This window comes from Cygnus olor, chromosome 2 (assembly GCF_009769625.2).
Source record: "Cygnus olor isolate bCygOlo1 chromosome 2, bCygOlo1.pri.v2, whole genome shotgun sequence".
Taxonomy (NCBI): Eukaryota; Metazoa; Chordata; class Aves; order Anseriformes; family Anatidae; genus Cygnus; species Cygnus olor.
The window spans coordinates 112,754,772-112,898,950 of record NC_049170.1 but is presented as its reverse complement, the minus strand read 5'-3'; the positions used below and the strand labels follow the sequence as shown (position 1 = coordinate 112,898,950).

Sequence of the window (144,179 nt, the reverse complement as noted above, 5' to 3'; positions counted from 1 at the left end):
TAAACAAAACAAACCCAAGTTTTACTGGGGACTATGTTTTTATATATATATATATATATATATGTGTGTATATATATATATATTGTTTACTATTACAAATTAATTGTAAATAGAGGAGGAACTCAGTTTATTAAACACAAAAGACCACTACTAATTAGTGCAACAAAGTTATCACATTTTCACGGCTTAGTTTCAAAGCAAGTGCTACACCATCTGATAAAGTTCACGGATAGAGGAATTATCTGTAAAGTGACTGCAAACATTTATTTATTGACTGAAAAAGTCCTAAACGGCTTCCTAATTTCCATCTCCTTGTTTCATAAGCAGAAGGGGAAGAGTAACACGATAGCACAAACAACAACAAGCAGTAGGGGATTCTTTTTCAATTTTCTTTGAATTAACAAATAAATATATAAATAGGGAAAATATCTATCAAGAACATATATTCACACCATAGAACAGGAAAGCTTTTCGTCAGCAATACAGGAAATACGCAAAGCAGTTAACTAGGCTACAGGCCATGGAAAGTTCAGCTGACACAAATTGCAGAGTAGCAGAGCTTGCCTGAATATTTAGCACATTAATAGTAAACTTTAATAATAGTGAACTGTTTAATACAAATACTGACTTAACTAGATCTACAGTTACAGGCCTGTGCTATCGATTGCATGGTATTATATTGATGCATTATAGCTGCAGGTGACAGGAATACCTTATTCCAGGGAACAGCCAGCACACTTGTCTGTTCCATAAGAATATTTCCCCTCTTTCTTCCAAACCTGTGCCAAAAGACTTCAAGTAATTTCACCACCAAACACCCTGCTCCCCTGGGTTACCACCCCCTTCTGAGCACTCGGTGCTGATGCAGACGTGCTGCAAACAGAGCGCTTAAGTTGAAGATGTCCAATAACCTAGCTTTCTGCAGCATCCCCACACCTGTGGCTCTGAGATCACAGACATTACTCTCTGCAGGGGCCCTGCCCGACGGTTCAGCCGCCTCTCCCACCATTGTGTGAGCCACCCCTGGAATGCGCAGGTGAATTCCTCAGACATGTCACCTCTTGAGTCCCCTTTCATCTGGTTGAGGATGGAGACAGGTGTTAAATCAGTGTTAGCACCCACCGTACTGCAGATGTTAGTGGGGAAAAAATGAGAAAATAAGACAATGTTCCTTTTGTCCGGACTGCAATGTCTGTGTTAAGACAGAACTTGTGTTACTTCTCCATGTTTAGTCAACTTTGCCATGAACTCCTCTTGCTCCATTCCCTGTTTTGAATTCACCCAGAGTTAGGGTGAGCCTTTCTTGCCATGGTGCCCAGGAATCAGTTATTTACTAGATGCAAAGAGTAACAACAAAAACAAAAACATACAATTTTGAGTAAGTTTGAGGGGGACTTTGTCCATTTACCAGAAGACACTGGTCTTCTTCCCGTTATCTCCAAACCTTAAGAAACAGAGGACATTCCTGAGCATCCTGTACAGACATAATTATAACCTTGAAAGTGTTTGCTCCATTGCTTTGTGAAGCTTAAAATAAAAACCATCAAGCAGAAGTCTTTGGTATAAAGATGATAATTTTCAAATTTGCCTTGTTATTTCTTTCTCATTTTTTCTACTACTTACAACATTTGGTTTTATTTACAGTTAAAAAATATATCTTTGAAAACACCTTCATAATTATTACTCCTAAGCAGTTCATTAAAACACCAGCCTTTGATGCAATAAAATCCCCCGGAAATTGAACAATAATACCTATATGAATGATAAAATGTGCACTGTTGAACTCACATATAAAGAGTATGTATAACAAATTTAAGACCAAAGCAAAAAAACAAAGGCACATGTACAGTGTTCAAGCATCATTGACTGTAATGTATCAGCACAACATTTTCCTAGCTGTATGCTCTGAGCAGTGATGGAGTTTCACAGAAGCTTCCTTTCGAGTCACTCATCATCTCCTCCAGCCTCCCCTTCCTGGGCTCACAGAGCCTTGCTCTTTGGCTTACAAACTTCTGCAGAGCAAAGTGAGCCACTACAATGAGACACATCTACTTCTTGTCACACATCAGGTTTAATATTGGACCCTTCATTCTGTCCTTCAGTCCTACAGGTAGCTGGGGAAAAGGCAAAATCTCCATGTTCCCACCTAAACGTACTGAAAAGGCATTTACCCAGACAGTGGGCTAGTCCTCTAAAAATAAATAAATAAATAAATAAATGCTGAAGGAACAGCTGTGCTCTGGATATCATGACAAATCTCCAGGCAAGGATGGCCAAGTGCCTCTGGCCCAAGAAGGGAAGCCCAGGGGTGGCTGCTCCACCACTGTGACCATAAGGGTTAGCAACAGCACCCTGTCCCCAGAGATCAGCATCTTGGCTTAGCTCTGAATTTGAGGCTCCCCGGAAAAACAATCCCAGAGAAATGTCTGCTCTATTTAAGGTTCCACTGGAGGTGTCCTGCACCATGAATTCACAGCCTGATGTGCTTAGCTATGCTAAGACATGCCTGTTGTCACCATGAGAACTGCAATACTCATCTGTGTCTCCTCCATGCTGCCACCTGGAAAATGGCACTGTCTGTCCCACAGGATGTAGACGGTGGGAAGAATCTGGAGGAATGATGGACAATACATAGCTCAGTCCCCAGATTGCACTGTCTCCCTGCAGGCCATCACGCAGCAGCAGAATGCACGCTGGGGTGCCCAACCAGATTTCCTTGGTGTTTATGTCAAAACACAGCGGTGTGGTATGGCGGTAGCTTCGTCAGCAGTTGCAAAGACTCGTGTGCACGCTGCTCGTGCAATAGGGCTGCCACTCAGTTGATGCAGGATGCACAGAAACCACAACAAATGCCAGATGTGAACATGCCTCGAGTTGCATTGGTTGAGCCCTTCGACCGCCCCAGGCCTTTGGGTAGGTGTGGAAGGATGACTCCACTCCCTTCCTCCCCCACAGCTTCTCCTGAGCCAAGCTCTGGCCTGGCATGGGGAAGTACAAAATCTTTTGTTCAGAGCTGGACTCTGAGACCTGAACTCACAGGGGACTGAATGCAGACCTGAATCCGAGTTTCCAGGGTGTGGGCTGAACCAGCAAATACTGTATTGAAACAGAACCTACCCTAAATAGTCCCAAAGATTGGGGTTCAAATTCTGGGCAGCTCCAGTGCTACTGCTAAGGTAATCTTGTAGGTTGAGGTGACAAGGATTAGGCTTGCCTGACTTTTTGACTGATGTTTCTGTGGCTTGGCCTTTTGCCCTGCCCTGCTTCTTGTCTTGTAAATACTATTTTTCACTCCTTGCCTTTTCTTTCTTTCCTTCCTCGTCCTGTAAACTCACCACTAAATTTTAAAGACCTATGCATAAAAATTTTCAAAAAAAAAAAAAAAAGATTTCTAGGCTGACAGTCTCTCATTGTATCTGTCATCTCCTATTACACTGTGTGACAAGACAAACCCTTGTATGAATATGATGCATCATGACATGACACATGACACCAGTTACCCAACATTGTACCTCATTAGAGGAAACTGTAAAGGCATCAACCAGGGGTGAGCCCTTTCTATTAATCTCTTTTTATTTTTACTACTGTCATTAGGAGTTTGTGTAGTTGTTGAAGATTTTTCCCCCCGTGGCCAGTCTTTTAATTGTTTTTGAGTATAGATAACAAACAAACAAATAAATAAATAAGGCAAAAATATGAAAAGTTAAAACCTATCACACTCTTTTTTTGTGAGCACAGAAAGCAAATCCTCTGAGATATGCTGAGCTGATTCTTTCTTAAAGTCTGGAAGGAAAATTAGAATTTGTATATCCCTGCCAGCACATCCTGGATTTAATTATTTCCTGGCCATGGAATGGTTTGATTAGAATTACTGTTGGACAGGTAAGAAGGAATCATCATGAAAAACGGTACTGGTAACAACAGACATGGACAAGTCTGTGGTACTCAACAACTTCTTTGCCTCTGTCTTCACTGGCAATCAGGCTTTCCACATGTCTGGAATCCCTGAACCTGTGGATGAGAGCTGAGGGAGCAAAGTCCCTCCTACTGTAAGCAAAGAGCAGGTTTGAGACCACCTGATGAAACTGAACAGGTACAAATCTATGGGGCCTGATGACATGCATCCCAGAGTCCTGAGGGAACTGGCTGATCCAGTTTCCAAGCTTCTCTCCAACGTATTTGGAAAGTTGTAGCAGTCAGGTGAAGTTCCTGGTGACTAGAAAAAAGGAAACATCACTCCCATTTTAAAAAAGGGTAAAAAGGAGGAGCTGGGGAACTACAGACTGGTGAGCCTCACCTATGTGCCTGGGAAGATCATAGAACAGATCCTCCTGGAAGCAGTGTCGAGGCACATGCAGGACAAGGAAGTGATCCAAGACAGCCAGCATGGTTTTACCAAGGGCAAATCATGCCTGACCAATCTGGTAGCCTTCTATGATGGAGTGACTGTATCAGTTGACAAGGGAAGACCAACTATATCATCTACCTGGCCTTCTGTAAGGCCTTTGACATGGTCCCACATGATATCCTGATCTCCAAATTGGGGAGATATGGATTTGAAGGGTGGACAGTTCAGTGGATAAGGAATTAGCTTGAAAGCCACACCCAGAGAGTGGTGGTCAATGGCTTTGTGTCCAGGTGAAGGCTGGTGACAAGTGGTGTCCCTCAGGGGTCTGTCCTGGGACCGGTGCTGTTTAATATCTTTATCATTGACATAGACAGTGGGACTGAGTGCACCCTCAGCAAGTCTGCAGATGACACCAAGCTGAGTGGTACAGTTTGTTGATTCAACAAAAGGAAGAGATGCCATCCAAAAGGACCTGGACGAGCTTGAGAAGTGGGCCCATGTGAACCTAATGAGGTTCAACAAGTCCAGGTGCAAGGTGCTGCATCTGGGTCAGAGCAATCCCAGACATGAGCACAGACTGGGAGAAGAACTCATTGAGAGCAGCCCTGCAGAGAGGGACTTGTGAGTTTTGGTGGACAATGAGCCAGCAGTGTGTACTTGCAGCCCAGAAGGCCAACTGCGTCCTGGGCTGCATCACCAGAGTAGTGGCCAGCATGATGAGGGAGGTGACTGTCCCCCTCTGCTCTGCCCTTGTGAGGCCCCACCTGGAGTGCAGCATCCAGGCCTGGGGCCCCCAGCACAGGAAGGATGTGGGACTGTTAGAGTGGGTCCAGAGGAGGGCCATGAGGATGATCAGAGGGCTGGAGCACCTCTCCTGTGAAGAAAGGCCGATAGAGCTAGGGATGTTCAGCTCTGAAGAAGAGAAGGTAAACCTCATTGCAGCTTTTCAATAATTAAAGGAGGATTACAAAAAGATGGAGAGTAACTTTTTGCTCAGATAATGAGAGAACAAGGGGGAATGGTTTTAAACTAAAAGAGGATAGATTTAGATTAGATGTTAGGAGGAAATTCTTCACTCAGAGGTTGGTGAGGCACTGGCACATGTTGCCCAGAGAAGCTGTGGATGCCCCATCCCTGGAGGTGTTCAAGGCCAGGCTGGATGGGGCTTTGGGCAACCTGGTGTGGTGGGAGGTGTCCCTGCCCATGGCAGGGGGTTGGAACTAAATGAGTTTTAAGGTCCCTTCCAACTCAAACCATTCTGCGATTCTATGGTGATGAAATTCTGTCTTTCACTTTCACAAGCCACAGTTTTGGGAAAAAAAAAAAAAAAAGAAGTCCTTCTGGACAGAGGAGCTTATGCATATAACTCAGGTGACTGAAGATACTTCAAGAGGTTGTCATTTAAGTTCTTTAACTACTTTTGGTGCCAGCAAGACATTTTGTGTTTTAAGAAATATAACACATTCCCCTGGAGTTCACTGAATTGAACTAGTTATGACTTATGGTCATCACTCACTGGGTGAAGGCAGATGTTTGCACCCAAAAACACATATTTGGGTCATCTTTAATGTCTCCTTGGACAAGTAATCAAGGGAAAAAAGTGACATTAAAGCTGGCTTATTCAAGTTAGAAGGATCTTCTACTGGCTATGCAGATACAGGATAAAGCTGTTTTGCTGTCATATCTGAAGGCGTATAAATGTCCCTGCTGTTTTACAATGACATTCACTAACATTTTGCAAGATTTACATTCACTTAAAAAGAGGATAAGAGTATTTATAGGATTGGATTTACAGTTAGAACTCATGGCCCTGTTTACTGAGCTTGATATTTCTAGACAAATATGCACCACAAAGCAAAAAGTTAATTTTCTGTTTGTTAGCAAATGCCAGATGTTATACTGTAGCTCAGCAGAAGAATTCTGTGGCACTCACCTTCACTAATTGGTACAACCAGTTTTGGGATGTATTAACATGGAAAGGATTAGTGATAGCCTCAAAATCCTCAATCAAAATGATCTCTGAACATTTGGTTGCATATTTCTGAGTTCTGCCGGGCAAAAAATAAATAAATAAACAACAACAACAACAAAAAAAAAAGCCCTGTAGAAGAGCTACCAACCTTCCAACCTTCCTTTTCAATCTGTTGAACTGTTTCTTTTTTTGGCTATGTTTGTCATACAGCTTCTGACAGCTTTGATAATCCATCATGAGGAATGAACTCTTTCAAACTGTGGTGGTTTTATTTATTTTATTTTATTTTATTTTATTTTATTTTATTTTATTTTATTTTATTTTGCCTTTAAGTGCCCCAACTAAGTAACAAGTTAGCTATAAAAAGCTTATTCACTGCAGAATGCATGTTCTCCATTTTTAATGGCTGTCTTTTGACATTGCACTTGTTGAACTGACACAACCGACACTTCTCTAGAGAGATGCCAATAAATTCTAGGTTATCGGAGACCTCATTCTGCAAGAAGATGGGTGCACAGATAGCCAACAATTCCCCAACAATCCATCAGCAAGATTGTTTTCCAACACCACAGCCTTCCTTTACAGAGGAGATCCATCCCAGAGAATCATTCAGGATAGTTACCCTATTCAACAGTCATTCAACTCTTGCAATACATAACTTAATATGTTTTTAGATCTGTGGCTTTGGACTGTATCTGAAAAAAGTAGTTAGTTTTGCCTCTTGAAGTATCTAAGGGTACTGGGCACTTTCTTAAAATCTGTTCTGCTGTTACCTAACCTTACTAAGGACTTAATTCAGTGTCTAGAAGACAAAATTCACCGAGAGGGTTTACACGTAGAATTGCCATCCATTATTCTCGGGCACCCTGCTGCCCATTAAACCTCCAATCTATAGGTAGATGTCCAGGCTCTTCACTAAAGTAATAGTTGAAGTGCCAGTGTTTATGGAAAATATATATGTCTCTATAAGTCATAGACAGATGAAAACAATTACTCCTGCATTTTTTTTATAAACTGAAAAAGCCAGACACGTGGGTGTCTTAAAGTGCTAATTCCACACAGACACCTAGCTCTAAGAGAGCTCATGTTTCACAATCAAACACTGCCCAGAAGAGGAACCAATTTCTAGTAAATCCAATCCTTGCCTAATTTCTCTGAATTTGGCTTCCACTGAGTTCAGGCTTGTTAAGAGTGGTAAACATGCTGCTAGGCTGCTTTCTGCTGATTTGTGCCCTAAACTACCAGCTCTGCCTCCACGCAACATTTAGGTTGTCTAGCTTCAGCACTAGGATGATAATTACCTTTGCTAGAAGGCCACGTAAGGGTTAGTTGTTGTAGCAGTGCCTGAAGCCTAATGCTCCTGATCAGACAAGTGTAGTAACAAGAGCCTAATCTGTGGCATACTGAAGTCACTGGAAATCTTTCCACTAATATGAGTGGATTGAATTAGGGCTTGCAAATCTCTGAGATTTGAAGTATAGTTCCTTTGCTAATGATAATGGTACATATCTGGTTAAAAACAAGAACTAAACAAATGACCTTTGAAAGCTAAGTCCCCGTGTTTTAGATTGGTTGACACCATATGCTCTTCCCTGTATGTTGATATGTGAGCAGAACACAGTGCATGAGAGGTCAAACTGTTTCTTGTATGTTTTATCTCTATATTTATCTCAAAACTCATATTAGGCAGTTTTATTCTATCGCTTCATGGATTACTGCTCCATCCTTTCTGAACCCCCAGAAGCCTGATACACTGACCATACCACACCATGGTTCAAATGCCAGTTTCAGATCCTTCTTATTTAAAAATCTAATGTCCTGATTTCAGTTGTGCTCACTCAAAATAAGTAACTCCTTCCTCTGGAAAAAAAACATTACTCTTAATGTTACCTTTGGTAAAAAGTACTGCTTAGCACCACCTGTCATTCAGTGGGACTGGAGAACCTGAATGACAGCTGAGTGTCTATGCAAAGAGCAACTGAAAATTACCTCCATCCCCGAGCTGGCCACCAACCCACACCCTCCCCAAAGCCTGTTCCTCGCCCCTTCTTTATGGCAACCTCTCTGCCTCCATGTGGATGATGGTGGGAAGTGAGAGGCAGCTGGGCAGGTACTAGGGGAGCGTGTCTGTAAGATCTGCCTCCCGCCATCTAAAACACTCATGTTACTTTAAAGCCTTTGCAGGAAAGATGATCTTCTTGTTCTCAGTAAGTGCCTGGCTGTGACACAGGTGCAATGCAGCTCTTGCACAGGCAAAGCTCAAGAGCCCAAGAAGCAGCTCCCAAAGGAGGGAGCCCTGAGCAGCTTTCCTGAAACTCCCGAAGGCAATGTGCTCCAGGCCCTGAGTTGGCTTCAATTGTAAAGCGGCAAAAACAGTGCAACTTTTCTACTGCGAAGGCCTTTGCTGCTGTTCGAGCCCTTATCTGAGCATGAACAACATACAGATGAGCCTGCATGGGGTCAGCTGGGTTAGCAGAGAAATGAAAAATTCTTTGCTTAATGAGGTGGTGTCTCTGCCAGCTCTGTTTATCTACAAGGGTACTAAGGATGCTGAAAACAGCCTAAAGGGAGAAAATGAAACCGAGTTTCAAAGGCGTGTGACAGCCTCTGTATAATCCCAACAGGTTATCCTCTGTTCCTACATACCATAGCAATTTCTGTTCCTGCAATTCCCTGTATGTTAGCCAGGTCCCATTCTGTGGGCAAGGGAAGACTTTGGAAGAATTAGGGTGTGGTGCAAAAGACAAGCACAAGCACAAGACTAATGTATCAGATCATGTGTGAGGATGTGCAGCACAAAGGTGCTTTGAGCAAGGGCCCTGATAGCATCTCCCAGGGACACTTGCCTAGCGTTACCCCTCTCGGTGTGCACAGGCATGTTCCTAGGAAAACAGCGGTACGCTCGGGCCTGGATTCAGCTGCAGCATGACCTGGGGGGTGGGAGGAAGGGAAGATGCGTGGCTGACTGCTGTCACTGGGTGCTGACAGCAAGGAGAACGGTCCCTTTAGTCTCACCCTCAACAAAGCCATGCTGGCAGATGCTGATTGGCACAATGAGACTTCACCAGCTCCAAGCAAAGCACAACCCACATTCCTAGAAGGGTATCATCACCAACCTGGCCTGAAAATGCTTGCCTTGGTTTCCCCAGGTGGGTGGGGAGTGGAGTGGAGCCATGCTGCACCCCCAACGCACCCCAGAGCAGCGATCGGAGCAGCAGGGCTCAGGGGACTGCAGCTAGGCAGAAAGGGGCTGAAACCTGAAACGCCCTCATGCCTCCCTCTTCTGACTTCAGCTCTGATCTGGAACAGAGAAGCCTTTGCTCTAGGATGCTGTCTACCCATAATGGACCAAAACCCAGATAAGAAGTATCTCGCTGATCTTGCCCTGGGCAACACCCACAATGCTTTCTTGAAACTCCTTTGAACACACAGTTTAATTGTTTCCTCTTGTGAGCAACACAGTGAAGACCCAATGAAAGAGATTTCTTTACTGTTTAGTCTTTTTCTCTACTGGGCTCTTAGACCAATTGTAGCAAAGTCTGAAATACTACTGAAGAATGTACATTGATGTAAAAATATAGGCAATCCTTTCCTTTTACAGGATATCTTGGGAACATATTTTAGAGATAGATTTTATAAAAGCTTATGTTCGCTTTACTTGAACGTTGGACCAAGAAAAGCCAACAAAATCTCTTTAATACCAGCAGAGAGGTGGTTGGATACAAGGCAGAAAGGGAAGAAAAAAGGAACCACTAAGCCTATTGTAGTGCTGTTGTATACACAATGTAATCTGTTCCCTCTGACATCTGTAAAGTTTAAGCACACGGCACAGGAGGCTTCCTCTAACACTTTTGTATATGCTAAGGCAGAATTTCCATCGGTTTTAATAGCTGAGCTTTATTAAAAGAAAGTTCAGAGTTTTCTAATGTATAAATAGAAACAATTCTTACAATTCTTACAGTACTGGTGAAGCAGTCTAACTGGAATTATGTCCAGAAGCATTTGAGCTGAAGGATAAATTTAAAAAAGAAAGGAAAGGAAAAAAAAATAAAAATAAACAATAGCCCACTACAATGGCAAAATCCATTAGTTGAGGAAAGCAGGGCAGACATGGTCAAGGCATTGTGCTTAAAGGATATCTATAAGACACACATATACAGTAACAGAGAGTGACATTCTTCATGTTGTATCAGTTTAAAAATCCAGATAGATCTAGATATAGATGTCAGCTACGAGGACAACCAGACTTCATCGCCCATGGACATCAGCACAGCCAGCACCTGTCCGCTCAGCAGGTTGTGTGCCTCGCAGTGAAGGGCTCAACATGATCCACTGCTCCAAGCCCCCACGCGCAGCCCCAGCAGCCCAAGGTGCGCCTCCCACCAGGCTGTGCCAGCACATGGCGTGCAGTCAGGGGAGGCAATTTATAATTACTTGGTGCAGACTGCAGATGGCCACTTTGTTAGTGCCCGTGCGGAGCCACCCATCGCAAGGCATGGGGTTGCCTTTGTCCTTTTGTGGGGATGTCTGGTCGTTGTGTGCTTCTCCTAGGGCTCGATCTGGCGAGGTGCTGAACAAAGTCTCCTACGTTAAAGGAGTAGAAAGGCAAAATTAACAGCCCTTTGAGACAGAGGCTTGAAAAGGAAATTAGAGAATAGGATTTCTGCATCGTAAAATATTACGGAGAGAGTGTATTAAATTGCTCCTAAATGGTGACAAAGGAGATCTGTTTCACTGTCTGTTTTATTAATTGCTTTAACTAAAGGATGTGCCTCTCTTGTGGGGTATTGACTGCTAATTCCAAAAGGAGAAATATTGCTGATGCATTATAATCAGGATACTATGCAAATTTTTAAAGAAATAACAATCAAGTTCTGTATGTTGTGCTTCCAAAATTTATTTACTCATTACAACCAGGCCTTCTATTGAGAGTGGTTTCATGCATTCTTTCACCAGTCAAGTCAACATTACTGTCTTTTTAAAACAGCTGTAAATCTCTTTGATTGGGACTTGAGGCTGGAATCATTCGTGCTGTGTTAAACTAAACTGTCTTATCTCCTTGAGTGCTATGCAGCCTCTAGCATGTCCAGAGCTGCATCTGTCCATGGCCTACGGAGGCCAGGATTTGAAAGCTATTAATAAAGACATTTGGGGAGGAGACAGAGACACGCCTTTAACCCTCGGTGCAATGTGCAAGGAGAGATGACAGAGTAAAAGAGGCATACTTTTCCTTTCTCTCTTTCAAGGGTAGAGGTTATTTCTTTTAAACAGGGACAATCAGTGCCCTGCAAATAACCCATTATTTTCAAAAGAATGCAGGCTGCTGAACATCTGCACCACAGGACCGAAGGCTAACCCAGAGAAAGCTTTCATACTGAATATGGGAGGAAAAAAACACAATTGCCATAAAGCTGACCCAGGTCAGCACCTCTGCAGGGAGACTCACACCTACTTCAGACAGCATGGAGATCCTCAGCCCTTTCCATAGGGCTGAGCCAAGTAAGTCATAAAGTACCTCTATTTGGGGGTGGGACTCCACGTGCGTGGGGAGTCTTGTCTTCCCACTCAGGAAGAATATACACATTTGATGCCCAGGTGGCCCCAGGAACTCAAGTATTATGTAACATGAAATATATAATTCCCCTAGAAACATCAAATTACAAAAGACAAGTCAAACACCCAGCTTGTTTTCCCATTTTCCCCCTCTCAAAGTGCATGATGAAGAGCAAGTCCTTGGTGAAAAGCCAGACTTTTGTGGTAGACAGTATTGAAAATCTCCAGGCTGCCAGAGACAGGTGGTGGGAAATTCCTCAGCCATCCAAAAGCTGGACATCTAGTTCTCCCTGTGAACAACCTCAAGAACCAGGCACAGGCAGAGCAGATTGATCACGTTCACTGTGATACAGAGGGTGGCTTAATGCCTTCCACTGTCACAAGTGGATGGGGCACTGGAGGCACAGCCATTCTCCGACTTCAGCTTGCACAGAGATGAGCTTCATCCAGGGCAGCATCTGGGGCTTTGTCACGGCACAGCTCCTGACATCGCTCTCAAATGTACCTCATAAAACTGTGGGGGAGGCGGGGAAGGGAAGCTGGGAGATCGTTCTAATCAACATTCTCACTCCTGGTTTTCCTCTCAATCAGCTCTACTGGGAATACCACCTTTCTGTTGCTGAAGGTGTTGGTGACATGCACCGAACAAGCTGCATGTGCCCATCCCCACACTCTCTACGCCTACATCTCTGCTCTCAGGAGCTGCCTGTTTCTCACAACTCACCAAGTCGATCCAAATGTTTCTTTTAGCGATTATGTCTGGAGCTGTCTGCTACACTTCCTTGAAGGCTGGGCTACTTGTATTTAACATCAGGCAGTCAGGAAGGACCATGCTCATGGCTAGGGGAAAGGCAAGCAATTTATCATATTGCAAGGCAGGGCATGCCTCCACGTTTGTCATAGCTCATTACAGCAGAAGAGGGAAATGTCCCTTTTTCATTGAAACCAGGATTTGGCCTCAGTTTTCCTTCCTATTGCAGTCTCCTCTATAAAAATGATAAAATAAAACCTCAGTGTTCTCAATTCTCTCCTCTGCTACAACTATCTTTTTGATCTCCACAGTATCCACCAAAGTAAAAAGAAAATCCAAGTACTACCCCTTACAAAAGTCCTCAGGGAGCTCAGCACTGGTGAGATGCAAAAGGCCAGCCCTGAGAAGAACATCACCTATCTCAAAAGAAAAGTTCAAGTATGGGCTGTGAGTTCCTTCAGAGACAAATCTGGCAGTTTTTTCACTTAGAAAAACCCTACCATGCACCTAGTATTTGATGTCTTTTTAAATAGGAAATTTCTCTGAGTTTTTGCGTCATGACCTATGTGATGCCAAGGGCCCAAGGTCCTCGGGTCATCACCACTTTGTCAGCCAAGTGACAAGGATAAATCGAAGTCACAAAGAAATCACAATATCTACTTCAACATATTATTATTACTGTACAACAAGCTAAAACTAATGGACCTGCTTTTTCAGTTCCAAGTCTGGAAAGCCAGTGAAATCACCAATCCCTGGCTAGCACATACATGGGCTGATTCAGCAGCTAACCCCCAGCCCAAAATCTCAGAAAGGCAGAAGAGCTGCACAGTAGTTCATTTTCCTGGTGGTCAGGAATTTCTTTAACTTCTTCTCCCAACAGCCATCTTTGTTCAAATTCTTTGTCACCCCACAAGCCCCACCAAGTCACTCAAAACAAATGTGTGATGATTTTCTTGCACTTAAAACCGTTATTTTTTTTATACAGAATTCTGACTTTTTATTCAAAACCAAAAGTTTATTTTTAGATTGAAAAAATATAAAGGAAAGAAATTGCAGTCTGTGGGTAGGCAGAGTTCTCCCACAAAATATATGCAATTTTCTGACTACCACTTTCTCTTATTTCTAAAATTTCCATCGGTGCAGTAATTGAGCAGCCTGAAGACCAGATCACATTTGGTTTCATTTCAAAAGTGCTGAAGAGATTAAACAGCTTGCAGATTGGATGATATTGCATGATATGCCCTATACATAATCATATAGAAACTGGAGTTCAGCTTCCCATTAATTGTGCATTGATTCACTTTAAACAGGCTCTGGATACAGACTGCGATGTATTAATAATATTTTATTGTATTTTAACTCACTTCTGCTCTTATTAACTTGTTAATTTGTTCTAATGAATTATTGAGTTTTTCTCATAAGATTTATTAATGTGTCAGACCTTACTTCCACCTGTAGTTTTATATTATATATATATATATATTATATATGTGTCTGAGAGGAAATACCAAGGAAAAAAAAAAAAAAGCAGGAAGAAATTTTGTAGAGTATCTTTGTTCTGGTTGTACTATGTTTTGTAATTTATTATTACCATTTTGTTGCCTTACTCTGCACAAGTAAATTAACCAATGAGTGCCTAAGGACATGTAGCACATGTTCAGGGTTTGTGGCATAGGAGTGGATAAACAAAGATGGTAATATCGGCTAATAGAACATTGCATCCCATGAGGGGTTTTCATTTCTTTTGTTTGTACGGTTCCAATAAGCAATGCTAACCCTTTAAATGAAGAGAGGCTTTTGTGCCTGTGAGTTTTAGGTGAGCATGCCACAGGCTGTCCAGTTGCATGTATTCTCTTCCTGATCATCTTGCAGTGGGGTGCAAAGTCATGCAGTTTTGCAGTTCCCTTACCTTCATATGACCTTCAAAATCTTCTGCAATGTTATCTCTTCAGCATCAAAAATCGCAACAGACTTGGGTAGAACTGGCACAAGAATCCTGGTCAAGAAACCACAACACCTTAAAAGAGGGTAAGGAGAATTATGAAGCAGTGACTACTTCCCTGCAACTGAAATCACTCCTTTCTTTGAACAGAAAGCTTCTGGTACCCCTCATTTGTCAGAACTGAGGATAATAGGGCAAACGTGAAAAGTTTCTGCAGCACTATCCTTATTGTGAAGCGTCTGATGCTGCCATTACACCCAGATCAGAATATTTTAAAGTTTTTCTGTGCTTGTGATACTTGGACTTTGACCATCTAATATCTTATTCCCTTGTAACTGACTTCTTCCAGTTAAAGAATCAAAATGTGTGTGCACCCACCCGAAGCAGCACAGACCCTGAATCATAGATGCACTGCCTTTCCAAGAACAAAATAGCCCATTCTCTTATGCTCCCAAGTTGTGATGACTCATCTACAATGAAAGATTTATCATATTTGAGACTGTATACATACAAATATTTATTCAAGTAATTTACTCACCAATTTATCTTCGCTTAAAGACAACAAGAAACAAAAACTCCACCAGTTCCCTGGCTACCTTGCTTCACTTTTAATCACCTTCTCTATTAAGAACCTGCACGTAGCTCCTTGCGTGAATTTGTTTGACTTCAGCTTCCAGCCACCAGCACTGGTCTGGGAGCCCTTTAGTACCCAGTATTTTTCCCTCTGAAGGTCCTCACACTCACACACCATAGCTCAGCTAATTGTAACTCTCCAGCACTGTTTTCACTGGTTCCCACCTCCCCTTCACAGCACGAACATTAGAAATGCAAGCAGCACATCAGTACAGCTCTCATTTAGGCTTTCATAAATAGACTTCTCAGCTCCTGCCCATACAGACCTGCACAAGGAGCTCACTTCAACCTTTTCTGAGTGCTCCCCTTGTCCCTGCCTTACCCTATGGACTGCTCCAATGCCCGTCATGTATAGTGTGCATTCTTAATACTAAAATGTGTTTTGTTTAAACGGGTGCATCCTTTCAAATAATTTTGCTCACTTTGTAATTTTACTGCTGTTTATCACTTAGAGTTGTCTGCAAATATTGTTGGCAGTGGATTTGCAATTCCAGACCACTGGAAAAATGTTGAAGACCATCACCTTTAATACCTCCTTTTTTATTTTCCCCTGTTGGTTGCAAACCACTGATTTGCTGTGCTCACTCCTTCCTCTTTTGTAATGTCTATGGTATGGCTTTTGGGGGTGACGTGCTCACTCAGACTATCAGAGGTGAGGTCTTCTTACACAGCTGTGTCACTGGGAGAGCAGGACTGGGCTGGTGGAGGTATCAAGTCTCGGGTTTGACTGTGGGTTCAGGCCCTGGCCTCTTCTCTCTTAGTGCTGTCTCCAGGTGGCTCCAGGCTGACAGCAGGCTGCGTAGCTGGGGGCAGGAGAAGCACAGCAGGGCACCACCGGTGTGTGGCTTTTGGCTAATCAGGGAGAATGGGCAAAGCAAGCCGACATCTGCCTGCTGTGGGCCATGTAGACATACCTCGGGGGCACAAACGGCCAAGCTGCTTCATGCGGTCTCCCCTTCCACCCCAGCACGCACCAAGGCAGCCAGCTAGAAACCCAGAATCTCAGCACTCCCACAGATGGGAAAGCGACCAACAAAACCCAGCCGAGAGATGTGCCTGGCAGCCCTCGAACTGTAGCAAAGGTCTGGGTGGCAGCATGCTGCAGTGGGGAGCGAGGAGGCCAGGGGTGGCCAGGAGCAATGTCCTGCCTCCAGTTTTGGCAGGACACCTGACAGGCAGCCCAAGAGGTGGGTGGGAGACAGGACACCATCCTGGGGACCGCTTCTCCCAACCCTGGGCATCAGCCAGCTGCATGGCAGAGGTAGCTGCAAGACATCTGCCTCCTTCCTCTGGCCTCTTCCCCATGCCCTTATTAAAGCCAGCCAGGAGTTCTTCATGCCGCATCTTTAAGCAGACTGAAAGGAGAAGAAAAAAAAAAAAGCAAAAAAAAAAAAAAAAAGCAATTGGATGGCATTTGCCTACCCTCCACCAAATTTCAGGCAGAATTTTACTCATTCAAAGACATATAGATAGCAATCTTGACTGTTTTGTTTGCTGTTTGGATTGCAAAAGTATCAGGAAGCAAAGGTGCCCTGGAACTAATTTCTATTGTGTTCTCCAGACAGATTGCTCTGTAGCATAAATCCTATTAATAGATGACCTCAGATGTTGCCTTTTGAGCGGTGGTGAGTTTTTGAAGAGCATGAGCAATGCTTTTCTGTGGCTCTGTAATTTCTGTACTGAATAAACAATCCTCTTTCCTCTCCTACCCCCACATGTGACTCCTTCATCAGCACTTCCCAGGCTGCACATGAAGCACAGGCACGCTAAACAATACACCCTCTGTTTTCTACAGCTGCACATATGCCAGAAAAACTCCTTATACGACTCATAGATAAAAAGCCCCCATCCCTCTCCTCATTCTCTTGGTGTGCACACCACAGATCCCCAGAGAAAAACCTGGCTTGTTCAGCTACAGCGAGCGGTACTTCATTAGCCCTTTAATTGATGAGAAGAAAGGCAGGGGAACAAGTGCCAGAGCTGCCGTCCTGGAGAGGGCTGCTGAGCCCTGCTTCCTGAGGGAGGCAGGTAGCCGAGGCCGGAAACAGTAGGTGGTGCTACTAAAATCATCTGCTGAGCACTCAAAACTGAACTTGTCACCTGCTGAGAAAAAGTCCCCTGCAGTCTCATTAGCAGTGGTCAATGCAGTGAAAATGCCTGTGTACGTCTCTCTTGGAAAGAACCCTGATCGAGAGATTAAAAAAATAACCTCGGGGCTTATTTTGTCTCCTTTTTCTTCTGTCAGTCCCATATGCTATTCTTTTCAAGTTCATGAATACCAGACATGCTGATGGTAAGGGATCCACTCAGAATGAAGATGCAGCAAAAGAGGAGAGCTGACACCAGGAAGATCAGCACTTCAGCTCTTACAAGATTTTAATATAAGGATGTGCAAAATTCATTGCTAAAGCCTTCTCTCAGTTTCTTTTGCTTACCTACATGAAGTGGGCTCTTACTAAAATCCCTTTTACGCAATTTGCCCCAAATATGACAAAAACAGGGAAGAAGGTCCACAGTGGAAAGGAAAAATTACAGCTGAATTTTCTCAAACAAACCTCCACTCAGACAAAAGTACACCTTTTGTTATGACCTGGTCTGAGACATACACCCTCTGCCTGCCTCCTCTGCCTCAGCACATTCACCTTGAAAAGCCACGGGGCCTGCTGGGCTGTGAGCTGTGCATGGGTTTAACACACATGTTTGTGCCCTGCATCTGTCGCTATATGTAATTGTGCTTCCCTGCTGCTGTTTGCACAGTGTGGGACCACCACGCAGAGCTACAGCTCTCTCGTTATTAGAGCACTTGGATTTAATCAAGGGTACTGTAGCTTAGGGACGACACAGGCTGCCCATGGAACAGACAGCATCCCAAACTAGATTAACTAATGGAATAAATAGATAAAGAGGAGAGAAAGGAAGCAGGGCTTTTGTTCCTTTCACTTTGCACTTCTGCATTCCAGCTGCCAGGGCTGAGGGCCAGCACTTGCTTTTCCAGGCAGCCAAAACTGCAGGCTGTGTGTGTGTGCTTTCTCGTGTGTCAGAGCTGCTGAGCTCTGCACTGGGCAGACCATGGTGGATGCCAGCATGAGGGAGGACATCCCTCGGGCCACCCCTCCAGCTCGCCCTGCCTCTGGGGGAGGCTGGGAGACAGACATGGAGAGAGAGAGGCTAGAGGAGGGAGATATGAGCCAGGAGCCCTGCAACCCTGTGGCAGCCACAGTACTGTGTGCCATAGTCTTCTCATGCCTAGAAGCCTGGCTAGATTTTTCCCATCTGTAAATATTGTGCTTGCCACTGTCTAGCTAATTTTCCAGTGACACATTGAAATTTTCGTAGCAGGGCATGGATTCTGCAAACAGCTGTGCCTGTCAAAGGCTATCATTCCTAGCAGGGGTTACCATGCCCCTACCAGAAAGCATTGTCACCTCCATTCTTCCAAGGAAAGGGCACAGGAGCCCTTCCTCATCTGCTTCAAGACAGTTAGCAAAACTATCTTCCTCAGCAGTGTAACCTCACCCAGCACCCTTGCCCAGGAGCTCTCACTGAATCACGTCTTGTGGCAGGAGTAGCACCTTCCAGCAGCCATGACAGGAACATCTCCAACCCATGCAGCTCAATGCAGGGAGAACATAAACCGATAGCTTCATTCTGCAGCTCCAGCCACAGGTACAAGACCATGTTTGCATGTGCATCTCTTTCCTAGTCATGCCTACCACCTGTGCTTCTGCCATGTAACACCATCCCTGTGTGGACGTACACCTCAGAGGGCTCTAAGGCTTCAACAAGAATAGAGATGTCTCAGCTGGACATCCACTTCTGCTGTTTCCAGCTTTATGGCTGTGGAAAGGGGATGTGTTTGAAGTGCACTGGTATAGAAACCATGTCATCACTCTTTCTCATGGTCATGATGCTTTGGATATGGATTCTGTCATCTTTCCCAACTAGTCAAAATCAAGCCTGATCACCTGGGGGTGAATTCCCCAGTGAGACAATAAAGAACGGTCAGTGGGCACGGTTCCCTCCTGCAAGTTGGTTTGCCTGAAAGCTGTGTTCGTGTTGCTGCAGCACCATGCCTGAGCTTTTTAGCTTCACAATACCAGTAAATCAGGTAACATAATGTTTTGTGTTGGTGTTGAACCAGTTTCTTAATATGTGGTTATGGACTGCTCCAAGCTTGGTCTCTAAAGGCACAAAAGATGTCTTGAATTTCTTCCCGAGGGGTGATGCTGTTCGCTAGTGGCCCAATTTTGAGTGACTGATCACAGCAATAGCTCATGTCTAAACACACTACTCTCATAACAAGTGCCAGAACAGTCAATACACTTTGCAATGTAATTGCAACCTCCTCATGCTTAGCACAACATGGTAGGAAACTCCAGGCAAACAGGTGTGTCTTCGTTTTACTTTTTTCCAGGGCTGGAGTAATTAATCAGTTGTAGGATACAATTAACATTTGTTTGGGATTCACTGCCTGGGACCCTATCCCAAGTGGACCGTGGACCACTCCATTTTTAACAGTTGGCCAGAAAAGGAGCAGGTCATTTCTCCAGCTGGAGCTGCCTGGGATGGAGGACTTAGCACACAGGGGAGCCAGCTCAGTGACCCTCATCCTTCAGGCTCCCCTGAGCTGAGAATAAGAGTCAAGGTCAAATCCCCTTCAACACAGGAGGGCAGAGAGCTGGAGAATATATCTTCATGGCACGTGTCCCACCTCTAGTCTCTTCTTACCTGGTCAGGGCAGAGTTTGGGTTTGTGTGCTTGCTTCAGGAAGAGCCAGGCCTTGCTTCAGGGGTGGCTGTGTGCAGTTGCGTAGCACTGAAACCATCACTGCAGACAACGCTTATAAGTAAAAGAAAAGTATAAGTAAGGCTGCCTAAATAATCCTTGCACAACTGTAGACTACATAACCACTATTTATTTTATTTTATTTTATTTTTTAATATGGAAGTTCTAAACTATTTGTGCCTGTCCTCACTTACCCAGAGCTGATTGGGACACAAAGGCTGAGGAATTTTAAGCACTACCACAAAGTACTGTTCCTCATTAAATTCTGTCCTTCCACACCCATGTCCCCTCTCCTCGCAGTATTAGGTGCGGGTGCTACCTCGCAGCACAAAGCCATCAGCCCCAAGAAGTGATGATAGCCTATTTCAGGACTGCAGCACTGCTGTGAACAAGGTGCTCAAGTATGATACATTATCCCTCCAAGGCTGAAAATATCACCTCTGCGATGCTCCTAAACTCTGAGCTTAACACCACAGCACAGGTTTCTCATGCGATAGAACATTATGCTCCTAACAAAAAAATAAAAATAAAAATAAAAATAAATCAAAGCTGTTTATACATACAGCACACTGGAGCTTATTGCTGTTTGCACTGTTCTGTGTGTGATTTGTGCAGCATCCTGTGTGGGCAGAATGGTTCTGAGCTCACAATGCTGTTCCAATAAGCTTGAACACATATGACACAATTTGGTTAGTGGAAACCCCACTACAAATTAATGTATTTTGTAAATTCTGAGTTGTAAAGACTATTAAATAAACCAGTACAGGATGCTTCACCAGATACTGGACTAATTTTCTTGACAGATGTGGTATAGTTTTAATGCCTATACTACATTTAAGGAAAGAGATTACATTGAGAGAATGTAAGCTTATACTTAAAACAGTTAAATATATTTAAAATGATACAACAAGTTCTGTAATAAAAACCCAAGGTGGTCCACTGAAATAGAGTTCCACTATTGCAGTGTCCTATACAGCCTGAATTTAAAAAAAAAAAAAAAAAAAAAAAAAAAAAAAAGATGCCTGCCACCACCTGTGCAATAAAGAACAGATTTATTTTAAGCTAATTTTTTCTGCCCTGACACATTAATGACCTGTACTGTAACTCATGTCATTCAAACGTTTAAATAAAGGTTTAAGTGGGCACTTCCATAACAGCAACCACTTTTCTCTGACCCTGTGTTTATAAAATTGGAGGCACCTGAAATATGACTCTTCTAAGGCTTCATTTGAACTCAAAATTCTCCCCCACAGCTGAGATGAGTCTTCCTCCAAGCAGAATGCACTTGCTAGACCTATCATAGAGTAACACCACACAAAACTGCTGGGAAACTGAAGAACACTATCCAATTGCAACTGCCTCAGGTCAATGAAGAAGATATTAGTTTTATTTTTAGCTTGCTTTTGTAGCCTGATTGAGTTTTCCATGAGATAATCCAGTAGACATTCTCCTCTCTGCTGCTTTGGGTTTCTTTTTAATCATCAGGTTGGCCACATTATTAATTAAGAAGTTCTTAATAAATCATTGACTCTTTAATGCGAATCAGAAGAAGCAAACACTGGCATCCCTTGACTAAATTCTTTCATAGTTTGTTATTAGAAACTTTAAGATGTTCATTACTGAAGTATCCCAGCCACTCTCAAACAATAAAGAATTTGGTCTCATGATACCGATGAGAAGTGGAAAAGTGATGTAAAAAGAGTCTAACAAGTAGGGAACAGAGCACAGACCAACTAAAAGACTCACTTGCAGTCCCAGAGGAAACCAGTAGCATCAATGCCAAAACATAGTAGGCCGTTTATCAGTTAGTCTTACCTGATGACCATTTTATAGTCTCTTGACAGTCTTGGTTTTATTTTTTATTTCAGAACAGAAGACTACAGAAAGAAGAACAGGCTGCAAAGAAAATCAAGAGCCAAATTAGCTTGCAGACACATGCATTTGCTTTTGTGTGAAGCTGGGGTCCCAGAATGGAAAAATCTACAGCATGGTATTTTTAGTAATGTTAGCAGTAAGGGTTCAGAAATCATAAGACAGATTTCCAGAAATCATGAATTTAGTGTAAAAAATATCATGATGTTTTTATAGAAATACTCATTTGAGTTTTCATTTTTTCTTTTGTTCATATTTGCTTTGAAAAAGTCTTGAAAATTGTATGCAATGCCTTCAGGAGCTGGGTTTGTCTTAAAGACAAATGCCCAATGTTGTAAAACTCATGGAAAAATTTGCTAGAGTCTGTACTGTATTTATTCAATGGCATTGATTATTCAGGAGGATTAATTCTAACAACTTAAAAGGTTATGCCTTATAGAGCCTAGTGGCAGGTGAACATGAAGATTTTAGACAGAATTTCAATAATATTGAGTTGTCCGCTTTTGAGCCAAGACAGAGGTTTGGATCCCAAAGCAGTGTTATTGGTGTTGTCAGGTCTTCTCTGGCTATAAAGCCCAGGCCCACAAGAGGAGGAGGAGATCAGGATTTACTGGTGCAGTGGACAAGCACCCAGGTGCTACTGCCTCGTGCGTTTTCCTTGCTGCATCTGGCACTGAATTTGGGTGAGGGAGGAGGTGCTGAGGAGGTGGCACCATGCAGTTGCCTGTACAGAGGGGCTGATACCCCTGGGATGCTGGTGGGTACCCAAGGCTGGGGCAGCTGGTGGGTATGGCCACCAGGGTCCAGCGTTAACCAGGGTCCTCCACATCTCCCATAGCACAAGTCCCCAGTGCTCAGACAAATGCGTTGAGCCCAGCTCTACCTACATCTACACAACCCTTCTTTGGATGGACACATCTGGGGGAGCTGAATGAATGCAGATCAGGATGAGACCTAACGAAGCAGAAACTTGTTTAGACATTTTTCCCAACCAAAGCAATTAAATCCTTTGTTACAACTCATGATCTTTCTGTCTTTCCCTACCAACATCCACCTGCCATTGCCTCTATCTTTATTGGGATTCCTTAGACAAGTCACTCATCATAGATTTTGCTTCCCTGGTATTAATGGCGATGGGTTATTGGCTTTGTGCGACTGACAGTCAGAGCATGGTGTAAATCACAAGGAAGGAGAAAACTCCCACTGTGGAATTCTGAATCTTTTTGTAAAAATATTTAATTCTATGCACTTACCTGTCTTTTCAGTATGTAGAACATATCTGGTTCTGGTCTTCAAATGGTAGTTTTGTTCCTGTTAGCTAGTTCACAGGGCTCTTACACAGGGCTTTGTGGTCGGGAGCATTTAATTCCTCTCCTCACCCATTTTTTTTTACTCTTAAAATAAGTGTTTTGATCAGAAGCTAGAACACTGGAGCTGGCCGAGAGTTTATGCAAATCCAGCCAAAGCCTTTTGCCTAGTTGATTCAATATTCCCTTTAATCCCCACGATGATCCGCAGTAATGGATAAAAATTCTGAGCAGGAGCAGGGAAAAAAAGCCCTCAGGAAGCAATTTTGATTGCTGTGAGGAAGCACTTGAGGCTCTTGGCCCCGGGGAGCTCTCCCCAGTTCATTGGAGGCATTCAGATACCATGGTGATGGGGGTCTTTATATGAATAACTAGATAGATAAATGGTGAGTGCTTTTGATCTCTGCTAGCCTGTATTTCATGTTGTCAGCTGGGGAAGAGGCTATTCAAATCTGTCGGCTGCAGGAGGTCAGCCAGGAGAGAGAAAATGTCTTCATTACAGCCTTCTGTTCAGCCAGACCTCCCAGCTGACCCTGCTGCCCAGGCTTGTCAGTCAGATGAGGAAAATTTTCCGACTGAGGGAAGGCATTGCTGTGCCAGATTTATTCCCAGTGTAGGAGCTTGGAGGTAGCAGCGTGAGACCCAGGAAGACTTCGCTAGCACTGGGGCATGTCCCAAACCAGGACAAATGTGTGACCACGCCATCTTGGTCTGTGTTGCGAAACCAGGCTGGCTTTTCTTGGTGTTATTTTCAGTGCCACTATTTGGAGGGCTCAGAAGGCAGGCCTCAAGCCGAGTGACTGCAGAAGAAAGCCTTACTTGGTAGTTAGAAGAACCTAAATATTAATTACACTTTCTGCATGAGTCTTTTCAATCAGTGAGTCCCCTTTCATGGGTCTGATATACATTCCAGGCAATGGAAATGGAGTTCATTCTAGTTTACATTTCAGTCTGGGAGTGAATTTATAGTGTTTCTTTAAAGATAGTGCTCTGGCTTTGTGTGCACAGCCCCACTGAGATCTGTGGCAATGCTCAGGAAGGAAACCTGGGCAGATCTCACAAGCTTCTAACAGAGAAAGAAGACTTTGGCTATTGGAGGGCATGTTTTTGCAAGGGGATGCATGCAAAACTGCAACAGGAATTCCAATCCCATTATTTGTTAATGGGATTTTGTAAACCTCATGTTCACAGGCTGAGATAAACAATATATGCTTCCTGAATTCCTCTTGCAAGAAGAGCTCCTTACAGCTTAGCTAAATTACACAGTAAGTTATCATTTACAAAGAATGAAAATGAGAAAAAGAGTCAGTGAAATTAATTTACGTCTGAAAGATTTCTCAGTTTTTGGATTGAAGGGTGGGGGAAACAGAGTGTCCTCCAAAACCACACTCTTAATGGGGATAGTTTTACTACGTTAGATCATTTCCAGAAAGCATTATAAAAATGTTCCCTTTACTCAAGCCAGCAAGGTTTTAATAGTATCAAAGCAAAATATAGTCTGCTATTAGCATGAAATAACATTAGCATAAATAGAAAAGAGTCAGGATGCTAAAAAAGAATTCCACATAAGTGGCCTGCTCATTTCACTAGACATCACTGTGGCTGAGAAACTGTGAAATTTCCATAATAATCGAGTGCAGAGGAAAACAAACAACAATTTTATTGATAGGGAAATTACATCCTGTTGCTGAATATAAAACTACAGCACTGTTCAATGGCCCCTTAACAGCACTGAAAATATATATTAATTTTTAAGTGTAAATGAAATGTAAATAAAATATTCATTTCAATCTGGACACAGAATTCTCCTGATAGTGTTTCAGGGCAGAAACCCAGGAGATGTATATTTGGATTCCATGTCCTAGACTCTAAGCTAGTGGCATCTGATACCTTTGTGGAAAAGATTCACTCAGCTTCTCTGTGGTGATATACTTGTGCTGGAAAGCATGGTACCAACCGGTCTGTGAGAAGGTGCTGGCTTGGGAGAGAAGGGCTCCTTGGGATTTTTTCTTTCTTTCTTTTAAAAAAGACAATCCTTCAGCACTTTGTAGCAATAATCCCAGATATTACATCTTAAAATAATGCTGTTGCAGTGGTTAGGACTGTTACAGCAGGGCTGGATTGTGTCCAAAAAAGCAAACAGCTCCTTTTCCAGACCAGGGAGAGCAAGGAAAGCAGCTCTGGGAAACAAGTGACCACACCAGTCGTCACCACATGGACTCAGAGCTGGCAGATGGGCATCCAAGCCCTGACTCCTTTGGGGCTGGGGCACGCATGGTGACAGCGAAGAAGCTGCTTGGGTTTCTCAATCAGCTTCACTGTGCCAGCAGCAGCAGCGAGCCAGGCAGCAGCCCTAGCAGAAGCAGGTTTCTCTCTTCCCCCGTCCATGTGGCCAGGCACTGGAGACCCCTCTCCCCACCACCTCCTGCAGCCAAAAGCCCTCCTGCACAGCCAGCCAGGAGCGCTGCCCCGTCAGCACGACTCTGCTTTGCATCCCCTGTGCACTCTGCACAGCAGTAAATGATTTCCCCCCAGGGCAGTGCGATGGAGAAAAAAGGGCCCTGAAATTCAGCCGTGAGCCACCCCGAGACGGCTCGTCCTAAAAACCGCGGCTGGGGCGGGGGGGGGGGGAAGGTTGGGAGGGAGATGGGAGCGATTGTGTGGCTGTACAAAGCCAGCGGAACAGTTAATGCTTTAACCTTGCGTATAATTTATACAATAAACAAAGTCACATGTTTCTCTAATAATTTAGATGTAAGCAAATGTTGATTTATTCAGGAAGGCTACTGCCGGCAGCAAAGCCTGCAGCACTGAAATTTGAATTAAACTAGGACAGAAGCAGGCTAGTCTATAATAACATTTGTATAATTTTATTTTTGCCCTTGGCTCAGTTCATTTCCTTCTACAGTAGATGCATGAAATTGGTTCTTCAGCCACCTTTAGCTGATGTTCATTGATATTGGGGGTAGGCAGAGAAGCAAGAGAATGTAACCTTTTCAGACTTTGTGTTTGCAATCACAAGGCCATGAATTCCTAGGTCATTTACAACAATAATTTTCTGCTCTGCCTTCCCTTCCTGCAGTAATCTCTGAGCAGTGCCATTTAACCTGGGGTGATGGGGCTTTTCCCCCCATTTTTTCCTGCATGGAGACTTCTAGAACAGAGCCTGTTAAACAGATGCAAATGTTGTGTTGTTTTTATCCTTTTATTCAGGCCCAAGGGCATGAAATTGGAGTTCTCTTACTCTGCCTTCAAAAAGAAGGAAAGGGACTGTATGATACTTTAAAATGATGCTGAAAAAAAGAGCACTAGCATGGATATCTGGAGAGGATCCCTTAGTTTGGCTTCCCTTCCAGAGCAGCCTTTGAGGAGCAGAAAACATGCTGGGTATGGGGAAAGATGCAGAGAAGCATGAGGCAGCGATTTCATCAGGGGGATCTGGTGGAAGCAAAAACCCAAGCCTCAGAGGATTCACACTGATGAGAAAAAACATTTTACATCTACCCAGGAAGTCTGCAATAGGTCTTCAAGGGAAGTCAGAGGATGCTGCTCCGGGATGGAGATATCACTGGGCACCATCCCACCGTGGAGGGGACACCTCGTGTCGCATGGCTGGGCTGAAACACACAGCGAGCTTGCTTGAAACGCTCCCAAGGGCATGGTGTTTGCCTTTCCTGAGCCAAAAGGGACTGTCTTATGATGGGGGTAGAGGCGTGAAAGCGAAGGGGCGGCTGGAGAAGTGGGAGGGGAGGGGAGGGTGAGGGGAGCTGAGAGCACGCTGGCAGAAGAGCGATAACGTCTCTGCCTGGCAATGTGACAGGGATCATCTTTTAACAGCCGCCAGGACGAGCAAGATTGTTGCACAGGGATGACTCAAGTTGTTTTTTTCCAGACTTAAGCCCGGCCAGGTGCAAGAACTTGAATGCCTATCACAAACTGAGGTAGTGGTGCTCTTACTCATAACACCCGTGTATTCGGTGATTTCATGGCTGTGGTATTTGCTAAAGAGTAACTTCATTCTTGCAGTCCTCTAGGTTACAAAGAAAAACTCCTTAACGTGACTGAAAATCAAAACAAGCTCTGTGGGCCCAGGGCAGTTCCTGGGAATCGGGAGCTGTCCCCAGTCATCCCAGCATGCCCAGACCCTGCATCCTCCCCGTGACACTTCCAAAGACCAGGAAAATAAGCATTTCAGCAGAAACAGCCACCTGACTGAGGGCATGGCTGACTGCCAGGGTAAGAAGTGCCAGCCTCAAGTTCTTCCCTTAAAAACATAGGCTACATAAATGAAGGGTTTTCTAAACAAACTGAATCCAAAATGTTGGATTTCCTACCTGTATTAAACATCTCCATTTCAGTTCCTGTAACTTCGATTGTTATTTTTATTTCCTTCTTACAAATGGAAAACCCAACCTGTGGGCAGCTGCAGTTTGAGATAGAGATAAACTCCCAGGATTTCTTCTGGTCCTCAATCCTAACATTATGTGAGCGATGGATACCTTGAGTCTTATGCCCCCATGAGTGTTGTCTTGCATATTCTCACCTGAAGGCTAAGGGCCATGATGTAGTCATGCCCTTCAGCAGCCTTCCCTGACCACAGCGAAGAGAGGAGAGCCACACCTTCGTGCCTTCTGTGTCTATCCACCTCTGCCCATGACAATACTTGCAGAACTTTCTTCCAGATTCCTCTCCCTGTGTGCTAAGCACCACAAGCAAGGGAAGGGCAATCCAGGGAGCAGATTGCCTACACTGACAGTCGCAGCTTCACAGGCTGCTCCCTGGGTCAGGTGCTGCCCCTGACCTGAGGCAAAGTCGTGGCTGAGCCCTTCGTTCCCTTATTATAACTCAAAAGATTGGATGAAATCCTCAGCTGGAGTAAATACTCATTGCTCCCGGCCCTCACCCACTGGTTTGCAAAAGCACACAGAAGTAGCCACATTTCTGCTGTTAAAACTGAGCTTGGTTCACACTTTTGTGGTTAAACAAGTAAGTATCGCTGCATTTTATTTAGCTCTGTTAATGCCACACTAAGAATGGCATGTGTTTTAACATAACCACACTTTCCCCCTTTTTTTAAAAGCCATAAATGAAACATTAAAAGTCTCAATCCATCACGGTGACATCAGATCAGTGGACTGTGACTTTTATGACATCAGAGCAATTGATTATATGACTCTTTTATGTGTAGCTTGCTATGCAATGATTGCTCTCCTCTCCATATATTACATCCTAACATCCTGGAATAATCTCTAGAGATAAAAAAGAATCGCTGTGAAGCAGTGAAGTACAGTAGTTACAGAATTGCCATAAAACTGTCATAAAAAAATTGTAGAAACAGAAATGCCTTTAAAGATAGCAATGTTCCATTATGGGTCCCTAGCTACTGGGCTGTATTTGCCCTATGCACACCTTACTATATTTACTGCTTCTGGATATTTCTGTACCTTTCTCCCAGCAGCTTAGATGGTTACCAAGACATGCAAGGGTGTTGGTCTGTGTGCTGCAAGTCCCTCCGTCCCATTATATCATCTCTAACAAGTCTCACACCTTTTGCACCACGCTACATGCAGAGCCTCTTCTCAAATCACTAAAAAGAAGCTGACAGTGAAAGGAAGGTGTGAGCTGTTTGTTGCCATGAAATTGCTGAAAGAAGACAGATATTCTGTAGTGCTTATAAATAAAGGTGCTGCTAAAATTCGATTCAGGGCACAGAATAAGTAGCTCTTTCTTACTGAGAGCTGATGTGGAAAGCTCTGCCCAGAAGACAGAGCTCCAACTGGATTTTTTGCTATGAAATCACAAGTGCTTGAGCCCAGTCAACATGCAAGGTGCTGTGCCATGTAGCCGTGTGTTTTCTTGTGTTCTCCAGGTTATCTTCCACAGGGTTACTACTGGGAGCAACGAGCAAGCCAGTGTTTTTCTTTGCCAGTTACAAATTTGTTGCTGTGTGGGAGGATAAGTTCCAACAGGCAAAGACAAATGCTTTCTCTTTTTTTTCTCCCCCCTTTCTAATCTCAAGGCAATTTAATGTAAGCAGAAAGGTGCTACAGTCCTAAGGAAGGTGTAAGTCATCTGAGAAGTTTATGCCTCCAGGTCCTGAAAGCTGAGCTCTGGCAAATCTCACCCCTGCTGCTGCGGATGTCCGTGTCCCCAGCGTCTACCCTGCTACCTCTGCTCCTGAAAGGGGTGGCCTCTGGCAGAGGAGAAGGTCCAGAGACCAGGGCAGGGGCTGTTTTCCCTTGAGGATCCGCAGCTGCTGCTGTTCTGCATGTGAGCGGGCACCTATAGATCATCCCCAGGTTGTCTGCCTTGCCAGAGAAATACAACAGCTTCAAGAAATACTTTAACATCTGCAAAATACTTTGGGATCCTTACACAGAAGGCACCAGAGAAAAGATGTTTGCACAATAAAATTTCCACAGGCAGCCCTTGATGCCAACATCCTCTAGTCACGCTCAGAAATGATGCAGTGCAGCCCTCTTCTTCCTCTGTCCTTCCCAAAGAGGCATATTTTGGCAATCTGAGAGACAACCTAAGCTATCTAAGGTGATGAATGGTTAGTACTTATCCCACTCACAAGGATCTGAGCTCTGTTTTATTAGGTCGGGGGGGGGGGGGGGGGGGGGGGGGGAGAGATGAGTGGCCGGGACCTTTTAAGGGTCCTTTGCAGAGTCCAGGGTGATTTCAAGGGCAGCTTATGGCATAGGATATTGACAACAACAGAGCCCAGCTTGAGCAGCCACCCTTAACTCATCCTAATTTATATGCAGACCAAGCAGCAACATTATTGTTCAGCTGGGGGCATATTTAATTGCTGAATGTTCTGCAGATGTCTTGCAGGCTGGATAGATAAAGGCATTTAAGTTGCTGACTTATAACAGCACATCTTTCTTCTTTTAACATAAAAATTCCTACCTTCTTTGATGGATGTGGAATTTATAGGACCGAAATCTTGTGCTAGTCCTTTAGAATATTTTAGCAAGCATTCAACTCCCCAGCACTGCAAAGGAGCAGCTAAACCCCGATGCCTTTTCATCAGGAAAACAAATGAGCTTCATTACTGTAAAAGCAGTGCTTCCGCCTGGTATGAAATCGAGGAAGGTCCATTATTGTTTCTTTAAACCCAGCAGTACAATGTGTCGGGCTCTAGCCAGACACCAAAGGGACTGCAGTTCCTTTAAGTGCCATCAGTCCGTTCAGTGCTGAATGAGATGTACAAGGACTCACGAGACTTGCCCCAAGGAGTGTGTGACCCCACGGCAGTCGTGCAAAGCACTGCTGGTGCCAGGGTCCCGCACAGCTCCTGTTTGTAGGAATATTGTGGGGTGCCAAGCAGTATGGGATCAGGCCCGTGAATGTAAAGGTCTCTGGGAAGAGAAGTGTCTTGTCTGTCTCTAGGTCACAGCTTATATTAAGGGCTACATAGTGCATAGTGTCCTTTTTTTTTTTTTTTTTTTCCACATTCTCTTTCAAATCCCTCCCAATTTTCAGGAATAATCAGATTTAAAAATGGACGTCCCTTATATTTTTTAATGGCACCTTTGATTCCCTTTCTGGCTTGCGTCACACCAAGTCTCCTCCATCCCAGTGACTTAGGTGTCTGACAATTTGTCAGGGAGATAGCCATAAGTTAGGCAGAAAACCGGACTCCATTAAAAAAACATAAAAGCTGGGAGGAGGCAACTTGATGTGGCATGGCTCCTGGCAATGAGGAAGCATGAGTGCATACTGAAGCTTAGAAATAGAAAGTGATGTCCTCATAAAAATATGGCTCTAGGCTGGTGTGCCACTAGAAATTCTTCTGTCAGTTTAGAATATTTAGCTCTAAGGGATCTCTACTTTCAAATGGATCTTTTGATGCAAAATAGGCTGCACAGACGGAGATAGTGTTGAAGAAGGGAAAGTCGCATTTGCTCCCAGTTATGCTTGGTAAACTGAAGATTTTTAGATAGACTTTTTGATCTTAAAGTATTGAGTGGGCAGGTGGGTTACCTCGCTGGTGTGTTAGCTCTCCAGGCCCTTCTAACTGAAAACCTTCACTGATGTCTGGGCAGCTAAATAATACTGAAAGCCTCAACACCGCTGGTTATCAGGGGAACCTCTTTAGCCTAATTTGAAAGCTCAAAGCTCCAGGCAACTGAATTTTTTTGGTTACAGGCTCTTTTGTGTGATGTTCCAATGCAGTATATCCAATCAATGATGCGATATCACGCACAGTACCATCATGTGGATGTTTATTCCCCCCGTGTTTTGTATTTGACTTGTTAAACTGCAAGAAGAGTTCAGGGAACAAACGGGGGAAAAAAAATAAAAATAAAAATAAAAAGCTGCTCCTCAGCTCCCCTGCTGCAGAAATTTAAAACTAGCTAACGCACAAGCCTCAGTGCTCCAAAACCAATGAAAAGAGCAGAAAGTGAAAATATATACATATGTATACACATGAACAAAACATGAGCCACAGTCATGGCAATCTGGGCTCCAATGTGCCAAACAAAAGGGGTTATTCCTCCAAGCAATCTTTGCACCGTAAAATTTAGGACACAACAAGGCTGGTTTATTATCACGTTGTAGATTCTGCTAGAAAACCATACAGTTGCAGTACAGTAAATTCCACTGAAGGTTGGGGCAGGCTGGTTCTCTGGTTGTTTTGTTTTGTTTGTTTGTCTTTTAGTATTGTAACTTCTAAAAGAATTAGTGTTAAGGAACGACAGTTTGGATGGGGCATGGGAGCAAGGCTAGTGGTCAAGATACTCATTTTTCCTTTCTTCTCTAATTACACCCACGCAGCCCCATTGTAATTTAAGATCATTTGGGGGAATTACAAGAACTGTGAGAATTCTTTCCACACTGATTCTTTTTTACACAAATAGTAATAGGCCAGACCTTCATATGAAATAAATCAGCCCAGACTATTTCATTTACAGTGTGTCTGTGTAAACAACCTTAAATTGATTGTATTTATTAAGATGCCAAAAATAAAAGTAAGAGGAAGCTGCATGATGAATATTTCATTTAAAAGGGTGCCTGATACCTCCCGAGGTTTTGGCTCAGAAGAACAAGAGCATTTTATGGAAACTCCTGTGTTTTATAACTCTTTCCATTTAATTTGATGCAAGTTCTTTCATCCAGTCCAGTAAAAACACAGAAGATGGTTTAGAACTAAGATTCAAGCAGGACTACATTATAAGATTTTAAGGCTTTGAAACAGAGCTTCCAGCTCAACTGGAACCAGTGCTTGCCTAAATTATGTTTTCCTATGTTTACAGAATTTTACTGTCAGTCCAGCTTCCCTTTCTGCTCCAATCTAAAGCAAGCCACAAGCCTGCATTTAGGATGCTGTAGTCCCTGGACACTGAGATAACTGTGACACTGGGAGTTTCTCTTTGTCTTTTCATATGGTCTGTCTCAAATGAGAATTCATATTTGAACCCTAATATCTGTGATGATGAGACAAATGGGCAGTGAACAGTGGCAGGCATCTGACAGGGGCAAGCTTCCAGTACGCACTCTGAAATGTTTTCTTGCACTGTGAGAAGAATCTCTTCTCCTTTGGCTTGATCTTGACAGTGCTGAGTGACAGCTGATGGTGCTGATAACCTTGTTCTGCCATTGACATGAGCCAGATGTGAGGCTACTCCACCCTGCAGGGCTGTATCCTGCACTCACCATTACCCTGGAGTGTTTACTAGGTAGCCAGATCTTACTTTTATCTTTGGCATCCAAATAAAGTAAAATCATCTTGCCATTATTTATACAGTTCTATTGAAGCAAAGTTTCCATGGATGTACACTGGCCTCAAATTCAATTAGCAGTGCTGACACTTCCCTGCCTTGTGATTCTTCACAGCTAGTTCATGATTCTTTTGTTGGTTTCTGGAAGATGTCATGAGAGAAGCTGTGACAGTGAGGCAACGAGGAATGAAGCAACACTTCCACTTTCACACTGGGTGTACTAATCTCATCCATAAGTGAAATGTTATCCCAAATTAAAAGTATTCACTTAGTGAATGAATCACTGTTAAAGTCAGCTGTACTGCAAATGGGCATAATCAGATGAGCCCTTCTTTCTCTCTTAAAGGCTTTGGCATCAGAGTAACAAACCAAAGAGCATGCCAGGAGATGTTGAGCAAATTCTTCCAAAACAAGTAAAATTGTCTTTCTTACAGCTGCATGTCTTCCTCTCTGTATTCACAAGGTTCAGATCCATTTGTCAGCCTTTTAGGTGGTTTCGAGTTGTGCCATTTATAAGCAGCAGGGAGGGTAAACATACGGAAGCAACAATTGCCTCTCGGGATACTTAAACAACAAGAAAACAGCACTCTCCAGATAGGAAGCACCACAGAAGAGCAAAGAATTAGCATGATTAGGAAATGAGGTGAGCCAGCTAGCCTCTTACCCCAACAAGGTAGAAAGGATCAAAAGGTCTGCCCAGGTCTACAGGGGATCTGGGCAGGTCCCAGGAGTCCAACTGTGCCAACACCTGCCAAAATGTGCCTGGGATGGCACATGGTTGCCTATGTTTCGGATTGCACTCAAACCTAAAATGAAACTCAGCAGAACCAAAACTGAATAAATCTGGCTGGTTTAGGCAGGCACTCTGTGAACACACAGGGTATAACCAAGCAGCAAGAAACTGGGGGGAAAAACAAACAAAACAAAACAATAAACACAACCACATAGGGATTGTATATTTCAACACTGTAGCCAAGAGATTCGTGCACGTAAGTGCCTTACAAGCCCTGTGCCCAAACGATATAGTAGGTGGCATTAGAAGGGATGTTTTCTATACTGCTGAAGGTAATCTGGTATGGAACTACCTACAAAATTCAATATGTCCACAGTATAGCAACAGTAACTATTTCACCTACTCCCAGCTTACTTTGCCAGTTGATACATGACTGGTTTGGAGAGACATTTTACTAAAACCTCATGATCCAGACAATCTGTAAACACCAGCATAACCCCGTAAACAAGGGTTTCCCCTTTTGTTGTTAATTTTCCCTTCCTGCTGAGGGAATGTAATGAGCATTTCTATTAAGTCATATGGTACAAAGTATGCACAAATGAACATTCATTCTAACAATAATGTCAGAAACAACTCACTTTTTTCCAAATGGTAAATTTTAATTGCTGGCTTAATCTAGTGTAATAACAATGTGGAGGCTTTAGGCCTCAGTTCATTAAAGCATTTAAACATGTGCTTAAGTATCATTGCACTTAATGAGACTTAAGTCTCTTCCTAAGTGTTTAGCTAGTTCAGTGACTTGATAGAAAATCTGGGGAGTAAATATTTACTGATTAATTCAGACCACTGATAATACGATTCCATCAAATAGCATCTGAATAAAAACTTCTAGGCGTAAAATCTAAGAATGCAAGGGAATTAGCAGGCTGAAGGGCAAAACAAAACACTTAAAGCCAGTGAATCATCTTGTAGCTACTGTGAGCACTGTTTCAAAGGAGGAGCTGGTTGGCATATACCCATACAAAAAAAAAAAAAAAAAAATCAGAAAAAAATAATCGAATACCATCATGCAGCAGAATCCAACGAGTCAAGCCTAAGTGCTAAGAAAACACCTTCTGAGAAGGTGAGATTCTCTGCCAGAGATAGGCAGGAAATGGTGTCCCTCCCATCACTGGAGATCCTGTTGCACACAGGGATGGTTGTCTCCTACAGTTGCTGAGAAACACTCAATGGTTGAACAGGATGATAGGCATCTGGACTTGGAGAGAGCCTTCAGGTTGCCTGTGACCCAAACCACCCACTTTAGAACACGGCTTTTAGGTACCTTCCTGAAAATTTCTCCATGGTTTGCCCAGTGGTCTTCCTTATTTTCCCATTTTTCTCAAAAAAAAAAAAATATTTTAAGAGGAGAAAACTATTCTGAATAAAATATTGATTACATAGCTCATCATTTAAATCTAGAAAAGTAAGGATTTTGTGGGTCTTAACTTTGTCCTCTTTGTTGCTCATACATAGATATATAGATAGATTGATAGAGGTACACATGTTTATATACACACATACACATATGTGTAGAAGAGTACTCAGTACTACCACACCTGTGAAGGAGTGCCTATAAAACTGCATGATGTTTAAAGCCTGAACAAAACATTAACAGAACATGTTTACCACCAGTACTAAAGTATGCAGTCTGCTTGTTTCCACGAGCTTACACTTGGATATGACCTCCACAGTAAAATGAATTTACAGAGCAAATCAGAAATGAGAAGTACAACCCTGTGGTATTTAAAGCCATAGGAACTTTGTTATTGGCTTCAGTGAAAATGATGTTTCCCTGGGACATACAAATTACTGGAGTGAACTAAGTAAGTCTCCGAAGGGTCCAAAAGGGTGATGGGCAGTACCCATCTATTTGTAACTTCCTCATTCACCAAAGTGTTATGGTTAAAAGAGACCAGGATTCATTACAACAAGGTTTGAAACTCAAATCTTCCAGGTAGTAAAGTTTTGTAATTAAATTAGAGAAGAAGAGACAGCTTAAAACACATATTAAGGGAAAAAGAAAAAAAAAAAGAAAAAAAATCCTGCGGCTTTATAGCTAAGGCCAGAGAGGGAACTCGTTGCAACAACTTTATTCGAGAAAGAGATTGTGCCTTTGTGATCTTACAACATCATTTCTCACTGAAAGCTGGCAAGCCTGCAAGTTTCTTTCACAAACATAAGTCATCTGCACCAACATAGTTAAGATGACTTATGTGGATTTTCTTCAAGCTTTTGACAAGATCCCTTGCTTAAAAAAAACTGTAAAAGCTGCACAGTAGAAAAGACGTGTTGTTCTCTGTTGTAAAAACTGGACTGGGAGACAGGAACTCCTGAGTTCTCATTGTATTTCCTTTGATCTATATGCCCTGTTCATAATAAGCCTGACACTTATTCCTTCTGTGGCTTTGGGCAAGTCATATAATCTCTCTGCCTCCTTTTCCTATCTTGGGGGGTATTGCATGGATTAGTTGGTCAATGTTTGTAAAGCAGCTGAAGAGTATTGACCCGATTCTCCCAGGGAAGCAGGGACACTCAGCTTCTTGGAAAGTCATGACCAATAAATTCTAAAGCATGCTACAGAAAATAAATACCAGCAGAAAAAAAAATGAATCCAGCCGTGACACCAACTATACCTGTTGTAATTCAGTTTGTTCCTGCAAAAGGCTGAACACACTAAATCCCCTCCCACAGCTGTCACAGGATCCCAGGACCCTCCTGGTGCGGTTGGCATCTTTCAGGTTTTGGACTGTAGCTGTTGATGAGAAAGAAGGGAGAATGGACTGCTCCTCAGGGGGACACAGAAACCACTCCCAGCAAATGTTTGCACTAGTGAGCTGGCAGGGGAAAATAAACAGTGATTGAGCGACACTTGCTAATGGTACTCATTGTCCCATGCAGCTGAAGAGGATTGTGAGAAGCCTGAGATGAATTAAGAGGCATTGGTGTATCCTGAATTTGGGGATAACTGACGATCAAATGAGCTTAGTCTTGGACGCGAGTAAGGTAATAAACACTGGCACAATTCTCTCTGTGACATCATTAGTTTTACTTTGAATTAAGTTTGGTTTGACTTTGCTGCACAGTAACAACCTGCATGTTTCCACACCTATCTGTACGTGGGCACAGAGAAGTATCAGAGAGGATTGATCCTGTACTCGCAACAGAGTGGGTTCGTTAGCTGACCATTGAGCTAAAAAAAAAAAAAAAAAAAAAAAAAAGGCAAATTGAGCACATCTTTCTGGAGCATATCTTTCTAAGAGAGAAATCGAGAGAGACAATATCATGGCCAAGGCACTGGAGAGTGGCAGCAAATGCCCAGGCAAAGGGGAAAGAATATTTTCTTCATATTCATGCCCTTTTCTGATCATTCTGAATAGCGCTTTTCACTGTTGGCTGGTATCACGAGGAGAAAGAGAGCAGCAGCTGCTGCATTAGCAGAACTCTGCATTTTCTGCTGGGGCAGAGAAGTGCAGGAGGCAGAGAGATAAGGCAGTTTTGCCTGTGTGAGTGCACTTTGGAGTGGCTATTTTTGTGCACAGGTAGTGTAATTGCAGAGAGAGGAGAAGGCAGTCAGCAGCCTTAACACAGAGCTCTATTCCTTCCTTTGCACCAGCAGCTACGCCAGCTACATCAAGCCACTGACCCTTTGCCAGCACTCCTTGCTATTATCTCTGTCAGGGGAGTGTTCCTAGTATAGACGTGGCCTTGGCAGCAATGTTTCCTTGCTAATGTGCCCTTGTGAGATGCCTCTTTCATGCCACCTTCACCTATATATGTTTGGTGATCATTGTGTCCTTTCTTCTAGAGGCTCTCTAGGATGTATACTGCATGGTTCGGTCACTCCCAAGAAGACTGAAGACTGGAAGAAAAACAACAACAAAAGCCCAAGCAGAATAGCAGAAGGTTGGCTGACAAGGTAGGACTTCTCTCAACATCTATCTCATGCTGGCTAGGACACAGAAGGGTTGCCTGAAGGTATCTACGGGAGTACCACCCTTGCATGAACTAGCACAGCAATTTTCATTGACTGTGGCATGAGAGGGAGAGTTTTTCCAGATGGGCATTTTTCCCTGGCAGACATTTTCAGCATTTGCCTTAGGAGATGACAGTCTCTATTTTCACAGGCAGTCAACTAAAATCCTCTTTAAACTTGTAGGTCTCCTCATGTCCCCCTAGCAGCTGTGACAGGACCAGCAGGGCATGGATTAAAATATCGATGAGCTTCTGGCAAGCCACTACTTTTGACCATAAAATGAACAAATAAGAATAGTGATGAGGCGACAAGGTTTGTACCTCTGGCTGCTGTCTCTACCCAAAAACCCACTGTTGTCTAGTACTACTCAGTGCTTACAAGTTCCTTGTATAAAACAAACTATCAGGCCATTACTAAAACATAAAAATCATCAATATAACTGCAGGTGTGATATCCGCATTACATATGGAACCAAGAATGAAGCAGACAGTAGCTTAACATTTTTGTACCACTCCTCCTTTACAGAAGCTCATCCATCAAGTAGGACTAGACTAGCCCAACTCCTATAATACCTTGCAAGCTTGGGAAATGACAATGATGTAAAATCGGTGTGAGGTGAAAAACGTCTGCTTTTCATGAAGTGGCTAGGAGAAAAACAACATTGATTTAAAAGCGGCTTTCTCCAAATTATTCCAAGCAGAAAAGTACCACTGCTTTTCTGCAAAGAGGGAGCAAAGGTACATTAGCAACGTCAGTTTTTCAAAACTCATGCATAGCGTTGAAAGCACAGGGTAATTTCTGTCTTACAGAAATACAATACAAACCAAAATACATTTTTGATTTGGAAAGTGCTACAAGCAGTACCTGGTCTTTCATGTGTATTTTTTTTAAGATATACTCAGTCTACAATGAGTGTAGAAAATAAGTATGGTTCCAAAATCTGCAGGTCACTCATTGCAATCACTATTTGTAGGTCTAAAACCTTGGAATGAACTGTTTCTGAGGGGTGGACATAATAACAGCCAGGTTCAAATGCTACAGTCAGACCCTTTCTTTATCCAGATCAGCCACTTGAACATCCCAGACCAATATATGCACTCCCAGACTTTGGGATATCCAAAACACAAATATGAATCCAGATTTTACAGCCTGAGTTTCTCTTAAAGCTGTATTTTCTATCCCTCTGAAATATTTCCTCAGTTGAATAGGATGGTTTATTGAGTAGAAATTCATGTTTCAAATAACTATCTCAATGCATTACCATATTTTGCTACTATCTCACACTTTCCGGAAGAGTGTGTATAGAAGTATAGCTATACTGAAAGAGAGTACTATATCATCAGTGCCAATTTTCTCTCTGAAAACTCATGGTACAGTTGAATAACAACCCTGAGAATGGTGGTTTTAATGTTAAAAATCTGGAAGGGAAGGTTGTTGGTGTGTTTTGTTATTTAATAATACCAGATACCTCTGCTCATTTTCACTACGTGCATAGGTGTGCTCAGGGAATATTTTTATGGGTAGGAAAGCTAAGAGGTTCAGGCACCCAAAGGATGAACAAAGAGAGACTCTAACATAAATTTATATGGTGCCCTGAAGGTACCACCAGTGTATTATAGGGCTTCTCATGAGCAGTTTTGGCTCACGCAATAGGACTGTGAAGCGAAGCTAAGTGGTTCTGGACCAGGTGAACTGAGAATGAGGCAGATTATACTACCTCTAGAAACTGTGTGTTTTGTTAGAGAGTACTAAAATACAAAATAGGAAAAACAAGTTAATCAAATGCACATTTTACTCCTTACCAATCCTCTCCCCCTTCTGCGCCCCAGCATGCACACACATACATGCACACACACCCTTTATCCTCTTTTCCTCAGTGTAGTCTTTAATTAGAAATAGTTGAGCAGTTCAGTTGGAATGGTCTTAGAGCAATTTGTACAATCTCATGAGATACATTATCAGTTATGCCCTGAATTCTGCATGCTTTATCTACCAGACTGACTCAAATTTCTTACATGTTCAATTCTGCTGGTATTTCACACAGTCCAGCCCAGAAAAGCTCACAGTGACCATATGGGTACATTAGTCCTTTGGTAAAGTGGACACACTAACCTGAATAAAACATCTGGCTTGTGTTGGAGTGGAGGGAAGAAGTTTCAAATGTGCTTAGGGAAAAGAAAAACAAACAAACAAAAAAGTAAGTAACAGATAGCAAGAGAACAGGTGAACTCCAGTTTGGTGTCTGCCTTCACAGGTTGTGCAGAATTGGTTCTTTTCCACCTGTTTTGCAGAATTGTCTCTTTCTCCACAACTTTTCTGTGCAACAGCTCTCTGAAGGCAAGAAACAAAGGCACTGTGGTACTGTCCCATTCTGCTCCTCAAAAAGCCTCTCTGCAATCACCAAGCAAGCAGAGGGGTATGCTTCTCAGGGAAGGAGTAACTGGGGAGGGAAGAAAGAAGTGGAGAACATCAGAAAAATGCAGAGGATTTCCCAAAGTTCATTATAGATGCAAATATACATAGGAGGCAATTATACCCAGACTCATAGTTTCAGTCCTGCATGCTCAAAGACAATCTTCTAAGCCTTTCTTTTTTAACCCGTCCACAACTGTCATGAATTGCCGGAGTTCTTAGCATCTCCAGCTTCCTTCACTGGCAGAGGGATTTAGGGGCACTGAAGGCTTCTGAAAGACACCCGTAGAAGAGACCCCCCAAAATGAAGAGAGGCTTTCTGTAAAACTGCTCTGTGGTCCCTGGATTACCCATACAGTTTCTAAGCTTATCCATATCTTCACAAGGGACCCAGAGACTCTCAGGAGATTATGATACACCAAAAATCGATGTTTCTGGGGAAGAACCTAATTCAATCTCAGTTTTCATACTAATTAGAAAAATGACATACAAAGTTAAATGAACTTTACCTCCCAATCCAGTGATGCTATTTGTCCTTAAATCAGCTACCCACAGACTGTGCTCTCATTCCCTGAAGCAGATAACTGAGAGCTTGGAGCCCAAGGTGCAGGGAGGGACATCATCTCCTCCCACGCTGCATGGCAGGCAGAGTCATCATCTCTGGGCAGCTAAGTGCAGAATGAGGGGATCCACATGGAAATAGCTGGCAACTGTAGAGGGATACAGAAATACCCCTATTCAGTTTCTGTGGTTTTCCTAAATGCACCAGGGCATAAATGGCATAGCTGGTAGTGGAACAACTGGACCCCTTAGAAGCAGGGTAGAACTTAGTGTTGAATGAGTTCAGACACCTTCCTATAGTGCACTTATGGCTTGATTTCCAGTCATTTCTTCTCACAAGTGCAAAAAGGATATCATTGCTTAGGCTATTTCCCTGCTTGCTATGGCTTGCACTGTTCAATTCACATTACAGTTAAATAATAAAATCTATTTCTTCAAACGCTGCATCAAAATGTTACTGATAATAAAGAAAAAAAAATACGGTATTTTTAACAGTCCTTGGGGAAAACAAATCTGGAGAAACTGTGTTCATAAATCTCCCCCTTTGCATGCAATTTAAAATCCTCCAATTTTTACTAAAAAGGAGAAGGAATCACTTGCAAACTATCTAATGTAGGCAACTGTTGCTGGCTTTTATTTCCACACTAACCAGCTCTTCTTAATATTTTTGAAACGAGATTGATACACATATAAAAACCACTGAACTGCAGGAGGAAACTTTGAAAAGAAGGTCAAGCTGACATGAGGGCCTTCCTGAGAAGAGCCCCTGTACTTGTTTCCAGACAGGATTACAGATAAATCAGAAATAATGCCCTTTAGCAAGCGGACACATATGATCCGCAGCCGTTGGAAACCCTGCCTCTTCAAAAGCTGCAATTTTCCAAACTGTTAACATTGACAATGATGCAGCAAAACTACTACAGTCTTCCAGAGGCTAATTAGGAACAGGTGATGATTTGAGCAAAAATTCAGAAATCAAATATTGAACTCAGTTTGTGCTCATTAAGGTTGCTATTCAGCTTCAGTAAAATATTTATAATGCACAAACACAATGAAGTTTTATGTAAACCTGTTTTCGAAAAAAAAAGATAACTCCAAGTAAAATAGAAAAGAATTTGGTTTAATGCATTCTCCTTTACATGCAAATTACCTCCAAGCAGTTGATAAAGGTAAACACTGTTAACATATTTATATATATGTATTTATATGTGACAGCCCTTATGAGCTAGACTGTCTTTTTGTGAACTCTACTGAAGTCAAAAATACATCTGTAGGTCACAGCACGACCATGCCAGCAGTAAAGTGAGGCCTGAGCTGAGGGAGGGAGGGCTGTGGGTAGCGGCTGCTGGGAGAAGGCAGGATAACCACAGGCTGGGTCTTTCCTCTGCTCCACTTGGAAAGTTCTGTGGAAATGTTTAATTTGCACGTAAAAAGAGATGCAGATGGTACGTCAGCGTAACCGTTAACCTTGGCTTCTTTGAGGATATCTCCGTTTTATTTATGTGCATTCATATTTTTCACCATCATTCAATGGGAAGGAGGAGGCTGCAGTCCCGTCATGGTATGGCAGCAGACAAACGAAGGCAGCAATATCTACCCCTATATCTACTAGTAGATATCTACTACCCACCATGATTTGCAGCTACCCTCAGTGAGCATGTGCCCTATCCTGTTAATGTGATGTGAGACTTAAGCCCATCATTTCTTGACTCAGAGATGAAAGTTTTACCAAATGAGCCTTCATGAGGTAACGAATACATTTTCTTGCTTATGAAGAAAATATACTTTTTTTTTTTTTTTACCAGCTGTTGACATGATTTGATAAAGCCCTCAATGCAGGTAAAATAAAGCAAAATAATATTTTTTACTTTTTTTAAAGGAAGGTACATTTCTATTTTCCCTCATCTTTCTTTCTAACAGCCACATGCAAGCTTAAAATTAAAATTTGTTCCCTTCCTGATTTTCTCTCTGTATTATGCAGGTCGCTAATGAGTACCAGGCTGCTGGCATTGCTTTATTTATTTATTAGAAAGAGAAGAGCAGTGAAGCATTTAAAACAGTCACATACAAGGAGCCATAAAATTTTTTGCAGTGACACACAGTGAGACAGAAATAAAGTTGGGTCAAGACACAGGTCTACTGAACTGCATAAACCGCTCATTTCATCTGGATGGAAAACTTTGAGCATTTTCTTTACTGCATTTCACTGGCGAGCCATAAGACTTTAAGTTATTAAACCAGCGCTAAGTTCTTAAAATGGACTCGGTTGCTAAAGCTGCATAACGTCAGTAAGAGTTGCAGTGACCGTGGTCCACAAAAACCCAAGTGGGGAAGGCACGAATGGTTGAGGGGAGCTCTTCTTCCTGGGTGCTACTGGTTTGTTTGGAAGAATATTAACATTAAAATTTGCAGATGAGGCTAGGTTCAGTATTTCTTGGGGCATGGAAGTGTGTGGTTCCTTAAAGTTTTTCCTTTTAATTTCTGTCAGCCACTCTCGATTAATTAACCCAATATATCTACGTGTGGTATATCGCAATGGCAAAGCAGTTGCAAATGATGTGAGTCTTACGTGAGAAATGTTACCACGTTATTATTCTTCTGTTCAGAGAGCAAAAGAAGGGAAAAAGAATGGATTGGGTTGGATCTACTTTTAAGCGAGAGAATTAGTCATTCCTTAGGTTACATCAACTGCCTTAGGAGGAAAAGGCAATTGTCATATTTTGCATTATTTTATTTAAAATAATAAACACAAATATAATAAAAAGCTAAATGTAGGTATTTGCTGGATATGTCTGGTCCTATTCGGGGGCTTTATCGGGCAGCTTTGGCCTCCCAGCCTGGTCTTTTTCACAAGAAATGTCAGCAGAGTCTCTGAATTAATGGACTGTGAAGTGCTTAGAAACATACCGTTTCAAAAAAGTGTACTGCAAGGATGTGACACTAATGGGAGGTGACCCATGGGTTTATGACAAAATAGCCCACTGTAACAACAAAAAAATAGACTTCTATACACAGGAGCTTTGAACGACGCAACGTGCAATGGAGTGGGAGTATAAGCGGGAGGCAGTATAAGTGAACCCCGATCAGGAGAAAGATTTTCAAATTATTTTGTTATCCCTGGTTTCATTTTCGTCAGGAGAAGGGAGCTGCAAACTCCCAGCTGAAGAACAGGAAATGTGCAAGGCTCCATATTAATTGGGTAATTGGGGAAAGAAAGTTAGTAGCATTTGCGAGCAATGTCACATGAAGCTAAGTGCTAAATTCCTGGATTTGCTTACATGGATTTGTTTTCTTTTAATTTTGCTGCTTCCAAAAAAAAAAAAAAAAAAAAAAAAGCAATGCAACTCCTTCAATCTTTTTGCAATTCTGCATGGTTGAACATTTGAAATGAGTTTGTGTATCACCCCCAGGCATTGATTCAGACTTGACTGGGGCAAAGCAGACTCCATGTGCTTATTTTTATACACGTCATTTGGGAAGTTATATAGCCAAGGGAACAGAAAATGTGTTGCTCCACTGCCAAATTATCACATATCCCTCGATCAAAACGGGAGGTGATCCTAATCAACAAGTTGTGCGACCTTAGTGCAATGGCAATGTCAGGTCAGCTCGGGAAAGTGAAGAGACAGCTCTAAATACAAATAAAAAGAAGGAGAGAGGCAGAAAGAAAGAAAGAAACAACCAACAATCCTTATAATTATCATCATCTGCTGCTTTTCCCTCTTCTGGCAAAGAAACACTCCATCCATTTGCAGAAATCGCCCGCGGAAACGTTACATCAAAACTAATCACAACGATTAAAATCAGCTTTTCTGTGCAAGAGGAGAGTAAAAAGCAAGTTGGAGGCTGGAATGAGACTGTTTTTTCCACACACACAAAAAAATAAAAAATCCGAAAAAAAAATTACACGCGGAATATATATATCTATCTATCTATATGCACGTTTCGAAGGAGATCAATTTTATGCCCGTGTGATCAGTTAATTTAATTTAACTTTTATTTCAGAGATTGATTCAGACTGGAGGTAGAGACATGAGCTAATTGTATCCTGATCCTTGCCTTGAGGGGTTTCAAAGCCCTGGAGCAACTATTCTCTGTATTTTGCTCTGTCTACCTTAGCCAAGCTATTGCATTTCTCTCTGGTGTAGCGAGGAGAGCAGACCGCTGCCGGGAGAGAGAGAAATATCGGAAGTGTGAGTTTGGGGGGGGGGGGGGGGGGGGGGGGGGGGGAGGTTGGGAAAAGGGGGAGAAAAAAAAAAAAAAGAGGAGGGAAAAAAAAAAAAAAAAAGAGGGACAGAGTTTGTCGGCTCCGATGTTCCAGGTAAGGGCTGCTCGGGCTTGTTGTTGTTTGCGGCGGAGGGTGCCGCTCGCTTCCACGCATGTGCCGGGCACCCCGCGCGGGGACGCGGCCGCCCTCGCCCGCCGCGCTCCCCCGCGCAACCCGCGCCCCCGCGCAGCGCCGCGGGGAGGCGGGGAAGGGAAGGGAAGGGAGGGAGAGAAGGGAGGGAAGGGAAAGGGAAGGGAAAGGAGGGAGGGAAGGGAGGGAGGAGGACGGGTGGTGGGGGCTCCTCCTTTCCCCGCCGCCCCTCCAAGGTGTGTGCGTGTGGCGGGGGGAGGGTGTGGGGGGGTGTTTAATGGAATCGGTCCGTGTTTGCGCGCGGGGGGTGCGCGCCTCGCATTGTTCTCCGGCGGGCTGCGGGAGGGGGCCGCCATTGTGTGCGCGGGTGGGAGCTGCGGGCACCTTCCCCTCACGCAGCCCCTCCGGAGCACCCCCCCCCCTCCGCCTGCGGCGCCCTTTGTTGCCGGGGCGGCGAAGGGAGGGCGGCCCTGCGGCCATTTCCCCCTTGCGCGGCCCCGGAGCCCGTCCTCCGCGGCCCCCGAGGGGGCTGAGGCGCCGCCGCCGCCTGAGGGGGCTGAGGGGGCTGAGGCGCCGCGACCGTTGCCGCGGGGCGCTGAGGGGGCTGAGGCGCCGCGACCGTTGGCGGCTGAGGGCGGCCGTTGTGCCCTCCCCCCCTCAGGGCCGGTCGCGCTGCCCCCGGTGCCCGGTCCCGTCCCGAAAGAATTCTCTTGACCCCCCCCCCCCCTTCTCAAAGAAAAAATAATAAATAAATGAAAAAGCCGCCCGCCGCCTGGTTTCAATCAGCGAGATACAAGTTTATTCGAGAATGCCCCGCGGGCACCCAGCGTGCTGGGATTGTTGGGGCAAATTAAAAATGGGCGAAGCGGGGCAGGGCGACCCCTTCCCCCGGCCCCTGAGGCACGGAGCCTCCCCGCTGCACCTCGGGCATTATTATTTTCCTTCCTCTTTTATGATTTTTCTCCCTCACGCATCCTCGCTGTCACAAGCGCTTCGACCGAAACGCAACTTTTCCGCCTTAATCCCTCCCTGCCCGGCCGCCGGGGGAGGGCGAGCCAGCGGGGAGACGGGGGGGGGCGGTTACTCCGAGGGAGTCGGTGCCTTGGCCGGGGGAGGAAAGAAAAAGGAGAAGGAAAAAAAAAAAAGTGGAACTTTAATTGATGCCGATTGGGTTAAGCTGCTCCCGTGCGAGGATGCTCGCAAAGTAGTTGGGAGGCACTTGGCGAAACTTCCCCTCGCGCGTTCAAAATGACTGCGGTGGTTGTGGTGTATTAATGACGCCCCGAGCACCAGGCGAAGCGGCGGAGCACACACTAGAGGTCCCTCTCCTAGCTGTCACAGCTAGGGTGTGCTCAGGTTGGGCTGTCGGTGGGGTTTTTTGTGTTTTTTGTTTTGTTGTTTTTTTTTTTTTTTCTCCGGGTTTCACTGCTGGAACAGCGCGGGCAGTGCTGCTGACGCCCGCACAGACGCGTTATTCGGGGGTGAGGGGCGGCAGACCTGCCACGTCTGTTGGTGTGTGGTGCTCCCAGCTCTGCAAAACGCATCTAAACGGACCCCAGTCCGCGCAGAGAGATCTTTCGTGGCAGAAAGCCTTGCAGGTCGTCGTTGTGGGGGGCCAAGGACCAAATTTCGCCCTCGGTTTTCTGGTGCGAATCCCGCTATGGATTTAAAGAGCGGAAAACTTGAATGAGGGTTTCAGGCTACGGTTCATGGTTTTTGAAAGAGAAATATGCAAGCCAGTGAAAAGATGAGTATTAAGATTATAAAGAGCCAAGAGAGTTGATAGAGGTGACCACAAACAACTTATCCCAAGCAATTTTCATATCCAGACCGTGTTACAGAACTAACTCATCCCCCCAGCCTTCACGTATTACAAGCAGTATTATCACCATTTTACGGATGGAGAAACTGAGAAATAAAAAGAAGGTCACTGACTTGCCTAAAGCCATATAGCAAATAAAAGATAGATCTGGAATCAGCTAGGACAGATTTAGATCTCTTGCGGATTTGCACTGTTGTAACCGTTGATTTCAGGAGAATTCTTCTGGATTTGAGCCAGATTCAGACCTTAGGTGTTGCTCTGTCCCTTTGAAACCGCCTCCGTTTAAATTCCATTTTGAACACGACCGAATTAGATGCGAGAATTTAGGGGGGATATTTGGCGTACATCTCATTTTCAAAAGACAATTTACTGCAAAACTTTGGGACTGTGTTGGCTCTGGATTCTTTCTGTTCTTTTCGTTACAATTTCATCTGTCACATCAGCATAGTTCCCTGGTTGGTTTTTGGTATTGTTTCTTTAATGAACAATTTCCTCATGTCTAGTGCAGCTTTTGTTGCTGGCTTCTGAGAAGCGCTACTTGCCAAATGTCTCCGAATGAAGCCTTCGGTTTTAGGCTGGAACAACCTGAGAACAGACGGTTTTGCATGAGGCAGGCTTCCACTCATTGTGGGTCTTACTCACGCAGAAATGAAAAATCGCATGACTATCGTGTATAGAAAAGCCAACCCCTCATACTGGAAAGGCTGCATGTAGAACTGCACACACAGGCTTTTTATTGGATTATGTTAAGTTTATGTATGGAGAAAATGTGTCGTGAAAGGAAATACTCAGTGATCATAACAAATGTGAGGACATTATTCAGAGTGGGGTCTCTCACAATTAACAAAATATCATATCTGCTACTCACAGTTGGGCACAATTTCGCATAAGCCCATCTGGGAAGGAAAGATATTTCTGCTTTCTGTAGTCTAGCTACTTTAGAAACATTTTCAGGATACCGTAAAACAGACACAGATGTGCAGATTGTGATTATGGTGCTTTGCTGTTCATTTATTAATGTGTGCTGGTATATACAAATCACGGCCACTAAAACACAATGTAAAGTTCCTGCTTTGGTGTAACTAGTCATCAGCGGGATTCAGTAGGATGCTGATGCTTCGGGGAACTCATAGTCGTCCAGTGTTGCTAACACTCCTGCAGTGAGGGTCCCACCTTGATGCATGGGGAAGAGGGCACAGAACACGGGTAAAATTAAGAGTATTCCCCCTCCCTAAACTTTGGCCTTATGTGTTCATGAAATTAAAAGCATTTAGGTGGGAATTAGCCCCACAGAAGGCGTGCGAATTAAGACCATGCACTGATTCACTGGCTGAGCTGAGCTTTAAATTCCAGAGCTTTAGCCCCCTTTTTCACATTCTGTGCAGTAAACTTCTGTGCCTTGCTGGCAATATGTGTTCAGCTCTGCGCTGGTACCAGAGGAAAAATAATGTTGATCAGAAGCAAATTTTAGCAGAGATGCCTGCTGTTACTTATTTTGGACACTTTTACACTGCTGCAGTGGAGCCAAGTTGGATCTCCTTCCAGGAAACAAATTTAGTTAGTTGTTTCTTTTTTTGTTTCTTTTTTTTTTTTTTGACAGAAACATAACTCTTACTTTAAATGGAATCTCTTCTGTTGGTCTGCATTGTACTTATGTTTTCTTTTTACAGCCTGGATAAATTTCATCTCTGGTATAGTTCCATCAACTTCTGTGTTGTTTCACAAAGAATTAATTTGCCTTACTGTGCTAAAATACAGATTTCTGTTGTCCTACTTTCTGTGGAATACAGTTGTTGTGTTTTTTTTCAGATTGAAGGTGAATAATATAAAATGCAAATCTTCATTTTTATTTTGTCCACTTTACTACTGGTGCAGGCAGAGGTACCTCTTCTTTCCCTCCTTCTCTGGTAAATGATGTTGAACATATTTATATGCTTAGAGAATGTGTATGGGGGGGGGGAGGAGGGGGAGAGGCAGTAAATACTATCTTTCTAGCTGGTAATACCTTGAGCATTTTTTAAATATACGTGAAAGCCATGAGCACATTCCACGTTGATGATGTACATCGTAGTTTTAATAATCTTGGGTTGTCTGCTGTGAATTTTAATCAAGCTTTTGATGCAGAAATCCAATCATCCCCTACCCAACTGAACCAAAGTGGGTGCCGATGCATGTTCAGTCACTTTAAACCCATGTTTGTGAAATAAATGGCTCACCTGATAACCTTCTCCTGATAGCTGCTCGTAGGGCTGGTTCCCCCCACTGGCAAAGGAAGCTGCCAGTTTGATGTGGTTGGCAGGTTAGCACAAATGCGGCTTTGCAGGTGGTTTATTTGTAGCCGAAGTCTACAGGTGAGGGATACAAACCTTAGAAGTAATTGTCGGGGCAGAGGACAACTCATCCTGACAATTTATTTAGTGGCTTTTGCTCAACTATTTTTTTCCTTGCCCGATGCACTCACACTGAATAAGAAACAGCCCTGTGGAAAAAATAAAAATAAAATAAAAATAGCACTGCACAAGAGGGTTGTCCCCTCTGATAGGGAAGGAGCTCTGTCTCACCTAGGCTTTCTGCTTGTGGTTCCCAAATGAGACCTGTACAATTGCAGTCATTCTCCTCAACCAGCACTGGTGGCCCCAGACCTTGGGTTCAGTGCGAGCGTGTATGGGGTTTCCTTTATTTTCACAGGAACAATTCCGGATGACTTACAGGACAGCTGTGATGTGGGGCTGTAACTGGCAGTGCATAGGCTCACCCATATGCAGCCCACTCCTGGCTCAGGGTGAGTATGGTGGCCCTTGTCAAACACGCAGCTGGTGTGGGGACAGAACTGTCTCCTACTAGCAAGATTTGCCAGGCTTCATCTGTCATAGCCTTTAGTTCTCCTGAAAGAACTGTGAAATCCCATTGTGATTTGGCTGGGCAGAAATTATGGGAGGTTGTCCCAGGCCAGGCATTTCCAGCAGACATGAAGAAATATTCATACGCACGTATGAATTTCACCCGTAAGGCACGGGTGAAACAATCTAGAGCAGGGTGTGCAGCTCGCAGCATCCATCCTGGAGAACGATGAACCTAAGCTGGAACCAGAGCTAGAAGGATGACCAGAGAGTGGAGTATCTGTCTTGTGAAAGGAGGTGCAAAGGGGCTTGAATGTCCAAGTTAGCAAAACACAGTCTGGAAAGAGATATGAGCATTCTCTATAAGTATACATAGGTAGTAAATCCCAGAGAGAAAAGATCTGGTCAATCTAAGTGACAATAAATGTGGCCCTGTTTAGTGTTTGTGTCCAGGAACACTTTTGGATGCAATATCTACAAGATGCAGTTTAAAGTGAGATAACTTTAATTTGGTAATACTCTGCTTTGGGCATGTCTTCAAAGCCTCAGCTACTTGGAGAATATTTACAAAGAGCACAGCCAACCTCGGTGAGCTTACCTGCGCTGACCCAATAGGCTGTAGCTGACTAAGGTTTTTTTCATCAGCATTTCTGTCAGTGGAAAAAAGTTTACTTTTCCTAAGCAAAAAATACATTTTAATTAAAAAAAAAATCACATCTATCAAAAAGCAATTTGGGATTCTGTTACAAAACTGAAACCAGATCTTTCTCACAACTGGAAGCCACTATTTATTTTGAATTTTAATTAAATAGAAGTATGAAAAAGACCATCTGACAGAAAAAAAAATCTAAAAAATCATCTGAATTTTTCACAGGAAAAATCCTCAGTCAATGCCTGTTGTTCTGATCAGTGAAAATGTTGCATGTATTTGTCAGTGAGAAGAATTTTTGATTTGCCCTGTAGATATATCCTTCATTTCTTCTCTGTTCCAGCTGCAAAACTATTTCTTTTTCTATATTTTTTTTTCTCTTCAAGTCAAACCCTTCATGCTTATTGTCTTCCTATGACTTGTTCAGTAACATTCATTTTATCATGAGTTCGCTTGCTCAACTCACTCCCTTCCACATGTGTTGGACTCAGTAGTACTCTCAGGTCCTTTCCAACTTGGGATGTTCTCTGATTCTATGATTTATTTTCATCATACTGTATAACAAGGAGAGGACAGACTTAATAAAGAAACATGCTCAGAGAGCCTTTTTCTTTTCCTCACTTTCTTACGAACACTTAAAAACATCCTCCTCATCCGATCACCTGGCAAACTTTCTACACACTAGTTCACTTGTGTACCCAGCTCGTAAGTCCTGCTGGGGAAGGACCACCTCTCCTGCTGTAGCAGAGCACTGCAGGTGTTCAACAAGTAATTAACAATAGCTCCTGTTATCAGTGCTGCCAGAGGAGTGGGGGGAAGAGAGGAGAGGCAGGCGCTGAGACCATATAAATAACTGTTGGAAACCAAAGTGTTCAGGGGCTGTTAAGATTGCTCAAAGTTAAGGCAAAGTGCTCGTATGAAATGGGAAAGGTGTTATTTCTCTGTGTGAACTGTACGTGGAGGTGGCATTAGATAGAAGAGGAGCGGTGCATGTTGTGCCTTACAAAGGTAATGCAGGCCCACCATCGCGACCAAGGGATGGAGGTAGGAGTGCCATGGTTGCCATGCCCAGAGGAAGGAGTGAAGCGGGGTCTCTGGCTAAAAAACTGATTCCTGTCTCCCTAAGGCTTACTTCTTTCCAAGTAACCCAAAGGGTTAGCCTAGAGGTTTAGTTGAGGTGTCTTACTAAGAAAGATTGATGGTCTAACCATTCAGCATCAGGGACCAGTGCGGAGGAGTTATCAGAAATGATCGTTGTAAGTTTTGTAACCATTCATGTACCCATTATACAAAACGCGTTTCTAAACACTGAAGAGAGATACTCCCAGCACTAAGGATCACTCACACAAGGTAGGCACAGGCCTTCCTAGCTTGCCACCAACAGGCAAATTTGACACCATTTATATACAGCAGCCTGATTTGCTCTAAATGGTGTGGCAGGAAAGGGGCTAGACAGGCTTGCAGTCTGTATTGGACGGGGCTTTGCGGTACAAAGACAGTTTGGGGTTCCTGGAGGCAAAATGAGGACGTGATTTGGGGTATTAGCAGAACTGAATCTCCAAGGTTGTTGATGCTGTTCTGAGGAACAGGCTTCCTGAGAAGTGTGTAGGCAGGAGTGCTCCTCTTTTGGGGATATTTGAGAAAGCAGCTACAGTTTTTTCTGGGCCTCCTGCACTCGGAAAGGTGAGACTCAATTGGGAACGAGAAGAGTTAGCTCTTTCTCGGGAAAGGAGGTGGTTCTTTCAGGGCAAAACTGTAGCTTTGAAGAAGTATGTTCTGTAGCCACCAGATCTTCTGTATTTATTACTGGTTATATATAATCATTCCTTTTTTCCTTAATCTTATTGAACCATTTACATCAATATCCTGCAACTGAGAGTTACATGGGTTGCTTAGAGATAAGCTGGAGAGTGATATCCTTACCCATTTATAAGCTAATGCCTTTTTAAATTCCATTAGGTGCCCTCTTGTTTTATGAAGGGCATCTGATTTCTCCTTCACACCATTCATTATTTTATATACCTCAATTCTATCATCTTTTACTGTTTTCCTTTCTAAATAGAATAGTTCTGGTCTTAATCTTTTCGTTTAGAAATACCCCCACATGTCTGTAATCATTTTTGTTGCCTCTGGCTATCTAGTGCAGCTATCTAGCACTCCCATCATTGCGTCTCACTGGATCTTTTAAAGCTAGTTCCAAAGTCATCGGTGTGAAGGAGACTGAAGGATGGTCTTGTGGTTAAAGTACATCACCAGGAGTCCAAAGTCCTGCTTCCACATCTCCTGCCCTGTGACCCTGGGCTAATCACTCAGCTGCAGAGATCCACAGTTCCCCTTTTTGTCCCAGGAAACAGCGCTGGGAAATTTCAAGTAAAATATGTTAAGTGTTTCTCTATGCCTGGATGGAAATTGTTATGGAAGCACAACCATATTACATGTAGTAGTTTTGATTGTTTTTCCACAATGCAGCTGCATGTGTGTTGAAATTTGTAACTTCTCCCTAACTGTTTGATTGCACAGCGCTTAACTGTTTTCTATTTGTTACACTGCTCTGATATTGGGTTCCAAACAAATTCAATTAAGTCATTTCTCTGTGTTATTGTATGGTGAACTTCATATGGAAAGTATGAGTTACAAGCGACTGGGGCCAAACAGGCACATGGCTTTCATGCGTCCTTAAGGACTTGGAAAGCCAGCACAGTCCTGCTGAAAGTGAGAAACAGAATCAAATTCCAGCTTTTTACGTGTAGGACACGGCCCGTTCCTGGGAGGTGCTGGGTACCCCCGCTCCCACTCGTACTTCAGGCATATGGGATCAAGGCTAAGGTAGTGCTGGCTTGTCTCCAGTCTAAATGAACTAATTATCCACAACCTGTCAAGACTCTTACAAAAAACAGAAGACTCACCCATCTGGCTCCCTCCTCAGACATTTGCAGCTAGGCCTGGCTCTTACACATTTCTAGCATATCCAGCACTCTCCAAAAGCCCAATTCAGGTCTGGGGCACCTCAGAGGCTTGAATGTCCCATCTTTTCTGGCACATGGGATCCGAGGTCTACCCAGCTGCTACAGCTCCATGCTGCAAGGAACCTTACAAGAAAACACATTCCCAAATGTCATCGTGTGCTGGAAAATGGTCATGCCTCAAGCACAGGGAAAGATCTCCGAGATATCTGAGCTATAAAACCCAGCTTTTTAAAGCATCTTGTGTCACAAAAGGTGTTTAAGTGGTACACTTCTTTGATAGGATGCAACTGTAGCAGAACAAAAGCCAGCTGCTTACATATTTGTGGTGCAAAACCAGGGATAGCTGAATTCTGCTTTAAGCTGCTTTTCTTCCTCTGGCCATTCTCCTCCTAGTCCTGTAACTCTTTGTGTTGATGTCCCTCTTCCATTCTGCAAGCAGATAGTCAAAACCCCAAGTGGCACTGCAGTCTGCTGGCTGGCTGAAGTCTCTGCTCATAATCCCACACAGACCCAGGATTGTTCAATGCACTTCTGGTCTCTTTGAAAAGAGACTACAAGACCCTTCTGATAACCCTGGTCTGTCAATTGTCCTGTTTGTGTAATTCAGGAGAATACAACAGGGCTCAGGGGTTTTGGTGCATCGAGGATCTTTGTGGCTTTAAAAGAGGAAAAGGGTGGTTTGGCCTTCGGTAGGTCGTGGAGGGTTTTGTTTCCCTTGTGCCTTGTAGCTGGCATTTTTTCAGAGCCTTCTGCTCCCTAGCATTCCCACGACACATGAACATGCTCAAAGAAAAATTTCCTGTGAGAAATCACTGGGCTTCATTAGATTTTCAAAGTTCAGAGCTGTGATCCTCCTTGTCCCTCTCCGGCAGCTGGCCCTGCCAGATTCTGACTGCTTATGTGAACATTTGATAAATCTCACTGTGGACTACATTTGCTCTTTCACCCGAGCAGTTATCACACACATTTCCCTAACACTTTATAATTATGCCTGCCAAACATTTTCTGATGTAAAGTTAAAAGTCATCTATTACTGAAGTGATTTTTCAGCCCTCATGGGCATGTTTTTCTTTCCTTTTTTTTTCTCCTTATGTAGTTCAGATAGTTTCAAGCTCTTTTAAACAGGCTGCCAAGGGTCAGTTTCAAAATACGTATCTTTTTTTAAAAATTTTCGGTGTCCTAAAAATACATCGGTGCTATTCTTCTCTTTTAGACATCTCCTTTTAAAGCCAAAGTCCAGTGAATGCGATGCTGCCGGACTTCAGCCATCCACAGCCAGATAGGCCCCACACCACTGCGGGGAAGTCAGTGACACTCTTTCTAAAGTGTCCCCTGCTGTGCCTGGTGGCACCCATCACCTCCAAACTGCAGACACAGCTTGGAGGGTGCCGGCTGGTGGGGAAGGGCAGTGGGTTCTTGCCCAGAGCTGAGCTGGGATGTGGCTGGATCAGGAGTCCCGAAGGAAAACCCTCTCAGTTCCCCCACTCCAAGCTGGACCTGTGTGGACTTGATTGTAGCTTTGCAGCCCACCAATTTGGTGTAATTTATGGCCACCCTCTGTATGCAAACTGTTTGTTCATATTTGGGGTCTTGTGTGACTCTTTCCTCATTTTTCCCCATTGTCTCCCCCGGTATGGATAACACTCTTACTTTCAGTGTGTGAGCAGAAGGCAAGATGTCAATTCTTTCCTCCCTGACCTTCTCATTTCATTCCTTCTCAGTGCTCTTGGCATTTTTCTGTAAATGCCTTTTTTTCCCTTTAGGTTCCAGAGCTGTGCACGTGTTTTGCTTCACTTTGTTTTGTTTTGAAACTGATTAAAGCAGTTTGTCCTACCATGGCAGAGAGATGCTAAAACAAAGCATGTGTGTCTGTTGGTTTTAAACCAGGATTTTTCTTGCTTTTTTTTCCCCCAGTTTCTTGTTTAGCAAACATAGTTAAATAGGATCACAGTGGAAAAAAAAAAACAAAGCAACTCCTCCCTTCCTGGATAATGCCAACCTGATAACACATCCAGATTTTTTTCCAAAACCCGGTGGTGCTCTTGAACTTATTGAAGCATGCTCCAGCATCAAACAGTCTGACCAATCTTAATTTGTCATTTCCCCTCAAAGTGCCTTGGCAGGACCTTTGTTTGAAATTGCATTTGCCACTTGTTTGTGTCACAACTGTGTTTCATGCGGTACCTAGAAGTGTACAGGCTTGGGTCTGGGCCAGCCTTAAATAAAGGAGCTTATGCAAATACCTCCCCTCCCGCCCCAGTATAGCACCAGAAACCCAAAACATCACACAAAGCCTTCCAGGGTGGAGAGAGAAATCTAATAGCCAGCTAACACTTAAATTGTACTGCAATTAAAATATAATCCTTTAAAATTCTTGGATTTGGAGGAAGGAGAGGGCTGGGGAGAAGTACAGAGAAAGAAGCCAGTCAGAAGTGAAGACACTGCAATCCTGAGCCTCAGCATGGAACTACTTAAGCATACCATAATTGCATCACAGAAGGTATGCATACCCTGAAACCAAAAAGGAAGCAGGAAGGCAAGAAAAAACAAACACAGTATGATGAACCAAACAGGTAACCTTCAGGAAAAGGAAATCTAGCCCTGGCTAACCCGACAGAAAGGAACATAAACTGGCAAAGGAAGGTGAAAGATGGGAAACAGGAGGATGGAGAAGAAGTTTCAAAAGAAAACAGACACATTTCTACTACAAACAATTGAGAAATACAAATACCTGAAAGAGAATTAGTGGATTTGCTGAATCAAAGGGGCAATTATAAAATGACAAGTGTGTTGCAGAGCCTACATTATATCATCCCATCAGTCTTTACTGGCTGGAAATATCTTCACTCTCTATGTATTTCATTTAATTACCAAAGATGAGGGCCTGTCAAACACTGAGGTATCAAAAGAGAAACTGCAGGATTGACATGCTAAAGTAACAAGCCTCCCAGAGCAGATGGCATTAATCAAGGCTGATAGCTGTTGAGAAAATCATGCAACTTTCCCTTAGAAATATACATAATATTCTGCTATGCCAGCTAAATGGAACATGGCAAGTATTTTATTTTAAAATCGAGATAATCTCACACACATGAAAAGGGAAGAACTACAAGGTAGTGAGTTATAAAACCTGCAGATGAGCTTAATGTTAGACATGACGGAGCCAATAAAGGAAAAGCACGCCTTTTTAATTTCCTAAAAAAATCTTGAAGTTTCTCAATGAAGCCATGGATTATGCAGAACCTTTTAATGTAAACATTAGAGGGGATTTTGGAAAGTCTATCATAGCTTTTCTCACAGGAGGAGAAAAAACGTTATGGTTAAGAAAATCTAGCAGCCATGGGGAAGATGCAAAATTCTGCTCTGCTGTTTGGTTTAAAATAGAAAGGAAGTGAGAAAGAGAAGTGAAAGGTTAGCAAGGTTAGCAAGGGTGGCAGCAGAATACCCCTAGATAGCCCCTGGGGGTAATCTTTAATACTTTGATCAATTGTCTGAACAATAAGGTGCAGTATTTGGATCTAACAAAATCAACAAAATTGTCTAGCCCCTTGATCACCCAGGGCAAGACAAGGCTGAAAAACCTGGGGACCCAAGGTTATGCTATCAGGTTATGAAAACCCTCTTAAGGCTTTATTTCACGTGTCACCTGAGAGCAGAGCAGCAGCCAAAGGGGCAGTGATGCCCGGCTGCTAAAGGCAGAGCCACAGCAGCGGGGTGTGGAGGGCACCGCAAGGGGATCCTGCACTGCAGCCGGGCTCCTCACCCTGTGCTGGGTGTGCTCAGCCACAGGGTGCCCATCACCATCAAATAAACTGGTGTTATTCCTGAAGGATTCACTCAGCTTTTCTGTGATTCTGCCCATACCGGCTGCAGCCATCACTCCCACGTATCCATCTGGGTCTCCCTACCTTTGCAAACTGACACAGCCAGAGCAATGTTCTCCCAAAGAATAAAGAATAAAGCAATAGAATAAAAGAATATAAAGAATAGAGAATAAAGCAATATTCTTGCAAAGAATAAGCAGGGAGATGAGAGGAGAGAAGGAAGAAAAAGACAAGTAGAAAAGAAAGAAAGGCAGAAGTGGGAGAAGTGGGAAAAGAAAAAAGGAGAAAAATTGTGCTAGGATGTGGTCAGAATGGAGTTGCTATCATGGGCTGTTCGAGCTCTCCGCTGGAGGTGGGGACTTCCCCAAAACAAATCTGGAAAAAGCCATGTCTAGCACCACCGGTATTACAGCTGAATTAAATATTTTTCTAATCCAAAGGTTCTTTTCACTGTTCTTGTGTCTTTTCCTTCCCTTCCTCCTGTAGTGGTCATGCTCTGCTGCAAAATTGCTAGTGAAAAATGCTCAGCTCAGTATGGGGTTATTTGATGGTGGGTTTGTTTTTCACAAATGAAAAAAAAAAAAAAGAAATGGAGAGCCACTTGAATGAGGAGAAATCCTAGTTCGTGGAAATGAACAGGACATGATTAAAGCACAGAGTAAGCTCCCTTCATCTTACTGCAAGTACAGTATTTGTGGGTTGTGAGGAGTACAAGTTTCTTGTGAATAACTGGAGTTCAAAATGCTATGATTGGTAATTTTGTGGCTGGTAGCACTTCAAGGTCCAAGAGTCACCCGAGGAAATTATAGAGAAGGAAATAATTTAGAGGAGAAACTAAAGTTTATTATGACACAAATCACAGTGGAGAAAAGAACAATAAATTTTGTTCCCACATACAGTATGTGCTTTAGTCTGCAAGATAAGAAATAATAATACACAGCCCCTCTCCCAACCTGATCTACCAATAGAAAGGATTGAATTTGTACACTTTTCTCTGGTACCAAAGAGTGACGGTATAGGTAAAATATAGGTGACGTCAGAGTGATATTGCTAACATTGGCATTTTTCTGTTATTTAACTAAAGAACAATGAAAGTCCTATTTTGTCCCTTCTAATCAGTGCCCCAGTGGGTGCTTCTGGTCAGGCTCTTCCAGAGTATTTTATAGGAAGCGTGCAATATGTGATGATCTACCCACCAACTCCTTTACAGAGGCTTCTAGGGCAGTGCTTATTGCTGTGTGTCTGTAAGAAGGTGAGGGGAGAAAAGAGAACAGCTGATCATGGCTCTGTTCACAGTGGCAGATCCTATAAACCCCATAGGCGGGTGCACATCTTTAAATATATCCTGGGTATTAATGAACTTGGCGTTCAGGCCTGCCAGCCACAAAATAGCCATCTGTGAGCTGCTCAGGACATCCCTTGCTGTCTCCAGGTTTCGGTGGAGGTGGCCAGAACTTCATAGGGTTCTGCACATGGGACAAGACCTGACATATTTAGCTGTACTCAGGAAGGTCCCCCATTTCCTTGGCTATCTATCATGCTCCCAAATAAATGTTCTGCTGAAGGTAGTAATAAATCCTATCAATCACTTCTTTGATCCGTGGACAGGATCGGGTTAAAGCTGATTGCTAGATACAAAGTACACCTGTGTCCTGGTAGACTGGAAAACAGACCAGCAGGAGTCACTGTCCCAAGGCAAGGAGCTGAGCACCAGGGTCTGTCCAGAAGCTCAAAGAGAGCAGGTGGAGCGTTCCCTAGTCACACATGGAGGAGACACAAGGGTCGCTTGGTACACCGTGCCTTTATGAATAGGTACCGGCAGGCAGCAAAGCAGAGAGAAGTGCTTTTGTGCTCTGTTCTGGGTGAAATGAGTGAAGCAGGTTCCCAAAGGACACAGGTTTATCTGGAGGGGCAGCCTTAGGTTTCCATTGTGTCAGGAGACCACGTCTCTTCTGCGCTGAGGAGATGACACCAAAACTATATTTAAAGCTATGAGTATTTGCATGGAATAACCACACAACAAGATCATGATATCAATAATGACGGCCATCTCTTCTGTGGTGCTTTTTATCAGCCAATTTCAAAGCCTCTAACAAAGGAGCTGTTTAACTTTGGATGCATTTTACAGAGAGGAGAACTGGTGCACAGAAGATGGAGTGGCCTATCCAAATTCAGCCAGGGGGCATTTGGCTCAGTCAGGATGAGAAACCAGAGTGCCAGCCCTGGGGAAAGCTACCTGAAAAAGCATGGAACCAAGGAGAGAGGGGAACAAAGTCTCCGCATTTCTGCAGTGAGAAGCACCAGCTGCCTTACTCACCCTTTGTTTGGATTATCAGTACACACATTTTTTTAGAAGACAAGTATTTAATTAATTACTGAGCTGACGCTGCAGTTCCCCTTCAGGATGAAAACAAACACTTAAACAAGCCTCTCCTGCCAACCCCACCCAACACCTACTCAGTTACAACAGATGGATGGGTGCCACAGACCAGACGTCAAGATGATACCAAATTTGACACTGCGCAAGCAACTGTAGCACGCTGCAGAAGAGAATCACTCTCCCTGTAACGTTGCCTAAAAGCCAGATTGCACTGATCCCTGTTAGAAGCGACATGCACAGAACCCAGACAGCAAAGCCTGTAGTCGCTGCCACAACCTGCTGACTTCTTTCCATCTCTTTTAATAGTCTTGCCTACATGCCTACATTTTTTCATCCTCCAGGGACTGCTGAAAAAGGGTACAGAAATACCTGGCTGCAGTCTAGGAGGGATGGGCTGACTGAGTCCTCTGCTCAGAAGAGCTTTGATTACCTGGCTTGTGCAGTGCATAAACACGGCCACTCCAGGTGCTCGTTGTCTCCCCTGGGCACTGGCCTTGAAGGACAAGTGATCTCTCTTCTCTGTCTGTCCCTGAAAGATGAGGAGATCCAGAGGCAGTGTAGAGAAAGACATATGTATGTGAAGAAGGAATAAAGCTTGGATGTTTATAGAGGCTTTATTCTAATAATTTATAGAAATGTGTACCAAATGAGTACTGTAAGTCAGAAGCAGGGTACCCTTCTGAGGAAAACTGAAGGCCTCGCAGGTTGGATAGATGGCCCAGGGCTACTGGGCTTTCCATGAAGATTGGTCACCCTCCAAGTCTGTATCATGGGGTGATGACCTGAGCCGGGTGACCTCCTCAGGAGCTCTGGAGCATCCAGAGTTGGCACAACAGAGTTCACATGAAAGAGATGCCTTTGCAAGCCTAGTTTGACTTCACCCAAAACAACAACCTTTGGAAGCAGAGACTGGCACGCTCTTCTCAGGGAGTCCTGCAACAGTCTCAGCAGTCCAGATAGAAAATGTGCATAAGGCAACTGTCTGGCAAGTCCTCAGAGATCATGGCTAAAACCATCTCCTAATTTTAAGTTTGAGCTTCTTAGTATCTACCTTTCCCTGAACACATAGCATTTTGGAACACTCTGCTCTGGTTGCATACAATGAGTGTTTAGTTCTTCCGCAGATGAGATCTCGAGTGAGTCAGGCGCCCACTTTGGTTTGGTTTAAGTGAATAGCCCTGTATCCTAACACAGGAACTTTGTGGCACAGACAGGGATAGAATCAAAGGATGTATTTTAAGCTCCAGGCGAATCTGCAGACAAACTGTCAGACTACAGATGCCTATTCAATGAGCCCCATCCATCCTGGGCACTGAACGAGGCAAAGGCCCTGTAGAAAAAAGAGGATGTGATTAGATCATTAAGTGCACAAGAAAATGTGGCAGTAAGAAGAAGAAGCATAGCCACGCTGGCTTTAATCTAACTAGCGGGGAAACTGCTTTATTGTAGACATGGCTGTGTGGAAGACCTCAGTGTTGGGTCACTTGCACTAATGTCACACCCTCAGTTCCCTGAGCAAATTTACCATATCCCCTTCGGTGCCCACAAACTCTCAACAACACAGTAAAGTCAGGATCCAACCTCACATCAAAGCTTAATCATGATCCTTCTGCTTTATCACGTTCTCTTTATTTCTAGCATGTATGTGGGATCACACAAGGTAGGCATGACCTGAAATACTAAGGCACTGCATGTAAAATAATGGCTGGTCGGGAAATGTACACATTTTTAATGTTCTGTAAAGTCTTTGCTTTTAACCACTATGTAGTCTTAAAAAATATTGTCTATTTCAAAATTCTTACAGTATATCTGTGTACTTCTGCATTTTGGGGAAACCGTGGCATTATGTCCATAAGGCACAGGAGTTAATCTGGGTAAATCATTAACTGGCTCCAGAACAATGGCATGTGAATACAAATTCTTTGTGGGTATTGGACTTCATTATTTTGTTCCTGTTGGAGTGGTGACCTCACCATTTAGGCTTGTATAGTGTTAGTGCTGTCTAACACCATAGAAATCGAGGTACTGGAGGTTTTTAAACATGGTTATTGATCGCCGTGTGCATTAGTAGAGGTGATTCTTTTTTTACATCGCATGGTTTTATAACACAAAGTTTGTAACACGTCACTAATTTTTAAGTCAAAAGGCAGGTTCAATGATATATCTCAGAAAAAAAAAAAGAGATATCTATTTGTAGCTGCACAGTGCTTTGTCTGGTGGTGGTGGTCTCATCAGAAAGGTGACTTGTGTGGGTCATCTTTAGAACAATGCAACTGGGATAATGGCAATGAGACTCTATCAGTACAATCGTTGGTCAGAATAAAATTAAAATTGTTCCTATTAATCAATCACATGAATAAAACTGTCAAGGTTAGACTGGACCTGAAATGGCACAAGAAGCCTATTAACAGAGAAAGGAAGAAACATGAGAGGTCTGTTAGAGGTCTGTAGTTGGTCATTTCGTATTAGATGGTTAGCAGATCATTACAATTTCTAGTAGTAAATGCTTTCTTCATGACAATTGTGTTTGATGAAGTGTTGGAGAGACTAAGGGAAAGTAAAGAAGAGCACTGTGAAAAACATAGCACTTCTTCAGATCATGATAAAAGTTCAAAGAGAGGATGGAGAAGAGGGATGGTCTTAAAATGAACTGATGAGGAAGGAAAAATGGGAAAAATGAGGCAGATGAGAACAAATCAGAAAATTTTCGTGACAGCTGATATAAGTGGTATTAAATAAGTGCCCCTAAGCTGCCCAGAGTTCCTGGTGGAGCCCAAGCTGGAGTTCAAATCAGTTTCAAATGTTTTCCATCAATGCACTTTCCATCCCATAGTCTGTCCCCAGAGCCAGCTACCTACCCCCAGCCATCCAGCAGCCCTTCAGGAGCCCTGACAGGTGACAAGAGGAAGGGGCATCTGTGGCTGTGGTTTCTGTGGCTCAGAAGATTAATTTCCCTTCATTTAAAGATTTATCTTTTTTACAGTCCTAAGGATGACTGCTCAAATGTTCTTCATCATGCGTCTGCTTGCTTGATGGGAAATGTGCAAGAGCATTTGGGGTCTGTGGCTTTGGTACATGGCAAATGGCAATTAAGAGAGCAAAATCCGCCTCTGGCAAATTAACATTGCACAGATTCTAGAGTGTTTTTTTCATTGTTTTTGTTTTGAAGTGATTTTATTTGCTGAAGCACAGGAAATTGAGGTTATCGTTTCAAAACGTTTGTGGGGTTGGAGTCCTTCTTCCCTGTCAGGTGCGTGTATTTTCTAAGCCCTCCTTTCCCGCTTGTATTTGCCTAGGTGTTGGCCTGTGTCCTTTAGTGTGTATTGCCTCTGATGTCTGACTCATTATGGCAACAGAAGCGTTGATGCCAGGCCCAGAAGCAATACTTAAAAACCTGCTCCTTCAAGCTCAAAGCTAACTCAGTTTGCGGCAAATGAAAGAAACACAATCATTTGGCACCTTGTCCATGCATTAGTTTTGAAACATAGGACCTTTCTCCTCTGCTTTTCTGAGAGCCTTTTCCTATTTGACTAGGCTGTCATAAAGACCACTAACTCTAGGGTGTGGAGTTTAATGCTTGGGAAGGAAATGACTGGTTTATTGCATTCTTTCTTGGGTTGCCAAGCCACTTCCCCCACCTCACCTCCCAGTATATTTATTTCTCAGAGCCTTATATCCAGGAATGAAGAGACTCAGATTTCAAAGGGGGAAATGATCTTTCTCAGCCTTGTGTTTGGGATGGAGCGGGAATTGGTAGGGCAGTAGAAGAAGAGAAGACAGAATAGGACTTGAAAACAAAAGAAATGCAATCTGAAAACTCAAAAACTCAAAATCAGATGTTAAGTGAATACCCCCAAATATGCTGAAAAAAAAAATAATTAACAAATAATCAAGGTTATTGGTTTTTTTTTGGTTGGTTGGTTGGTTGGTTGGTTTGGTTTGGTTTTCTTTCCTCATGCTTCTTTGTTTGGGGACATCTTGTGCTTATGAATACTGGAGGTTGGCAATGTCTGGGCACTGTTATACCCAAACACTTGCAACGACACATAGATGGAAGCACAGAGGTTCCCCTACACCTGGCCATGGGGATCAGTACTGGCAGACTGCCGCAGCACATGGTGCCACTGCGAGTGGAGCATCACGGTTGTTTCATGTCATATGCCAAGAGGAGGAGGTGAAACCTCCCAAGGAGGCAGGCAGGATTACACAAAAATAATGGAAGCACTTGGAGAAGGAGGATGAGGAGCATCCTGACTTTCCCACAAGTGTCAGCACTGTGTTCATCTGGTTGCGTGCCCCATGGGAACAAGAGAGCAGCCAGGGATTCTCCCCAAGAAGTTTGGGAAGCCATCCCACCAGGAGATATTAGAAGAGATGTACAGGGTAGCTTTGCACACCAAATCAGTGTATTTTCTCCTCCACATTTCTGCCTTTCATCTTCTCCGTCCCACAAATAGAAATCTAGGAAATGGCTCACGCAGCTTGGCAGGTGCCTGTGCTCATTCCTGAAGGAATAATAGGTAGTGCAGGAGAGGGGATGGGAGAAAGAACAGGGGATTTGGAGAGAGGGGAGAGCAGATGAGGAGAGGAAGCATTTTCTGAGCTGGGACTGTTGTGTAGTATTCCAGTTACCTGCTTGCAATGCACAAGGGAGAAGGGAAAATCTGGAGAGTTTCTCACAGGAGAACAGCATTGGAAGGGAGAGTGACAGGCACGGGACATTCATCAGCCATTTTTACCAGCGTGGGGCTGGACTGCTGAGAACGGTATCAAAGGAATAAAAACCAGAAGGGGAATGAGATGAATTTCTCCACAGCTGCATTTAATTGGAGCGAGGAATAAGGAAGTGGCAGATTTTGTACCTCTTTGGGTGTTGCAAAAAAAGGTAAATGCAAGAAGCCTTAATGTGCCTTAAAGCCAGACTTCCTGTTCATTTTTGGGGCAAAGCAACCCTGTCTGCCGACGGAGACACTTGCAAGGGAGACACATGACTTCTGCAAGATGTCTGCCACTTGGCACCGCTGTCTAGGGCTTTTATCAGTGTCCTGGTCAGAAATCCTGTCTTGCCTCTGCAGGCACAGCAAATTTACTTAGGCTTTGCTTGGGACACCAGGGGGTTGACCTGAGATGGGGTTGCTTGAGGGTTTGAGCAGAGCTGACCTGAGGCTCTAGAGATGCAGAAGCCACACAGGGCAGCAGATTACCATTGGGAAAACACCTGGGTCAGAGCCCTGGAAAATGAGATGTGCTCCTGCTGCTGCCATCACCAAGGGAGAGTCACTGCTGGGAGGGAAAAGAGTCAGCTCCTGCCTCGTGTCAGCTGTGGGATGAGGCAGGCCTGGCTCTATAGCACCCTCCCTCTGGCTCTGTCACACCTGTCCCTTACTCCCCATCACTGGGGCAGTAAAGTTCAAATCTAGTTGACCTACTGAGAAGCCTGCCCCTGTTCTGGGTATAGACCTCACAAATATATCTGTACATGGCTATACCATCAGGGCTATAGGAATGCTCCCACAGTGACTCTATCGGCTGGGACAGCTGATGGGAAGAAACTGCAGGCAGCCAGACCACATCTTCTTCTGTTAAAGGCTCCTCTCAGCAAAGTATCAGATAAATTGCACTTGGTCTGACAACAGGATGGCTTTAGGGCTGTAAAGGTTCAGATAATTGCCAACAGACCTACAGGACATGCAGGGACTGTTGGAGTAAAACACAACCTGAATGAGAGCAATTTCAGAACCACTCCATATTCTTTTGTGGTCCAACACCAGCACCCCCGCCTTCTCCTGTCATTCACCATTGTTCCCCCTTCTTTTCCTTGGCTAACCCAAAGTAGCCTCACGTAGTGGTGTTGGATCTTCTCTGATATGGCTGTGGCATTGGTCAACAGGATCAAGAGAGGATGCTGTTGGAGAAAATAGCCATCTGTTTGGTCTCAGTTTCCAGTGTTTTTTTAGTTTGTTTGGGTGGTTCTTTATTCAGAGGAATGTCCATGGTGAAGTTGTACTTCTATCTGTTCTGCCTTCACAAGTCACTGTTTGCCAGACTGGTTGTCATGAGTCCAAGCTGAGCTCCCCCAATATGGCTGGTTTTGCAAACATGGCAGGAGATTTTCTAGAGTTCCTTCTCTCTCCTAGATTTCAAGAATCTGAGCTCTGTATTAACGGGAACGTGAAGGTCCCACATATGTTTTTATGGCACATCAGCAGCCTTGGCATCCCCGCTGTTTACTGAGAATGTCCTTTAAAATAAAGGAAAAAATATTTTTTTTCTTTACAAATAAAATAGTAAGCTGAATGACAGCTGACTACGCAGAACAAGGGAGCTTCCTATTTCTCCCATGAGGAAAATAAGCCAAGTTTGTGATGCAGATTATTCTACCAGAAAGTCTTTAACTCTTGTGCCCAGATTACTAACGTTTTCCCCCTAAGGTGCTTACACTTGCAGTGAGCACAAACAGCGTGGCATAGATCACCACAAGGTCTCAGATGACTGCAAACTGCTGAGACCCGGTTCTCCTTTGCCCAGCCTATTTGCCAAGCCATACTTTGTTGGGAGATCTTCTGTGTCAACCCAGAACACAAGTCTGCTCCTCATGGTAGGAAGCAGAGGTGCAACCAGTGACCTTAGATTTGGAATTTTCCCTTTCTTGCTCTTGAGATGATCCTTGAAGTACTGCCTTGCTGTAATTGGTAACTTCCACATGACAAATGTGTCTTCTTCATTATCCAGCTGACTGTCTTCAAATTCACTATTCCAATACAATGCAATTATTGCTCATTTCTGCATACTGTTCTGTTGAGTCACTGACATTTTATATACACTTGAGGGAAAAGATCCTCTTTTAGCAGTGTGTAAACCTCTTCTGTCACCCAAAACAGAAGTTTTATTATCTATTTTTATTCAGTTTGCTATTTATATTAGTCTATCTTCGGCTTAGTTTTTTATTAGTAGTAGTACTCAATTTTAAAACAAATCCAAAGCTGTAGAACATTCACAACTTTTTGTTGTTTTTTTATCATGTCCTTTTGGCAAAGCAGAAGAAATTGAGAGGAATGGTTTTCTCTCTGAGGTTAAAATGAAAGGTAGACCCTTCATGTAGGAGAGTGCTTGTTTGCGTGTTGCCACTTAAAATGGTTGTTTATTCATGAGACTTGTTGAAACTACTCTAGGGCTGGTATTTACCACCTTTGATTCAAAAAAATGTATTTTTACTGATGTACTATATGGAGGAGACTAGATTAATATAAATATCATGGTGCTTATGTTCAGAATATGATGAAAGATGTTGTGTTTGACTTTTCTCAAGCATTCAGAGAGTGAAAACTCCTATTGCTAATTTATTTCAAAATTCTCCTGTTGACTAGCAGATAAAGATGTAAAAATGCTGTAAGGAAGTGTGCAGAATCAGTTAGGCATTACTCCACTAAAATGTCCACAAATACTGAAAAAGTATAATTTGGGGTGTATTTTTTTGTTTTAACAAGTCACCCGGCTTTAGACAAAGCCTAAGAGACTGGACAGCCATACAGAGAGCCTGTGCAAAGCCAGAATTCATCATCAGCCTGTCAGCCTGGTGGGCTTTGTAGGTAGCAGCCTTTGTCCATGGTGGTAGGGAGGGCATTCATGAAAGCTCAGTCTGTGGTCAGAAAGCAGGAAGAGATGAAGACCGGGCAACTTTCTGCTATCTCCTATACACATGTGCTTTCCAGGGGGTCAGTATCTTTCTGTTTAAGCAAGTACTTGGAGCAGTGACTGTGCATTTCTCAGTCAGAAGTGCTCTTTTCCCCAACATCGAGGTGGCTGTGTAGCTTCAGTGTGTTAAGGATCCTACTGCTGAGAACAGAAACTCATGATGACTTCCCGAAATGGTACCAAGCTTCTTGGACTTCACAGACTTCTCTCTACCTGGCCCTAAATTATGCCATGCACTGGTGGCCAAACTGGAATTCAGAAGACAAAATCCCATTCCTGGCTGTTTGGGATCTGACAAGCTCATTTGGAGTGATGGGTTAACAAACCAAATCTAGAAGTTCCTTTAAAATAAAGTGCCCATCCCCAAAACATTACAAATTAATCCAGATACTTTGATCCCTTTAGCTTCACAAACAAAGCTCCTGTAATTCTGCCTCTCTACTTTACAGTTGACTAAGATTCCTAAATACTTAAATGTCATTACTTCTGATGGGATAAAACTACTTAGAGAATATTACTAAACGTTTTCGTGTAATCCAAACCCAATATATCTTGCTGAATAAAAGAAAAGCTCTAGAATTTGGGAATTCCAGTGAAAATAGAAAGAACTGAGCTAATTAAGCACTATAGCTAGAGCTGGGCAGAATAATCCAATTGTAGTTGCTGAAAATACAGTGAAACAGAGAGAGTTTTTGTTCATAGTCCTAAAAGTGACATCTAGCTGGTTTTAGAGGCTAATATGGAGGTACAGGATAGGTAAAGCACAGAAAGGATGTATTTTCCTTGACTCTTCTACCAGTGTGCCAGAAAGACCAAAGGTCAGGTTTTCAGAAGAACACTGTGTTCACTAACTCTAATTTAATTATCTACATAAGTAGCCATGTTTGCAAATGGCTAAGCACCAAGCAGCTCCCATGGAAACCATATCAGGTGCAAGCCTGTTTGAAAGTACAGCTGGTTTAAATGCCTCTACAACCGCTTCTGAATGCAGAGACTTTCAAAAAACCCGAGCAAAGTTACTGGTTCTGAGAGCTTGAAGAAAGCTGGATATGAATTTCTTGAGGTAGTTGCTTGTGATTTTTGATTCTTCAAAACGTCTTCCCAACGAGGTAGCAAAAAATGGCTTGCGCACCGTTTGGATGGTGTAGCGTGTTGTTTTCGTTTGATTGTTTGTTTTTTGGGGGGGAGGTTGGTTGGTTGGTTTGGTTTTGTGTTTGTTTGCTTGTTGTTTTGATTGTTTGTGTTTGTTTGTTTGTGTTTGTTTTAATATATATAAAGAAGTCTTGAGAGGGAAAAAAAGAGTCAGTAATTTAGAAAAACAAGTCAAATTACAAGCTCAGTCCTCATGGGCACATTGTCCAGGAAATCTCAGGAGCACCAACAACCAGTATTCAGAGTGAGAAGTCTATCTTAAAAATCACAGGGATTTCTCCTTTGTGAAATTACCAAACTGCTTCTCCATCTGATTTCCAAGGTTTTTACAGAGCAGTCATTCAAGGTTTCAAGCTTTTCTTCCTTCCAATCACTAATCTTCAACCCTTCCGTTCCAACATATGGAAGAGGAAACTCCAAAAACACTATCATGAGACTGCGCGAATTGGCAGCCCCCCTATCAAGATGTTACTGTCAAGGCCAAACACATAGGAATGACCTTGGAATAAAGGCCCTATTATCTCTCAGCAACTCTTCAAACTCTCCATCCCCCGAGAAACTTCACAATTAGAATAGGATGCCGGGCTGTCTGGAAAGAGATTAAATTGTTCACAGCTGCCTGGGAATTAACAAACTTCCTCTCCTTTACATTGGAATGCAGCATATTTGCAAGCCAGGTGGAGGATGGCATGTGAGGTTCTTGCAGGACCTCGAGTTGGCACTAAGCACCACATTTTCATGTCTGCACATGTATCTGAGTTACCAGGGCTCAATAATAATTTTCTGGCAGATTACTCCTGCCCTACAGCAGGTTTCTATGATTACTAAAGCCAGAATGAAAGCAATGGGTCTGGATTTCACACTTTATATCCTTCCACGCTGAAGCTTTGATTTTAAAAACTGCTTTTTTCCTTTGACACCAATCAGCAAGAACAAGCCTGACAATGTACAGGTAAACAGTCGAGTAAACTGCAGGGACAGTCTTGTAACAGGCAAAGTGACACCCTCCCTTGTAACTTGGAGGAAATTATTCGGAATAACTTGATAAACCTTTGCCAAGATTGCTAATGGAGAGATTGTGCACTGCAAATTGCAAATGTGACCTCATTTTGTCCAAGGCAAAAAAAAAAAAAAGAAAAGAAAAAAAAAAGAGCTTATCATTTTTTCTTGCTTATTTTAACAATGCTCATTGATCCTAAGAAGCGACAACCTTGCTGTCTAATAACTTCCTTGCCTGTAATTAAATAATCCAGTCCATGAATGTGCAAGATGCCAGTGCTGAGAGTTTTCTAAATGATTTTTATTTATTTGATGACACCTTCAGTTCTGTAAAAAGAAACGGAATTTTAGCCTTGATCACCAAATAAGGAAACTTTGGAGAGGGCACAACTCAATCTTTCGTGAATATAAGAAGGCAAGGCTATTCAAAACAAGATGTGCTTCAAGGATGGACAAAAAGCTTGTTGCATTTAAGCATTCTCAACAGCTATAGAAGTAACGTTCTCATAATGCCAAGCCCTAACAAAATACTGATGCTCACCAGCTGTTAGAGGGTATTTTTCATCTACTTTAGTATTATTTGATAGGGGGAAAACAAGAGAGGTAATAACCAATGCATTCAGTCTTTTTCACTAAACTTTGTAATGTTCCTTTGTTTTAAAAAGAATCATTTTGATTTTATTTTTATTTTTTAATATATTTGTCCAAGCTTTACCTAAAGAGGGCTTTATGCTCTAAAACTTAAAATACAGCTTTTTATTGCAGTTTGCACCTTCTGGTCTCTTTTACTCCATGGCCACTGGCTTCAAACCACAAATGAAAGTCTGGACAATACCCTGAAGATATTACTACAAATTGTTGTCTGAAATCACACACTCATTAAGTTTGTGAAAGTACTTTTGCATAAAGGACCAGTCCAATTAAAATCAGTGCACAGTTAGCTCTGCTTATCTAGTAATATTCCACCTCATTCTCTTCTACTTCTTTTTTCACGATATGAATCAAATCAGGGACTGATAGAGGACGTGGCGAGGGCTGGCAATAAACATGTTATACTTTGTTATCCCTGTACTCTTCTTCCAAATGATGTATGAATTTATTCCCTACTGCTAAAATGCTGCTTTATAGTCAGCATAGTCTGTGATGCAGACCTTATGTAGACAGTTCCCGTGCATTTAAGTCAATCAGGATAACTTGGGATACTTTAGCATTTCACACGTGGAGAAGGGGATGTGGAATCCCATTATTAGGGCCAGAAACCATTGTGGCCAGATAACGGTTTAAAAGAAAATAAGTGTAAAAAATTGCACAGGCCAACATCCTACCAAATTGGACGTGGGTGAACGAAGAGAGGGGCATAAACAGGAGCTAAGCAGCTCCTGATTTTAATGGTACAACATACAATGAAACATCCTGATCCAGCAGCAGGCAGGTGGGTCTGGGTGACAGCCTGTGCGGGGCTCTGACACTCGTGAGCAGGCTGGTGACACTCTCTGTGTGCTCCGTTTGAACTCACACAGTTTTAAAGTTGCTTGAACGGGGTTTGTGTCAGCCCAGCTGAGACAACTCAATCGAGGGAAGAAAATCCAAGTAGACAGGTCATTGGTGCTGTGGTTTTTGCTACATAAATACCTGAAAAGGAATTTCCAAATCCACAGTGACACAGACATAATACTGGTGGAAAAGGGGAATAATCAGTTTATTTCAGTCACTAAGTCAAAACAAAAGTATATTGACTGTGAATTCATGGTGTAAAGAGGCTCTAAAGCCACGAGCTGGCAGTGGGAGGAAGATTCCCTTTTCCAGGCTGTGCCGAAAGCCAGCTGTTGCCCCGTCCCCCGAGGACCCCAAGCCCTGAAAAAAACCTGGTGTGAATGAGGGGGTTTGGGTGTAAATCCCCACCTCTGGCCCCATGTGCTGAGCCCCACCTTGGAGCGACCCAGAGGCTCCAGCTCATTCCCCAGGGATGGAGAAAATAAATAAGATGAAGCAGAACCCACACGGCACGGAAACAAGGTAGAAAGTGGCATTTCTTCACAGTCTCCAAAACAACATTTTGTTTGTTAAACTGTGAGGGCTCAAGTTTTTCTTCCCTTTTTTTTTTTTTTTTTCTTAAGGGAGTGTTTCAGAAATCTTCTTCTTAAGAAGCCTGGCTGCCATATAACTGTTCATTCCCCACTGCATTTATAGATTTCATCCAGCCCAGTTTGACTTCCAGCCTCCACTCTTAGTTCAAAATAAATTTTTATTGCAAGATTATGAACGGAAAATAGGATTTTGAGAAGTCCATATCCAATACAGTATTAATTTATGCTCCATTACATACTACTAAAAGCACTATAAAAAGTGAAAACCCGTACTTCCACAGACCTACAACACCTATAAATGAGGCTTTGTGGTTTCACAAGGATTTTTTTTTTTTGAGGTTTCTCTCTGAGTTACTGGCTTGGTCCTTCCAAATTTCCTTCATCCCCATCCCCCATAGCATTTATGGATGCCACTGAGAAGGACTGAAAGCTACCCTACATTATCAGCCTGGATGAGAAGAGCTGCTTTCCTCCACAGAGGACAAATATTATGTCCCTGCCCTACTGGACTGCTCAGCGTCAGCAGTTCCTACAGATGACTGCACAACCGCTGGAGCCACTGTACCAGCCGTGCCTTACGGAGCGGCTAATTTGTTTCGAGTGCCGTCATCACCACAGAAGCAAAGACAAACACAAGCTCAAACACAAATAAATAAAAGATTAATATATCTCCTGGCAACCTACTTCCAGCACATTTTAAAAGCCCCTTAAAACCTTTGTGCAGTGCAATGCAATTTACTACCTGACTCCCTGCAAGCTGTCTGACAGTGGTCTTTGTTTTTGGAAGCAAAGACTGCTCCAGCTGCTTGACACTGAAAATAACAACAGTTCACAAAGTGTTGGCTTTTAATTTCCCAAGCACTAAACACATGCTTTCTTGCAAAGATGATGACTCGGGTTTTCTTCATTTTGCTTGGGAAACAGAGCAGTCAGAAAATGAGCCGTGTCCTCAGCAACAAAAATATTGCTTTTGTAAAAGAAAAAAAAAAATAATTAAGTGAATAATGGACAGTACCTGTGGGAAAAAAAGTGAGCGCACTCGCTGCAATATGCTCATGATTCGCAGCGTGGAGCTTGGCGAGGGGGTTGGTTTGGTGCTGCCTTCACGTTTCACAACGTGTCGGTAGGAGCCGGCGCTTTGATATGCACAACTACCGCTAACATTTCATAATATGACAATCTAATAGGTGAAACAGCTTCCGTGTTTTAAAATTCATTAAGAACAGCTGCAACTTAGCTCTGATGGATACATCATTGCTTTCCTTAATCAATGTCTCCTTTGTTGAGTTATATAAAGCTGTTTCATTGCCACACAGACAGGAGCCGCTACTCTAAAAAAGAAAAAATTAAACTAAAAGATATTTAAGATCTATTTTAGCATGTCAGTATCGGCTGTCCCTAGTATTGAGAAGTAATGAAACAACTAAAAATATCATATATGCAAGTAAAAGAATAAAAGAAAAATGGTATCAACGTTTGAAGTGACAATTCTGAAATGCTAAAAGAGCTTGCCTAAAAACTGAGTATTTCTGGGTGGGAGGAGGATTTCTAGGACATGCTTTTTCCCTAAGTGAATTTTCCAGGAGTCTTGAGCATTATTTGCCTTCAAGTTCCATAGTGTCAGTGTGGATTTCTCATACCGACTTCTGCATAGCCTGCCTCTATGGGGAAAATAGCTTGTGTTTAGAGAACATATTAACACTTTTTAAGAACATGTTTATTGTATTTAAACGAACAGTAAAAGTGTACATGACGAAAAGCTGTTTTCCCAGAACCATGCCGTGTGGTCAGCCTTAGGGTTAACCAGCAAGCTTGTTTTAAACATTGCTTTTGAAAATCTCTTCTAGATGTCTAGTCTGGATCCCAAGGAACAAGCAGGTCCAGTGGATTTTCTTTGCTTCTTGCCTTCTGGGGGATATTCCATTTTAGTGAGGCTTCACAATGAAATATGTATGGAGAAACACAGAACAGGGAAGTCTTAGATGGATCTAAGTCAAATAACCACTTACGGAGGCTACAGGAGAAGTAGCCTGTGCTAGTCTGAAGGAGAACAAGGCTGTGGAGAGCTTCAGTACAATGGTTTAATTGTCAAAGACCGCAGCTCTAGTAAGCTCTGTGCCTGCCAGGAGCCAGACCAGGGGCCAGAGGGAAGAGGAGCTTGAAAAAGACGTGAGGAAAGGCCTGAAACTCTTTGGTAGCACGGTTACAAGCATTACCTTTATTGTAAACCAACTGATTCAGAGAGTAGGTTTTTTTTTTTTGGTTTTGTTTTTTAACCTGGAATGCTAATTCTGTTGCATATAAACTGATCTCCGGGTATACGAAAGGAAGGAAAATCAGGTCTAGAGTTTCAACCCTAGTGGGGCAGGTGCATTATTAGTGTTCTGCGGGTAATTGCATCTTCTTCGCTGACAGCAGCAATAAAACTCATTCTCGTGGTGTGGACAGAGCTCACATTAGAATCAAACCTCGAGTCAGAGGGGAGAAGGCTCTCTCTGCCTACGTGGAGCACTCTGCAGGATAAAATTTTGATTAGTGATGTGGAGGGTGGAGTAGATTTAAGTTTAATGTCATTATGCCAACCTCAATTAGACAACCTTGTGCAACTCTGGCAGTTGTGGAATGCAGTTCGATTACCTGGCGTAGCTTGAGAGCTGGAACAATAGGATTTAGACTTCTGGAATACAACTGACTAGGCTAATTTTTATCTTTAGGAACCGAGGGAGATAGACAGCTTCACCTGTATATGTGAGTAAAATGCATCTATATACATATGCATACACACATACACATACACATACAGGTTATACAGATATATAGGTTATATGGGTGTCTTCCCAATTATGGTCACCTGCAGCACCCTAAACACCTCGTTTGCTACTCTCTGATTTGCCCCTGGCTGTTGAGGTGCTTCCAACTGATGTGTGTAATATGGATGTTCCATATATATTTTTCCCCTCCAACCTCACTGCAAGTTCTTTATGTCCTTTATACTTACTATTAGTATACTTGCCTCCATATTCATCTCCAAGTCTGTCAACATAGTTCAGCTCCTGTAATCAGGAAATGGTGATTAAATGAACATCCAAGTACAGAAGCTGTCAACCTGGTGTTCATCTTTTTTTAAAGTTTAAAAAAAAAAAAAAAAGTTCAATTACCTTTTGTGCTCATATGGCTCTGAAAACCAAGGAAAGGGAAAAGGAAAGAGAAAAGGAAAGGGGAAAGGGAAAGGGAAAAGGGAAAGGGAAAGGGAAAGGGAAAGGGAAAGGGAAAGGGAAAGGGAAAGGGAAAGGGAAAGGGAAAGGGAAAGGGAAAGGGAAAGACATCACCTCTTCTATGATCCTTACACAGAATCAAGTTCGAAGGTCATTGCCAGTCATGTCATTTTTAGCATTTACTGGAACAATAAAGGAAACTGAAGATCTCCATAGAAAACATACAGGCTGCAAGCCCTGCAGTTCTCTGTCTCCTGGGATGGGCTGTTACAGCTCTTTACAGGAGCTCGTTTGGGGCATTTAGGTTTTAATGGTCTTTCTGCTTGATGGCTGTCAGTTTCAGCATCTGGTCCACCTCATTGGAAGGTCTTAGAGATTTTGACTCAGTGTTGGGTTGCAAATAGCATGGGGGGGGCGGGGGGGGGGGAATATTTATATCCTCTTTATGTGCATAGGGGAAAATAATCTAGAATATATATAAGCCATCGACATAATCCGCTCTCAAACTACAGAGCAAGTACAACTTCTTCAGTGCATGCAACAACTCTGACCTCCGTGTAATTACTCCGGGCTTACATCAATATAACAGTGCCGGCTTTCTCTGCAATTATTTTCTGGGAGTGGCAGGCTTTCTTCCTGGAGCGCTTATTTGTTTCGAATTGGCCTCGTTTGCTCGACAATTCGCGCATCCTTTCTGCCTGCCCGTTTGCGCCGACTTGCGAGGGCAGCCGCTGCCCGGGACGCCCCGTCGGGGACGGGGGCGGTGCTGAGCCCCCCCCGGCCCACGGTAACCCCGCGGCTGGTGCCGGGCGCTGAGCAATCGCCTACGGATGAGTAAACCCCAGATGTGGTAACTCAGGCCGGCAGCTCTGCAATTAAGACTTTAATTTCAGGTGTAGCCCGGTGGTGGTAATGAATATTTATTTCAACGGAGCAAAGAGGAGAAAATCTGTCGGTCGGGGAAGGGGGGAGGCTCTGAAAAAGCTCGGGTTGAGCAGCTGCGGAGCTGCTGGGGTCCCGTACAGGGTCCCAGCCCGGCCACGTCCCCATCTGCGGGGAAGGGGAAAGGGTAAGGCGAAGGCAGCTCCCCGACGGCTCTCCCAGGGGATGCTCGGAGCCGGCGGAGGGCAGAGCCGGGCTCCCTGGGGACTCTGCCAAAGTCCTCATTTCGTCGCATCGCACCTTCCTGGGGGTCCCGCAAGCCCTGCGGGGTGGTGTGCGGTGTTTTAGGGTACTTTTTTTTCTTTTTGGTATTATTTATTAAAGTTACGAGGACGAGGTGCTGGGTTTTTTTTGGTATTATTGATGAAAGTTGAAAGGACGAGGTGTTTAGAGGCTCGCCGACCTCTGCCTGCATCCTGGCTGAGGATTTCTTTTTAGCTGCTGGGGATGTCAAAAAAATAAATAAAAATAAAAAGGGGAAGGAAGAGCGGAAAAAGAGACCTCGGGGCGACGTCTCCGGACAGGCGAAGTCCCGATAACGATTTTAACCTTCCTACTCTTTTATTCACAACCGCCCACCCCCAAACCTCCCCGGACCGGCCGCCTCGACGTGGGTTTGCCTCCCCGTGCGGAGGAAAAGCGGCTTTTCGGGGCGGGGGGCTCGGCGACGGAGCGCGGCACATCTGCAAGCCATAAAAAGCGGGGAGGAGCCGTCGGGGCGAGGCGCAGCGGGACGGGCGAGGGGGGAGCCCCGGCCCGGCGGCTTCCCCCCTCGCCCGTCCCCTTCGCTCGACGGGACGGCCCCGAGGTGAGCGGCGCGGTGAGTACCTGCGGGCCACCCCCCCCCCCCACCCACCCCCGGCACCTCGCAGCCCCGTTTCGTGTCCCGTCCTTTCCCGTCCCGTCCCGCCCCGTCCGCTCCCCGCCGCCGCCGCTGGGAGCGCGCTCCCTTTAAGAGCCCGGCTTTGCCTCCCGGTAGCTGAAGGTCATTAAAACACAAAAGCGCTCCGGCGCTGCGGTCCAATATAGCGCATGCGCCCTGCCCGAGGACTGGCAGGGAGACGGCAATATGGCGAGAATGCCTGGCAGCGGCGGCGGCGGAGACTGGAGCGGCGGCGGCGGCGGAGGCGGCGGAGGGGGCGGCGGCGGCGGGGACAAGGCGGGGGAGCGGCCGCCGGGCCGTGTCCGAGGCGCCCCCCGGCCGCCCCGCTACTGCAGCGCCGGCGAGGAGGAGGAGGGCGAGGAGGAGGATGAGATCCGGGAGGTGCAGATAACGGGGGACGAGGAGGAGGAGGAGGAGGACGGAGCCGATGGGGGGCTGCTGCTGGACGAGGAGGAGGAGGAGGAGGAGGAGGAGGAGGAAGAGGAGATGGGTCTGGAGTGGGACGGCGAGGAGGAGCCGGAGCCGCTGCCCCCCGCTCCGGGCCGTACCGCGGGCGGCTGCGGCGGCGGCGGCGTCGGGGCGGCCCCGGGGGGAGCCGCGGCCGCTGCCCCGGGGGGCGTCGGGGGCGGCGGCGGCGGCGCTGGGGGGGCGCCGTCGGAGGACGCGGAGCTGGAGGCGGCCCTGCTGCTGCAGCGTCCCGAGCGGGCGCGGCTGAGCGAGAACACGCGGCTGGCCACCCGCTACGCCGTGCGCATCTTCCGCGAGTACCTGAGCGAGAAGGCGCAGAGCCCCGACTTCGAGACCATGGACAAAGGGGCGCTGTGCAGGGTGCTGCGCTCCTTCTACGCCGAGGCGCGCTCCAAGAGCGGGCAGCTCTACTCCAAGTCTTCCCTCATCAGCATCCGCAGCTCCCTCAACCGCTACCTCAACGAGCCGCCCTACTGCCGCACCCTCGACCTCACCAAGGACCCCGAGCTGCGCGCCGCCAACCTGACGCTGGCCGCCGTCATCCGCAAGCTGGAGGAGCAGGGCGCCGGGCCGGTGGTGCAGAAGCAGGCCATCACCCGCGCCGACCTCCGCAAGCTCTACACCTGCAGCGTCTTCAGCACGCAGAGCCCCTTTGGGCTCCTCAACAAGGTCTGGTTCGAGACCTGCATGTACTTCTGCACGCGGGGCCGGGAGAACCAGCGGGAGCTGGAGGAGGACTCCTTCGGGCTGGCCGTGGACGAGGACGGCCGCAAGTTCGTCTACTTCAAGGCGTTGGGGCCCTACCACAAGTCACGCTCGTCCTCCTGGAGCAAGAAGCGGGCGGAGAGCAGCGACGAGGAGAACCTGCCCCGCATGTACGAGACCGGCACCGAGTTCTGCCCCTATGCCAGCTTCGTCAAGTACCTCTCCAAGCGCAACCCCCTCTGCAAGGCCTTCTTCCAGCGCCCACGGGACCACTGCAGCGAGGGCGACATCACCTGGTACGAGAACAAGGCCATCGGCAAGAACCTCCTGGGCACCCGCATGCAGATGCTCTCCAAGGCGGCCAAGCTCTCCAAGACATACACCAACCACTGCATCGGTGCCGTCTCCATCGCCACCCTCAACAGCATCGCTGGCATCGGCACCAAGCTGGGGGGGCCGCCGCCACCGCACCACCACCACCACCCCCCTCCCCACCACCACCACCACCACCACCACCTCCTCCACCACCCCGCTGGTGGGGGCTGCTACACCCCCGCTGCCCTCAACGGCGGGCCGCGGCCCCGGCCACCCGCCGCCAACCCCTACGTGCTGCCCAAAGACGGCGACGCCACGCCGGTGAAGGCGGAAGCGGCCGCGGTGGCCCCGGCCAAGCGGGCCCTCTACGAGGCGGTGTTCCCGGCGGGGGCTGCGGCCGGCGGCGATGCTTGCGGGCCCTCGGCCTCCCCCAAAAGACTCTGCCGCCGCCCCGCCGAGCCCCTGGACGCCGCCGCACCCGCCGTGGTGGTGGTCTCAGTGAAACACGACCCCCTGCCTCACCTCCTCCCTGAAGCCAATGGGCACAGAAGCACCACCTCACCCACAGTAGTTTCACCTGCTCTTGTTTCCCCCACACAGGTAACCGGAAAAAGGAGAGGAGGAGGAAAAAATAGAGATATATACAACCCCCAAGCTGGCCACCCTGGCCCACGTAGCCTGTGCTCCCCCCTCGCTTGCCCATCTCCCCCGGGGCCGGTGGCAGCATTTGGGCAGCCAGAGCCCCCCGCAAGCCGGCCAAACCCCGCTCATCCCACAGGGAGGTGCCCAGGTACCATCCTGCTCCCCCTCGGCGGTGGCACCAGTCCTGCGGCTCCCCCTCTCCCTCCTTTTTGCTTTCTTTTCCTCTTTCCTTGTTGTTCTTTTTTTTTTTTTTTTGTTTCCCCCCCCCCCCCCCCCACCCCTCCTTTTTGCGGAAGATATGAGTTACGAAAGTCGGGCCAAAGTAGTAGATAAGGGTGTCAGATATCATTAGTGTGTGTGGTGTTCTTGATGTGCTAATGAACTATTTGAATAACCTCAAATGCAGGAAACAGCCAGGAGAATACTCAATTACACACTAGTAATGAGGGTGTAATTTTAAACTTCAGAAGTTAACAAGAGGGTTAATATGGCAATTGCATTCATCTTGTATTTGTTTATTTAAAATAGCTCTGTTTCCTGGCAGTGATCCTCTTTTTTTTTTTTCTTTTTTTTTTTTTTTTTATAAGGCAAATTGGCTTTAGTTGCATTAGTTGCCATAGTGGCGAAATATACAGCAGCAGCGCAATTAGGCGGGTTAGGTGCAGCGAGACCAAGTTTGATGGAGGCGCTTCGCATGGCTGAGGCGGGCCAGGCGAAGCGGAGAGGTGCCCCCGGCCCCGTGCTGCAAGTCCCCTCCGCCACACGTGCTGCCCAGCCCTTTCAAAAGCTGGCTCCTCTCAGGTTTTTTTTTTTTTTTTTTTTTTTTTTTTTTTTTGACGGCTGGAGCTAAATTACCTCGCCGCGTTTCAATTAGGGACTCGCTACGCTTTTGTAGTTGGCTCCGAGTTTGGAAGTCCTTCCAACTCCGTCTATAAAACTTCTGCAGCTACGCCGCGCCCCATAAAACCCCGTGTGTCGGGCAGTAACTTTAACGCTCGCTGCCCTGCGCGGTCACCAACCCCCCTGCGACGTGCTGGTGTCGAGCAGTAACAGGGATTTCGGTGGCGGGCCCCGTGCTGTGGGGTGAACGCAGGTATCCGACATGCCTGAGCTGCTTCCGAAGTGGAAATACCAGTTCTGGACAGAGTGACCCTTTCAGGGAGCTTGCCGGCTAATCAGCCAGCCCCGGGCTAACTGGGGAGGGGAGAGGGAGAGGGGGGCTTTCTGGGAACGCCTGCATAAGCATCTATGTTCTTTACGGTACCTGTGACCTCTCCTTTCTAGCGTTTTGTGGGTTTGGGGTTTTTCGACCACTTCAGCGGAGCGCTGCCGTTTGATCTCCTGCTGCGTGGGTCTGGTGTCTCCGAGTGGCTCGGAGGCTCGGTTGCGTGCAGATAGTGCTTTTGTTCTAGCTCCTTCTTTCAGGTATTACATCAGGTATATTTCAGGTGTATTTTCGTGATCTTGAGGGTCATTGGGGAACTTCAGGCGTGGCTTGACTCCTAGGAAGGTCGTGCACATGAGGATGTGTCAGAGGGACCCGTGGTGATGGAGAGAGCATCTTGCGGTACCCGTGCCCATAACCTGCATGGCGAGGTGTCCCAGCCTGTCACACAGATCCCATAACTCTCCCATAAAGCTCACACGAGGAGAAATCCAGCTGTTGGACTGCTCGTTGTGTGGCTGCACAGTCGGCGCTGCGATTCTCATTAGTGGCTGGCTATCGGGGGAAAGGGAGAAATGGCTCGAATAGACGGGAGCGTACGCGGCCATGTGCTGCCTTCTTAGCTGCAGCAAGGAGGAAAATGAGCAATCAGCAAGGATACTAGACAGTGTGGGTTTTCTCAGTAATTATATGGAAATGTTCATCTCCATTCACAATCTAATGAGCTAAACAAGCTGCCCAGCCACTTTTGTAGCTAAATCTTGCGGGCGCTACAAAACTCGGTAATTTGAGTCTTTAGGAGAAGGGAGCTTTTTTTTCTTCCTAATCACTGGTTCTTGTCGCGTCAGTTTTTAACTTATGCACTTCTTCTTGGGATGCGATGAAAAAGCATTGCCTGGGAAATGGGTTTCCTTGGGAGATTGTTAATGCTAAACTTTTTCTCCCTAGCTACCTTTTGTAATAGTTACGCTAATCGAGGGCCAGGGCATTTCCTGGGGAAATTAATGACTGGCTGGGGTTAATGGCCCAAGGCACTGCCTCAGGCCATCAACTCCCCCAGCTGGTCATTAATCCCCAGGAAATGCCCTGGCCCTCAATCGTTATTGCTTAATTATAAACAAAGACTTTCCAGGCCTTTTCACTGAATACATCTCATCAGGCAATGTGACACTAAATTCTGCTGTTGACAAATATCACCGATTTCTTGAAAACACCAAGGTCAGAAGCTTGTGTTTTATTGGTCTTGTCTGCAATTATTCGTCCAGGGGACAGATTCTGCTGCCCCGTGGGCAGGTGAAAAACCCTGTTGAATAAATATCAGTGCAATGAGGGGGCTTCTTAGCGTGTTTATGCTGTTAGTGTGTACGTATGTTTTCTTATAGCATTAATACCTTAAGCAAGGTATGGAAAAGGTTAAATGGAGGCACTAAACTGAAGGTATTGAATTTGCACTGGCTGCAAACTTTAAGAATCTGAGCAAGGATATTAATTTTACTCTCTCCTGTCATGGCTGCTCCCTTCTTTTGTTTTAGCCCCAAGATGTGTTTGTAGCACTTGGTTTGCAGGAGCCTCCTCCAGAGCTGGGGAAAGGTACATCAAATGCTCAACTTGATCCAACGATTGCTTTTGGTTGCAGCCGTGAGAGCAGCATTATACAGTGTATTTTAAGCATCCTGTGCCATCATGGTACAACTTTCTTTTCAGTCCTTATTTGCTCTGAAGTGTAGCAATTTTCCTGCCACTGACAGCAGTGCTTCAGCTCAAGCTGATGACAGAGGGATGTAATTTGTCTGTTGTTCATCTCTCTTGTTACTGAAAGATGAACAATAGCTAAAGTTTAAGCCTTTGATGCTACAGTCTGGTGGTAGCTGTTGAGATTTATAGGTCTGGTACGTGCTGAACTTCCTGCAGTAGAAATTCCCCAAAATAGGTCTAAGGAAATACATTGGCTTATGCTATGGGTGAGGGGGGTCAGGGGTCACTTAAATGCTTCTGTTACATTGATTCTCTGACTCGGTTGGGTTTTTCTGGGCTACTTCGGAAGAGTTTCATTGGCTCTTAAGATATCTACCAAATGTTTGGTCATTTAAGCATGGTTCACGTGCGTTTGTCATGGGTGTTCTGAGGGATACCTGAAGGTTTTTTCTTTCTGGTTTCAACCTGGGGACAGCTTTTTTTTGTGTGTGTTTTCTCTTGATCTGGCACGTGCTTCTTCATTGCCTTATGCTTTCTTTGAAGGGGGCTTACTTTGACCAGATCCAGAAAACTTGTTCTGACTGCAGGTTTTGCAAAACAAGGCAAAACAGTAGTACATGATGAATGTAAGTAGAGAGCAGGCACAAACTGCAACAAATCAACGTAATTAATAAGTTAGTCTAGCTCTCTTTAATCTTTCTCTTTTGGAAGTGGATAAGAATCTTTCTGCTTAATGTTTACTATGAGAACATCCCACGTTTCCATAAAATGGCCACAAAAAAGGCTCCTGTTCTGTACAAATTTTCTTGGTACTCTGTCCAGGATCATCACTAGGAGCTTTCCAAGTGTGCAGAATAGGAGAACTCGTCAGAAAGCTCCAGGGATGCTTCGGGAGGCAGCGTTAGGATGCTGGGCTTTATTTCTATACAGATAATAGATGGGGCAATATCCCTATCTTAACGGCTTAAAGCACAGCAGCTATTAAGACTGATGACTTCTAAATACCTTGTTAGTTCTCGTGGGAGTATATCTGTTTACTTAGTTTCCAAGGTTAGTTGTGGCTGTGCTACTGCCTAGTGAGTGCCATCCTCTTTGATTAATGGATTACCAGAGTTTGCAAGAAAACCTAGGGTTTGCTACGTGTCTTTTTAAAAGGAGCACCAACGTTAAAATCTTTAAGTGTGAGGGTTAAAAGAACAATAAAAACTGTACCTACTTTACAGGCTGTCTGTTTCATGGTTGGTTTTTGGCTGTTGTTTTATTGTTTGTTTGTTTTTCTTAATGGGAAATTCTTTCTTTTTCCATTAGTTACAGATGTGGAAAGTGATCAACTGCAGGAGGTACCTGTTATACCTGCTGGTCGTTAAAGTTGCTCTTGATGCAGGGGAGGCAGGGGTATCAAACCCCCAAACTGGTGTTGTTATCAATCTCCATAGCAAAATCTTGGCTATTGCCCTAGTCGGTCAGTCAGTGCTGTAACTCTGTTCTTCTAAAAAAAAATCGTTGAACTGGGCTGTTTTTTTTATTATTTTATCTTATTTTTTGAAGATGGTAAGACAACCCAAACTGTGTTCCTTATAACCAACAGGAGGTTTGTGGGAATATGAATGTGCCCCAAGACAAGCTCAAGAGAAGCAGAATAGAGATTGGGGTCAGTGATCCCCTTTAGGCTCTGGGGGTTGTGCTCGCACTGAAATGAATGAAGGGAGCTGGTCTTCCTTTCCTGGAATGGAAGTGGTCTGTTTGGGTCGGCTGCTGGGGAGGAGATTGCTTGAAGGTGACTCGGGGTGAGTTTCTGTGAAGATGTGAGAATGGTGTTTTGTTACACGCAGGTGGAATTTAGATTTTGGAGTACAAAGTCTAACACACCTGCTATATTGTCTTTGCAGGTGGTCTTAGGTGCAATGGGGTGTTATATTGGAGAAAATACATTATGTAACAATTTCAGGTGATGATTTCATCCAGTAACACATCAATTCTTAAAATACTTTCGCTTTTTGGAAATTAGAGTTCTCTAAGTTATTTGCACCGTGTGAACTAGTCAGAAACTTGCCTAGTCCAGCCTTCAGTGACACTGATAAGAATGCAAGAGGTGATCCGTTTTGCATGAACCAAATGAAGATGACCCTTTTCATACCATTAGGGGGAAAACAGCATCAACAGAGTGCTGCTGTATTTTGATGCTTCTGTAATTGTATAGAATCTGAAATGACTAAGTTGCTACTCTCCCTCTGCGAACATCAAAGGTAAGCTGCACAAACTTAAAGGCAGTGGAGGTGTTTTTTTTTTTTTAACAAAAAAGTCTTCTGTGATTATCCTGTAAAAGATTTCCCATTGCCCAGTGCTCTCCTGCTAGAGAGCAAGAGATCAGAAACTGCTCGGTCTAATTGGTGAGTCTGTATGACAGTGAGCTGCCTTATTTCATGTGTGGTGTAGAAATAAATGAGTGCTTAAACCCTTTGAAACACACCACTACTGCACAAGCCATAGGCTGTAATTAAATTGAATGTGGGGTTGTATTGTCTTGTGCCCTTGGCTATAAACTTGATAACAGACCATGGTACACCCACTATTGTGTTAGAAGCTGGAACCTAATTAGCTATGTTGTAGATTTTCAGTCACTTTCGAAGCCCTTCTGTTCATCCTTTTCCTAGTGTCCTTTTTTTCTTATTATTTTGCTTTTCTGTTTCTGAAGCAATAAAAGCACCCTGCTTTTTGGGAGGAAATCATTAAGGGCATGTAGCCAAATATGTACGTGCAAGATAATTTTTTATCGCATTTCTGGATTCAAGGGACAAGTGTTAGTAACTGCATTTTATCTGATGTAGAAGAGATTTATTAATGTTGTGATAGTAAAAATATATAATCATGTTTTCGGGGAATGCTTTGTAAGTCTCTCAGGCGTTCAAGGGGGGAGGAAGGAAGGGATTGCAACTTCTCACAATACCTTGATCTGAAAGTGATGTCGGAAGACATGAGATTGAATTCTGTTCTTGTTGTTTTTCAGGATTATCCACACAGAAAAATGGCTCTTACAGGCTTTTAGAAATTCACGTGCTTTTGCACTCAGCCAATTTTAGTTAGTTGATCTGAAAACCTTCACACTTGCTAGGGACTTAATCCCTAATGAGGACAAGTGCCTTTGATCTGTTCTTAGTGCCATTTTTAGTTTGGGAAATAATCAAAGTTGCAGCGCACAGATGCAGTATGTACATTTCCAGTAAACTCTTGGTTAATTGATATGCCTGCTGACTGTGTCTGTCTGTACACTTCTGTGGCTGGGACAGATCATTGCAGTTGGACGCGGGGGCCCTGGCGGTGCCAGACCCACGCGTTCCGCAGTCCTCTCGTGGCTTTTTGTTGGGAGCCAGGGGAGTGTGGAAAGACAAAGCCCAGGGATGCTCAGGAATGTATGGGGATGTTCAGGGGTGCACAGGGTGAGGGCAAAATAAATCTATGAGAGGCGAGGCATAAAGATGAATTCTGGCTTTCCTTCTGTTTCCTTATCCCAGAGAGCTTGCAGAGGCACTGGGGCAGTTTCTGGCCTAGCATTCGTGTGCTCTGTTTCACTCCCTCCTCCTCAAGCACCCAAACCCAGCATCTGGCAATGCTGTCATTTGTTTTAGTCTGTGGGTTGTTTTTTTTGTTTTGTTTTGTTTTGATATGGGGAGTGGGAGGAAGAGGAGGCTATGAAGTTGTGACTCTTGTGCTTGGTAGCTCTAATGAAGGGGCTGCAGTTCACGGACTTCCCCGTAAATTGGCACCTGTGTATGCTGTTACTACTTCTGCGTCTGCTTGTCAGAAATGCAATGCGTAAATGCATGACTTCTTTAAAACACCACTGTATTTTAAGCTTCTCTTTTTGTGTGTGTGTCCATTTACGTATGCTTAAAATTAGGGATTGCTGGAAAAATTTCAAGAGTGATTTCTCAATCCTTTAGCTGAACCCTGAGCTTTTAGGAACTGCAGTTACGTAAATAATGCATGTATGTGTGTATATTTATATACATATATATATATATATATATATATGCTGCTTTCACTGCTGTTGATTTTTCTCTGTATGTTTCTATTAGGCTTCAAAAGTGGCAGGGAGGAGGTGTTCAGAAGCAAGACTGCATGCTCCATCTGATGTTACTAAGGTCAGATAGAGTAGTCTTGAGCAGTTACTATGATTTTGGGTTACCGGCCATGAAGCCCATGCCCGTCTTGCTGGCATGACCTGTTGTTTCACAGGTGAGGTGCCTGCAGCGCACCTGAAAGAATGGCCAACTGCACCAAAACTATTGCATGCAGTCAGTGGCTAATTACCAAGCGTCCTCTGGCTTGAGGCTCATCTGGAAATGAAGCAGCAGAAGCATGCAGGGGGAATAGCATACGTGGGTTTGGCACAAAAAAGGAGGGGAAATCCGCTGGTGTCGCCCTCCCCACCTGGATTTTGCTTGGGCTGGGCTGAGGCTCCCTCCATGTGCCTGCGGGCTGGGAGTGGGGAAGGTGAGGTGGGTTCAGGAGTTACCTCCCTTCTCGACACAGCCTTCCCTTGTACCAAAGTCATGCCACCCCCAAGCGTGTGAGTTGCCCTAAGTGCTGTAATTAACCCACGTGGCTCTGATGCCAAACACGGAGGACCTAATTTTGATGGTTAGGTTGGCAAGCTGGCAAGTGTAAAAGGGAACACAGATGTCGTAACAGACAAACCTACAGGCTGTAGCATGGATGATGCGTGAATGTCAGATGAAGAGGGAACCTGCCTGAATTAGTTGCATTTTTGAGGGCTATCCTATGTTTCTAATAATTTTATTACTAGCGGCATTCACAGTGTATATTTGTGTGCTGTTCCTTTTGTCTTCATCTTGGATATCACAGGTAGCTAGAGAACTATTGCAGACCATGCTTGCTTGGATTGAGAGATGAGGCTTTCTGTAGGCTTTTATCAAGTTCATGAGTTCCCATCTTTGGTTTAGAAAATGTGTTGCTCTTTTCCTGTCATCGTAACGCTGGTTTCTAGAAGCTCTTCCAAGACCCAGTTAAGACCAGGTTCACATTACTACTCGACTTTTTCAAATGCATTTGGGGGGGAAAAAGGTAGTAAGATGCTCTAAGTGTGTGGGTTTTGGCAAATAACTGGCTGAGAGAGAATTGTGTAGCCTCTTACTATCATTTACGCCTTCTTTTTCTATTGCCTTTTAATTTGGTAATGCTGAAGTAACTATTTTGCTGATTATATCTCTGAAAATAGAGTTTCTCTGAAAAAGCACACACTCTAAAAATACACGGCAGTCGGTGGCTGGCAAACACGATCGCAAGGACTGCAGGGAGCGGAGGAGCGGCTGCTCTCACGGCGGAGGGGGTCACGCACAGCCCTGTAGCACTCCCTTCTGTACCACCGGCCGATGTCGGTAGGAATGAGATTTCTCTCCAGCACAAACACTTTACAAGTTTATATTCTTTAGCGGGAATTGCAGTGCAAATCCCTCCTTGCTCAGCCTTTGACTCCGGCTCTTTTGCCTAAGTGCTGTTTGAAAATAAAATAGGCAGAATGGGACTGACGTAGGTTTAGGTGTCAGACTTAAAAAACACTGCTGGAAAATCCGTTTTTGAAGCTGTTGCCAATCCAGAGCAGCATGTGTAACATAGTTAAGGTTTGACTTTTAAGAAACAGAGACAACCTTAATGTCTTTTCAAAACACAGTGTAAGTTTCTCTTTCCTTTAGAGGCATTTGAAACACTTCTATAACAGCATAATTTCTGTATTTTTTTTTAATCTCTAGAACACCTTGCAGATTACCTTAAAATAAAATAAATTAAGCATTATTTTTGAAATACACCTCCATTTGTCAGCTGCTTTGAAATTAAACATTCCCGGTCTTTTTGGTGTTGCTTAAGGAGGAACTGCATGCAAGTATTTCCATTAAAAGTACTTCTGGACCTAAACTGCTCCATTTGTTTTTAGGCGTTGGAAAGTATCAAAAGTGAGGAATGCCAAAACAAACAAACAAAAAAAAGCCAGGTTCATTTTAACCAGCAAATATGAATCTGTTGAAATGGGTATCAAGTTTAAAATGCGGTGATGCGAATAATACTAAATGTAGCATGAATGAATGTGCTAGTGTATTGCGTTGGTGTGTGGAAGTAGCACAAAGCTATAATGTAAAAGGTGAAAGTATCCACATAGCAGAAAGGATAACCGAATGCTTTTTTCTAAGTTTACTATGGTAATTCATTAGACAAGGATTCCTCATGCCCATGCTAAAGTGGAATTTTAACCAGTTTTCCTGAGTACGCTGAACTACCAGACTGCTAACAGGTGCCTTCAGGATCACCAATGTAAGAGTGGGCTAGGTTTGCAGTGCAGGATAATGATACGGCAGTAACTGTTGAAGTCATGTGAAGTGTACAGAGAGGCTTTTAGAAGCTTCTGTGGCTTATTTCAGTAGTTGAGAGATACTAAAGCATCAGGTGAAATCCGTAATATGTCCAGGTAAAGGTACAATAGCTGATAAATACATGTGTCTGTTGTAGATTTCACAAGGCCTGTGTCCACGTTTTAGCTAAAACAGAAACAAACCAAACAAAAAACACTTCAGTGCTGTTGTTTGAGCAGTGACCGCAGAGCCCTGCCTTGGGGACATCGGGCGCTGGTGGTGAGGCAGCCCGCGGCTCCCTGAGCCCCCTGGGTTTTCCTCCAGAACTGTAAACAAGTGCTGTAAGGAAAAACTAAAGCGTTGCCATTTCCCCCCACAAACACTCGTTGTAAAAACCAAAAAGCTCCAAAGCAAGCGTGCAGTCTGAAATTACTTTATTCTCTTTTAATGGCAGTGGTCTGAAATAGCTGTTTTACCTGAATGTGAGAAAAGAGCGGAGATGAGCCCTCTGACCTATCTGGAAGCCAGCAAGCAGGGCTAAATAACTGTGCCAGCTGGCTTTTGAAGCTAGGATGTAGGAATTTTGTGGTAAGGAAGAGAGCTGGAAAAACGTTGACATAGGAAATGAAGAAGGGAGAGAAAGCAGGGTGAGAAAATGTTACCATCTCCTCATCGCAGCATGTCAGGTAGGAGCTAGATTCATTTCTGTAGGGCCAGTGCACTGCTGGGTTAGTTTGGTGGTTTCAAGGGTGGGAAATAATGCTCCTGTTTGAAGTGGAGCTAGAATTAGAAAACTAGAAAATTTGCCCTTCTTAATACTAAATAACACACGTAAAAAGGCACTGAAACACAATTTGATCAAGGAAAAGATAGAGCTGAGAAGTGGCAGAGAAGAACTGTGTGTTTTCTTTAGAGCAGAAATGCTAGAGCAAAATGTGAAAGAGTTGTAGTGGCGGTGTGTTTTTTGTGGGGAGGTCTTGGTTTTCTTCAACTTCCAAGGCAGTTAAAAGAAACTGAGTGTGGTGTAAATTAAATACATTGTATGCTTGAATTTGGAAATTGAAATCTAAAAGGTTTTATTTCCTTAACCTTAAAAAGGAGACATTTCAACCCGTGGTTGCCTATAGAGTTTTGTTTCAGAGTAAGTGTTGGTTCTTGGGTATGCATCCCAGAAGAGATCCACTGTCAGCACTGCGGTAAAATGGCATATAAGCATTGTGTTTGTTGTTATTCCTAATGGACAATAAACTAGTTTCCTCAAGCTACTTGAAATACTCCTTGTAAACTAAAGTGTCTAGATCAATTTCTCATTCACATCTTATTAAAACTCAGTGAGGAAGTTGGGAAAACATGGTTTTGATCAAAGTGCTGCGTGAGCTGGTGATCTACTCCATTAATCTTTAAGCTACTTCATAAAATTGCTCGAGAGAACCCACTGGGTTCCTGCTTCCAAAGAAAGCTTTATCCCACCTGGGTGCCACACGGGCTCTCGTAGCACCTCAATGCGATGGGAGCTTTACCGGGACCGGCACTGGGGTCTGGGTTTTCCTGTATCTATCTGGCTTATGGTTTCCTAGTGAAATACTAGCTTTGTTAAATTTCTACTACGAAGAGCTGTCTGCATCTAAAATTACTTATGTACGCTGGTCTATGCTGTGTGTTAATGCCTGTGTTTTCGTTGCGTAGTCAGTTCATGCTATATATCACAATTTTAAGTGCTTTGGTGGTGTGTTTAATCAAAATGCGTTGTTTTCCCCCTAAAGAAACAAATGCAGGGGCATAGCTCTGAGACGTCGGGAATTTCTTGTTGGATCTGGGGGTAGATGGCTGGTTGCTAGCTTTCAGCACGTAATTCTTCAGCAGTAGTTAAGCTGCTCTCATACTGTAGTCCATTTTTCATAAACCCATTTTAAACTTTTATACAGCGTCTTTTCAGATCTCTCTTCTATCAAGCTTCTGCCTGTGCATCTTAATGAGGAGAAGACCTCAGATCAGTGTTTAAATCATCTGGTTCCCTACTTTATGTATGTAGCTGTATCAAGATATATAATCATGCGCTCTATTATAAATTTATTCCAGGAGAGGTGTTCATCTGATCAGCAGTGCTTTTGGCTGGCAACGGCAGGCAGATGCTTTGAGTGCTGTTGCAAATCAGTAGCATTGTTTCGGAGACGCTGTCGGATATGCTATTTTTGTCGTGCTGTGAGAATAAAAGCTCTGTGTTTTGCTGTGGGGGAAATGAAGCACATGAGAAGCAGCCGACACAACATAAAGCCTCCCGGAGTGAGAAGTGTCCCTGTGTGCTGGCGGGACCGTCCCGTAAGAGTGAACGGCGTGCTTCAAGGGAGAGATGAGGGTGCTGGCGATGGTGTACCAGCTGATTCAAGGCTGAAGGGAGGAGATGGGCTCCGGGTTGAGAGAGCTGATAAGAGAGGTGATCAGGAAGCACCGGCAATTTTAGCCCAAAGCGGGGTGTGGAAGGAAGTCTTCGTCCGAAGTAACGGGAAGCTGTTAGTTCTTAAGGCAGGCTTTTTTGTGATTTAGGGGAAAGGTAGTGGTCTCAGTCGGGACCCTAGTGGGTGAGTATGGTCACTGCATCTTCCACCTCTTCCCCAGGCAGGGGAAGGAAGAGCTGCCTTCATCCCCAGAGGTGAGCTGCTGCTGGACAAAGCACGCTGGTGGCAGTGGTGCGTTGGCTGTTGGGACAGTCTGCTGGGCTGGGAACATGATGGTATTGAAAAGCAGCAGACTCCTGTACCAATTTAAGTGGAAAAACAAGACTAATGGCCAAATTTGTCGTCTTCATGTTTTTGACTTGTTGTGAAAAATAGCCGTTTGCTTCTCCATCTTCCTGGCTTTACCATCTCCTTAATACAACTGCTCTGACTTTTACTGATGGCTTCTTGCGTCTAATCAGTTCTTAATGAAGCAGAGGGGTGTATTTTACTTTGTCCTGCATGGGCTTCTTTTTGTCACTCATTGTTTTCCCTCCACTCCGTTTCCACCCCAGGCAAAAATTATTTCCAGCTGAGAAGGGCTGGATGTGTGTTGTTGCACAGCAAAATTGTAAATGGCCCTACAGATTTGCTTGCAAGCAGCAGAACATATTTTCCCTCTGTTTCTCACCTCACGTGTGTGCAAGGAAGGGTCATCTGGGGCCAGACCCGAGGGCTGGCTGTCCTGGTGCCCCATCCCCAGACCAGTGGCCAAGAGCAACCTCTGTAGAGGAGGATTGGAAACAGGCAAGGAGACGATGCTTGTGATGAGCTCGGATGCTTCTCGTGTGGGTGCTATAAAAAGGCTTGCCAGTTCCCCTCTGAGGTATAAGTGGCATGGCAGGAGGAGACTAATTATTAAAGATTAGATGTTAACACGATGGTGTTGGGTCTGTGGGGTGAGCAGACCCCTTTGCATTTTCTTCTTGAGTTGTTTTGATGGGAATGTTGATTACAGACAAGGTAAACTTGTTTGTACTTTATTCATTAATGACAAACTATAAGCTGCCCTGCCTCCCCTCCCCACAGGCAAGGCACTTGAAGAAAAGCCAGGCAATTAAAATACTTAAGACAGTAATTACAGTCAAATATACAACAAAAATAAAACCATTGCACAGGATTTTTTTTTTTATGCTTGGTTTTGTTCTCTTCGTTTATTAAACCACAACTCTTGCCTCACGGTTGAACAGGAATGTCTCAATTGGTGGCACCAAGGCGTGCGACAGGCTTGCCTCGGTTCACTTGGGTGTTTAGTAGCCTCCTTGAATAGGAGCTCTTACTGGCGAGGTCTTCACGGCTCTGAAATCTGCTTTTTAGATCCGTCTTATTAGGTATATAAAGCTGGCACATCCCTGACTTTTAGCACTGATCGGTAGGAGCATGAAACCAATAGTCTCGTGAAACTTATTTTTTTACTTTTCTGGTTCTCGCTGTATGTGGAAGAGCATTTCTGAGGTTACTGCGATGCTTAGGAGGGGAAGACTGAATTAGTTGGCTTCAAACATTTTAATTTACCGCGTCCGTTTTGAAATTCAGAAATAAGCATCCACAAACTTGAGTTGTTGTGAATCTATCTAATGAGTTAGCGTAGTGCAGAGTGAGCCTGCGTGTGTGCCAGCTGAACATATTTTAAGTGGAGTTCTTAGTGACTTGAGTATTCCAGATAAAGTGCGCTTTAAAAAGAGAGAAACAGAGCGGTAATGAGATCCAGCTGGTGTACATAAACCTTTCACATTACATTACATAATTAAGTTGGTAAGTAATGTATGGGGAAAAGTTCTTGTTGCTTATTCTTTTGTACTGGAGTTTTACAAGGCTATATAAATACTGTAAGTATTTAATGGGGGAAAAACAGGATTAAAAGCAAACAGCAGAAGATGGATGGTATAAAAATGTCATAGAACAAACGTGCAGTATTACCATCGTGATATTTAATATTAAATGACCGAAACTTGACAGTGTTCTCGATGTTGGAAGCGATCTCTTAAGATCATTTTCTAATTGATCGGTTTGATTACCATGATTGGTTTAAAGGTAAATTGTTTTCTGCTGAACAATAGCAGAACACGCATCCCCCCGAGGGATGTTTTGGCCAGGCTTTCTGATTCAGTGAAATCTACGCCGCTGTGGTATTCAAAGCAGGGCACAGGCTCATAGGCTCCTCACCAAAACTTAACAACCTGTTCTCTTTTTAACAAACTGTAATTAAAGAAACATAAACTACATCTTCATTTACTTCGGCTGTAGAGCATGGGAGAGGAATGTGGGAAGGAATTCTTCGTACCGCTGCGAATGTAGTTGCCTACCTTGCAGTTGTTTCATAAACATCCGAGAAAGCTTCTGAAAAATACCGAATGTGGAATGTGCCAAAAATGGTTAAAATGCTAGACTCCGTCCTCTGGCAGACAAGCCCTGGCAAATCTTCGCTTGATGTTGCTGCCCTCGGCTGCCCTCCTTCTTTGCTGAAGCTTTTCGCTCCTTTGCGGAGTCAGCAAAAGGTACGGCCGTGTGTCTGGGCTTCAGCAGCTGTGCTGAGCCTCGGTTGATGGCTTTTGGGGGCTGTCATTGTCACCAGCACCATGCTGCCTGGTCGGTGACCCAGCAGGCAGGTGGCCCCTGCTTTGCCAGCGCCCCTGGGGAGAGGGATGCTCGCTTCCAAGGAGCAGTCCCAAAGTGCCCAGCTGTTTGCAGAGTTGGAGTTGGAGCCCTCAGCTCTCCTCATTCAAAAAGGGTGGTCAGGCAGGTATCGTACCTTATTTAAAGCTTAGGCTGTTGCTCTTGTGAAGAGTGTAAATTAGGATAATTGCCCTTTTTTTTTAAATAATGAGATGATCTATTTGAGATGTCTCAATACCCGTTAACCAGTTAAGATGACAACTTAATTTCCAGCTGCTGTTACCGGTGCTGGCCCCGAGCTGCTCAGGCTGGGTGCTGTGGTATAAGGCGATGTTGCCTTCCCCAGAAGGAAAAGGGAGTTTTGAACTATACATAAACTTTCGCTTACTTGTGTGAGAGTTATTCAATGAGAGGTGAAAGGAGCACTCAGGATATAAGCGAATACAAATATCTTCTGGTTTTGTGGGTTTGTAAGTTCCCATAAATCAGTCGGCAAGTTCCTAGTCCTTGTGACAACCACATGTCCCATGCTCCGACATCGCAGCCACCACAAAACCCTGGTGAAGCGTGCAATCAGCCCGTAATGAGAGCAGCAAGCCAGATGAGTGGCATTTAAAAAACAGGGTGCTGTCCTGCACATTTCTGTCTTGTTTTTTTTTTTCAGACTGCCAGTGTACTGGTGGACTTCTAAAATCTCCCTCTCTTCTGTGCTGTCTGTGTTGCCCCTTGCTGCTTGATAAAGCAACAAAAATCCACAGTGGGACTTTCTGCAGAAAAAAAAATGGGCTGAAATCCTTTAGGGGCTTGTTCATAAGGATTTGAAGTGACTTGGTATTTTGTGCTGCTTGCTTTTAAGGAATGCTTGGGTTAATGAGCATTTGCTGTGAAATACAGAAAAGAAATTGGCTAAAAGTGAGGAGGGGCGCAGTGAGGCCGGTCTCGTGGCTTCTGGACCTGCCAGGCGGTGGGAGCAGCAGCCAGAGGTACTGGTCGGGATGTCCACGAGCATCCAGCACCTCGTGGGCTCATGTTGTATGAAATGGCCTTGCTGGGGGCTCGCCCCGATGGGGCTCCCTGCCCAAAGACCTGGGCTGACCCCGCTGGGCTGGAGAGCAGGGGGATTGCGGCGCAGTGCGAACAAGAGCCGCTTTGTTCCGCATCCTGGATGCACTCTGATTAAACCCCATAGTCATGAGGATGGATTTAGTGGTGCGCCCTCGCTCTCTTTGCATTGCACAACAGCAGAAACACCCAGCAAGCTAGCTGATTTGACCCGTGTTCCCTAAGGGTTGTGAAATTCTGGCTGTGTATAAATTTGCTGGCTGAATTTGGAGCGTGATTTATGAAGGGGACCTTGCCTCTTGTAGAAGGCATGACTTCCCTTCCTGCAGGACCGCAAGGCAAATGTTCTCAGTCTGCAAACTTCTTCAGTCTGCTATCCTTAACGTGGTTTTGGTTCATCTTCCCTGCTGCATGTTTGCTTACTGAAGCTGTTTAACTGAAATGCAAAATAAATTTATTTTCTTTAGCGTTTGGGTCTAGTGCTGGCTCACAAGAAATGCAGAGCAATGGATGTGTGTTTTGCACTGTTTAGGAGCTTTCTAAAATACTCCAAAGTCTGCTGTGTTTTTTTGGTTTTGTTTTTTTGTTCTGTTTCCTCAATCTGCCGTTATAAGTGCACTTTCTCTTGCTAATCTGCTGCCTGAAATACTCTTTGTTCAGGAAGGCAAGTCTATTTCTGTTGTAATCAGGGCTAAGAATTCAGCTGCAGGGTCACTCTGTGGTACTGCAGAGTTCACTGACCACGTTTTGCTGCTGGCAGTCCTAGCTTTGGCCCCTTTACACAGATCAATGCCAGGCTAACCCCATTTATTGCTACTACTGAATCAGAACTCTGCTGCTCCTATTTAATTTAGCTCAAAATAGACGTAATGCAAACAAGCGTTATCATGGCAAAAGAGCTAGGAGAAGGAAGGGGGGAGAAAAAAGGCATTCAGTGGTTTGGGTTTGTTGTTTTTTGTTTGTTTAGTTTTGTTTTTTTTAATTCAAAATACCAAATGGTGCCAGGCTTCAGATGGGAGGAATTAGCTTGCGCTGCATCGTTAGGCCCTTTATAAAAAACAATAGTCATCGTTGATTGTAATCTGCACATGAGTATTAGAGTTCATCTGGCTGTCTTCAGTTTCCTTTTTGTGTTTAAAAGCCTTTTCTTGTGTCACTGCTACTACTTCAGCTTAGCCATGCGTTCAGCCTTCTTCTGGGTGTTGAGTCCCGGTGATGCATCTCTGGTGTGCTTCATTTTGGCCCCACCAGGCGAGCCTCCATCCTTACTGCTGGGTACCGACCGCCAGCTGCCACTGCTTCAGCCTCCTAGAAACCTCCAGACTTGCTTGTGGTCAAGTGAAATCTCTGTTGGCAGGAGCGTTATTCTCGGTGGAGCTACCCGGTGCTGAGCCCTTTGCAAGGTCCGTCACGGTGAGATGGGTCACAAGGTTTTGTTAAGACAAGTGTGTGGCGGGTAAGACTGCTCTGGCTGTCGGGCCTCTTGACTGCAGTGCAGTGTTTTTCTGTACCTGTGGCACGCTTCGGTACGAGAAAATGTCGGGATCGTCAGGACGTTGCTTGGAGTTGAGATGACAGGACCTTTACGGCGTGGTTGGCATCCCGCCACAGTTTCCAGCTAGGACTGGATGTATAAATTCCACTGCCACGCCTCATTCCACACGGCTTCTTAAATACGTGGAGGAAGGCATACCCTCACCGCCTGTTGTCTTTTGGGCTGAAGCTCTGCTCCCTCTGTGAGGCAGCATGGGTGGAAATCCTGAGATTTGGGGTTTCTGCTGGAAAACGAAGCAATCTCTCCACGCATCCTTCCACACTGCCCTCTCTCTCCAAACTAATCCCCTTCGGTTCTGCGTTCAGCAGAAATCAGGTGCCCAGCCCGGGTATGTCTATAACGGGGCCACAGATGACAGCCACGAGACGAATCCAAAATTTAGGAATTGTTGATGAAGTTGTTTTCTGCTCCCCTCTGCTAGATGGTCATCGCAGGACTTGTGAAACTTTTCCTGTTTGTTCCAAGTGCTCGTACTCGTGTTTGTCATCTACAATTCATCTGTTCCTGAAGGCAAGCTTTTGTTCCAAAGGGGAGACCAAAGCCTTGACAACTTAAATGTTTTTTGTGTTTCACCACCCTTCTCCCCACTCTTGCGGATTAAACGCTGCCTCCGCCAGCCTCCCCTTTTCTCTTTTGGCAGGGCTTTGTTGCCCCAACAGGGGATGCTTTGTCTCCCCTCTCCCACTCCCCAGGCACACTTGGCATCCCGCTGCCTGCTCTCCTCGCCTCCTGCAGGCACTGCAGCCTCCCTGCTTCCCTCCACTCTGTGCTGGGAGGGAGCTGCTGGTGTCCTGCACCGCTTCCCTGGCCTTTCCCCCAGATTTGCCTGCTTTCAGAGAAAGTCCTCTGCAGGTGCTATCTTCCAGGCCTTGTCTGGAACTGCTCTTTAAAGCCTTGAGATGTGTCACTGTGGGCAACCATCCCCTCTTCAGCCCCTTTAGCTGCCAAGCCTTTCTCTTGTGATGGTTTCTCCTGTGATGGTTTCTCCCACTTTTCAGGTGTCTGGAATGCAGTGCTTTGGTTTAGTTTTTCACATTAAAGCGGTACTTTTGTGAAGAAGAGTTATTTTTCTCCCTCTGACTCCTGCAGGGGTGAGGAAGTGTGTCCTCCGTCCTGCTGTCCTGGCCACTAAGCGTCGGCAGCCCGCCACGTGCTGCATTGGGTGGGCACCGCTGATGGGGTCCAGAGCTGTGTTCCTGTGTGTGCCTAGGGAGAAAGCCTCTTGTGCTCTGTCCTCTATAAAGAAGGGACAGGGTCTTACAATCGTTGTTTGCTTTTGTTTGTTTTGGTGTGTGGTTCATTTCTTCTTTTTGTGTGTGTGTGTGGTTTTGTGTGTTGTGTTTCTTGTTTTTTTTTTGTTTGTTTTGCGTAGAGGTAAGATTTTGTTCTTTTGTGTAGAAAACAGCTCCTTAACCTATTTTTTTTCCTTGGAAATCAAACTGATTTTGCTCTAGTAAGTGATTACCTTTTAGTAACACATCCCAAATTACTATGTCTTCTAAGATCTAGAGATCTTCTATCATATACTCAAACTGCTGTCTTAGACATTTTTAGATACTCTCAGATCTTGTGGTCCCGATCCTTCCCTAAAATTGTTTCTTTTCTATTGCAGAAGGCAGGTGTAGTTTGAAGGTGTCAGTTTTGGACCTGAGCTCTTTATAGAGGATGCATCCCCTTGTTGGCATGCTCTTACTGGCTACTACCAGCGGTTGCTACCACTCAAGGTTGTGGATTTGTTTTCTGCAGCTTTAGTTAAGTGAAGTCTTCCCCCAAGACCAACGCAAGATTTCTTCAAGTATTGTTTTGAAGGAGAATAATTTCACATCAAGCCTACTGCCTCATCAGTGGTTAAATTAGCCTAACCTCTTGGCAATGCCCAACTTCTCTGAGAACCCAGTTGCAGAACAGCCTACCAAAGAGAAATTTCATACCTGAGTGGTTACCACACGGTGGTTGAACCAGCTCTGGCAAGCGGCAGTGAATGTCCTTAGGTTGTCTAATGTAGCTTCTGCATGTTTTAAAGATGAAGTAACTGTGTGCGCTATAAGTTTGGCTTTAATTTTCCTGGTGAAGCTGCCCGTTGCCCTTTTTCTTTCGAGCTGTCCCAGAATCATCTTGTTAGGTCGTTCTTCTGTGTTGTTGGCTTCTGCCATAGCGCAGCTATCTTTAGCATGAGTTTGTTAACATGTCTTTATTTCTTGCTTGTCGATTTTACTGAAACATTCACTGAACATTGGAGGCGATAAAAGCCAATAGCTAGAGAAAGTAAGATAGGCATTTCTTGTCGATTAACCAATGTTGTCTTTTATGCTTCTTTAGACACTTTCAGTTCCTTTTGTTCAAGCACTGGCAATTCACGTGTTAGTAATAACCAGAGAAGCACAAAACAAGGCTCAGAAACAGGACATGCAATCCAACCTAATGTAGATAAAGATACCAAGATTCTGACTGGTGTTCTGAGGATGTGTATGTGATCTGTTGTGGCGTGGGATCAAGTTAAAGCCTTTTAATATGAAATAAAGAATTTACTGAACTAGTTAGCAGCTGTCTAAAACTAGTTAGCCAGTTGCTGCTTCATGAAGTTGACAGTGGTGATGGTGGCTTCTGTTAGCATATAAGCACATGGTTATATAGATTGATGGTTAATCTACCCTCGTGGGCAAAAAAATGCTAAAATTAGCTGCCAAATGGATGTTTTTATCATATGAGCTACAATGACTACTTGGAGAAATCCCTACAGGTCTGAAAACAATAATAATCAAAACTGTATTTCTTAGCTTTGGATCCGAAAGTATCTTTTACACATAATGGAATCAAATGAACCAAATCTAAAGTATGCTTTGTTCCTATGCCATACGGTCGCTGTCTTGCCAAGCATGCTTCTCGCCTTCCAAAGCAGGATCCTGCATTCTCCTCTCCTCAAATCCTGCCCTTCATGCTACCCAAAAAAGTCGCTGCTTGATCCCGATAGTTGTGCGCAGTTCCTTTTCTCCCTTCGTCCTTAAGTGTTTTCCCAGCATTTAAGAAAACCTCAAAAAAAAAGAGAAAAGAGGTAAAAATAACTCAAAACCTTCATGCATTACTGCATGAAGGAGCTTTTTGAATTTAATTCAAGACTTCAGCCCCTTCCCACCAGCTGCGTACCTACTCCTCTGAGGGCTTCCACATCCAAAGAGCATCACATTTCTGGTATGGGGCAGGGGTAGGAAAGTATCTGGGTGGCTGAGGGTTTTCAGCTCTGCTCCCATATGTGGCATGGCACGTGAACAGCACGCTTGGAGAGCTCTTGGGACCCCTCGACTGTCCTGTGCCACCTCGTGTGCGTGTCTTCAGCAAAAGCCTATTTCCTCTCCCAGCACCTGTTGTTGTGCTGCCTGTCCCGAGGTATTAAGTAACCTACGTGTGTTTTGAAATAGTGTAATGATAAATAATGTGATTTCTCTCGTGATAGTGCTTGGACTTTTTCATTCTCCTGCGTGTTATGAAATATGTAGGCTGATAATTTCAATGAGAGTTACAAGAGGAGAGAGAAACTTCCAGCCAGCCCTGGAAATGCACGGGATCATTTCAGAGCCGAGCAAACTCTCCTTATTGCAGTCTGCGTTCACCAAGACTCCCAAAAACCCTGTTGCTTCAGTAAGTTCAGTCTTTACCATTTCCTTGCACTGTCTTCTCGGTGGTCTCTGTCCATCTGGCAGGTTTTCAGCCGATCGTAGTTTTTGAGTGATAGCATCGTTGCATTGATAGCTCAGCGTTGGGAGGGGAAGTGGGCGGGAGGGAGGAGGAGAGCACTGTGACAGCAGAGGGCTCCTGAAAGCCGGTCCTTTTTGCCTATAGTGTTGCGTTGCATCAATTCTGGAGTGAGGGATGTATAATTTAGGATAGCAATTTTCCACTGTATTTCTAATTCTGCACCAGCTTGAACTGTAACTGTCAAACGCAGTTTTGTTTACATCTTCGTTGTAAATTAGATGATTACGAAGGTATGGTTTTAAAGCCCTTTTGTGCCTCTTTTCTGCAGTGAGGTTATAGATGAAGCTGTCTGTCTGTTGTATTGTCTAGTCTCGTAATTACTAAGTGGACACAGTGTCTTCAAAATTACGATTCAGGCTGAGAATATTTTATTATTGGTTGCTGCAAGAAACATCTGGAGAGTGCTTAGAGCTTGAGTGTGCTACCGCATTTCATAGATACAGTTTTATTGGATCCTTATAATTTGTCTGTTTCCTTTTCATAAGGCAGGAAGGGCTAACAGAGGCTTTTGGTTTTTTATTTTTTTTAAGGTGATTCCAGATATAAAATTCTTCAGCTAGTCTGGAGATGGTTCTTTCTGTTGGCTTCTTGTTCAATCTGAAGTAGATAATGTTCTGTTGATATGTCCGAAAACGCGTGTGCTCCAGATGGGTCAGTATTATCTCTTTCTGCTCCTAGGCAAATTAATAAAACAAATTTAAAAAGTGCAGAGGAAAGCAGGCGGCTGGCTGATTCAAAGGGAGAGGCTATGTTTTTCATCACCACCCTTTCAAAGCCTCTCTGAATCAAAAGAACCATTGGATTGCGAAGGCAAGACCTATGCCACACCAGAAGCTCCCAGTTCAGCAATTTTCCCAGGGTAAAATTATAACTCATGTTTCCTCAGCACAGGCTGTAACTGGCAGCGTTCCTTCTACTTCTAAGGGTGAAATTGCTGGGGGGAGAATAGACATCTAATGTGCCTCTGGAAGTTTTACAATGGGTGTTAGCCTGGCTTTGTGAAAAGGTAGACGTTCTTCTGGAACATGCCCAAGGGCAGGTGCTATTCAAACTGTAGTGTAAATTAACTTTAAATAAGGTAGTGTGGGCTTATTTCTGTTGGGGTTGTGAGTCAAATTTGCAGAAAAGGCCCATTTCTCAAGTTCTGACAGTTAATGACAATCTTCCAGTTATCCCACTGAAGTCTGCATTTTTATGAGTCTTTAAAATCTTCAGATATGACTGCAATTCAAGATGGTAATCTTTATTCATGTACTGCTGATAGGATCTTAACTCGCAAACAAAACAGACAGATTTTAGCAATGCTTGTTTTTTGGTGTTGCTTCTCACCAGAAGATTATGGGACAAATTGCAAACTCAGTACAAGAAGAATGTAACCAGTTGTTGTTGTTTGGTGTTGTTTTTCCCCCCCGCTCAAATTTTGACAGCATCTTTAAGGAGTTGTTTAACTTTGCATTCAAATGTACCAACATGGTCCTGGCAAACGTAAGTTCTTTTCTTTTAAACCCAGGAGGGAGTGTTGTATTTTTTTTGTTGTTGCCTTTTTTTTTTCCTTGTGCTTTTATTATGTAAAGACTCTTACAAAATATGCATAGAGTGCCTACTAGAAGTGGATGAAAGGCAACACTCGAGTGAGAAGTCTGACAAAAATTAGGCTATTAAGCATCTAAAGCTGCGAGGTGTCCACCTGGGAGGAGTAGAAGATGGTTTCCAGTGTTCGGAGCTTCCCTGCCCCTTCCCACCTCTGTTCCTGATCCAAACCCCACGTACACACGTGGGGTTGAGGTGGCTGTTGCATGGCCGTCATCAAGAGCATGAGCTGCTGGCTGCTCTTGGCTGCCTATTCCCAAGGGCTGGGGAGAGCTGCTCAGGCAGCTGCCTCCTCCAGGAAGGAGGTACAGGCCCTGGACGAGGGCCCAGAGCAGGTAGGTATCTTATCTGCAAAGGCACTGGCAGGCCACACCTCCTGCAGCAGGGATGAAGTGGTCCAAGGTGTGTGGATCAACGCTGCTGCTGGAACAACTGAAGCCTTGTGCAGAGGAGAACGGGTCTGTCACCTCCGTCCTTTGCCAGAAGGTGAAACTCCCTTCATGTGCTTGCTGTGGTACGGAGAGCAAGAGAATTCACCTCCTCTCTGCTACCTGAGGTTCGATAGAGAAGAGAGAAGAAAAGTGACCTATTTTCCAGGTTTAAAGGAAAGTGAATGAAACTGTCCTTGGGGCAGCAGAAGCAAAGGCTTTTTTGTATCAGCTGTAGTGTTGTGGGCAGGGCTGCCAGGCTGCTAAACGCTCTCAGGCCTGCAAGCCTCTTTCCCAGGGACTGCTCATCTTTGTGTAAGTGTTTCCTTTTAAAAAATAAAAATAACTGCATAAAGGTGTCTGAGATGACTGTGGCCTTCCTCCATCGAGACTGAGGGATCTGTTGGCAGTCGGTGGCTTGTGAAAGTTTCTGCCGGATCTGGCAGGATCCACTTTTTGTCTGCAAGAACACAGGCGGCTGAGCGAGGTGACTGAGGTGCCCGGCTGTGCAAACCTTCACGTATTTGGGGCTGGGCACGTTACTTTGGGAAGGCTCAGGCTGGGCCTTGCACTTCCTTTTGGTCACTCCTAAATCAACTTTATTGTTGGTTTGAGTAGAAGCCGGTGCAGAACAAACAAGCTCCCCGTGGAACAAACGGCCTGAAATTGCAGGTATCTAGCCCATCCCTATCTTGGGACGCCATGAGAAGTGGCACAGCAGGTCTGTTGACCTTTGGTCTGATGTCCTCCTGCGTCCTCCCGCGTGCTTACGGGATGTTTTTGCCAGCTGCGTGCTGGGATGCGCACCCTGTGATTATATGGTGTCGGGTGGGCATTGTGTGCTGCACGGTAATTGGGAGCAGCTTTCGAATCCGGTTCTGCTTGTAAATTAAATTGCCACTTTTTTTGAGCGAGAATCCAATCAGCAGCAAGCCCGGAGACCGTACAAGTCTGCTTCCATTAAGAAAAGCAAAGTGGATGTGTGCTGGGGGGGGGGCTGGGCCCCCGAGTTTCATGGGGATTTTATTTTAATAGTGCAGTGGGTTGCATGTATGCAGAAGATCCTGCTTGCAGTATGGGCTTAGGTCAAGTCCTGTGGCAGCCACACTCACCACTGGCTTGACCAAAGTGTAGAGGGTGTGCACAGCAAGAAATGGGTAGGTAGTGCAGAAGAATAGAGCTTTACTTGCAGGGCCTGAAGGTAATAAAAGAAAGCATTTGGGCTGGCCTCAGCAGTGCCTACCCAAACAGGCAAGGGGCTGAGTTCCCATAAAGAGTACCAAATTACAGAATAACTTGAGGGAGGTATTAAACTTTTGTATGCAGTTTCAAGGCCTACGGGAAGCCTCAGAAAAGTTTATAAGCACTTGAAAAGATATATCCTGTCTCTGTAAACTTGACCTTTTCCAGATTTTGGACTTGCTGCACTAGTGGTATAAGCATAGCCCCTGCCCTTATCCCTAAAGCCTTCTTCTCAAGTTAATTAGAGATTTTCTTAAGCTCTCAGTGGACAGTTTCTGATGAAGGTGTGGTTAGAGCTGTTCTGCTGAAGTTAGTCGTGAGCTACATGCTCGGCTGCTGTCCACCTGGGTGTTGGGGTTTTCAAAGCATCTTCAGGCTCCTGTCCAAGGGCACTTTTAGCTGTCCTGAGTCTGCAGGTAGGCAGCACTCCCTCTTCCCTCGATCCCTTGCCTTGCACTTGGTTCTCTGCACCTGTGGCGTTTATTCTAGGTCCTGATCAGCTCCGGTGAAATCCCAGCAAGGCTTGTTATGCCGAGGAAATGCAACCATGTTCTCTCCAGCGCTCGCAGCACTGACTGCCAGGTGTGCTTGGCAGTGCCCAGATCCTGAGGAGGCTGTGAGCAGCCAGTGTGCAGGATATGAAGCAAGGGATCCCCGTCTCAAGGGATAGAATCAGCGCTCCACTGCTGGGGACAGCACCTCTGGGACAAGGAGGATATAGCAATTAAAATTGGCCTGTCAGGTAAGCACTCCACTCACCATCGCTGTAGCCACTCTGGTGTGACAAAGGTTCATCATTGCCTTTGTAGATTTGGTCTGTGTTTGGGCTATTGCACGATGCAAAAGACCTTACCTCTAGGAGATGGTTTCAGCCATGTCATTATCTTCTGATGGCCTGTGCCTTACCCCCTGGCTATGATGGACTCCAGGTACCTGTGTCCTCTCTCTCAAGCAGCCATGTGGCATCCACCTTGTTATAAAATGCATTGATGCCTGTGTTTCTGCAAATCGTACTGGTTGCTGCAGACATGGCACTGGTGGCGGGCAGTGAGCAGCTGTTTGGTGTAGTAGTTGGCCTTGTGCTGTACTCAAGTGCTTCAGCATCTCAAGAAAACCCTCCTAACTTCTCAAGCTCTCTGTTGTACTTGGCTTTCTTGTATAGAATAATTTGGTCTTCCATCACATGTTGACAGACATTCAGGATGTAAAATGAGGCTTTTCCTCCAGAGGTCTAAAATAATTCTTCTGCTACTACCATTGCATCTCAGGGGACCTAGTATCTCAGCTTACTGTGGCACTAAATTGCATCTGATAGTGTTTTGGGCCTGTCTCTCATGCAGCACTCAAACACAATTGTTTTGGAGTTTTGCTTTATAAACGCAATTCTTAATGTTCAGAGTCAGCAGTCCTAAAGCTCGCAGCTGCAAGGGAGAGAACACTCATTATATTGATGAAAGGCAAAACATTACAGCACAATCGGCAGATTTTCACTGGGGAAAGTGATGCGTTACTTCTTTGTTTTGCAGACCCAGTGGCTCCAGTACAGCCCAACCATCTCCTCAGAGAGCTACCACCTGTCAGGGTAAGGGTGAAGAAGCAGAAGAAAGAGAATTGATATGCTCATGTGTAAACACCTTTTGCCAAAGGCCTGGGCCACTTCTTGGTGCCTGTGTTATTCAGAACGAAGGTGAGGAGAAGCATGACGATGGCACACATGACTTAGGAGACTGAAAAGCATCTGGCACACTCCATACTGTGCACATAGTCATCTTTTGAATACCTTGTGGGCTCTTTCTGAGGGGCCAGCACAACCTGGTGTCATCTGTGGACGTGGCATACCATGGCTGTAGCCAGAGAATTCTGTGTGAGGATTCAGCCCATGGAGGAACCCAGGGCTGGGTTTTCCCCTTCCAAGAGAAAGTGTCTGGGCTTCCTGGACACGTAGCTCTATATCTCTGTGTGCTTGTTAAACCTTCCAGAAGAGCTGTTTGTACTCTACTGATATTGTTTATATTGAATAAATATATTCTCCAGCTTCTTTGTTGTGGTGACTGTTTTTGCTGAATTGAAAAAAAGTGGGGGGTACTTGCTTAAGCATTGTGGTGAGACATGATCATGATTTTTTTTTTTTAATCTTTAATGAAATGTTTATTTTGAAAAAGTGTGGCCTCAAAACGAGGACGCTTCTGCAGGAGCCAAATCTGAGAGGGTCATCCTAATGTTCCTGGTTTGGATGAGGGACTTGAACCAGGGTATCGTGCATCCCCTCAGACACCCCTAAGCATCAGCCCACTGTTTATTTCAGTGTTGGGGCACACAGCTGTCCATGAGATTTGAGTGGTTCCTACTTTGTACTGAAGGAATAGGCGTTTGTGCCTCTGTCTTCTGAAGTTTTTTTCACCATTTGGATTCATTTTCCACACAGTGGGGTGCATATCTTTGGAGGAGATGTTTCTGCCAGAGATTGCTGGGGTGACTATGCTGTCTGCTTTTGCTACTTGAGGTGGTTCCTAAGCACGGAGCTGCTGTGAAGAGAAACCTCTCTCTTGTGACTTTCTATTGTAAGAAAAGATAATGGATACAGATGGATTTGATGCAATACAATAAGCTGTTGCATGATTGTCTTTTCTGCTGCCTGGTCTAGATGAGACAAGCTTGTCCCACCTTCCCCCCAAAATCCAAGAAACTTTGAAATATGTAATTTTGAGTTTCTCAGCAGTGATAATTGTTTGAATTGTGACAGGGAGGATCTGATAATTTTGCAATTTCATACAAAGCCTAGACCAGCAGTATACTGAGTAGCATTTATATGCTCCTGCTTGAGCTGGGCTGGCTCCTGGGCATATGTTGGCTATATTAACCCTGACCAGATATGCCTTGGCCCACAACCAAAAATGATCCCCCCAGTCTTGTGGGTCAGGTAGGTTCTTTGTACTTGAGCATGGGTCCTCCAGTGGGTGAGCATGGGTTGTCTTGTAGTGCTGTGTTTTTTGTCAGGGTTCCCGGCTTAAGAAGGGAACTGAAATGACTTTGCTCAAGACCGCAGAGTGTAAATAACACTTCTGAAATGCTTCTAATCATAGAAGCCTAACACGAGCACATATTTTCAGGGGAGGAGGAAGCCTCCTGTCTCTTTGATTTTGTACACTTAGCAGCACATTTTAATAGCTCATGTTCTCCAGGTATCTCTTATTTCTTCCACTTGCTACCAGAAGATTGACATGGCTTCTGTGTTGTTCTTTGGTAAGCCAATGGCATTGGTGCACATCTCAGCCCTACAGCTACTGTGTTTTTGTCAGCCTGTATGTAAAGGCTCATTCTTTACCAACGCTCTTCAATGGAGTTGGTGAGAAGAAGACAGGGAGGAGAAGAGATCTGAAAGCTCTCCTCCACGACCCTCGGTCCCCTTTGGTAGGAAGGCTTCTCAGTCCTAAGGATTTTTGTACGTCCAGGGAGGAGGAGTTGAGGCAAGGTTGCTTTTCTGTTGAGCCTCCAGAAAGGCTTGCCTAGGGCAGAAAGTGAGAAGCAGGTTCAAATATACTCTGACATCCTGGGCCAACTAACTGCTTGCTGTTGAAAGCTAAATATCTTTAAACTGCCCAGTGCATAGATTTTTAGTAGCCCTTCTGAGTTTGTAGTTTCAGTAATGAATTCATTCTCTGTTTAAAATCTGAACTCATTAGTTTGAAAAGTTGTTGGGAAAAAAAATAGAGTGCTAGTAATGATAAATGTTTAAAAGGTATTTCAAGCATTTTGGTCCACAGGAAGTGGTGTAAAATGTGAGATTTCCTGTTCTTTTTTTTTTAATTCTCCGTGGGGTAAATATTGAAATATTTGAAAAGATACCAAGTGAAAAATGAACTGCTAGCAGATCAGGAAGGTTGCTGCCCCTATAGCCTGCGTGGGCTCTGGCTGTGCTTTGTGTCCCGCTCGTGAACAAAGTTGGTGCAGTTCCTGGGGCGCAAAACAACCTCTGTGATCTCCCTGCCGGGTGGGAGCAGCAATGACTGAGCTACAAACCCTTCTTGGGTCATGGAGGGACCTATGTGAGACTGAACACCCCAAGGAAGGCTGCTGAAGAGCCTTTCAGCCCTCTTTATCATCAGCTGTTTTAAATAGCTTGAAATCAGCTGGGTCCCACTGAGTTTGATTTCCATGACTGCTTTCTCTCCTCCTCTAACTGTTTCTAAGGAATTGTGTTTGTAAACACTTCATGTTAGTGGATGCTTAATTTACCAGTAGTGTCTTATCCTAACCGCTTTTTTTTTATCTAAGCTTGTTCACCTCATATTTGCAGTAATCCAGCAAAAGCAGCATATTTTTTCAGAGAGACTATCTGTCCCTATCATCTTTTTCATAGCTGAACTAAAACAACAGTTTAACTCCAATCTGTTAAGCAAATGTCAGAGCGGTGATCTTCACTGCTGCGCTGGTGGATTGCGCCACATAAAAGAAGCTGGTTTTCAATCGCCCGGTTCTTTGAATCCCACTTCTGCATTAATTTCTCCAGGGCAACTGGATAGAAATGGTAGAAATAATAGTAATACTATTGCTTCATTTCAAAGTAGCCGCCAAAACAGCAGTGAACACGTTTCATCCAGGGAAATGCTCTTTGTGAGCTAAGGCTGGAGCTATATTAGCATTAGAGTTGTTAATATCTAAATATTGAGTATATGGGGCATTGTTTTTTGAGGCATGATGACTGCAGGTAACTTGAAGGGGGAATGTTGAAAAAGGAGGAGGGTGAAATAAAATAGCAAAGGTTTTAATGTAAAATTATATGTACTTTTATTATATGTTTCTTGGGAGTTTTAGTAAGTAAACTTCGTAAAGGGCCGCTTGGTTATGTCTCACTTTTGGAAACCAGTTCTTTTTTCGTACCTCTTTCTGCCTTGTGAAAGGCCCCTGGTCCTTTGACCAATATCCCATCCTCACGATGATGTTTATCCTACGCCACCTTCTCCCATTTCATACACCCAGTGCTATCACAGCTATGCTGAACGAGGTCCCAGCCTAACTATAATATTAACCCTGCAAATCTGTTCATTTTCTCCTGAGCAGCCCCAGGCAGGATATACAGGAGAATGTGTCCAACTGAAAAACTATTACAGGCTCCTTGGTGCTGCAGTCTGCTAAATTGTAACAGGGCTGTGTTTTTCTGACAGGGAGGATCCTGGTGAGGGGAGTGATGTTATCTATTTCATACAAGTTACAGAATTTATTTTTCATTTTAGTTTCAGCCTTCTTTGTTGATTTTTCAAATTGTTTGCCAGCTTTTGAGCACTGAAAAGTGTTCCCTTCCCCCCAAAGTGTGCTTTTTCCCCATTTTGTATCGTTTCTTGCCTTCTTACTTTCGCCTTTCCAGTTGTTGTTTTTCATTTTTTCTTCATTATTTTACTAAATATCATGCTGCAGATCAGTAGCATCTTGGGTGGTGGTTGTACCACATAGCATTTATAGCAGACATTAGTTTTGCATAGCGTGTGTACCTTATTTTGTCTGGACTTGTCTTCATTGCGCTGCAGGCACCTCCTGGAGCAATTGTAGTGATTAAGAGTGGTATTTCTGCAAATAATATATTAACTTCTGCTTATACAGAAACAGGGGAAAAAAAACAAAACCCAACCCTCCCCCCTCAACATCTAAAGTAGGCATTTTTCTTCATCCCCTTCGTTTTTATCAGTATTTGACCTAAGCTTGCTTTTGCGTATGAAAGAAAATTAGTTAAGTACCTTGTGGTTTATAGATGCCTTTTGTTACATATTACTTGGATTTATTGTGCAATGCTGGCCTGTAAATCATTTCAGTTAGACATTTACCTGGCTCACGCTGCCTTTATGCTTTGAATCTTTAACAGCCATGAAAAATGTATAAATGTTTTCGGCAGCGGAGGGCTTCGCCGGCCCAAATTCCCCGCAATCCTCTGCTTCTGCGAGGTTTTAGTACCCGGCTCTGCGGAGATGTTTACAAAGAAGCCATTACCTTGTGCAGCTAAAAGATGTGTCGAAAGAACAAAGAGAGTTTTGTGATGAAGTGTATCTGACTTCTCGCTGCTTTGCTTACCTTTTAAATGTAAAACCTGGTAATTTGCAAGGGCTTTTAGTTCTCAGGGCATCTCTGTAAGGTTCCAACGTGCGTGGAGCTTTCCTTCAGCAGAAAGCTCGCTTGTCTCAAAACCGCTCTCGAATGCATTTCTATTTTAATCCCCAACTTTGAATGCAGCCTGCCTTACTGGCTCCAGCAAATCGCTCTGCCCTGCCCCACCCTGCTGGGCGCACAGACTACGAGCGCGCTGTTTACCGGCGTTACATCTCTGCCTTTGTGACTAAAAGTTGGTTTCATCAGCAAGCATCTGCTCCTGCTCCACTTTCCGAGCTCGCTTGCCCGGGGAAGCCGCTCAGACCCGCCGCCTATGTGGGGCACGCCGGGGCATCTGTCGCTATACGTATAACTTTTAAATGGAAAATGTCTTTCTCAAAGGCTGTCGATGTCCAGTGGTCTGCAGTGCATGAACAGTTGACTAGTCCGGGTGTTTCTGCTTCGGTTTCCGTGATATGTGAGTTGGAAATTCGAGAGAAGAGTGTGCAGAATGGAGGAGTTGAGGGTTTGTATTTCTCTTCTGACTGCCTCGCAATGACTGTGGAGGGCTTGGGAAGGAGCGCAGATTCTACCTGTGGGTTTTAATTAAAACAGTAATTGTTCTTAGTCTTTCTCTCGTGGTGTTTTTGTCAGAGCCTTTATCAGCTCTGAAATGCAAGAATGAGATTTTTTTCTCTCTGTCATGAGCAGCGTTCAGGAAGAACTTGTTGTATTGAACGTGGTTTCTACTTTCTGGGTTTGGTCGTTGTATTTTGCCACACTTTACCTACTTAAAACGTAGCCAGTTAAGACTTCTGGTTTGATTTTAAAAATTGCCAAATATTTGTCTGTGCTTTAATGAGATGAAAAATCATAAGCTGAGACTATGAGACAGTGCTGTTGACTCGAGACTGTGGGTTTCTGTGAGGTTTTCAAGGAGATCATTAACCCACATCTATCTCTTCACAGGACAGTCGGCCCAATATGTCAAGACCTCTGATCACTAGATCCCCTGCATCTCCATTGAACAATCAAGGCATCCCCACTCCAGCACAACTCACAAAATCCAACGCACCAGTTCACATTGATGTGGGTGGGCACATGTATACCAGCAGCTTGGCCACGCTTACAAAATATCCCGATTCCAGGTAACTTTAAAAAGATTGTTCTGCATGTCTGTGGCAACTCTTTTTCTTCAATTTCATGCTTGGACATCCCTGGGCTGTCTTAGAGTGATAAATTTAGTTCCTTTTGTTTCAAAATTAAATTAGGTTTCTTTGTTCGTAGGAGGTTAGAGACTGGCTTTTCTTTCCCTGCTCCACTGTGTTCCAGACAAATGGCATCTCTACAGATCCATATGTTTATGTACTCAAACAAAGTTGATGGTAAAGTAGGCTGACTTTCTACCACATAGGATTCTGGTTTGATGCCTGGGACCTTTTCTGTGGTTTCTTACAATCAAAAACTGTATAGGTACTGAATTTAAGTCTGATGTGGGAGTGCTGGGATTTTTTTTTCTTTTGGGTCTACTTTCCTGTACTGTCAGAGTATATTTGCAGATGTGTCACTTGAGGTAAAGGCAAGGTTGTATGTAACAGAATATAGGACAGCATTAACTTCATACTTTTTATAGAATCTTAGGATCTTTACATAATTAGACTCTTCACTCTCACTTTATATATCTTCTAAATGAGAATTTAGTGGCTTTGGTATCTTACTAGCATTAAGCGGTTAGAAAAATTTGGGGTGCATGAGCAAAGAGTGTATGTAGAGTAGATGTAATAAAAGCACAGCTTTAAGAGAACAAGAGTTCATTGAACATATGGTATGTGGATGTTTTGTGGTGGTGGTGGCAGATAAACATTGTAGTGATATTATAATTCTAAGAGTGGTTATCAGTTATCAGAGGTTGATCGTGTCTGCAGTATTAGTCTACACCTTGCCCTTCACTGCCTGATCCTGTGGGAAGACAGTGTTACCTTCATGGTCTTTCCACACCAGCATTTGAGCAGGGAGCAGAGAAGAAATTAAGGTGCAGCTCCCATTCCCCCCAGCCATTTGCACGCCTCTCTCTCTGAGCTTTGCACTGCTAAGGCAGAAAAGAAACTCTGTGTAGCATCATCGACATAAGTCTGTGGGTTCATTGGAGTGGAAGACCCAGAGGGGCCCCATTGCTACCTTAACATGTCTCCTTCTGCAGAAAGGTGAGGCCAGGTCTCATTACTTCTAACAGGAAAGATGGGTTGGTGCATGGGGGTTTAGTGGAAGAAGGAAGGTGCAGTCTGTCAGATCCTTGGCCAGAGGCACTTGGCAGCATTGTCATTCTTGATAGCATTGAGATCCCTTTTTTTGTTGATTTTGTGAATGGTTTGAGTGATATTGTCCACCATGATGAGACTTGTAATTCTTGTGCTGGGACATAAAGAAATTAAATCCGTCCTGACTAAGGCTTTAAGAGAAACTTAGAATAGAAGTATTCAGGTTAGTCCATGTCTTGGTGGAATCCTATTGCTCCAGTTGAATCTCAGTTAAGTGGTTCATTTAACAATTACCCAGAAAGATCCTTATTGCAATTCAAGCAGCCAATTCTCTGTTTCTGCTTCAAGAGCAATTCCCTCTATTAATTATTGTCCTATCACATGACTGGTCTCCAGTGTCGCTTTTGCCTATTATTTTCAGCTATTTTAATAACGGCAATTCACAACTGAAGCGTTTATTCAGAGAATTTCTTTTGTCTGCTCAGATTTTGTTTCCATCAGCCCTTAGCTACTGGGTTGTAGAGGGTGAAGACCAGAGGCGAGTTTGTGAGTTTCTTGATCCCACAACTCTAACTTGCCTTTCCGGAGGGTACAAGATACACTTCATGGGATATGATTTTGTTCTAAGCGTAGGTTTCGCTGGTACTACTGCCTCTGCAGCATTGTCTAAATAGTTTTAGGTAGGACTGGGACAGTGCTTCTAACAGTTAGAGCTGACAATGCTATGGGAAGAGAATGGTAAATAAAGGCATATGAAAGAGAAACAGCTGAACACATGGCCTTTCTTCTGACAGCCTCCTCAAGGAAGGCCAGGCAGAGCAAAGTAATAGCAGCATTGCCAAAGCAAAGGCCCACCAGGAGAGATTGAAGCAACGTCTGGAAAAACTTGAACTGTTCTTCAAAAATGGAATCTACCCTTTTCAGAAACTTTTCTTAGGACCTGATTGTGTTCAGCTACTAGGAGTGGTGATTACTTAGCGTTTTCTCAGTAGTTGTAGTAGTGATGGTGTCTGAAACTGTAGGGAAATGCCTTCCTGTTGTGTATTCCTTCTTTCAGTGCAGTAGAAAAGGCAGTTTCTATTAATAATGCATGCAGCTTCTGTTTCCATGTCAAATTCACCGGGACAGCATATTCCTTTTTAAGTGAAGAAACACTGAAATGTCTTTCATAAGTGTGTTTGGTGGCAGTGGAATTTAAGCTTAATACATTCTGCATTCAATTGAGCTATTGTAACACTTTAAAGTGGAAGCTATGCCTCTAGTATCAAAGCTGGTTTAATAAATTAAACATTTTAAAGCTCTTCAAACATAATTTAAAGAAAACCCAAACTCTAAGTTATAGTCATTCTGTTTCAAGTCGTTCTGACATGCGTTTGTGTTTCAGTTCTGACAGTAAGTGTCTTTTGAACCCCTTGATGAGTGAATAATTCCAGCACAGCTATTAGAATCTGGAATTCCCAGACACTTCCAGAACTTGAGATATTTTTTTTTAACATTAGCAGCTTCAAAAGAGCAATTACTAAACTCGTTTGGATGTCAAGACTGTGGCGTGAAGCAATAAGCTGGCAATCATGATACTGTAGTTTGTTTTTTGTCTGTGAGATCTTACCTTAACATTTATTTCCAATGCTGTGTGTGTATAAATATGGTGAGCACTGGGTACGCATTATCCAGTAATATATGGGCCTTAGTAGAAATTGTTCCTTGTAGCCTGACCCGATCAGTCTGTATCCACAGACTAACTTTTTTTTATGCTGTTTTACTCTAGTCCAAGGTTTTGGTCAACATTGCTTTATTTTTTATTTTTCTACCAATATCGTGTGTGTGAATGAAATCGAAACTAAGACAGGGTCTCACCAATCTCTTTGGGTGAGTTGAAGCCTCCTGAGGCTTACTGTCACATGAAGTATTGTCTTTGAAAAATAAGGTCTTGACTATCTTGCCTGAAAGAGCACTGCTCCAGGGATGAGTCAAGGCATAGGTTGCAGGCTCCAGCATCTAACAGGTTGAGACATGAAAGTCATTAGGCTCCTGACTCGTATTACATGCAGTCTAAGGGCCAGAAGCCTAAAATGAACCTTTCATCTGTGGGCCAGGTACCAGAGTCATCTTTCTTTGCGAGATTGAAAGGGTGATATCCAAAGCAGCAGCTTTGGAGTCACTGTGACTTGCCGGTATGGAGGAGACCTATCCTGATAGAGCAGTCTTTGCTTTGGAGCAAGTGTGCTCTTCCTTCTCCTTTTGGGTTCAGTAACATCTCTTCTTGTGCCTCTCCATTCTCCCCTTCTTGGACAGTATAGTAGGAATTGCAAAGAGTGGTTTAAAAAGGGTTCCGTAAATGGTACCAGGTAAAGACTTGCAGTTTGCAGGGCACGTTTTCTGTAATTCTTTTGTTAGATCCCCAGAACCAGTTTGTGACTTGATGTGTAAAATGCCTACTGACAAGTATCCATCCATTCCTCCAGAGAAAACCTAGGTGAGAGTATAAAAGCATCTTGCTGCTGATGCTGGGTCCTTGCCCTTTGCTATGGAAAGACCATCAAGGGCTTCTCTCAGATACTCTTACGAAGAAACCAAGGAATTAGGACCTAACTGTATTCTGGCCAAAGGCTGATTGCAGTGAAGAAATCCAGCAGACAAGCAGCTTATCTTTGAATTAAGTAATCTTGGAATGTAAAATTCTGAAGCTGAAATAATGCTTAAAAAAATACAATTCATAACGAATCAGCAGTACAGAATGCAGGGGAGCCCAGTTTATATTTCAGACCAGGGAGAACTTGCTGTTTTCACAAGGAAGATCTCATATGATTGTTTTATCTCATCAACAGACTTCAGGTTCTCCCAAGCCATCAGTGAAGCCATGCCACAGACATGATCTCATGCAGCTGAATAATAAAATTTGCCGGAGTTAGGCTTCATGAAAAGGCAAATTGAATCAGTATATCCACCAAGAAGGCCTAATATAAGGCTGGGGGAAAAAAAAAAAAAAAAGCTAGTTTTCTTTAAATACCTGAGCAGGGGCAAGTGTCCTTTTGTGCACCTTGTCCCTACAATACTGTAAACTTTGTTGCATTTACTCATGTGTGGATTGTTCCTTCTGTTTTCCAGTTGTTGACCAATGGTGATGCATATGTCCATGCGAATGGACCAAATGTGGTTGTTTCTACTCTGTGAGAAGTCTCGAGGTTTTAGAATTTGTTGTTTTGAACTAGATTATGCAGGATAATATTTGGCAACGCAGTTATCTGTTAAAGATTTGGATGCACTGATTTTTGTTTTTTTATCGTATTACTTTGTATTACTTTTTTTTTGCAAATGAAGATTTTCAAAAATGAGCCTGCTTTCTACAACCCAGAATAAGCCTCACATTTTTTAATGGGAAGATGGATACAAGATGAGGATCTCTTAGAAGTGCCTTTCTCACCTGAGAGCTGAGGCACATGCAAGTTCTTCCATTGTTCCTTACGGTCACCAAAGAGTCTGAGGAAAGTGGCTTGAGTTTGTAGAGTTTATGATTATGAGTGGAGGAAGTACAGGTCTGTTAGTTCTCGTTTGGACCTGAGCAGCCTACTCACCTTCTCTGTGTATTATCATCTTGCATAAGATCAAACCCTTTGCTTGGAGATGGCAATCCTACATTTCTCAGCCTTTATGCTGTCTGTATGGTATCTACCAAAAGTTGTTGTGCACCAGGCTAAGACAACCTCAAATGACTATCGTAGCTAAATGAGATGTTTGACTTTGATCCATATGAGCATCAGCTCTCTGATATCTCTGTTATCAGCAATATCAGCAGTGTGGTCTGTCACAGGTTCAAAGCATCTGGACTTTTAATTAGTTCTGTCCGAGTCGCACAGTGCAAACCTTTGCATAATTCTATGGCATCAGATCGGCACATCCTGTATTCCTACTGTAAAATCAGAAGATTTCTTAAAAACCTTAGATATTTTTCCTTCTAAAACCTTTTGGGGTATTTGATTGCGTTGCTACATCTCCCATCTTGAGTTACTCCCTGCATACAAAGATGGGTTCTTCTTGTATAGTATTTCACAATACTTCCAAATTTCTGCCCAGGGCTGTTTCAGGTTTTCATATGAACCAATCCATTCATGTCCCAGTTTTCTTACCCAATCTTCACTCTCAGCCCTCAGGGAAATTAAATTTCACACACTTGGATCTAGTTAGGACACTGGCTTCTTTGGTTGACGAGGGTTTCTTTTGCATCAATAGCATAAAATCACTTAGCAAAATGCCCAGACAGCCCGTGGCCCTTACTGACGGTTTGGGAGCAGGCCTTACCCTTCGTAGGTTACATATGTGAACCCCTAAGGACATCCTGTACCTTAGGCAGGATACTGCTGTTTACCTGTTCCAGAGCGTTGGCGGTTTCTGCAGTCTGAAGACTGTCCACAGTTCCAGAAGACGTGTCCATTGTTTCATGCTTCTGCAGGTTGCAAGGCCATGCTGGAGGCTTCTTGTTAGGTAGGAGGCCTGTTGTGGTGGGGCTGTTCTACACCGTGCACAGGAGTCCCCGTGCAACACCTCCGTGAGAGCAGTCCTCTTACTTGTTTCTGACTCATGTTGGATGGTACCTCTCAAACTATTGTCATATGAGGCTAGTCATTCAAAAAAAAAAAAAAAGCTAAGTTTTCTAATTAATGAGCTTTGTTTGATTTTTTTTTTGTTGCTGTTTTTATGAAAATGCTAATAGAATGCATGTTATTACATCTTTACTTCTAGTCTCCTTATTTGAATTCGTTTTCCTGGAAGGCACAACTGTATCAGCAGAACTATTTGGTGATCTTTCTAGAGTAGCAACATCAAAGCTGGCTGAAGTATTATTACTTAAATCACTGTGCTAAATTTGTTATACAACTTTTTCTTCTGTAAGTTGTAAAGAGCAAGCTCCCTTGAGAGTTTTCAATGTTGTTATGCTCAGGCAGCTGCCTCAGTATGAGTGGTCAAGGTGGCAATTTTTTAATATTTTTTTATTTTTTATTTTCCTGGCAAGGGGGAATAGACAGAAGAGGTTGGCAAAGTCTTGGTTTAATCTTTGTTACCTACCCTGGCTTGCTCATCTAATTATTCACTTTTTATATTTCATCATTTGATTGCTGCATGGTCTTGTGGTAAGAAAAAAGGTTTGGAATAGGACAACACTCTACTACTGATGTGTTCTGTGACCCAAGATAACTGATTTGACTTCGAGCTTTGGTTGCTTCCTACCAAGGTTAACAAAAAAGCAATTGGTAAAATGCTTTGTGATGAGAATTGAAAGTTTAAAAGATTGCTGTCTCGAAGCATAAATATTTATAGATGCCAGTAACTGTGATAGAAACAGTTGATGACATTATTATCATCAGAAGCATATATCAGTGAAAAATGAAATGCTGATTCAGAAGGACCATGCACAATACAGTTAGTTCAACAAAGTTTAAAACTTCTGCATTGTCAACTGGTGTTTCTTACTACTGGGCTGCTGTTCTTTATTTTGTCTTGGTCGCTGTGACCACGTATACAGATCTGGGGGGGAAATAGAACAGTAAATGATAGTATACTTCATTCCTGTTTCAAGAAATTTAGAGAATTTACACAACTGATTTTGTAAAGAGACATCTTTTGTAACACGCATCTGTCAATAAATTGCTCAGAGGGGTATTTTCTAGTCATGGCTGAACCGAGATTAATTGTATCTCTAGGTATGTATATTGAACTCAAGGTATATATTGACCTCACTTTGCCTCAACAAATGATCACCACAGGTCAGCCATCACTGTCTCCTTGGTAGAAGTGAATATTTTCTGAATCTTAGTCCTGTGCTATGTTTACCTAGCAAGGTCAGCAAGCCATCGCAGTTGCTTGTGGCTAGTGACTGGGTGAAAGAAATAGTATGGTCAGATTAGTAGGTTTTCACGTCATGTGGTCAGTAACTGGTAGTGAGTCATCACTGAAAGGGGCCATCAAGGTGATGTCTTCCTGTTATAAGTGTCAGTAAAATTGTTTTTGTGTACTAGTTATTTGTAGGATTAAAAAAATAGTTTTCTACTTGTTGTAGACTTTCGCAGTCTAATGCGTAAAATAATAGTGAAATCAAGATGGTGGATTGTTAGAGTACTCCTAACACATATGCAGACCCAGGGACTTTCTGTCACAGGTTCATGCCATGCTTAGCCATGGCTGCATGAGTATGATGGTGTGGATAGACAAATTCAGAAGAAATTTCTACATTCATGAGCGTTACAAAGTGAAAGGCTTCATCTCCTTATTTCTGAGGCTGGTAGTCTTCTGAGGTAGCAAATAGTTTTCTAGAGGAAAAAGAAGAAAATCTGTATCCCTATTGTCAGCATGGCTCACAGGTCCATGTACCAGTAGGCCATGTAAGTACCCCTGTGAGGTGGTATGGTTTGGTTCAAGCTGTCAGTCAGCAAGAAGAGGGGATATTAATTACTGCTTGTGAAGGGTCAGTGCTCCAAGAAATCTTCTCATTGCACAGGCTGCTTGATTTCAGCTCCATGAGTGGAAATCTGTTAGTGAGGAGCAGTTGTTGTAGCATTCAGACTTGTAGCCCAGTAGCGTGGCTCATAAGCCAGCATAAAGGCACCCGAGCTGTACTGCTCATTCTAACTGACCAAGAAAACACTCAGAGAAAAGGGAGTGCTCAGCCTGTGGGTTGTGCTGCTCTGATAAGGACGAGCTCATGAGAAGCTGAGGTGGCAGCTTCCTGCTTGGCACTGAAGTGTTGGGCTTATCGGTCATTTCTGATTGGGTCCAGATTTGAATCATAGCCTTGAGGTTCACCGGTTTGTTTTGTCTTTCGCTGTACTCAGTCCTTGCACTCGGGGACCTCTGTACGTTAGCACTAGGTTCTGATTCTGCTGCCACATGGGCTGTTTGCTCTTCTCTGGTCTTTCATGAACTGCAATGCAGTTGCTAAGGAAATTGGCATCTTCTACGTACGCAATTGCAGAAGTAAACATTTGGCTTCCAGTTTTGCTGTCAACGCCTGGCCACCTATTGGGTGTGTTTGGAGCTTTGGAACGTAGATTCTGATTTGTCGTCTTTTTGGTAATGATCTGTTTTCGTGTTGGGTTTCAGGCATACAAGCATGTTCGCCATTTGGGGATATATCTGCGAAGTTTGCATAGGAATTTGGAAAAACTGCTTAGGACCCAGTGTTTATCTGTGCTCTTTCTAATACAAACAATGCATAAATACTGTGGGATTGTCACCAGTTTCTGTTATGTGAACACATCCTCTAACTTAACTGGTTTGCAGTGTATTCAAATGCAGTTGTGTCATAACCAGACAACTGTCGTCTGACAGGCTTGAGTTCTCCTTTGTCATTCATTCTCAGTCTCTTTCCCTATAATCTTCAGCTCTTGGGATGTCGCTGTCTCTTCGACTGCATCTTTCTTCTGTCCGCATTCAGCTCTGAGCATCAAGCTTAATTTTGCCATCTGAATTCCCTCATTGTTTTGTCTTCATTTTTTCTTCACCTGTGTTTTTCTGTCTCTGTCAGAAGGAGTCAGAGCTCACAAAGATCACAAGTGATCCTTACTTGACCAGATCAAGGCACATTGCTTGCTTCTTGTCCCTCTTTCCCCATGCACCATTGGGTTTCTGACTCCTATTAATGGTGAGTTTCCTTGGTAATCAGCCAGCCTATTTTTTTGGATATCTCATATGATGCTTTCATTCATAGTGACATCAGCTGAAAGGATGCTCTGAGACTCATTGATACCAATCTCTTCCATTGAATCTTTGAATCGGTGATCTAAGTAAAGTATTACTAACTGTGATGCGTATGTTAGCTTAGATCCAGCACAGTTGTCTCTGCAACTCATTTGGACGATCTTCTAGACACTTTTGAGGCACTCTGCCTGCCTCAGAGAATCAAGGGGTTCCTGTAACAGCTGGAAAGTGCTTGAGTTGAGCTTGTAGCTAGTTCTCACGGCCTGCTTTGCAGGAGCATGCCTTTAGGAGAGCAGTGGTCTGACGGTCACCTTTCCACCCAGTCCTTCCACTGCACAGCTCAGTCTGCATAGACACTTGGGTTAGCTCTGATGCTCAGAACAATATAGTACAACGCTCCACCTGGACTCGTTTATCCTGCTTCCAGCTAACTCAGCTCTGCTGCCTGTGGTACCCAAGCTAATTACTGAAGACCAATACTTTATATTTCTATGCACCACTGCATTTTGCAGCACAGGCACTTGGTTGAAGGAAAGCAATGCTGGCAACTCAGTTTCTGTAAATCAACTTTGTTTGTGAAGGAGTGAAGGAGGTGAAAGGGGAGAGTGATAGAAAGGTACAGAGATTTTCCTCATAAGATTAAATGGCAGAGCATAGCAATATTAAGTAAAATGGCAGTATGCTTCAGTAGCTCATCAATTTATAAAGACAAAGATTAATTCTACTTCCTAGACCCCAGTGGGGTTTTCATGCTAAAATGTGACTCGTCTGTCAGTCAAATGGTAGGCATAATTGTTCTTTAAGTGACCTATTAAAATACCATTCCTTTTAATTAAAAGTTGTATTTGTGTTCTGGCGCAGTCTGTACCCGAACTGCTGAAGCCCTTTCCATGCGAGGCGCGTTGCAGGCAGGGAGCTGGCTTGAGCTGTGTCACACACACGTGTGAAACGGGAGTGATTGAAGTCCAGAGCAGCAAAATGTGGCTTGCCTTCAGCTCCCGCTGGCAGGGAGGGAGATGGAGGGAGAAGCAGCATCTCCCAGGCCACACCCAGGCTCTTTGCATTCCTTGCCCAAGACATTGCTTGTAGTTACTTCTTGCGGCGTAGAAAGTTATAGTATGGGGCATTTCCCGTAAGTGTGTCACTTCAGAGCAAATGATGGATTACGTCCTTCCACACCCCAAAAGCATTCTTTGTGCTATAATTAAAAAATAAATGTTGCAACGTTGAATTGGAAATATTTTCTGCCATACAGTGAATGTGTTTTGTTAGGTTGCCTGGATGTAATTGCAACAATGTCAGGGTATTAAAACCTTGTCACGGGGCAATGGTTTCCTGCCGCTATGCGAGTGCCAAGGACTGCTTTGCTTAGCAGCAATATTGCTGTTTATCTCCATCGGCAGTGGTGATGATTTTGCTTCTGTAGAACTTTTCTTCTTATTTTCTTGCCGATATGCACATGATAAATTACAGTTCTGCGCGAGCACTAACCTCAGAGCTTAAACGGTGGGAAGTGCCGCCGTGCCAGAGAGCAGCCGGGCTGGGAGATGGCTCCTGGTCTGCCCAAACTTGCTGGCGATCCAGGGGGGAAGCCTCTCAAAACAGCCACCCCATTCAAGGAGCTCCACCAGGCCCCTTTCACCCATCTGAGAATTGATTTCTCTTAAACAGTTCAGAGGGCCCTGGGGGGCTCTCAGCGTGCATAAAAAATGAAAACCCTTCCTGTCTTAGAGCAGTGCAGGCAGTCAATACAAAAGAGAAAAATGATCTTTTGAGTGTATCCCGTTGAATCCATTATCTCGAGGGCCTGCGTGTGGTGCTTCATCAAAACATCATCATCTCGGTGATACGTGGGGGGAGAGGGTGAGGTGGTGTTTGGGGAATTCAGAGAAAACTCTGCGGTGCTCCCAGTGCCACAGGATAGGCTAAATACGATACAAGCCAGAAAATGAGAGCTGCAGCAAAACTGATATGTTCCTTTTTATAACAAATTGATTTCATATTTTACATGTTTGAAACACAAGCAAATCGTTCAGGAAAAGTTTTGAGTGCCTCTTGTGTTGGTAGGAAAGCCCTGTTGGGCATCTATTACAATAATTGCTTTGCTTTAGATCAGAATACAAACTTTCTTTCAGATTTTTTTTTGCTTTACGATGATAAAGAGAATAAAAGAGGAAAGAAAAAAACCAGTGTCGTGTGCTGTCAGTGCATTCTAGCCTTGTTTTGGCAGGTTGTCAAGGGGTTAGACTGCACTGTCATGAGCTAAACTGGTGTTGAATTTCAAATTCTTGTGAGTTGAGTGTGTCACAACTGTTAGTTTTTAAACATTGACGTTTTTTAAATTTTTTGCATGCCTGTATTAATGATTTGTATGTTTTACTTAGATGAGCATGAAAGGAAGATACTTGCTTTCAGCTGTTCTCAGTTTGCAGTGTTTGCTGGTGTTATTTTACCAGATTGTGTGGTTAGAAGCTGATTTTTTGCTGTCAGTGTTTCCTTGCTGCAAGTAATAAGCATGTTGCTCTTTGTTAAATTATATGAAATAAAAGAGATAATAAATGAGGATCAATTCCAATAATCAGTAGTATCAATAATCCAGGAGGACTATTGAAAAAATGTATTTTTGGAGGGCAGCTGCAACGGGAAGAACGAAGACGGTATTCCAAAATGCAACTGACTTGTCAAGCTTACGTCCTTCGGGGTGTCCTCCATTTCCTTTAGAGAAAGGTTTGCTTAAATAAACTGGGCAGTAAGCAGTGGGTGTGTGCTTTTGCACAACATCATCCACCCAGGTGCATTGTTGGCCATAGTGATCCTAAAGGCAGAGTGCTGTCAACATTCCTAATTGGTTATTACCCAATAACGCACACCCTCGAGTGTCTTGGGACTACAAAATACTTTCTACCTAGCCTTCCTACATGAATAATGAAGCACTTCAAATATTCATCCAATTATATTCAGCCTCTCTCTTGACAAAGGGTTGCCAAATGCAATTGGACATACTTCTGACATAGAATTTCAGGCTGCATCTATGTTGGAAGGGCTTAGTCATAATTCTTGACTTCTGGGGAGAGATTAGATAACACCGCGATGGTAATTTCTCCAGCCTCAAAACCTATTGTTTATTCACTTTTGCTGTTAAATTCCGTTCTACTAGCTGTATAATTGCAGAATTTCAAAAATGTATTTTTTTAATTTTCTACTTGGAGCTTGTCGCGTGAAACACCGCATGTTCTGTTTGAAACAATGAGGTGATTTGCGTGTTCTCCAAGTGCTGCTGGTACAGCTGGCTATGGCTGAAGTCACCAGCAGGCATTTGAAAAGCAGACAGTTACTTTTCAGACATATCTACTGTATATGTTTTCTGCTCTTTGGTTTTCAAGTCATTTTGCTGCCGATCATGATTGACTCCCAGTATGCCAGTGTCTTATTTTTGAATGAATGTTTCTTAAGTCTTGCTAGCATGCTGTTACAGGCACGAAGTAAGCTAGGGGAAAGATGCCTCCCTGCTTGTATTTTCCGTGTGGAAGACCTAACTCAAGGGAAAGGACAAGGAGAGAAAAGCTTCCGCTTTTCAGTAGCTAATGTGTATTTGGAGGCCCCGCTTTTTGTCAGGCATTCTCATTTTTCCAGCTTCTATTATTGTTGTCTCATAAAGCTGGGCCCTGGGCCATGCCTTTCATGCCGGCCTTTCCCTGCTTAGTAGCTAAGCCAGATAAACTCATCAGCAGAGCTACAATTGCACTTTCCCCTTTCCACTTTGGATTAATGGCGCAGCTCCCTCTGACTGAATGGATGCTGCTCTCCAAGCTGCAGAGGTCTGGTTCCAGGTGAGCCTCTAATTCCTCACTTCAGATACAGAAATAACAGCCCTAATCAGGTGCGTTTCATGCTTCTCTCTTTGGTAGGCTCAACAAAAGGAGAGGTGAAAAGGATGTTGCTGGAAGTCGCTGCTTGTCTGGTGTCATTATAAGGTGTAAAGCATTGGTTTGAAAATAGAAACAGCTGCTATGGCTGCAACTTTCAATTGCATTTAGCTTCTATGTGGGTCACTTTATTCGCTGTTAAAATGCGAAGCAGCTAAATAAGGGGTGCGAGTCCTCCTTCCTTCTCTTACTAATGGAGTCCTGAAAACACAACGGGCCATAGGAATCGATGGAGAACATACACCCGGCTTTTTTACCGTGCTAAAATCGTAAAGCTGGTGGTGCAGTTCTCATCCTCAGGAGAAAAATTAGTCATGTTGTTTTCAAAGCCTGTCCCTGAATCTGCAGGAGGAGAGGGCTGCAGCACTGTGAGAGCCAGGCTGAGGCTGCTCCAGGAGCACATCTTCCAGCAGCCCCATCCCGTCCTTTGAAGGACCTTCGGCTCGTGTGCCTCGGTGTCTTTCTTTGCAAACTGCTTCCACTGGGGAAGGTGAGTGGTTATGAAAGCTTCATCAGCTGGAAGCTGAGGAGGCTGCAGACAGAACAAAATAAACGGGGTGGGGTCTGGAAAAACAGGGCTGGTGAAACCCAGTGCCAGTAAAGGTCAGGTCTGTTGCAGGACATTGCTGACTAAACTTACGTACAAAATGAGGGCACATCCATCATAGCACGGAGAGTTTATTTTCCTCGTCGCTGTGCTAATGTTATTCTGCCGTAGTAACAAAACATTTGTGGGACTGTGTGTGAGCGGGGCCGGTCCCCACGGCCAGAAAGGGCTCTGCGCCGTTCCTGACAGCTTTCTGTGCTCCGTGGGTCCAAGAGAAATCCCCTCTTTGTCTTCTCTATGTGTCCTGTGATGATAAGCCAGCGATGTGCTCCCAAAATGAGGTCGGGAGTTTCATTTTGCCTTTGTTTGCAGACCTTAAGGAGCGAGCATATCTTGACTGATGTTAATCAGCAGACCTGCAAGCAGATCCTCATCCCACTTGCTGCTTTCCTGTCGGCTGTATCGTTGCAATAACGGTGCTAACGTCGCAGAGCCCAACCTGACCATAAGTGCCTTCTCCCTCCTGGTAAAGCCCATCACGAAACTGGTGCTCAGCAGCAGCTTCTGCTTGACAACTAGGGCACCCACTTTCAGGATGCTGCAGAAGGACGTTTGCCGTCTGTGATTTTTGTTGGTAGGCATCTTGCAGCGTACACCAAGGGGGGAAGAAAGCTGCGCAAAAATCAGTGGTCAAATAGGGCAACGCATAAATTTCCCTCATAGAGGTCTGTATGGCTAATGCAAATAAAGACAGACTTTCATGGATGCAGTTAGCAAGAAAATATAGTTTGGTGGTCTTGCTTCATGGTTGGAATTGCTTGTCTTAAAAGACATTATCTTTTCCAGACTTGTGTTGTGCTAATTGGCTTCTACCCGCCTCTAAACTCCAAGAAAAGTAGGCTTTCAGGAAGGTAGCGGTAAATGATCAGAACCTTCCCACAGCCCCAAACCATTTATTGCAGCCTCGACAACTTCTGGAGAGGTGGGGGGGTGCAGAGCTTTGATGAAACAGCACAGCTTTTGATTATCCCAAACTATTTTCAGGCAAACCAGAATGTGGTTCTGTAGATCTCCTGTAAAGATAGCAAAAAACAATTATATCTATGCCTTGTGGTGATGCAAGAAAAAAAATAAAATCTAACAAAACACCTGGATTTCTGCTAAATTAAAATTTTATTGCATTCAGGAATAGAGAAAAAAGTATCGGTATTAAGTAGCTACACAAGTGGAGGGGATAATGCAAGGTTGTTGTAACATGTTTTATCTTCAACAAGCACAGAGAGGAAGAAAACACTTTGAAACACTTTTCTGTCCCTGGAAATGCCTGTGTTGGGACTTGTGTTATTCTCCAAAATTGCAGTTCTGAAATTCAGGATTTTTCTTATAGAATTGCTAGGTCTTTTTCTTGTTGTTGGTAAGGGAATTGTGGCCTTGTGGTGTACACTTACTCATGTTAGCCGTTGATCAGGTTTTTCAGTATCCATCGTTAGTGCAAGCTGCAACTTAATCTATTGCTAGAAGAGTTGTGCAGCAGTACCCGTGTCTGGGGATGAGGACAGATACGGTATGGAAAGACCCTTAGGCAATGTCTGTTTCTTCCCCCCTTTTTTAATCCAAGTGTATTTAAATTTCATTCTTTTTAGAGAAGGGTTTCAAATTAAGCATAGGAAATAATAAAAATATATAGATTCAAGCAGTAGACTACTCCATGAGCAACGTCTAGCTGATGGATTAAAAGCAGTGCTCAGTTTTCCAGGGAGGCAGCTTGTTTATTAGCAGCCTGGTGGTGCCACAAGGAAATCCTAGCTGTTGGGCTGCGCTGGTTTCTACTAGTAAGATCTGGTCATCCCATGGATGGGAGATGCTGGCTGAGTGTGGGCAGTGAGTGCTCATTTACGGCTCTGGCTGGGACTCTGTGGCTGCTCCATGAGCCTTCGGCAGCTTCCCTGCATCATCCCCCAGCCCGTCAGGGGTCCCTGGGATGCCCTTGAGCATCCCAAATGACACCAGGCACCTGCGGTTTGGCAGCTGAGTCACATCCTGGCTCTCCTGCTTTGAAAGAACGGTGGTGTGACATTCACTTTGGACATGGTATTTTTGAGGGTTTTATTGGCTGGAATAATGCTGTGTGTTTTCACCTACATTTTCACCCTGGCTTATCCCAGGTCCCGTGCTGCCCAAGTGAAGGGTGCTGTGGGAAGTCTGTAGGTCGCGAAAGACCACAAAAAGGTCACGTTTCAGGCACAGGGAGATTCGCAAACGGCAGCTGCAGAAGGACCTCCGGAGTGTCTGACATCTTAACTTGCGACGCTTGTTTTGACTAGGATAATAATGTTCTTTACATGTGTATTTTTTCCCCGTTTTGTCACCCTACATTTTCACCTATAATCCTCATCTCCCTATTTACAGGGCTGTATTGCTTCTGTACTGTATCTCAGTTCTTATCCTTTCTTCTTTACCTCCTCCACAGAAATACATTCTTACTGTGGGGTTTGGTATGGCTGCAGGGACTATTACACCATGACAGCATCTGATTTAATAAACAATAAAGCCACTGTTTAGTATATGTAAAGTCTGTCAATGGAAGTAATGTTATCTGTGTGCTTTTTATCACCCCCACCACCAGCAGAATATGCAGGCGTGGCTTTGGCATTTCTAACCTATGCTTTAAGCATTATTTGTTGCTCAGAGCCACTGTCTGAGCTGTTTTAGGTGGACTTTCCTGTCCTCTTACCTGATTAGCACACAGGTTTTGTATTAACTGATTTGGTTAATGGTGTGATTTTCCTAGTTACTGAAATGCTTAAATCATTTGAACCTCTACCGTGGAAGCAGTTAAACATGTAAATGTATGAGAATAAATTAGACAGGTATAAACACGTCTCTCTATGTAGGCACACGGGTGTCCACACTAGGAATCGAGGCAATGTAATTGTAATGCATATAAGCTGGAGTTAGTCAGAACAATAGCAGTGCGTGGCCCTGCGTTTCTCATAGTAAATTCTGTGGTCGTAACGCCCACATCTCCCTTGCCTCTATTGTGTGTGCTCTCATGCTATCTGGGTTGCCTTTCTCAAGGAGAAAAGCCCGTCCTCAGTCCGGGCGGAGGAATGTGGGAGCAGGTGATCTGCGCACTAAAGCAGGACACAAATGCTTGAGACACATGTAGTAAACCTGTTATCAGGTAGCTGGCCTTGCAGCTTTTCTCCGTGCAATTAAAGTCAGCTTTAATAGGAAAAGAACATTATTAGAGCTGCCAGGGCAACCTTAGTCTGTCAACTTTGTGGTATATGTGCAGTAATACCATCTCCAAGATGTGATTGCCTGCTGCTCTGCACAAAGAAATATGGTGCTCAATTAATAAACATCTCGTCAGCATCTCCTGTTCCTCCTCACTGTTCAGCATGTGTCCTTGGGCCGTATTTTCTGCACATTATTCAAGTCCCGTTCTGAGGAGTCGTTCTTGCATGCTTTCTTGCAGCTTTCCGTAGCCTGGTACCTTCTTGCTTCACTCACGGCAGATTGTGTTTGAAGGCAGAGATGTGACGTGAAAAGGGCTGAGGTGGCGAGGCATGGAAGTTGTGCCTGGGTTTGTGCTCTGGCCACCAGGCCGCTGCTCTCTGAGGTGTCGCGGCACCTCAGGCTGCGAGCTCGCGGTGCTTCTGCGAGCCAGCCCCCACGTTGTAGGGTGGGAGTTCACAAATTAAGGCAGGCACACTTGGTAGCATCACGCAGGAGATCTGTATGGAGTTTGTTTCTCCAGCACGGCCCCTCTCTGCCTGGCCTCCGCTCCTTCCTACCTCCCCTTGCCTCATCCGCCAGGCCTCTCCCTGCTCCTCCAGCAGCTGAAGCAGGGGTCCCGTGGGCAAGGGTCTGCTACACTGTGCAGCCCTGGCTTATCCCAGGTCCCGTGCTGCCCAAGTGAAGGGTGCTGTGGGAAGTCTGTAGGTCGCGAAAGACCACAAAAAGGTCACGTTTCAGGCACAGGGAGATTCGCAAACGGCAGCTGCAGAAGGACCTCCGGAGTGTCTGACATCTTAACTTGCGACGCTTGTTTTGACTAGGATAATAATGTTCTTTACATGTGTATTTTTTCCCCGTTTTGTCTATTCTTAGAAGGCTTTAAAAATCCTTTCCATCTTCCCTGGCAAATTTGCCTTGTGACAGTACGTGGTAATGCTTTATTCCATGCTGGGTTCTGTGTTTTCTGGGGACACAGGCTCATCGTAGTTAACAGCTAGAGGTTTCAGAAGCGCTTTGAGTTTTATTCATTGGTGAGAAGCTGTTAATTAGGCTGTAATGTAGAAGTGGCCTCTCGAGAATTAGTCCTCATAGGACCCCCTGTGCAGCACGCAGAGGTTGGTTTCGCACTCTGATGCCTGTATGGGCAGAAGGAGCTTGTGCAGCTCTTGGCAAGTGCCTTCATGTCCCGTCTGCGGAGATGAGTTGTCTGTCCTTCTAGAGGAGGCAGCAGCTAGCAAAACAACACAGGTAGTGTTTCTGGGTAAGTAGCCAGAGTTGTGAAGATCTTGGAAAGCTTGATCTGTTACAATTTCATGGCAGTATTTCCTAATTTCCAGTGATTTGTATGTGAATTTTAATGCTGAGCGTTCTTCAGGGTACAGAGGAAATACTGAGAGCTAGCAGTGGTTTGAATGAAATTCATGAAAGCTGAGGGGCAAGTTTGATGCACGAAAGAATACATCAAAGAATTTCCCCCATTCTGAGAAGGTTGGTTTGGGGTGATTTTTTTTCCCCAGTGCCAAGATTTTTGAAAGGAAAATGTCTCTAGTAGCTTTTCTTAATTTTTTTTTAGTGTTGTCTCTTTGTGTAATCTAGGTTTACAGGGTATATTGACAGAACTATGAAGATGGCTATTGCTAACATGTCTTTTTTAAAAAAATTGACAGGATTGAAGGAGAGTGGGTTGGAGCTGATATATTTTCTGCTTTCTACCTAAACACGGTCCCAAGACGCAAGTTCTACTTCAGTACATTGCTACTGTGAAGGGGCTCAGTCTTCTGAATATATAGAGCATCATGGCCTTTGGGATGTTGTGCATTCACCAGTTCAGCTGCTTTCTGGCTTGTGGTATTGAACAATAAACACTCCAGTTCTGCTCCTATCCTCCATTATCTGTACTCACAGCAAACCTGACCTTCTTAAACATGATTAAAATATAATTCAAAAGTTATTAGCTAATTATGACGCAAAGTACTTAATTTGCCATTGCACCCTAATAACTTAAAGGTACTCCTGATAACTTGGTAATAACCGTATCATAAGCAAAAGGACACGGTTGCTACTAACCTAATAGGCAGCTTCCCTCAAGATAAAACATAAATAACGTACCTCAATGAAATCGGATTCGAGCTTAGTAAAATTATCTTGGCAAGCAAAGAGAATATTTGTTAATTTTTCTGTGAAATGTTACCATTGCCAAGAAAACTTGGTTACAAAAAAATAGAGATGGAGAAAATATTTGCGTGAATAATTGATTTAACATTTCATTGGCTTAAATGATTTTAGGAAAAGTGGTTTTGATACGCGCTGGAAAACTAAAAAGTTTTCTGGGACTTATTTGCAAGATATCAAACACTGCAGGAGATGTGGGGCTTAAAGGCTTGCAGCCTGCTCTGCAGCAGATCTAGTGCATGAGTGAGCCTGAAAAAAGGAGCAAGGAGAGGTGGTACTGCAGTCTGGGGTTAGTGCTTTAGTTAGTTTAGTTTTGGGGTTAGTCCCATCATCTGCAGTGTGGGGTTAGTGCTGTGCTGGCCTCACCCAGGCTGCAGCTGTGCAGTGGGGGAGAGGGTTTCTGTCTACCCACATATATACTCTTCTAGCCTTGAGTCACCAGCTCTTGACATCCCATCCGAATTATTTATTGCCTTCCTTTCTAAAACATCAGTATTTCTGCAAGTGCCATTTGGGTCTGGGTGGCTGATGGTCCTGAATGTGGGTATTTGAACGTCCCAGGAGAATTATTATTTAATAATTATTTACCTCTGGTCTGAATCTCCTTGGTTGCAAGATCACCTAGGGTTTAGTGGGGAAAATACAGGTTTTAATTTTTCTTGGAAAAACTTCCTTTTCAGGCAAACAGATCAGGCTATTTTGTCTTCTGGGGCCTTTGCCATCCATTGTTTAGTTCACCCCAATGTTTTCTGTGACCCACATGTTCTTGTTTGTCATTCAGTTATACATCCCCAGCATCTCCTCACTCATCTGCAGCATATAAAGCTGCAGTTGTCTCTCATGGAAGTCTCATTCCTGCAACATGACTGCATGGAGTTGTGCAATTTGTTCTCTCCCAGTTACTGTGTCAGTTTGTCCATGTGGGTTAGATCCAGTGGCTATTGGTTCCTTTTTAATAGGCCTGATTTGCTTTTATCTCTGCTCCTGGTGCTGCCGCTGATCAAGCAGGTTATAGCAAATCCCACATTTCATTTTTTTTTTGTCTCTGATGCCTTCCCTCCTGATACCACCTCACTCATCATTTCAAATCCTTCCCATCTGTTCCTCATATACTTTACTCTGCATTTAAGGCTACTCACCGCCTCCCATCTATCTCAATTCCTTCTAAGTGTTTTATTAGCCCCTTGAGCTTGTCCTTACCCTCTCTTTTGCCTCCATGCTCAAATAACAATCATAAGATGTTTGAAATGGTCTCCATGTAAATGATCCAGTCCTTTAATCTTTGGCAAATATTTCCACAAAGGTTTCTGACATCACTTCCACTTAGTATCTGGGATTTATCTGTTCTTTAAAATGCCGTGTAACATTCTCTCTTAAATCTCATAAGACCTGGTGTTTTAATGTCTTCTTCTTGCTTTGTCTGCTTTGGCTCCTATATAAATGCCTTTTCTATAGAAGGCTTAATAAGATTTTAGGTTTTAATACACTTTTCCCCCGTTACCTTCACTTTACAATCATTGTATTCATGCCTCTCCTAATAACTTAGGAACTGTCTCTGCCAAGGAATTCCTGAGACTCATGGACATGAAACCTTAAATTAAATGTAAGGAGGAAGAGATAAGAACAAATTATAATAGCACTGAGAGCAGGAGATTACAACAGGGTATTTGGTTAAAATGTGGTTTTCATAATGTATGTCTTACTGAAAATTGCAAATTTATTCTCTTATATCATGTTTATGAGGCAACTTTTGTTATGCAGAGTTATGAAGGTTGCTAGGTATTCAGTCGCTGTGGATCCAAATGACATGAGATGTTGGAAAAAAAAGACGAGCAGGTTGTTACTGCTAAAGTGGTCCTTTGAAAAATGAATAAAAGCCTAGTCATTCTCCACTTGGGTAGCATAGCATTTCTCCCTGGTGTGGCTACCCCTTCAAATGTACTAGCTTCTAGGGAGAGTGCGAAATTATATAATTTAGACATATGAGGAAGTAAAATTAAATAGCCATGAGATGAGCATACCATTAAACAGATCTAATTTATAATGGGCTCTTATGCAAATTGCCTTTGAGCACTCAGCAAAAGAAAATGAAAAGAAATTAATAAGGACAATGTGGACTAAAAAGTCGCAGAGAAAAAAAAAAGTAAAAGCTTCTTCCAACTCACTCTCTGCACACCCTGGAGTGTTAAATAAGCATTCATTCGCATTAGCCACTTAAATGTAATGATGAGATAGGAAAACCTGCATTCACTTATCCCTACTGTCTTTGATTCCGTGGCTCCAACCATGTAAGGTTTCAACTTTTTTTTTTATTTATTTTTGGTAATTATTTGCCATGTAATTCATTATTTGAGGAAGGAGATGAGGATTTGCTACTTGGGTGTCAGAGCACAGTCAAGTCCCAGGCAGGTACCTAGCATGGGACTGCGGGTACCACATTGTCAATGCTGCACCTCTTCCTCTGCCAGGTTACTGAAAGGACTTTGCACCATGAGTTTTCCTCCCTTTTTGCTGTTTTGTGAAAGGCACGGAGAACAAGGAAAGCTGACAACTTGGAACAGTTGAAAATGATTTATTGGAAAAAAAAAAATCAGTTCTGAGTTAGTAGTGTCCTCTTTAAATAATAATAACATGAGCAATAATATGCTAAATATATTCAGCAATAAGGGTTCTGTATTTTCTTGAGGAAAAAAAAGGATTCATTTCTACCTCTTGAAATGATTAAACGTAAAGCAATATTCTGCATGCTTGCAGATAACAAAGTTTGTTGCCTTTCCATGTTCCTTGTATCCTTCTGAGAATACAAAATACAAAAGAGAAGAATTTTTGCTCTGTCCAGTGAAGTCACTCAAATAATCTGCAGAACTGTAACATTTTTCGTAGTGGTAAGAAAGCTGTGCAGTACTTGGCTTGTTCAAATAATATTGGCCATCTTGTTCTTAATTACTGCGTCTTTCCCAAATACTCAACTGAGGCAGAATATACTAAATGAAAGACTTTCTCTTTATGTCTATAATAATATATGTAAATATTTATATGTTCAGAGAGCAAGGATATAAACACTTATGCCGTGCAGCTTTGCTGCAGACTGAGTGTATTTTTATACTCGACAAACAGGAGTTGTTTCTGAAGAACTTGAGAAACCCTGTAAGCAATGTCATCTTCCCCTGCTTTTTGTTGTAGAAATGCTGTTCTACGAGTGCTGGTCTGTGGGGACAAGGGTCCCTGTAGTATTTTATAGAAGTAAAACACTGATCTTCTCCATGTCCTGTTGTTTTCTCCCCACTAAAACCAGGTTTGTGTCCTTAAAGTAAACCCATGTTCTCTGGTGGAAGCTGAGTTTTACAATGGTTATATTTTCAACCCTTGAAGCATTTGATTTCTGACAGTGGATTATGATACTTAAAGCCAAAGATGTTAATTATTACCCATTGGAGGTCGCACTTTCAACCCATGGGACATTAATTTTCCATATATACAGAAAATTCCAGCCTGTTAGTTTTAATTAAACATATCAGAAGTAAATTTCCTTATAAATGAACTACATTTTTTTTATCCTTTACCCTTGATATTTGGCTTATTCTGCATATAATTATCAACTTATTTTGCAAGCATCCTTCAAAGCATTTTGCTGTTTGGAAATCCATTCAGCTGTTATGTGTTTGTCATTTAAATATATATATATATATATATATATATATATCTTTGTCAATCATCAGCTGAAGTTGTCAAGAAGGAGATGGGGAAAAGCATCTTCTAGGTTTTCTTGGGAAGCGAAATTATAATGAACATGGCTTCACAGTTTTTGCCTCATGCCAGCAGCCTGGTGTCACTTAAGCATTTATAATTTCAGCATGAGACCAAGCAGAAGGAGAAGCAGAGCTGTGGGAGACAGGGAGGATGGGTGCTCAAATATTATCATCTAGAAAGTGTGCAGTGCAAGGTAGGGCAGAGTTTGCTGCTGTGCTTCTTCTGGTCTCCAGTCTCTTCTCATGGCAGTAAACGCAACTTAGACCCTGCCACTGAGCTATTGCAAGTCCTTCCCTGGGGGCCATGAAGCTGGAATCTGTGGTTTTCAGTCCAAAAAAGGCTTAAATTTTATTTACAGAAGTCTCCTGAAGCTGCTGTACCATTTGAAAGTATGGTTGTGTACCGCAAAGTGGTCCTGGCGAGGGGAGGAGTTGGTGCTTACCAGTTCCTCAGCTCTTAGCAATTCCTCGTGGTTTGCTGCTGCTGGAAAGCAGCAGCACGCGAAGGTGGCACTTTGCTAGCTCCTCCAAGCCGGATGGACTGGCTTTTGGGTCCCTGCTGTTTGTGCACTGGTGTCAGCTTTGTGATTTTGTCAGAAGGCTCCAGCCTCCGATGCTATCTTGTTCTTCTTCTAAACAATTAATAAAATGAAGACAGAAAGCCTAGAGGTTTAAAATATGTAATTATAACAGTAATTTAGAACTAGGGAAACACTGCAGAAACCAATTACAATTATACATTTCAGTAATGACTGACTTGGCCAAATACATATGGTTTGTGAGTGAATACTGTGACAGATTCCAGGACAACGTGCTTGAGTATGGGAGAAAATCAAATCTAAATGCCTCGTGTTACAATATTAGACATAAATGTTGCTCATCCACCTAGTGAACAGAAGTCTGTATTATATGGCCTGTCACAGCTTAAATTTTGAGCAGCGGGGCAGGCACTAACAAGTAACCATAGAAGAAAGCTTGAATTGTTCTAAGGGATAGCTTTGAGAAAAATGTTTTGTGCTGGATCATACTGGAAAATATGTTTAATTCCTTATATGTTACAGATTTCTCGTGGTTTGAATTGATTCTGGCATTTCCTACAGAATTTTAAATGGCCAACCAAGGTTAATGGGTTTTTATTTCTTTCCCAGTCTTCACCTCTCCCGCCCAGTGAGAAGGAAGAGATGAGACTTGTATTCTGTCCAAAATGTGTTACTGCGTGTACTGTTGTGATGCCTGCTGTGAGCATGAATGCCATTTCCGACTCCGTTTGGGTTGGCTGTGCTGTTTTAAAGGAAGGATATGTGGCTGTGGGCACGAATCATCCTCTGTTCACATCCTGCACTGGGTCGGGGCGATCCCAAACATGAGTACAGACTGTGTGATGAATGGATTGAGAGCAGGCTTGTGGAGAAGGACTTGGGGTACTGGTGGATGAAAAAATGAGTATGAGCTGGCAATGTGTCCTTGCAGCCCAGAAAGCCAACCATATCCTGGGCCGCATCAAAAGATGCATGACCAGCAGGTTGAGGGAGGTGATTCACAGGAGGCTTCATTGCCTTATGAGGGAGAACTTCTTTATGGTTCGGGTGACAGAGCCCTGGAACAGGCTGCCCAGAGAGGTTGTGGAGTCCCTTCTCTGGAGATATTCAAAACCCACCTGGAAGTGATCCTGTACAACATGCTCTGGGTGACCCTGCTTGAGCAGGGGGGTTGGACTAGATGATCTCTGGAGGTCCCTTCCAACCCTGCCCATTCTGTGATTCTCCCCCTTCGCTCTGCTCTCACAAGACCCTGCCTGGAGTCCTGCATTCAGCTCTGGGGCCCCAGCACAAGAAGGACACGGGCCTGTTGGATTGAGTCCAGAGGAGGGCCACGAGGATGATCAGAGGGCTGGAGCACCTCTCCTATGAGGAGTTGGGGTTGTTCAGCCTGGAGAAGAAAAGGCTCCAGGGAGACCTTACAGTGGCCTTCCAGTACCTAAAGGGGGCCTACAGGAAAGATGGCGAGAGACTTATTGCAAGGGTCAATGGTTTTAAACTAAAAGAGGGGAGATTTAGATTAAACATTAGGAAGAAATTCTTCACTCAGAGGGTGGTGAGGCACTGGCACAGGCTGCCCAGAGAAGCTGTGGATGCCCCATCCCTGGAGGTGCTCAAGGCCAGGCTGGATGGGGCCTTGGGCAACCTGGTCTGGTGGGAGGTGTCCCTGCCCATGGCAGGGGGTTGGAACTAGGTGGTCTTTAAGGTCCCTTCCAACCCAACCATTTGATGATAATGTGAAGCCCAGTTTCTCAGCAGTTCCCCACAACCTCACTGCAAGCCCTGCCATCCTTCCAACTTCGGGAGCTGTTTCTGTCTTTTTGCCTCTTGAACCCTTGCTGGAGATTGCCTTTCCTTGCTCAAGTACAGGTGTATCTCAGCCTGGGGTGCTCTGTGCAGCCAGGAGGGTTGGTCATGTCTGAGCTGTGCTGGTTTGGGGTTTGGTTTTCTATGAGAGATCAAAGCAGCCTCAGGATGGTGGTGAGGAATGGTGTTTCCTCGCTTCTTTTAAAAGGAAAAGTGTGTGTCATGGCTATTCGTTGTGCTTGTGGGATCCATCCTGTAAAAAGACAGACCTGTACCTTGCCTTTGTATGTACGCCAAAAGCCGACTATGATCAGGGAACAAGAGTCCATCCCCTAGCTGCACGCTGGTGTACGGTGGTGATGTTGCACGTTCCTTAGTGAACTGCTTAGGTTTTTCTGTGCTAATTCCCAAAACATATTAATTATATTAGGACAAAAACTACATAAGAATGAGCTTTTTCATTAAAACAATGAAGGTGCAGAATCTGTGGAATATTGCAGAATGTAACAGCTTGTGACAAGGCTCCAAAATCATGCCCAAGAATGTCAGTAGTGTTTCATGCAAAGCCTCCACGTGACGTATCACAAGTTAGCTATTTTGAGACTGTTTTGTTTACAGTTCTTTGGAGGGGTGGCATCGGGAAGAGTCAAAAAGTGCTTCCACATGCACGTATAGGCACATAAACATGCACACAACATCAGACGTGCCAGTCACCCCTGGTGATTTCACTGGGAAATTGTGAGTAACTCCGGAGTGTTTTGCAAACACCTCAGCGCAAAAACACGGTGTGTATTTCATGTTACTGTGGCAGGGGGGTTGTTCCCAATTTTTAGCCCTTCCTACAGCTCTGACTAAATCAGGTTCTGCAAGGAACACCTCTAGAAAACGTGTGTTCAGCCAGAAGCTGATGTTGCAAGTGTTTTTAGCAAGCGGAGGCTCTCTGGGCAACTGCGTGGTGGTGGGTGGTCTCTGTAAATGCTGAGGCATTTCTCCTGATTAATTTAGAGCATGCTAATTGATACCTGCCACAAATGGCTGGGTTTTGCTGTGAAATCATTACCTCACATGGAAACTTTATAACTTTTATTTCCCCAACTACTTAGTACCCACTGCTTCCTCAATTGTGGTGGTCCAAGCATTGGTTGCAGTAAAGAGCATCCAAAAAATGATCTGGGTTTAAAAATAATTTAATAACAAAATAATCAAATAAAAAGCTTTTCTTGAGTGTAATTTTTGAGCTAATTCACCATGTACTCCTCCAGGAAGCAGAACAGAGCCGATCAAGGAGGTTGGTGCAGCAGGGTGGGATGGGGTCTGCTCAAGGGGCCATTGAGAAAGGTGCCCCAAATACTCTTGCATTGTCGTCTCATGAGACAAGGCAACAAATTTTCCCGGTCACTGCTGAGCTGTGCGTGGTCTGACCCTGACATTATCCTCTTCTTTCCTCTCCAGAATCGGCAGGCTCTTCGATGGCACGGAGCCCATCGTCCTCGACAGCCTCAAGCAGCATTATTTCATCGACAGAGATGGGCAAATGTTCAGATATATCTTGAATTTTTTAAGAACATCAAAACTCCTTATTCCTGATGATTTCAAGGTGAGATTTCAAGGGATTTGGATGTTTTGCATATACCTTGGTAAAGCAAGAGTCTGATGTATAATCAAAACAGAGCCCCAGATGGGGGCACTTCTGGAATACGGTGCTTGATTGCAGGTACTTGGCAAAAGTGAGCATGGGGTTGCTATAGTGGCATCTGTCAGGCTTTCCTAGAGTGGCATCAATATTAAATTTTCCCCTCCTAGCTATGGTGTGGTGGAGTAATCTTGCCACATTTGACCTAGGGAAATTAAACATTGTAGGATGGTGATGGAAACAAAGGATGTTACCATCTGCAACCAACTGATTGTGAGCTTTGCTGGTTACTGGTCCTGTCATCCTCTTTTATCATTCCCTTCTGATTGCAACAACTCCAGTTTCCACTCACATGCTGAAATTCAGAGAACCATTTGGGAATCATGTTATTGACATAATAAACAGCACACGTGGTAATATTTGAGCATTAAGTCATAGAATATTTTCTTCCCCAGACTCCTGGATGCATACTGGAAATTTAATTTTACATTTTTAGAGAAGTCAGGGATGAATATTTCTGTGTTTATCATTTAACCTTTATTAAAAAGTCTGCTTTTCTCTTTTTGATAACAAATTTGTAATAGTTCACCATGTCAGACGTCAGCCTACAGAGGCAGACCTTCGGACTCTTGTGTGCTTGCAGGTATGTAGGTGTAGCTGTGAAGTGAGTGCTGGAGACCAAAGTTGCAATCAGAAGAGATCTTTATCATTACTTTATGAATGCATATCAGCATGGCTGGGTGCACCATTAGTTCACCATACGAAATGCAGCAATTTAGACTGAACAGAAAAGGTGATGTGGAAGGGTTAGAGCAGTTCACACTGGAGTGCAGTCTTTTATCCCTCATATCTGAGACATTTTCAGGTGTTTGGGGCGTAACAGGTGTGAGGTTCAGTTCAGGAGCAATCTTTGAATTGTCTGCTGTAGATACCTACATACTTCTCCCTGGGTGATGTGGTAGACCTACCCAAATAATGCGGGGGTTTAGGAACAGCTGATAGCATCATGTCCCTCTTTTGAAGCCTTGGAATGTCTTTGTGCTGTTCTCAGCACTTGTCCTGAAAGCAATCAGAAATACAGAAAAAGGGAAAGCCACCTTCCGTGCAATATTAAGAAGTGACATATGCAGGATCCTTTAACGACATAAATATACCATAGCTCAGCTGAAATTAGAGACATTATCTCCTGGCACATTCACCCAACCACCATGATGTTCAAAGGGGTGTCCCTTCCAGTTGTGCTGTAAGTCGTCCAACAGATCAGTGCTTAAAGTAAACTGCAGCCCCTTGTTTTTTAGAAATATATAGATGACTTTGTCATTAGACATTAAATATAAGCAGTATTCTGAATAGGCTTCAGGTGTCCTATACTCATCAAGTATTCAGTCTGTAGCCCAAATCAGGGCTGTGTTGGCTGTTACCAGTCATCTCTAGTGGTCATTTGATTCCTCTGCCTTCCCTAGTTCTCACTTACTTCTTTTTTCTGTATAAATATTTTCCAAATGGTCTTATGGTCTTAAACGTAGAAAAACAGTATTTTTATTTTTTTTATTTATTTAAAATACAGCAGTAGACAAACTCAGGATCATAAATTCTAAATTACATCTGGCTATGCGTAGAAATGCATTCTCTCTGCTCTGGTGTTTGAGATGATGTAGTAAACAATACTGTTGGCAAAATGGAGAGGTATTAAAAAATACTTAATTTTTAAAATGCAGTAATATGTGCAATTCATTATGCAAATATCTGAAGCATTTTGCACTGAGAACCATTGCAGTCTCTCTCATTTACATTCTTATACCTGTTACAATGCCTGCTAGTATTGCTGTAAGAAGCGATGGATCCTAATGATGAATTTTCTGAATCCTGATTGAATTCTGTTCCATCTGTTCAATGAGGTCATTATTTTATGACATCACTGTGGGGATAAAGATGTGGGGAAAAGTGGAATGTGACTGCCTGGATTATTCCATAGCATGAGGCACGTGATCAAGTGTAACTTCCCCCTCCCCACACAAATGCTGCTATACCCAGTCTGTTTTAAGTTGCTGATGGTGGAGTTTTTTTGTTTGTTTGTTTTTTCTTGCACTATTATTTTATTACACCTTCCTATGCAGTAGCTATGAGCTATGTCTGAAAGGTTCCAGATATAGAGCAGCATTAGCCTGAATAACCATATACATTAAGTGGTACATTATCAATGCCTCTTTCTTAATTGTGCACAGTAATATGTGTGTCTTTCAGGACTACAGTTTGCTATACGAAGAAGCAAAGTATTTCCAGCTTCAGCCCATGCTAGGAGAGATGGAAAGGTGGAAACAGGACCGGGAGAGTGGCCGCTTCTCAAAGTCTTGTGAGTGCCTGGTGGTGCGAGTTGCCCCAGATCTCGGAGAGAGGATTACACTGAGTGGTGATAAGTCATTGATAGAAGAAGTGTTTCCAGAAATCGGTGATGTGATGTGTAATTCTGTCAATGCCGGCTGGAATCATGACTCAACGCATGTGATCAGATTTCCACTGAATGGATACTGTCACCTCAACTCAGTTCAGGTAGGAGGTCACACGCATTTATTGGAGGGGAGATTGTTGACCAGGTACCTGTGGGTTGACGCGCTTCTCTCTCACTGAAAGGTTTCAATGAACAAAATCAGCTGGAGTCTCTGAGCTAGTTATTTTCTTCTGTGGGCTGCTTTCTCAACTAAATTCTCACACATCGTCACCAAATCTCTTTGCAAAACAAACTACGCTAGTGTTAAAAAACAGCTCTTAGAGGTATGTTTCCCTCAATTTATAAAGACACTATATTTGGAGAAACATTTTTGACACTTGAACATAAGGCGACCATTCAATCCTGCTTCCAGTCCCATGCCTTGCTTGTCATAAATTGTTTTTTGGATAGACGAGAGGGCCTAGAGATATCTCAAGCTGGGGAAGGAGGGTGCCACTTCCCTACAGAGCTATTGTGAGCGCATCAGGCTATGTCCCTTCACCTTGGAAGGCAGCAATCACCATGCACTAAGAAAGGTGGTGGAGGTGCTCTGATTTCCGAGAGTCCTTAGGAGCTCTGAAACTGAATAGAGAGAAGAGAAGAACAAAAAAGGTAAAGCCCTGGTCTCTTATTCTGGGGAACACAGGAGAAGTGAGGGGAAAAGGGAATTAATTGGAGAAGGAGGTGACTGAACGCTAGTGTCAGCGTTGGCCAGCCTCTAAAATGAGGGCCATGCATCTACGAATGGAGAGCACAGCCAGCCTCCTCCTCCTCCTAATTCTCCTCCTTCTCCTGGAGTAGGACCCAGTATTTCTGGAGAAGGGAGCAGCCAGCAGCCACAGGAGAAGGATTCTCTCAGCCCTCTGTTACACCTCAATGTGGGGCATCCTGTGGGGCTTTGACCCTTCAGTGAGACTGTCAGGCAAGCTGAAATGTGAAGGATTCTTATGGGGCAGTAGGGGGGAAGTTATCACAGACACATGGTAAAAACTAGCATATAATTTTTCCAGTGTTACCCAGGTCTTTTGCATAATGATATCCCTGAATGTTTCTTGAACAAATGTACCATGTGCCTTTTACCTTGGACAAAAACAACTGGTTCATTCTTTCTCCTTCATGAGGTGGCAACAATGACACATCTGCTTATTGCAATAATGGACCTATCTAATTCTGTGATCTTAGGAAAGGGCCTCCTTTTTCACATTCAGAGGATGTGGCAATAACTAAAATCAGTAGTATTTGTTTAAAAAAACAATTGTGAAACGGGTAAAATAATCTGGGAGACAAACGCAGGTAATTTCTGTAAGAATTACATTAAGCTTACAAGCTGTAGTGTCATCTGTTTTATCCTTTGTTAGTTAAAAAAAAAAAAAAATCCACACCCACCTTCATCTAAGTTAGCACATCATGCACAGGCAGCAATTTGGAGTGAGAACACTTTTTAACATCTGGAATCATCATTAGCAGTATTGATGCTGTTTGGTTTAGGTACACCTCATAAATGCTCCAGTCTTAGGAGCAAATTACATGGAGACTTGCCAGCTGAGCTTGACATCTTTCTGCTGCCAGGTCTTGCTCTCCAGGTAGCAAAGCTCTGCTCCCATCCCCTGATGAAGAGGGTTGAGCAATGTGGTATGTGGTGAAGGCTCTCTAGATGCTGCATATAATGCTAGTGCCTCAACACAGGAGAAGGGATAGTCCTATCTGACCTGTCAAGACATGGTTAATGCATGCTATGCTTGGACAGTTGTGTCTCTTAAATAATTGGCCTTTATTGTCGTGCTGAAACATCAAAGTTGTTTTCTCCCAGTGACTAATGCAAATTTAGAACACCCCTGCATGTAAGATTATAATGGAAATGGGATATTGCATTCAAAGATGGATATTTAGCCACATGTGCATGGAATCACGGAATGGCTTGGGTTGGTTGGAAGGGACCTTAAAGATCACTTATTTCCAACCCCCCTGCCATGGGCAGGGACACCTCCCACCAGACCAGGTTGCCCAAAGCCCCATCCAGCCTGGCCTTGAACACCTCCAGGGATGGGGCACCCACAGCTTCTCTGGGCAACCTGTGCCAGTGCCTCACTGCCCTCTGAGTGAAGAATTTCCTCATAATATCTAATCTAAATCTCCCCTCTTTCAGTTTAAAAACCATTCCCCCTTGTTCTGTCATTATCTGGCTGAGCAAAAAGTTGTTATCCGTTTTTTTTATAAGCCCCCTGTAAGTACTGAAAAGCTACAATAAGGTCTCCCCCAAGCCTTTTCTTCTCCAGGCTTAACATCTCTCAGCATTTCTCCATAGGAGAGGTGCTCCAGGTGCTCCAGCCCTCTGGTCAACTTCATGGCCCTCCTTTGGACCCGCTCTAACAGATCCACATCCTTCTTGTGCTGGGGGCCCCAAACCTGGACATAGTACTTCAAGGGGGCAAATGTCGTATGATATTTGTCAAAGCAATTTTATCCTTTAGCAGCTTAGTTTTTTTCCTGATGTTTACATTTTTGTCACACAAAGATTGCCAAGCCTATTTAATGATGTGCAAAACTCAAGTCAGAGTGGCAAAATACACACAGGCTTCAAGAGAGATGCTGATCCCATGCTGATGATGCCACATCTTCCATTTTGGGGGAAATAAGCATCTCTGTCCAAAGAACAATATAAGGCAAGACAGGGACTGTGGCAGGCCTGGAAAGTGGGGTGCAGACTCAGTGATTTGCCCAGGGCTGCACTTATTTCCTGGTCCATCACATTTTCTCTCAGGACTTAACTTCTCCTGTATTTTTCAGTGGCTTGCATTGAGACATATTTGGGGAATTTGGCTTATATTATTAAATGCTAAAGATCAGATTAAATAAAACTCACACTGAAGTTTTGATGTTTGATCTCCACTGGGGGCTTCTGAAACTCTTTTCCCACCTCCTGCTTTTTGAGATTTGTATGCTGTGTAATTAGCTGTATTTTGGAAAGACATTTGCTGACCTGTAGCAATGCATGTAAAAATGTAACACGTCTTGTAGTTTTATAGACATTATGAATCCTAGCTTGCTTCTGCCCCGGTCCCAGCTCTCTGCTTGCCCTTGCTGTCCTAGCACATGTCCTAGCTAGGTCACAGGTTTTACCACTGGTACGCGTATAGCCACAGATCTTTGCAGTCCTGGTAGCTTATTAGTCTCTAGAAAATCTGATGGTAACTCTTCTGAAATTACGACCACAGTATCTGCATTATCACAATTGAACTGAAGTGTTTGCTTAACATGCTTCAATGTCTGGTGTGCAATCCTGTATTTGCCCTATTGTACTGTAAATTGTGTGAAGCAGAGAATGCATTTTTTCAGGCATGAATCTGCGGGTAGAAGAATACTGTATTTGCTGACAGTACTAAAGAATAACTATTTTTCTCCATTTTTCTTCTTATTGCTGTGTGCCCAAAAGTCAGCAGAAATCAGACTTAGGATGGAGCTTAGGGAACCAGTTAGTGGATCTGTGTAACCACATTTGTCTTCTAGCTGCATCTATTTGAACACAGCACCTATCATCCTTAGACAGCGAATAGTCTGTTTATTTACTTACACATTAGTGTTTTGTTTCCTTTTTTTGCAGGTACTTGAGAGGTTACAGCAAAGAGGATTTGAGATTGTTGGCTCATGTGGAGGTGGGGTGGACTCTTCCCAATTCAGTGAATACGTACTGAGACGAGAACTCAGAAGGACATCTCGCGCACCCTCCGTCATTCGAATAAAGCAAGAGCCTCTGGACTAGAATGGACATGTTTCTTTATGCAAAAAAAAAAAAAAAAAAAAAAAGATAGGAAAAAAAAAGAAAAAAAAGGGGGACGTTTCATGTGCAGTTTGGACTCCAAATAAGTCCTGGAACTAAAATTGAATAAAAGACACATTTATATCAAATATAGAGACCACACCTGAATTCATATGGGAACACTTGGAATAGTAGTAATAATAATAACCTCAAGGTGTAAATCAAAACACACACACACACATATATATGTATGTATGTATATGTATGTATATACATACATATATGTACGTATATGTCAAAGGGTAGGAAATGCAACAACAAAGTGGTAGATGAGGTTGGTGCTGTGATGGCCATTAAGTGTCCTAGGCCTTACTCGGGCCCACTTAACGGTGTACAAGCCATTACCATTGGGGAATACATGGACTGCTCATAATGCATTTTCCATTGCCAAACACCATCCAGTTTTTAATGTGTACACACCTTGATTCAACTTTATTTGCATATGGAGGTTTATGTCTGTCTTTTTTAGAGGTGGATGGGCAGGCGTTCAGGAGACGACCATCCATTGCGTTGGAAAGCTAGTCGACTGAAATTTTAAATGTAGTTTGTACAGAAGTCGCACACGTTTTGTCTGCCCTCACAGATGTGAAAGGTTAACTTTTCTTTTGAATGAGTTTTTCGTTGTTATTTTTTGTTGTTTTGTTTTGTGTTTTTTCAAAGGGGGCCAGAATAATTAATATTTGGTGGAGATGCTCTGGTTTGAATCTGCTGCTTTCCTACAATTTTTCAAATTTTATAATGTATTAAATACAATAAACTCTGTTTAAAGTAATGAGGGTCTGATTTCAGCCAACAGGAGCAGAGAAGTGGGATTTAGCTCACTGCAGTCCGGCGCGGTGGAGTGAGCTAAAGGCAGCAAGTGCTGTTGTGGGGCTGCTTTGGGGGGTCAGTCCAGTGTGCTGGTCTTCCTTCAGCACTGTCCCTTTTAAGCTTTGTCCCAGTTTGAAGAGCAGCTGCTGGCCAAGCTCGGAAAATACCAGTCCAGCCCAGGGAAGCTCGTCAAAAAGGGGTGCCTGGTTCTGTAGGCATCCATGTTGCATCATTCCCTCTTAACTAAGGAGCTGGCAGCTCCAATTCTCAAAGACCTTGCCCTGCTGAGTGTTAGCCAGCCTGTTTGTTTCAATGTCTTTCATTTCCCTTGTTTAGAGCTAGCGTTCTTCTGCCTAGAGAGAGTGAGACCGCCAGCCCCTTGTGTTAGGCCGTCCCTGTGACAGCAGGCAGTAAGTTCTGCGTGGTTGTCCTGCCAGCTGCTCCTTTGCAGAGTCTCGCTGGGGCCAGCCCGGCTCGGCGAGGCTTTGCAAATATGCCACGTAATGAGGCTGCTGCACGGCCCCTTCGCAGGGTGATGCTTTCGCCACGTAAGATGCACCAGCAACCACCTTCTTTCCTCCAAAGTATCTTTTTATGCAATATTCCAAAATATGACTGTGTACTCATCCTGGTATGGAAGTTTCTATTGAGGCAATGGTGCTGGCGTTCCATTCATTTTGGTGACACTTTGCTATTTATTTAAGAGAAGAAAAAAGAAATTGTTAAAGTAAATACATGTAACAAGGTTTTTAATATAGTCTGATAACTCAAAGCTACAATTTTTCTGGTTTTTATTAAAATTTGTCAGAGGGCATATTTAAATAACTCTGTCGGCACATAATCAGTGGGGTTTTGAAATTATTGAAACACAGAAATGGGAGGGGGAGGGGGACTCCAGA

General features: G+C 43.9%; 1 protein-coding gene across 3 annotated transcripts; it reads left to right on the top strand.

Annotated features, from left to right (window-relative positions):
* The first annotated feature begins 76,311 nt into the window (after positions 1-76,311).
* KCTD1 (potassium channel tetramerization domain containing 1) lies at positions 76,312-143,242 on the top strand. 3 transcript variants are annotated; one of them, XM_040550228.1, is made up of 6 exons: positions 76,530-76,970; positions 77,022-78,514; positions 109,570-109,748; positions 135,985-136,129; positions 138,410-138,715; positions 142,255-143,242. In XM_040550228.1, exons 1-6 carry the CDS (start codon positions 76,613-76,615, stop codon positions 142,411-142,413), a joined length of 2,640 nt encoding a protein of 879 aa, XP_040406162.1. In that variant the 5' UTR covers positions 76,530-76,612; the 3' UTR covers positions 142,414-143,242. The 3 variants fall into 3 exon arrangements, with proteins under 3 accessions (XP_040406161.1, XP_040406162.1, XP_040406159.1); XM_040550227.1 differs by lacking the exons at positions 76,530-76,970; positions 77,022-78,514 and adding an exon at positions 76,312-76,363; XM_040550225.1 differs by lacking the exons at positions 76,530-76,970; positions 77,022-78,514 and adding an exon at positions 108,924-109,126.
* The last annotated feature ends 937 nt before the right edge of the window (positions 143,243-144,179 follow it).

Excerpts from the sequence above, each read along its gene's own strand:
- KCTD1 (XM_040550228.1), top strand. The coding sequence starts at position 76,613 with ATGGCGAGAATGCCTGGCAGCGGCGGCGGCGGAGACTGGAGCGGCGGC. Across the intron at positions 78,515-109,569 it reads CTCTTGTTTCCCCCACACAG|GACAGTCGGCCCAATATGTC; the intron begins GTAACCGGAAAA and ends ATCTCTTCACAG. Across the intron at positions 109,749-135,984 it reads ACAAAATATCCCGATTCCAG|AATCGGCAGGCTCTTCGATG; the intron begins GTAACTTTAAAA and ends TTTCCTCTCCAG.